The sequence below is a fragment of the Abramis brama genome, assembly GCF_963993115.1.
Source record: "Abramis brama genome assembly, chromosome: 11".
Classification (NCBI taxonomy): Eukaryota; Metazoa; Chordata; class Actinopteri; order Cypriniformes; family Leuciscidae; genus Abramis; species Abramis brama.
In genome coordinates, this window is record NC_139973.1 from 5,961,273 (window position 1) to 6,086,512 (window position 125,240).

The 125,240-nt window shown below is 36.7% G+C and overlaps 10 protein-coding genes across 17 annotated transcripts; 4 read left to right on the forward strand and 6 right to left on the reverse strand.

Moving 5' to 3' along the window:
- Positions 1–448: 448 nt before the first annotated feature.
- Positions 449–18,968, reverse strand: ahcy (adenosylhomocysteinase). Its single transcript, XM_084128538.1, has 10 exons — positions 18,475–18,968; positions 16,334–16,524; positions 15,547–15,622; positions 13,318–13,470; positions 8,302–8,414; positions 7,947–8,154; positions 6,249–6,336; positions 4,164–4,281; positions 2,307–2,501; positions 449–1,136 (listed from the first exon to the last, which is right to left on the reverse strand). The coding sequence occupies exons 1-10, from the start codon at positions 18,500–18,502 to the stop codon at positions 1,005–1,007; spliced, it is 1,302 nt and encodes a 433-aa protein (XP_083984664.1). The 5' UTR covers positions 18,503–18,968; the 3' UTR covers positions 449–1,004.
- Positions 18,969–20,413: 1,445 nt separating this feature from the next.
- On the reverse strand, positions 20,414–27,774 carry chmp4ba (charged multivesicular body protein 4Ba). Its single transcript, XM_084129441.1, has 5 exons — positions 27,435–27,774; positions 23,902–24,079; positions 22,959–23,070; positions 22,649–22,769; positions 20,414–21,721 (listed from the first exon to the last, which is right to left on the reverse strand). The coding sequence occupies exons 1-5, from the start codon at positions 27,616–27,618 to the stop codon at positions 21,657–21,659; spliced, it is 660 nt and encodes a 219-aa protein (XP_083985567.1). The 5' UTR covers positions 27,619–27,774; the 3' UTR covers positions 20,414–21,656.
- A 1,247-nt stretch (positions 27,775–29,021) lies between these two features.
- Positions 29,022–29,821, forward strand: atp5f1e (ATP synthase F1 subunit epsilon). The gene is made up of 3 exons (XM_084129646.1): positions 29,022–29,178; positions 29,408–29,532; positions 29,686–29,821. Exons 1-2 carry the CDS (start codon positions 29,147–29,149, stop codon positions 29,529–29,531), a joined length of 156 nt encoding a protein of 51 aa, XP_083985772.1. The 5' UTR covers positions 29,022–29,146; the 3' UTR covers position 29,532; positions 29,686–29,821.
- An 888-nt stretch (positions 29,822–30,709) lies between these two features.
- tubb1 (tubulin, beta 1 class VI) lies at positions 30,710–34,673 on the reverse strand. The gene is made up of 4 exons (XM_084129645.1): positions 34,543–34,673; positions 33,783–33,891; positions 32,659–32,769; positions 30,710–32,503 (listed from the first exon to the last, which is right to left on the reverse strand). The coding sequence occupies exons 1-4, from the start codon at positions 34,597–34,599 to the stop codon at positions 31,371–31,373; spliced, it is 1,410 nt and encodes a 469-aa protein (XP_083985771.1). The 5' UTR covers positions 34,600–34,673; the 3' UTR covers positions 30,710–31,370.
- Positions 34,674–36,562: 1,889 nt separating this feature from the next.
- On the forward strand, positions 36,563–72,457 carry gnas (GNAS complex locus). 2 transcript variants are annotated; one of them, XM_084128165.1, is made up of 12 exons: positions 36,563–37,180; positions 49,085–49,157; positions 50,729–50,783; positions 50,877–50,996; positions 57,003–57,100; positions 67,848–67,902; positions 68,082–68,155; positions 69,545–69,603; positions 70,658–70,778; positions 70,928–71,058; positions 71,205–71,272; positions 72,167–72,457. In XM_084128165.1, exons 1-12 carry the CDS (start codon positions 36,925–36,927, stop codon positions 72,311–72,313), a joined length of 1,257 nt encoding a protein of 418 aa, XP_083984291.1. In that variant the 5' UTR covers positions 36,563–36,924; the 3' UTR covers positions 72,314–72,457. The 2 variants fall into 2 exon arrangements, with proteins under 2 accessions (XP_083984291.1, XP_083984292.1); XM_084128166.1 differs by lacking the exon at positions 36,563–37,180 and adding an exon at positions 45,675–47,007.
- A 5,069-nt stretch (positions 72,458–77,526) lies between these two features.
- nelfcd (negative elongation factor complex member C/D) lies at positions 77,527–84,568 on the forward strand. 2 transcript variants are annotated; one of them, XR_014608202.1, is made up of 15 exons: positions 77,527–77,693; positions 78,167–78,279; positions 78,360–78,469; positions 78,745–78,854; positions 79,166–79,273; positions 79,372–79,524; positions 79,626–79,756; positions 79,846–80,011; positions 81,295–81,429; positions 81,538–81,677; positions 82,509–82,623; positions 82,763–82,858; positions 82,958–83,098; positions 83,208–83,330; positions 84,251–84,568. XR_014608202.1 is itself a non-coding variant. In XM_084128391.1 (15 exons), exons 1-15 carry the CDS (start codon positions 77,637–77,639, stop codon positions 84,283–84,285), a joined length of 1,740 nt encoding a protein of 579 aa, XP_083984517.1. In that variant the 5' UTR covers positions 77,527–77,636; the 3' UTR covers positions 84,286–84,568. The 2 variants fall into 2 exon arrangements, 1 of the variants encoding a protein (XP_083984517.1); XM_084128391.1 differs by having other exon boundaries at positions 83,201–83,330.
- A 960-nt stretch (positions 84,569–85,528) lies between these two features.
- On the reverse strand, positions 85,529–89,738 carry ctsz (cathepsin Z). The gene is made up of 6 exons (XM_084128392.1): positions 89,424–89,738; positions 88,342–88,505; positions 86,711–86,890; positions 86,464–86,614; positions 86,210–86,375; positions 85,529–86,124 (listed from the first exon to the last, which is right to left on the reverse strand). Exons 1-6 carry the CDS (start codon positions 89,540–89,542, stop codon positions 85,999–86,001), a joined length of 906 nt encoding a protein of 301 aa, XP_083984518.1. The 5' UTR covers positions 89,543–89,738; the 3' UTR covers positions 85,529–85,998.
- Positions 89,739–89,763: 25 nt separating this feature from the next.
- Positions 89,764–93,441, forward strand: LOC311092084 (uncharacterized protein). 4 transcript variants are annotated; one of them, XM_084128396.1, is made up of 5 exons: positions 90,108–90,239; positions 90,325–90,439; positions 91,494–91,683; positions 91,819–92,011; positions 92,436–93,441. In XM_084128396.1, the coding sequence occupies exons 3-5, from the start codon at positions 91,496–91,498 to the stop codon at positions 93,201–93,203; spliced, it is 1,149 nt and encodes a 382-aa protein (XP_083984522.1). In that variant the 5' UTR covers positions 90,108–90,239; positions 90,325–90,439; positions 91,494–91,495; the 3' UTR covers positions 93,204–93,441. The 4 variants fall into 4 exon arrangements, with proteins under 4 accessions (XP_083984523.1, XP_083984522.1, XP_083984521.1 ...); XM_084128397.1 differs by lacking the exon at positions 90,325–90,439 and having other exon boundaries at positions 89,764–90,239; XM_084128395.1 differs by having other exon boundaries at positions 90,209–90,439.
- A 386-nt stretch (positions 93,442–93,827) lies between these two features.
- npepl1 (aminopeptidase like 1) lies at positions 93,828–101,210 on the reverse strand. Its single transcript, XM_084128393.1, has 12 exons — positions 101,038–101,210; positions 99,612–99,797; positions 99,017–99,187; positions 98,810–98,899; positions 97,539–97,620; positions 97,151–97,293; positions 96,776–96,853; positions 96,443–96,543; positions 96,236–96,359; positions 95,020–95,196; positions 94,557–94,667; positions 93,828–94,475 (listed from the first exon to the last, which is right to left on the reverse strand). Exons 1-12 carry the CDS (start codon positions 101,185–101,187, stop codon positions 94,311–94,313), a joined length of 1,578 nt encoding a protein of 525 aa, XP_083984519.1. The 5' UTR covers positions 101,188–101,210; the 3' UTR covers positions 93,828–94,310.
- Positions 101,211–103,585: 2,375 nt separating this feature from the next.
- On the reverse strand, positions 103,586–113,922 carry stx16 (syntaxin 16). Of its 3 annotated transcripts, XM_084128900.1 has the most exons (9): positions 113,460–113,903; positions 111,326–111,337; positions 109,785–109,892; positions 107,961–108,101; positions 107,646–107,808; positions 106,749–106,837; positions 106,203–106,346; positions 105,921–106,001; positions 103,586–105,735 (listed from the first exon to the last, which is right to left on the reverse strand). In XM_084128900.1, the coding sequence occupies exons 1-9, from the start codon at positions 113,589–113,591 to the stop codon at positions 105,631–105,633; spliced, it is 975 nt and encodes a 324-aa protein (XP_083985026.1). In that variant the 5' UTR covers positions 113,592–113,903; the 3' UTR covers positions 103,586–105,630. The 3 variants fall into 3 exon arrangements, with proteins under 3 accessions (XP_083985026.1, XP_083985028.1, XP_083985027.1); XM_084128902.1 differs by lacking the exon at positions 111,326–111,337 and having other exon boundaries at positions 113,511–113,922; XM_084128901.1 differs by lacking the exon at positions 111,326–111,337 and having other exon boundaries at positions 113,460–113,914.
- Positions 113,923–125,240: the final 11,318 nt, after the last annotated feature.

Consider the following 125,240-nt stretch of genomic DNA (forward strand, 5'->3'; position numbering starts at 1 on the left):
CCACATATTTTTGATTAAACATGAAGTTTACTTACTTAAATGTAGTAAACGCGTTGCCTTAAAATTAAGTGAACTGAACACTTTTTACAGTGTAATTTTATGTGCTTTTGTTAGTTTTTTTTAGCTTTAATCTATTATTATTAGTTTTAGTCATTTCAGTACTTCAACTTAAACATTTTATTTCAGATAGTTGCCAAGGAAACTTTCTAATTTATAATATAATTTGTTTTTTCCATTTTATCATATTCCTTTTAGGAATCATTCATGTATGTAACAAAAGAATTTACATGGTTAAGTTTAATACATGGGCTTTGGCATTCGTTCAGATCCCTAAGCACATGTATGAGCAATAGCAATATTGATTATTTACCCATTTTTATGCATTTTTGAGAACCACAGTCTATTAACGCTGTGCTGAAATAAAGGATTAACAAGTAAACAAGGCATGTTACAGTCAAACACCACATTTATTTCATCAGGTCTTCATGAGTGGATGTAATGAAACAGGACGAGCTACCCAGACCCACTCAAACTCACAGCTTGCTAACAGAAAAATGATTACAATTTTTTTTCCCATCATTTTCATTATTTTAACAGGTTTACAAAAGTATGCATGGCCAAAAGGCAGTGCCTCGCTCAATTCATAGTTACCTGACAAACTGGAATCACTTCAGAGTAAGACACGGAAGAAGCAAAACGTGCCAGAATATTAATTTACTGAGGGGCATCAAATAACTGACCTAATGGAAGAATTTTGTGTTTTGTTTTTAATATAACCGTATCATAAAACAAGGAATGCAAATAAGACCGTGACAATGTGTTCACAAGTTAGCGTTGCACTTAAAATCAATGCAAAGAGTTGGTGAGAACCCACAGGCACTCGCGATGAGAGTAAGAGAGACACAATTAAGCACTATTATAGCCGCAAAGGTAAGTGGCACAACCGCCATTGATTGTGTAGTCCGTCCCCATCCACAGCTGAAGCTGTGATTGGTCAAAGCTACTTAGTAGCGGTAGTGGTCTGGTTTGAAGGGACCGCCAATGGGCAGACTCAAATATTTGGCTTGCTTCTCTGTCAGTTTGGTCAGTTTGACGCCAAGCTTGTCCAAGTGTGCGGCAGCTACCTCCTCATCCAGCTACACATACACAAAGGACATAGTGAGGAATACATACATTTCATATATTCATGTATAGCAGATACAAATTTCATCTGATAAGCTTCTCAGCTTGTTTTTTAAGCAAGCTTTGTAACACTCTTAGGGTGCTTTCACACTGGTAGTTTAGTGATTATTCATGTGTACCGTGCCCCGTTCTGAACTAATGTGAAAGCTGTCATGCGGACCCGGGTACCGAACCCGAGAGTACCTGGTCTGAGTTTAGTTGACCACTAACGCACATACAGTAAACCCTTGTGTCGTTTACTCTGCTGTGCATGATGGCATCAGCTTAATAAAAACCACAATATATTGATCGCATTCTGTTTTCTATTTTGTGGCGTGCATATTACTGATGACGTAAGTGCACTAGGGTTTGATAAAAATCAATTGAGACCAACCGGGAGGCACTGGGAACAATTGCACTCGGACCGCAGCAAAAATACCCAGTGTGAAAGCGCCCTTAAAATATTATTCATGGATAATGTGCATATTAAAAGGTAGGGACACCAAAGCGATGTCAAAGAAGTAGCGCTGATGAAAGCCAACCGTGTTGTCGCCTCGCGTCAGAGAAAAAAAAAAAAAAAAAATCTGTGCTTGAACACACTGAAAGGACTACAGGCGACTCAACTAGCACGCGTGTTGACCTCTGCATGTAAAGGAGATAACTGCCAATTTAAGCAGATATATTCGTCTATAGTCGTCATTCAAAAAGGGAAAGCGAAGCTAAGACTGCAGGTATACAAAACATAAATCAGCGCTTGCTTAACGTTTTGAATATCAATCATGCCAATCACGTTCTTTATTCCACTCATGTTATTCTGAAAATATTTGCTCAGTGGAATGCTCAGGTAAGATGACGTAAAATTCATCTTCAACGGCCTTGTGTCTGTGCCGTCTTGACTACTTCGCTTGCTTTCATCTCATTTGTTCACTTCTCTCTCTCACGATGGCCCGACGCCAATTCTAAATGTTGAATCTGCCAAAAAATAAACAATGGCATCCGACTAGAGACAACGGTGCGGAACACACCGAAAAAACGAAGTCAGCCCATGCTCAAAAACGATGCCCAACCACCGGCTTGGTGTGTCTTTACAGACAATATGACTCTACAGCATCTGTATTTGTAGAGTCTACATGAATATACTGTACCTTCTTTGGCAGGAAGTATACACCCAATGGGTATTTGCTGGTGTTAGTCCACAGCTCAATCTGGGCAAGAACCTGGTTGGTGAACGAGTTGCTCATCACAAAGCTCGGGTGGCCCATTGCACAGCCCAGGTTCACCAGACGCCCCTCAGCCAAAACAATGATGTGACGGCCACTTTTCATGCGGTAACGGTCAACCTGTATAAAAGAGGGGAGAATTAGTCAAAGTCCGATTAGGACATTCAAAAGCAGGATTTTGGCGTTTGGTGATGTCTGCAGGAAACAAGGCCAATAATGTGCATTTAGAAAGTAAATTGGGTTGTAAATTCATGTTTTTTGAATATTTAAAATCTTTACTATTTGAGCAAAGCATCGTTTTAAACGGGGTTTCATGAATCGAGACGTATCTGGCATTGGATAGATCAATCTGTGCATTCATTCTTGGAGTGTAAATGCAAAATAATAGACCTGCCTCTTTTTCTATGGAATGTGTTTCTTTGAATTGAAAAGTTGGTAATAAAATGAGCAACAGTTACTCATTGGCTCATATTTTTAAATATAAAATGGTTCTAAGCACTTTGTTTTATGATCCGTTCTGACAGGGATTCTTTTTTATTTCATGAATAAATAGCATAAGTTAATATAACAAACTGTTTCTTTGCATTTATTGCCAGTACTGGGCTCACAGTTCACATGGGTTGCGTACTTTGTACTGTGTGTGTGGATGGCAATGTTTGTCAGCCACCACCAAAGACCATTTTTAACCCAGGGAAAACCTGTTTTAACCCTGTTTACTTTTATTATTTAATATTAATAATTCAATTAAAAAAAATAATAATAAAAAAAAGTTGAAAAGTAAAGAAAAATTTGGTCAAATTCCTGGTTAAAGAAAAACAACCACCAACAAACATTTTAAGCTGGGTTTTAAGCAAGGGTTGATGATGGAACAAGCAAGACCTGAGGCCTGTTTCATAAAAGACGCTAAGAAAAGCGGGGATTAATCTCCAACATCTGACTTGAATGAACCCAACAAATAAATTGGGGCTAAAGCGGTTTCATAAAAAGGTAATTGAAGTTCACGCAATCCCACTAATTTGATCCAGGTTTATCTAGTCTGGATAATTGCGCGTGCACTTTTCTTCGCCAAATAGGAGCGCAATTATTCGGACTAAAATATACATTTTGCTTGAAAAATTACTATGCGATATTTTTAACACCAGAAATATCTTCTAACTATAATAATCTATCTTTAGGATGTCGGGTAAGTTGCGGTAAACTTATAGCTCATTACATTTTTACTTTGTAAAATAATAATTAAAGAAAATTGAACAGAAGTAGCCTAATTCAGAGAAGAATTTTTAAGAAACCAAATATAATAAAGATACAAAATATAGTTTTGGGCATATGCTCCTTAATAAAGATGAGTAATATCTGTTTGTGTTTCTTGTTTTATGGAACAGCCCTCTGGTTTCACAGACTAGTCTAGGATTAGGCCTTAGTTTAATTAGGGCATTTAAGTGGTTTTATAAATGTGCCTTAGAAAAAAAAAAAAAAATCAAAATGCACATTACTGCTGTGCATCTTAAGACAAAACAATGGCACTGACATATTTTAAGATTTGTCAGTGCAAGTTGCTTTCAGTTAAAACAGCTCAATGCATTTTAGTCTGAGACTAAACTGTACAAAAAAAAAAAAATTGATTTAAAGCGCAATAAATAACACTTATTTAATATTAATCATTTAATACAATTATTAAAGAAAAATTTGGTTAAATTCCTGGTTAAAACCAACAAAAACACCATGCATTAATGTTCCTCTAGTGCAGTCTTGAGTGGCAGCCATCAAATATTAATCCTGTACCTGAGGTTTGATGTTGATTTTCTCCGCCGCATGTTCATTGAGCCACTTCATGTCGATCTCACAGTCAAAGTGGCCTATGTTGCAGACGATGGCGTCATCCTTCATGTGCTCAAAGTGTCTGGGGAAAAAAATACACACACGAACACATTTACACTACCTGACTGAGTGAATCACAAAGATAAACAACATTTAGTCAAGCCACCATTTCAAACACCTTGGCACTACTAAATATCATCAAAAACAATACTCTAGAACATTAAATAAATTAGCGATGTTTGCTTTGGCATTTTGAACAAACCACTGAACATAATATTAAACTTGACAAGTAAATTGTCCAGCACCATTTATTCTACATCCATGATCCATGAATGATGCCTCAAATCATACGCCTTTTTGAGGAGAGGTGGGTGATTGCGTTTCTAGGGAATCAGACCGACGTAAGAATGTAGGTTCAAAATATTTCACCTCAATTGCATTTTACTTTCATAATCCAATCACCTGGATTGCATTTGCTTAACTGGTGCCAGACAGACATTCGCAGATTGCAAGCCTTTAAACATGTCCCATCTGCTCCAAAAACTTCTAGAGAATCTAAGACACAGTTCTCACATCTGTTGATAATGCCAAACAGCAGCTGTGCTTTACTGGCCCCTGCGCAGACTCATCCCTGCCATTCATCACAGAGGCCCACACCCCATCAGAACCAACCAGTTCACCTCCACATTTAAACATCAGATAAGCAATGAATAATACAGCACATGAATCTCAAGCACGCAGTGCAAAGTGTAGCCAGATCTCACGCTGTGCGTGTTTGATTGCAGACCCGGGAGTCCTTTCACTGCACATGAATCTCCCTGCCTGTTACACACAGAAGCCCATTTCACCAGGTTTAAAGGATTCATCGTTGACTAACTTTCACGCTGTGCCGGTCTGGATGACATCCTTTTGCAGTTGGCGTAGACTGTGAGAATTCAATAAAACAATTTAGCAAGGTGTCCAACATATCAGGCTGTGTTTGTATGCTGGAAATGCAAGACTTCTCTGCAGATTAAGAAGTGTGTGAAGCTGAATGTTTTGGCCATGAGAGTGCAATGTAAATAAATACACTACCATTCAAAAGTTTGGGATATTTTTTTGAACAAAATTAAAACTTTAATTCAGCAAGGATGCATTAACTGATCAAAAGTGACAGCAAAAACAATATAATGATAATAAGAAATGTTTCTCGAGCAGCAAATCAGCATATTAAAATGATTTCTGAAGGATCATGTGACACTGAAGACTGAAAATTCAGTTTTGATCACAGGAATAATTTACATTTTAAAATATATTCAAATAGAAAACAGTTATTTTAAATCGTAAATTACCGTTTATACAATTTTTGATTAAAAAAAATTGCAGACTTGTTGAACATATGAGACTTTTTCAAAAAAAAAAAAATCATACCGACTACAAACTGTCAATAAGGGGGAAAAACCAACTCGACTTTATCCATCTAGAATTGATTGGATTATGAAAAGCAGGCATTTCATAGCAGAATGGAGCCAGACCTACAGTAAATGAGTGTTCACATAAACAGCTAATTGGCTATTAGCTAACATCCAACAGCCAGGGTGCCTAAGTGACATCAGAAGAAAAAGGAAGTTGTTTCGGGGTTATTACAAAGACAATGTTTCCTTTGAAATAACATACGCAGATGATTGTCCACAATGAACCACCATTTTTGCAATACTGAGACAGTCCACAGTATGTTGGACATTGATGTTGCCAGGCGCAATAAATCTGATTGGGTAATAACCATGTTTTACAGCCTATGGTAATAACCTGTTGTATAATAAATTATTTTGGATTTATTATTGTTAAAAACAAAAAACAAACAAAAATGATCTCATCACTGGGCAAAAGGCTGCTGAAATTACAAGAACTTGTAATTACGAGTGTCTGTCATTACGAAACTGGAATTGGAATCAGAAACAGAATTTTCTCAGTTCTCGAGGGGACGAACATAATACAGAAATACTGTACAGCACACATTCTAGCTGAACATCTGTTAGTTGGTGTACGTTTGATTAATGTTGTACAAACCTGCCAAGGAGGATGTCCTCACAGCCAGTGGTGGTCACAAAGATGTTTCCTTCTTTGCAGGCCTCATCCATGGTGGTCACCTCATAGCCTGCATAACAAGAGCCGAATGAACCACAAGGTAGCCAGTAAAAATATATTTAAAAAAAAAAAAAGTCAAATATTCTTAAACTAGCCTGGCATGCGGTTACAGCAACCTTCAAAATTTAAAAATATGGGCTCTTTGGGTCTATTACCAAATTAAAATATTTTTTCACTTTTAAAACAACAAACAAGACTTTGAGGGATATTGAGTGCAGTACAAAGCATTCCCCAGTCTTCACAAATCTGCAATATTAATAATAACAATAATGGGGTTTTTTTTATTGTTAGGCTATGATATTGCTTGCTAGGCTAGTCTAACGGTTTACTATCTAGCTTTGATAACATGATCACACAGGGTGGGCAATAGAACCAAAATCTTATAGGCAAACCACAGCAAAAACAAATGTTCTAAAGTAAGTAAGTAATCAAATAAATAGTCAGTAATAAAATGAGAACAAAGAAAGAAAGTATTGGCGCGTTGACAGACGGCAGCCGCACACACAGAAATCCGTATGCCAGTACCGGATTGAGTCATTTTGTGCATTTATACAGCGCTTTTAACATCTTTTTCATTGGGAATTTTTTCATTCATCTATGTTTCTTAATCGCTTCGTGTTGGACGGCAGGTTAGAAAGGTTCACTTTTGCTATGTTTCACACAGACCACACACTGGCATCTGTATCCTCCTGAAAATAATGCATTGCAACTTAATTAAATTAGGGATAATTCAACTAGCTAATAATAATAATACATTTTTTGTGAGACCTTTACATGTTTTCAATTATTTTGCAGATTATTTATGAGGATCGCAAAAAAATGCTACATTTGATAGATTTTGCAAAGTTGTTCACCTTTCACTACATACCAAAGAAAGAAAAAAAAAGACTAAAACACAGATAAAAATTATTCTTATCACTCGAAGAGAGGTGTTTACAGGGTGTCTACAGATATAAACAAGTTAAATTTAAGACTTAAGACCTTTTTAATGCCACTTAGAATGAAATTTAAGACCAAACCTGTGATGGAAATACACATATTACAAGCGTATATGTAATATTTAACCTAAGTAATTGAAATAATTTAATATTCACTACTTGTTTATTGAACTAAAATCAATGTAACATTTGCAATCGTGAGAATATTCAGCAAAATAGCTCCTGTCATGTTATGTTACATAACTATATCACGTTATAAATAAAAAAACTCAACATTTAGAATTCTTACCTCAGTATGTTTCTTTATGTTTGCCGTTATGCTCATTTGTTTTGATTTCTTCCTATAAAATCTATCACAGACACAGAGACAAGCAGCACGAGCCTCAACAGCGTTACCAGAAAAAGCCTACATTATCATTATCAATAGCTGTTTATGTAATAAAATCTGAATCATTCTGGCGATTCGATGCTTCACTGGTTATTTGACGGACATTAGGTCCGTCAGACTGGAGAAATTTTTGCGGTAACGTAACGTGACCAGACATTTTAATACTTTTTAAGGCCTTTTATTAGGAAAACTTTATTTAAGACATTTTAAGACTTTTTAAGGACCCGTGGACACCCTGGTTTAAATAGGAAGGAAAGGAACACACAGACAGACAAAAAAATACATAATCCATACCCTCCATAGCTGCCTGCAGAGCGTTGATGGGATCGATTTCTGTGACAATGACTCTGGCACCGAACCCTCGTAGGGCCTGAACGCAGCCCTTACCCACGTCACCGTACCCGGCCACCACTGCCACCTTACCGGCAATCATCACATCTGTGGCCCGCTTGATGCCGTCAATCAAAGACTCACGGCAGCCGTACAGGTTGTCAAACTTACTCTAAAGGGAGGGGGGGAAATAAATCATTCCCAAATAACTGTCATAATATTATAACCATGCACAGTGCTCACGTTTGTGTGAACAAACAAAACATCACAGGGAATAACAGGATAAAAGCATGCACTGTTATTATATCTAGGTTATTACCTTAGTCACAGAGTCATTGACATTGATGGCAGGAACTTTAAGTTCTCCTTTCTTCAACATCTTGTAGAGGTTATGAACTCCTGTTGTGGTCTCCTCAGAGATGCCCTTGATCCCTGAGGGATTAACCAGGAAGAATTATTTTGTAAAAGTTAAAGACCCAGAATATCAAACTAAGTGCATCTGCTTGGAAGGAATGTTGGAATAACTGCTTGGCCGATCAGTTTTATTGTTGTGTAGGTTAGCTTGACCTTCACTGGTGTGACTGATGAGGCCAAATCAAATCCAAGACTTTTCAGCCATCTACTTAAGGAAAGATAAGTGACTGTCACAAACCCTTCTGACAACTTTATAGCCTCAGTGAAAAACGTACTATAGCTCAGCAGCCAAAAGTATTATAAATAACTCTATGATGAAGCATTTTGGGCATAAAGCCACCCGAAACGAAAATATACGAGGAGCAAAAATCACCGCAGGTCTTCATTTTATTTTGTGCCGTTTCACAGAGAGACTGGCTATTATTCAAGTATGTTTGATGCTGAGAGAGACACAATGCTGTTTCCTGTACACATGCAATGGAAAACATTATCACAAATTAACATACTGTTATCGTTAACTATAAAACAGATCATTCTGAATTCTGACTGGTCAATACAGAATTCCAGACATGCTAAAATTAGACTTGGATTACTAATAGACCTTTTTTTTTTTTTTTTTTTTTTTTCACAAAGGCTACATTTATTTGACCAAAAATACAGTAAAAACAGTGAAATATCATTACAATTTAAAATAACTTTTCTATTTGAATATATTTTAAAGTGCAATTTATTCCTGTGATGCAAAGCTGAATTTTCAGCATCATTACTCCAGTCTTTGTCACATGATCATTCAGAAATCATTCTAATATGCTGATTTGCATATTTATTACAACTACTTGCGATTTTACGGCGGTTGACATCCAGCTTAACATTTATTACTATTATCAATGTTGAAAACAGTTGTGCTGCTTAATATTTTTGTGGAAACCGTAATAATATATATTTTTTTACAAGATTCTTTGATGAATAGAAAAATTAATAAACAGCAACATTATAAAATATATTTTTAAACAGACCCTTGTTTGATAGAGGTATGCAACATTTGGCATGAGTTTTATATCCAGTGCTATAATTCACAGTTCACTAACTGGGGGAATCAAAGAGTGACCTACTTTAAAAAAAAAAAAAAAAAAAGTTTAAAAGAATTAGATTAAGTTTACTGCAGGGTTTCCGTTGTCCGGTAATTGCCGGACATTGGCCGGAAAAAAAATGAAATGTCCGACAAAATTAAATATCTCCGGTCAAATTGTCCGATTAAAATTGCCTAATAATCCCGCCCCCCTAACACAATCTGAATTTGAGAATAAGCCTAAAATGTATAAAGCAAAAATATACTGACCTTTGGCTATGTTATAAAGGAACAGGCTCTACCGTTTGAAAGTTATTAAACATTATTACATGGCTTGGTTGAATTCCAATGTGGAATGCGGTCTGTTATTTCTTGATATCAGACCGCTGCGAAGCACTAGCGGGGCCAGGATTTTGATTGTAGGTGGGCCTCCAGAAAACTGGATGGGCCAGTTAAAATAAGCCAAAAAAATTAATAAAAACGGGTTCCCCTTCATCTCCGTTTCAGCGCTTTTCTGGGCACTGAGGACAGCGACTCAGTAGCCTACCTGAATTTAATGTGTAATCATAGGTAAAAAAAAAAAAAAAAAACACTTGAACAGGATTTTTTTGTTGTTGCTTTTTTAATACAATTACAATTTAATTTAATTTATTGTTTAATAAAATTATAGGCCTATTATTTTTAGTTTATTAACAGCAACAACAGCTGTAAAGATGAAGTTGACGATCGCCATCTCCGTAGTGAACGCGCCTATAGAGAGAAATGCATCATTGATTACATAATCAGAGAGTAGCCTATTTCTTTTCGTTTTAAATTGTTAAAAAGACATGTCAAGCTTTCTTAAGATATATTTCATGTCTGTGAGGCCTACACTGAGTTTCGTTAAATTAGGATGAGATGCGCTCCAGTTCACGAGCAATGCAAGTGACCGCGCGGGCGCCTGCATGATTAGGCCTATCGTCTGCTATATTTGCTTTTTATTAAATCCAGGCAATTGGTTGATAAAAAAAAAAGATTAAAATTAAGACAATTTATACAAAACGAAATTCACTTCAAAAAAGTCTTTCTACAAAACAAAACTTAATTAAGTGGTCAAAATCATGTCTGACCCGCTCCATGTCTCTCGATATTGCGCATCTTACTCGTGCAGTTCACTTTTCATAATCAACATAAATTAAAAAAAATAACATAATATTTTAACAAATATTAAACTAAATAAGCTTATTTAATGGCTACAACACATAGTAGACCTCCTAGACTCTCTATTTGTACAAATTGCTGCACATTCATTTTATTCTGAATTTTGCACACACAAGTTGAAAGGCATTTGTTTGTGCATGCATGTAAAACATATTATCTGCAACATTCATCAAGTTCACTGATAATTATGCGTGCATTTATTAATTATTATCTTAATGAATAATGAAACAAGGACGAAGCATATAAACTGCGTTGTTTGTTTAGAATGGAATGGATCGCAAATAGATCCGAATGAAGAAACGAACCATATAGAAAAATGTTTTTTCCGTCTATTTGAAAGTTAGGCAAATAAACATGTTGCATTCGGCCTGATTATGTCATTTTTTAAGTTACGCTATGTAAAATATCATCAAAATGTCCGGAAAACATTTTTTTCTAGCGGAAACTCTGGTTTACTGGCGTGGCCTCTACCTAGAATCAGAGAGCTGACCTTTGTGTTACCAGCCCAGATGTTTAACCCTACTAAAGGGTAGAGGTCAAATAGCGTAGCCTCATAAATTTGACATTTATAGAGTAAAACTAACCACATCACCTCCACACTCTATCAATAAAACAAGATTCTGTTGGGAACTTCCCCTTTCCTAAGTATCGTAATGCTTTTCAGTTTTCCAGGAATGCTTATATTATAAGGTTTATATTTGTGACTGCTCCTATTGAAGGTTTCTTTCTTTGCTGGGTCAAGAAAGGAACGGCTTACCCCTTCTTCACTTATCTTGGAGTAAAGAGTGCGAATTACCCTACCATAATTGGGGGGTACTGCTCCTTCTCTTCTTCTATGACCATCATGGTCCACTACCATATCAATCCCCACCGTGATCAACATGTTGTGCACCACACATACAAAGGTCTAAACATGCGACAAACTGGTAATCATTAGGCTACAGAATATATTGTTATTATATATCCAAAAGAGAACTGTTTTGATCAATTCCCAAAAGTTAGAAGTTAAGTGCACTGAAATACCATTCTATTTACTAGTAAAAGTAATACCTTTACAAGAAGCCTAGTGCCTATTTCAGGGTTTTTCCTGGCTCAAAATGAGGCGGAGGTGGTAAAATCATAATAATGCATTTTAATAATAAGATAATCAAATGTGTATTTTTTTGTAGATCATCATATAGCCTAATGTGTTTCCCACATTTTTTTGTTGGTGGAGCTTGGTATCTCTAGGGGGGCCCGGGGGGGGGGGGAATTTTGTACATTTTAAAGATAAATTCATTAATCTGGTGCACTTTGAGCCCCCCGAATCCACTGTTAAAAATAAATAATCCACCCGCAAACCGCCCATATTCTTTGATTTAGATATCTGCATCTGATCATCACATTACAATTATTCAAATTCTCAGTGTTAAGCATGATAATATGGTAACATACACTGAAGTAGGCTGATTTAAAATGAACATTTATTTAAAATAAAAGTTCTTCTTTTGGCAAAATTACATTTCCTTAATAGCCTAAACAGAGGCTGTACTCTCTTCAAGCTTAAATTGTCAATGTTTCATTACATCACTGTTTGAAAACACTTTTTTAATTTTTTGTACCTTTATAAAGGGCATTTTCCCCTAAATTTATTAAATGTATGCTCCATCTTTCATTTCAAATTCTTAAATTTGATAAATATATTCAATTAAAATAATTAGACACTAGGCTGTTACCAATAAAATTAAATAATTTACATAGAAAAATTATAACTGTATTAAATTAGATTATTTGAAATATTTTTGAATATACAAATAAGGAATGTTGAAAAGAATGATACTTTATGAATCTAGCGTTTTGTCATTCAACGTTGACGCTTGCTTGAGAAGTTGAAGTCGTTCTTTATCTCCGTTGCTTCTAGCCACGGTGGTTAAAAATGGTACGGTCCACAATAGGGGTGTCTGAAATCGATTTACATTAAAATGTTCCTACAGTGAAAATAGGAGTTGACTTGTATTGTAACTGTAATTATATTTTTTCACAATATCAGAAAAATTATCTGACCCCCCCCCAAAACTGATATTTTTGTCCCTTTGGGACACCCCCCCCCCCCTATAATTCGAACTATGTTGGAGTACTGAATAACTACCCAATGGTGATGTAATTTATTGGTATGCTTATTTTACTCTGCTGCTTTTTTTTTCTCTCTTCTCCCTCTCCCCCTTTTTCCCCCTTTTGTGTGGTAATTACTTTTTTTTTTGATAATGTACTTTAATGTGTGTTTTGTAGAGAATTCAAATGAATAGCCACCTGGGCATTTTGTATTAGCTCAGATGCGCCAACTATGTCTAAACCCCGTCAATGTTAAAAGCTCAAATAAAAAAGAAAAAAAAGAAAAGAAAGGAACGGCTTGATCGTGGATTAGCCTGCCATCTAGTGGCCATAAAACAGCAGTACAGTGCAACTGTATGATGAGCATCAGTAGCCCAGAAGTACTGTTATTATTACTAGCAATGGAAATCCAGACAATGGAGTAATGAAGTACTATACGAGTAGTCTAAATGACTATTTCCTGCCTGTTCAAGAGGAGTAGACACACGTGATGAGTAGACGCACGTGATGAGTACAGATGAGCAGATGATGACAGAACAGAAAGCAGACAATATTATATACCTGCAAGCAGTTTGGGGTATTTCTGGTGCACCATGTTGGTCAAGTCTCCACCGTCGTCCAGGATCATGTTAAGAGGCTGACCGTCCTTGAAGTAGATCGTCTGCTCTATGCACCACACATACTCTTCATCAGTCTCTCCCTTCCAGGCATACACTACAGCAAAGCACAAACAACACACACACATTAGATGACAAGATACGCATCAGAATTGTGTCCCTGACTGCTACAAATACTCACTGGGTTATAGTCACTGGGTTTGTGCTCGAGTGCACCTGCATATTCAATCTTATTCTCAAAGTTACATCCAATTCAGTTTTCCTGCCACTTAACGTCACAAACAAATAAATGATTTGCCATTTTACTGGAACAAATGTAATACATGTCAAACAGAGGTGCTTTACTGTCCAAGTGGTTCTTTGCCAGTATAAGGTGCAAAGTGGAGAGAATGCTGTTAGTAGCTGTACATCTGCTCATTTCAGAAGCACAACAAGCTCTAAATATGTTTGACATTTTTAATGTGGCATTATTTTCTAGCTGGTATAACAATTAGTTGAGAATGCAGCTAAATAAGCAAAGGATGCACCTACTGTCATCACTGTGAACGAGAAATGCTAAACCATCAATTTTCAAATGGTTTAAAATGCAAAAGATGCGTGCAGAGTCAGTAAGTCACCCAATCAAAAAAGTGGCATCATGATTCTCTTACATATCACTCAAAAGTTTGGGGTAATTTTTTTTTTAAAAGAATGTTATACTTTTATTAAGCAAGTGTGCATTAAATTGAAGAAAAGTGACACAAAAGGCATTTATAATGACATTTCTATTTCAAATAAATGCTGTTCTTTTGAACACTCAATTCAAAGTATACTGAAAAAAACATTATGGCTTGCTCAAAAATAACAGCACAACTGAATTTAACATAGATAATAATCAGAAATGAGCTCTAAATCAGCATATTAGAATAATTTCTGAATGATCATGTGACAAAGACTGGAATAATGATGCTGAAAATTCAGCTCTGCGTCACAGGAATAAATTACATTTTAAAATATATTCAAATAGAAAACATTTATTTTAAATGGTAATAATATTTCATAATATGACTGAATTTTTGATCAAATAAATGCAGCCTTGGTGAGCACAAGAGACTTCTTTAATAAATAAATAAATAAATAAAACACCACCACATTTCTAACCCCATATTTGTAACCAGTAGTTCACCCCTACTGTCACTCGAATATCAGATAGTACTGTGCTGTTTTGGTTATATCAAGATATTTGAATGTTTTTGTCAATCAAATGTACTCTGCATCAACACTAATTCTGACATGCTTACTGTCAACCACCTCAGTTCTCACAGTTATTCCTCTAAATGAATCTGTGAACTGCAATTTAGTTTTAAAAAGGCATGCAATTGTTGCTCAAAGGGCTTAACTAGTATTAATCGGCTCTGTTCCACAACTAGTGAGCTAGTCAGCAGCATTTTAATGCATCAGTCAAGCTCCTGACACAAGAGCAGTTGCAAAAGGCTGTCAGCGTAATTATGCTGCCTGCTAAAATACCTTCTTAAGGCCTGCATTTAGGCTTATCCTTTGTGGAGAATGCAATCTCGTAATGCACTCAATCAATGAAAAAACTCCATCCAAGATAGCAGACAAAGAGGGAGAAATGCTGATAGATATTTAGAATTCATTCTATACCATTTCACCCAATATGCATGTGTTTTTATTATAATATAATGCATGTGCATTTTTATGCTAATTGGAGTATTGAAGCTGCTGCCTAAGAAAACACTTAAGAGCTGGAAACTGGAAAAGCATGGGATAAAATCCGTTTGATGTTGTTTGATAGACATTGCGCAATCTTTTGCCATCTTTCACCCTAAAAATCATTCAGTTTGAATCCCTTTGAAGGTTTCAGAGCTTAAAACTGCTTGGGAAAAGTCTTTTTGTGGACTGAAAGCTGTAATGATGAAGTTGATAAAGCTGTCTTTGCCTGCATGTTAGTCCTTCAAAAATTTTGAGCGAAATCTAATGATTAAACTTATTTGTGCTGATTCTAGGTTTTACTCTGCTATGGAGCACATGCTTTAAGCCGGATGCGTCTCTAAACCCTGCGTTCCTCTTATCTACATTTGATTGCGCAGCTTTAGAGCAAACAGTCTGCAGGATTACGCCAGAGCCGTGTTTATGGAACAGACCGACAGCGCAGCACATCAACACCTGTTACCTGGAACGCCAGTTTTGGCAATGGCTGACGCTGCGTGATCCTGGGTCGAGAAGATGTTACAGCTGGACCACTGGACCTGCAGCAGACAGACATCAAGGAGAAGGAATGAGATCATGTGACTTATATAGACTTAAAAGATCGTTCCATAACTTTGTTTTGATAAAGTATGGCCTTGGGCTCGGAAATTCCAGTTTGACGAAGGAAATAAGGGATAAGAAGAGGGATTCATTTCAGTCAGACTGCATCTATGAGTAGGAAAAATGGGTGAAGAAACTGTACTGTCCCTTTCCAAAACAAAGTACTATGGCAATGTGATTGAATCATATAGTAATAATATGAAACAACTTATTTACATATCATGGAATTTACATTTCAAAGAATAGCATGGTCTTATGCTTACCAAGGCTGCATCTTTTTATTCAAAAATACAGAAAAATAGAAATATTGTGAAATATTATTACAATAACTGTTTTTACATTTTTAACAGGATTCTTTGATGAATAGAAAGTTCTAATATAAGCAGAAATCTTTTGTAACAGTACAAATTTAAAATTGTGTGTTCTTGCTGAATAAAAGTAATCATTTCTTTTGAATAAGTAAATACAGATTCTGTCAGCGATTGATCATTTAATGAAAGTTAAGAATGTTAGTATAGTAATTTCCGATACAAAGACACTTTTTAACGCAAATATAGTGAGTTTGGAATGAGCGTGGGTCAATAATGCCAGATTTTTCATTTCTGGGTATTAACCATTCCTTTAATGTTTTTGCATTTGCTTCCCCTCACCTCGGCTCCCAGGGCGGTCAGGGTTTCGATGAGCACCGCGGTCTGTAGAGTCATGTGCAGACAGCCTGCGATGCGAGCGCCTTTCAGGGGTTTCGTCTGGCCGTAGAGCTCCCTCATCTTCATCAGACCTGGCATCTCATTCTCAGCAATGTCTATGGCTTTACGTCCCCACTCGGCCAGGCTGATATCAGCTGGACACAGAAAATGACATTTATGTCCATTATAACATGCAAGTTAAAGAGGTCTTTGAAATGTCAGTCTCATACTTGGACATCTAGAAGAGGAATTCAACAGATGACACCCAAAACCGCATGCCTAACGTGTCTTGGACTGGTTAAGGAGAAGATGGTGCTTGGTTTCATGTGCACACTTAACCATGAGGTTACCCAAAAAGAGATTCTGACTTTAATTTTACTTCCAGTGTTCCTACCACAGCAGATAATGGAAGAAAACACGCCTGCCTTAATATTCAGTTGTCGAACAAATGTTTAATTACAAAATAAAATGGCATTTGATCAGAAAGTACATTTTTAACTGCAACCGGAAACATATAACAAGATCTAAGGAACAATTCAGAGTATTTGAAATACGATGTTGTTAGGAATGGGAATTTCCATGACTTAAAACTATTAATTCCCGACATTTTCCAATACCTGTTACCATTTTCCATTGACCATGGGAACCCTGTAAAACGCCTTCAGAATGGACTATTAATAAATAAGGCAAGTTTGCAGTAGTGCTGGCAGTAAAAGTCAAACTTTTACATTTCATTCACTGATTTTGAAAAACTGAACTCTGAACGTTCAAGACTATGGAGCAAAGTCCGACTGGATTTACTATTGAATTACTTCTGCCTTATCTGCAGTGAGAACATCAGAGAGGTTTGCTGAAAAACACAACAACAGACGCTGCTAATGCCTGAGGGACAGACAGGTGCCAAGTCCGGTCACTGTGACTATGCTGACAGTGTCTAAACGAGACGCAGAAACAACTGTTAAGACATGAATACGTGTTTAATTAGCCCTAAATTGAAGTACACCGTTTTAGCGCTTACCATTCATTTATGGTTTATCACGAACCGGTTAACTCTGAATCGCCATCAATGTCCGATTCGTAGACGAATCATTCTTTTGAGCTGGACCTTCTCAATTAAGTTAATCGATTGTTTTATATTCACATGCAAACAAATAGCTGGTTTAATAAACACAATTTTATGAAATAGGGCAAACACTTTTTAGCCAGTTGATTAATTAATCAGCTTGTAATTTAAATGTAATATTGTTTATTGTACATACAAATCATTTTAGGGTCTAAATGACTATGTTCTATGGTCTACAACAAACAGAACTGGGAGACATACAATTATTATTACCTGTTAATAAAACAACTAGACCGAAAACCCGAAATAAAAAGCAATATTTTACTATATTTCAAAAGTTTTAAAGCATTAAATGTGCAATAACGGAGTGTCAGTGTCCAAATAATGACGTAAGAGCAGCCAAACTGTTTTATGAACCGATTCTACGAAACGAACTGTTCAATAGAACCGATTCGTGAAAATGAATGAGTACGTTCAATGAAAAGTGGCGGCGCGTATGACCACCGCATTGTGGGAAATGTAGTTCGGAAGAGAAGCAGTTCTCGTACAGAGGAGCTTCTCCAGTGCACAAAAAAACTACAACTTCCAAACTTTCTTCTTCACGTCTTCCGAATGGAACCACGCTAGCTTGTTTGACAGGTGTTAGATATAAAATCGTACTTTGCGAGTAACCATAAATGGCTATGGTAATAAACTAGACCCATTTAGTGCACGAACAGTGATTTTAAGGGGGCGGGTTTGCAATAGAGCGTCTTGTGCAAGGCAGCGTGAAGTGACGCGTCCACTACCATGTGTTATATTGTATAAGTACTAGCAACTAAAGATTTGCAACAATTCATGCTCGGTCAAAAATACAACCCAATACCCTTTTGCAAAGATTCGTAAGCTTTATCGAGAGGCTATTAGAGAGCTTAGTAGAAATCACCAGCATGGAGTCAGCTAATTAGCATTGGCGGTAACTTAAAATACATAACTGCACGCTTTTGTGCAGAACAGCATTACGCCGGATGTAAAGTCAAAAATCAAATAAACTTATACTAACCAACTTTGAATGGAAGCTTCTCTGACATTTTGATGTACTGTCGTTTGGTAAGCCTGATATGAGTTGGTTGAGAGCCCGGCTGTGGACCTGAGTAAGTGCAGAAGGAGGTAGCTGTTGTGTGAACTTGATTATAAGCGTGTACAGACCGGTTGTTGTAATATTCATGAGATCAGGCTGCATGTCGTTTCTCATTGGCTGAAAAATGCCACGCCTTGTCGTTCTAAATAGAGACAAAGCGCAACGCGTCATAATGTGAAGACCACGCCCACCGGGGGGAAAACAGTCCAACGGTCTCCATTGATTTTGCATTGCGAGAGGCTGCCTCCTTGTCATTTCTTGCTTCTAACAAAAGACAGAATAATGCCTAAAAGTTGCTATGTGACAAGGTGTACAGCAAACAAGCTAAGAAACCCAGAAATAATTTTTCATAAGCTGTCGACCCCAAAAAACGAGCGTTTGGGGACGGTTGGATTGTTTTCCCCCCGGGTGTGGGCGTGGCCTAAATACGCTCTGTCTCTATAAACGATGGTGGGCGTGTTTATCTGGCCCTACGGTAGCCTATAAGAATCCACGGTGGTTTAGGCTGTGTAATATCATTTGGAATGTGGAGAGGTCTTGAATAATATACAAGTACAACAAGTTTCAACTGGCTTTGGGTGTTTTACTAATATTTAACAGCGGATCTGAGCTTGTGGGAAGAAAGCGTATTGGGCTTTTCATAAATGTAACAGTTTAAAATGTTTTAAAGGCAGAAATCTGCTGACAAAACCAGTTGGAGTTGCTTTACAGTGAGGCCTCCTGTATAAAGTCCATTGAGTGAACCCTGAAAACATGCCCCATGTTTATCCCTATATCTGAAAAGAACACCGGGTGATTTACAGAACACCCTGTCAATCATACAATTATTAAATGCAACTGACTGATCTGAATTTAAATGTTGAGGTAGATTATTACTTCAACTACTGTTTGAAAAGTAAAGTTGAAAAGGCTGCATTTACTTGATCAAAATATTGTAAAAGTAATGTGAACTATTATTTCAATCTAAAATAACTGTTTTCTCTTGCAATATATTTTTAATTTATATATTTTTTTTTATATATTTTGATTTATATTCATATTTATATTCAACTCCTGTGATGGCAAAGCTGAATGAATTTTCTTAATCTTCAGTGTCACATGTTCCTTCAGAAATCATTCTAATATGCTGATTTGCTGCTCATTATCAATGTTAAAAACACTTGTGCTACTTAATATTTTTGTGTAAGCCGTGATGGATTTTTTTCAGGACTCTTTGACTAATAGAAATCCATGCAACATTATATATGTCTTTACTGTCACTTTTTATCGATTTAATGTGTCCTTGCTGAATGAAAGTATTCATTTCTTTTAAAAAATCTTACAGACCCAAAATTTTAATCCATATGCAACAGCATATTAGAACTTTTTCATAATATATGTGTTCTTACTGTGCTGAAGTCATGTGCCAGGACTAGGAAACTCAGTAAAAATATTTTAATAACAATAAATGAGATCATAATGATAGTGATATAACAATGACAAATCCAGCACCTACAATATAATGAAAACATACAAATGTATTAAAAGCTTGTCTTTCACATCCTGTGCAAATCAGTTTCCATTACTACAGAAAGAATGTTGCTTCCACTGCAAGAAACAAACAGAAAAGTACCATAATATATTATATTCCATTATTGTCTCTAAAAGATTTCTGACTGTATGCATGTAACAGAACAGTGGGGTATTTTAAAATAAAAAAGATATACTCTCAGGCCTCTTGTCTGGTGATACTATTTCTACAAATACATATTTCAATATTCAATAGTCAAAAACATGTTTTTAAGCTGAACAGTGATGCTTTGAAATGCACGAAAATAATGATAACGAACATCTAATGGGCAAATAAAAATCCAGAGAAGTGTTAATTTGGCAAAACTTTAATGTAGGTGTAAGGTTGAAAGGCAGAGAAGGACAATAAACGAGTGTCAAAAAGACAAACAAACAATAAACAATGTCAATGAAACCTTCAAAGTCTGATAAATAAATGTTTTTATAGATTCTCAGGAGAGGGGGGAGGGAAAAAAAACACTGTACCAGAACATCATAATAGTGAACTTTGTAAAATATAGCATGATATTACATTAATCAGTGCTGTCTGTCCTGGTAGAAATTCGTTTGAATGCATTCACACCTCAAAAATAAGACAAACGTCTGAAAACTACAACGAGCCAAGTCGTTTTCCCCCCTAATACAACACACATTTCAATAAACCACTTCTAGTGTAAAGATATCTTGGAGTCACAAGCCAGTATTTCTGAACTATCTCAAATACAGTACACGCTCCTTGAGTGAAGACACCTATTCAATATAGGAATCCCATGCTGTCAGGAGACCGTAAACCATCATGCCATTAAAGAGAGATGCTATGTACAGTAGAAGCCTCTCACCACTCAAACTTGATGCATGTTCAAGAGGAGGATCGCGACAACTTCATGCCCACCTCAGCCCCAAAATGGAGACCAGGTCTTGTAGTCATAAAGCCTAAGTGCTGATATAGGACATCCCGTGGGCAGTGTGGTTCTTGTACGTGGGAAGCACCTACACTTGTATCAATATCTGAAATGCTCGATGCACAGAATCAAAAAGGGCTTACAGTGCTTGAATGCGTGCATGTGAATAATGAGTTTTTAGCGATATAAACTCGTAATATACCACATGTTCTCTCCAAAAAACATGACGTAAAACGTTACAGACACCATCCCCTGCGTGCAAAGGGTTTCCGTGTGTATTGGTTTCTTGGAGCAAGCGGAGGATTCCTTGAGATGGAAGTCTGAAAATATATGAGTACAGGTAACGGACACAAACACTGATCTACAACAAGCCTTTTTCATGTCCAGAGATGAGGAGAAACCAGGAGAAATCTCAGACTTGCTTAGATGAGTGTGTCGACTGTAAGCCTGGTGGAGATCTGTTCTTTTTTTTGAGCATTTGCATTAATGTTTTTGTTTTCCTCTCGTGTGTGTTTATATATTAACCTATTTTAGACACAAAGACAACATACTGTAACATACTGAAGAGTCCTTCCAGGTCCTTTAGTAACTGGTATCGGAGTGAGGTTTATGCCTTGTATAGTGTGTATGGGTTTCGGCGGAGCAGAACAAGCATTAATTGGCAGCCCATGCCTCCAGGTCTTTCATGTCATCCTCATCCTCTTCTTCTTTCTTCTTTGCTGCAAGCGCAAAAAGACATTCAAAAACTGCATTTAATACAGGCCCATTGTAAATACATTTGCAGGAGTCTAAAGGAACGATTTGCAGTGCCAGAAATTATTTGACATGATTTGAGTGATAGAAAAATTAGTAACAAGTGAAGTAAAAAATTGTAAAAACATAATACCAGTTACTTTTTTCAAATAAGTGACTATTTATTAATTTATGATCAATTACAATTAAAAATCTCTCCCTAACAGTCAGTCTCATACACAGCATGACACACTGTCCACACAACGGTGAGATTTTTGCTGATGTACGAGCGCGCAGGAGATTTTAAATCGTCTGGAAATCATTGATGCTCTTATGGTCGTGGCTCGCATTGTGTGAGAGGAATTACGAGCCGATGTAAAGTTTTGACCAGTGTATATGCTGTCCCCTATTGCCAAATCATACACAACCACGTTACAAAGGCTAGATCTATGAATATTATTATAGCCCAGTGGCTGCAACCCTACAGCGTGCGCATACACTGACACACACACAAATACGCTCTCTAGTTGTTTTTGTTGTAGGGAATGGCTGGGTTGTTCTCTGCAATCTACCAAATCATTTGCACACTCGTCTTTTTATTTTCTTTCTTGTTTCTATCTACAGCTATATCAGCAACATTGAAAGCTCCAGTCTCTGTGTTTAGCAAGAAAGCTCATGTGATTGCTGTGTACCAGCTGCTTTGGTTAAAATTATCAGGTTAATTGAATCGCAACGTGTGCAAACGACCTCCAGAGTGTCTGAACTCACACAGTGTATGCCTGCCTTTAAGGGTAAGGGTTGGGTTAGGCCATAGAAAATATCATTAATCTGATAGAAAATCAATGGAAGTCTATGCAATGTCATCACTAATATAGTGAAACAAACGTACGTGTGTGTGTTGTGTGTTTTTGTACCTGGTCTGGAAGGTAAGGATGTAGAGGGCACGTTTGGCAGTGGTACATTGTCTCCGATCTCCAGAAGGTTCTTATCCAACTCTTCCTGCTCCAGCTCTTCCAGTTCAGCTAACAGCTCATCCTGAAACAACACACATCTGTTTATACCTAGTACTACATGCCTCTCAAATGTGACCACTTGTGATTGGATTTAAGCCGATGTACATCACTAAATACACTACACAGCAAAAGTTTGGGGAGAGTACTTTTTTTTAATCTATGTTATCATCTCAGGTGTAAACGTTGACAAGTGTGCTTGTTTTAATCTTACTTCATCAAAGTCCTCAAATCCAACAGGCTTTGAGATTGCGTCTGAAATTTCTTGTGCCAGCTCCTGCTGTTCTGTGATGTCCTGCATAAGTTCGTCCACTTTGTCGATGTCCCTGAAGGTACACAGACAACAGACTGAATTATAAACTCAACTTTATGATCTCCTGCCAATATATTTAAAGGGAAAGTTCACCCAAAAATGAAAATTCTGTCCTCATTTACTCACCCTCATGTCATTCCACACCCCTAAGACTTTCGTTCATCTTCAGAACACAAATGAAAATCTTTTTTATGAAATCTGAGAGCTTTCTGTCCCTCTATTCTGTCCCAACAACACGAGAATGAACCTCATTGGTTCTCGCTGAAGCTCAAACGTGCTGCGTAACACGAGAATGAACCTCATTGGTTCTCGCACGTCAAGCGAACATGCTTGAGCTTCCGTTTACCACAACTGATGTGTGAGTTGATGAATGTTTATATGTGAATAAAAGCTTAAATTAAATCTGTTCATCATATAAAGCGATCGAGTCTCTTCAGAAGATTTGGACTAAACCGCTCAATTTATATGGATTAGTTTTACGATCTCTTTATGAACTTTTTGAAGCGTCAAAGTGTCAGTAGCGTTGCTGTCAATGGAGGGACAGAAAGCTCTCAGATTTCATCAAAAAGATCTTCATTTTTGTTCCAAAGACGAACGAAAGTCTTACAGTTTTGGAACAACATGAGGGTGCGTAATCAATGACAGAATTTTCATTTTTGGGTGAATTATCCCTTTAACATTTAATTTAGCTATATCCCATTTCAAAGTACCATAATCCCAATAGCTTGCATTGGTAAATTTAACTTTGATAAACCCAAAACCTTGCCACAGCGAGGTTAATAGAGAGGCCTCTGGAAAGGAAAGGGAAGCGCTGATAAAAAGAAAAGAAAAAGAAACTCCTCACATGTTGTCATGGGCAGCCTTCATGGCCTGGGCAGCATAGCCCATATTCTTGATGACCTCAGTGTTGGTGTGGGCGTTCTCTAGCGCCTCCCGCTGGAACTCAATGGTAGAAAGGGTGCCATCAATCTGGGCTAACTGCTTCTCGTAGCGCTTCTTACGCTTCAGTGCCTGTAATGCAGCTGTTTCAAAAAGGAAGAAAGGTAAATGTTACGATTAAAGCACAAAATACAGAGAATTTGGGAACTCCATGGAATATTATTGCATAACATTAAATCTGGGGTTTATTTAAAAGAGTATTACTGTATGTAATTACAGATCTAGTGATTTTATTTGAAACTCCTTTATTTCAATTACTATTTAGCATCATGCATTATCGGCGGCCAGTCCTGCGATTACCCAGAACCTATGGATTTGGCCACAATATTTGTCAAGATGCTTTAGTAAGAAATTGCTTGCACAGATAAATAAATCTACAGCAAAAGGTAAAATGGAAAGTCCACAGTGTATGATTCCCAGTACTAAATCAAAATTATGAGCAGAGGTTTTCAAAATGATTTGTCAGGGAAGCAGTGGTGCAGAGTTAGGGACTCAGTACAGGTGCGGTTAAATGAGGCGCACTCACCAAACTTAATCAGGCAAGTGTGCTGCAAAAAAAGAGGAAAAGGGCCTGTTGCTTTCTAGCGAGAATGTGGTTGGCAGCCTAATTATGCATTAATGACAAGTACAGATGTGCTTTTCTTGTAAAGGTGAAACCTGCAAAGCCTGTCAAGAACATAACCAGGACAAGAAAGAAAAAAAGAAGACAAGAAAGACATTATATAAAGAAATTATATTTTGCATAAAGCCTATTTTATGACCATTATTAATTTTTTTTTTTGCATTGTGACATTATTTTTAAAATTATTATGCAAAAACTACCCATTCTCATTACCATAAACTGAAATGTATTGTTCTAGTTTTAAATAGTTTATAAGTAGGTTATTATCGTTAACTAAACTAAATATAAAACCATAAAAACTTGCGTAATTTGAAACAAAATAAACATTAACTGAAATAAAAAATGTATAAAAAAATAAACTAGTTGCCAATGCACCATTTCTCTTTTTTTAACCTTAAAATAACTACAACTACAATTAAACTAAAACCAATAATTAATAATAAAAAAAACTATATATATTTTTTTTTTAAACATTAAAAAGACAAAACTTAAATGAAAACAGAAAGATCTAAATATTAACAAAAACTATAATAGTATAACAATGACACTAAAATAACACTGTTTATGAGTAGTTGCCTCTAATTTATCTATATTAATGACTTTATTTTGTTAAATCAGGGTGACATTAGGATAATAGTTTTGAATGTAACGTCAAACACACACACAAAACACAATGGCCATTTTTAGGACCAATATGATTTTTTTGTATTGTGACACTTTTTAAAATTATTATGCAAATACTACCCATTCTCATAACCATAAAATGAAAAAAATGTTTAAGTAGGGTTATTATCATTAAATAAAAAATTAACTGAAATAAAATGTATAAAAAAAGCCAAAACACCATTTCTCTTTTTTTAGCTTAAATACTAAAATAACTAAAACTTCAATTAAACTAAAACTAACACTTACTAAAAAACTATAGACATTAATAATAAAAAAAGACAAAAACACAACAAAATTACTAAAACTTTAACTAAGATTAAAATGAAAATAGAAAAATCTAAATATTAACAAAAACTATAATAGTATATCAGTGACACTAAAATAACACTGTTTATGAGTAGTTGCCTGGAATTTATCTATATTAATTTATTTATTTTGTTAAATCAGGGTGACATTAGGATAATAGTTTTGAATGTAACGTCAAACACACACACAAAACACAATGCTCCTAAAAAAAACATGTTCTTTGTGAGAATTGCACATAAAAAGTCAATTCACAAACATGTTACAGTTTTACATTCAACAGATTTGAATTCTAAACATTGACAAAACAGTGATTTGAGTTGTCAATTCACATGTAGAAGAGAAAACAGCAGCTGTTGTTGTGCAATGTATGGAATGTGACCTGAATGTATCAGGTTTGCAATCTGCAATACAATAAAACCCTCAAAAGACTCTAACATCACAAAGCACGTTCAAAAAGGCCATTCCAAAGACGTCACCTGTGACCCGACCCGTAAAGGTTATGACACAAACACTTTTTCCATGAAGGCATTGGAACTGTGAACTATGACCACACATCAGTCCCACACCCCTAGGAGTCATAAACCATCAGCTTCGTCACCTGTCGTGTCCCAGAAGCCCTCGTAGGATAATCAGATCAATTATTGATTACCTCTGTTCTGGGGACTTTAAATGTGGAGTTGAGTTACAGGCCTCACAACAGAGATGGCTCTGTAATGCGGCCCTGACATTGTACTGAAATCATTTATGAAGCTATCTCTGGATTTCCCTAGTAGTATCGATGGGACAGAAAAAGAAAAAACAGCCTTATAAATTTGCTTCTTGTAATTGTGTTTACATCATTTGCACAGCCTGAAAGGGACACTAATGGAAACCAGGGCAAAGGCATACTGATCTATCTCAATTTTTTGATTTTATGTAGTTTCTAAAAAATGTATTTAGTTAAGTACTAGTAAAAGTCAAATCAGAAAATAAAAGGACAGAGCATATTTAACAGTTCAGAGAATGTGAGAAAGAACAATAAAACACTTATAATACAGAATAAACACATCAAATCAAGCAAACAAAGTTAACGTGGGCCATAACATGAATTTGAAAACCTTTCGAATATGTATGGTTTTCTTATTTTGTGCTCTCATGGCACAGAAGGTAATATAAGAGGGGGTTTTTAAGCTATTCTTGACTTGTGAATGTAAAATAATTAAAAGATTAATTATGTAATTTTGTTTTTCAGAAAAGTTTGGGTTTTGTAAATAAAGTAAAGTAAAGTAAGCTTTTTTTAAAATGTCTGTCATGTCCATTTTAAAGTCGAATTAATATCTGATGTATTGCAGGAAGTACATTTGTCACATACGGATATGCATATATCTACTAACGAGCTGCATTTACAGGATAACATTGATGAATAATTTTGTATGTAATTGCCTTTATTTCTGTTTGAAGCTCTTCTGGAGGAAAGTCCCTGAGTCAACTATCATGACCATGGATACCAGGGCAGGTCAAAGGTGAACTGATGGAGAGAATTGATCAAATTAAAGTTAAAGTATCGTCCTAAATAAAACATTTCACATATACCCCAGTTATCTATGACAGCTCTGAATGACTAGTTCTGTTCATTAGTCCGTTAATTATATTATTTCGTTTACAATACACATTCTTTAGTTAATTGAATTGTCTAATACACAACATAAAAAATCCAAAGACCTAAACTAATAAGCACGCGAAGCTGTGACAAACACACAAACACACAAACACACACACACACACAACACAGCTCATCTCACACTGCCAAACCTAACCTGATTTACCCATCTAATCTATGCCAGGTGAGCCAGTTCATCTCTCACCTCTTTTGTTCTTCGTTCCGTTCCTCTTGGCCGTAACAAGCTCCTGTTCGATCTTTTTCTCCAGGAATTCCTGTTTCTTGGTCAGCATTTCTTCTGTTTCTCGCAGTCGCTGGATAGCCTCTTGAGGGCTTGCAGATTTACCCCCTTTTCCACTGCTACCAAATAACTTCCCAAACAAAGACATTTTGCCCTCGGGACGACAGCAAGGATTGATTTTGTGACTACTGGTCTGGACTGGTCACCTCAGAGTGTCTTCTATCTGTCACTGACTCAACAGGCTTGTTGTTGTTTTTTCTGCTTCCTCTTCTCTAACCCAGGCCGCATGACATCATCACGTCACAAGAACATGACTCACGTCATGGCGTATCGTGAGTCTTCCGTTCTGCCCATGGTTCTATTTTACAAAATAAGAGTCTCAAATATCTACATTAGAAAATATACTTAATGTTTTGGATTGATGTGGAGCATTTGATTAAATTGAACATTGTTTTGCAGCTGGGTGGATTTGACATAATAAACTTCAATGATCATGGAATTGAGAAAGATAAGGCACACTTCATACAATTGTTAATATTAATGGGAACGTTTCAAATTCATAAAATGAAATGGTCTGATTCCAAACTAAATTTTTCTTACTTTAAAAATGATTTCGATGAGCTTTATTGTTCTGTTTCGTGTAATTGCACAAGTAAAAAGGCAATTAGAGCTTATAATATTTTAAGCAGGTTTGTTGTCGTATAAAGTGGCACCCTTTTCTTTTTGTCTATTATAATTTTGTCCTTGTCCTCTTGCACAGTTTTATTTTATTATATTTTACTTTAGTTATTTTAATTGTTTTACTTTTAATGAATATGTCTCATTGTATTGTTCTGGTTTATGGCACTAATAATAAAAAAATGTCACGTTGTTGACAAATGGGTGGTGGCATGTTTTAAGAAAAATCATATTATACGTTTATTATACTAGGGAGGTTCCATATACATAAAATGTTTTTAACTAAATTTACTACATTTTATACATGATTTTAAACAATAATGTAGGGTTTGATTAATGTAAATTATTATTTTTATTTATTTATTTAAAGCATGTATTATTATTATTATTATTATTATTAAATAGAATATTGATAGGTCATAAGTGTATGAACAATCAGGTTTTATGAAATCTTACACAAACAAATTGCAACAAAACCATCCGTCAAATCGGGTCGTACCTACTAAATAAAATAACCTTCTGATTTAAATAAATTCTTATGTCATATTAAATATCTGGTAATGATTAATTTATGTAGGATTATCGGACAATAAATACGATTGTTTAAATATTATATGTATACTCAAAATACGTTTGAATTTTATATTAAATGTTATATATAACGAGAGAAAGAGAGTGAGAGTGGGACTTTTTTTTCACGCTAATAGTTTTAAAAAAAATCATTTTTAAATGCCACAAAACCTGGATCAACTTTTTTTATTTAAAAAATCTACAGTTTTTATTTACTATAATAAAAATATTGTTACACAAAAATGTAACTCTTTCGCTTTGAAAATGTACTCCGTGGTCAGAGTAAATGATTGGCAGGTTTGCCAGCCAATGCGACTGTACGCTGGCTTATGACGTGAGTTCCGGTGTACGCACAGGCCTTGTCCTCGTCCTTGATCAAATCGTACAGCAGCGTTTGACGGACGAAAGACACACATTTGCACGGAAAAATGGTCGCTTACTGGAGACAAGCAGGGCTGAGGTACCATTAACATTAAACAACGTAAAAGCTGTGTATTTTCCATTTTAATTGCTGTAACATACGTTCTATGGTTAATTTGGTTTGGCCTTGCGCTATACAGTATGCATTTGACTGTAGTACGTTAGTAGTGTCATTTTGAATTTGAATCAAAATTCACATATATTATTCACATATATAAATATATATTTTTTAGTTATTCTGTAACCTAATGTTTGTTTTGTCATTTCAGTTACATCAGGTACTCGGCTATCTGCGCCAGGGTCCTGCGGGCAGCACTGAAGCCACAGATCAGAGTCGAGGCTCTTAAAAACGCAGAAACCAATGTGAAGGTCACTAAAATCAAGACTGCATAATGTGAGTCCCTTATGCCTACAATTCAAGTGTTTATCTGAACTGTTGTAGAAAGTGATGCATTAACTGACCATTTAGACATAATTTTTTAGTCCCATGTTTTATCTAAGATATATGTTATGATTGATGTTCTTTTGTGCTTTTTTTTTTTTATAGGAGCTGCAATTACACGCTGCAATCCCTACTTCTCCATATACATTCTCTGTCGGATTTACAACAAGACCCGCAGTTATGTTGATTGAATGAAAATAGCTGTATTATTTTGATAATAAATTATGAGTCTCAAACTAAACGGTCTTCACTCTGTGTGTTCTTGGTCTAAAGAGCAAGCGTGCATTGGGCAAAATGTGTGCATTATTTTTAATTTATCATGTCAGTTTTGCTTGTTATATGTAAGTAGTACTGACAATGTCCACACACTTGGCTGTGTGGTAGTTATTTAAAGCTTTAGTAAAATGTTCTCGGCATAAGATGTGGACAGATTTGGCTTATCATGCTCTTTGTATGTAATTAATATTTCACAGGCTATACAAGGAGGGTATTACAGTATACATCAGGTTCAACTAGAAATGTGATAAAAAGCAGCAGGATTTCCAGATATTATTGTATTTAGTATTTTATTAAATTATGACAGTGTTTGCATTATGTAAAACCTCTTAAATTGAATAGTTTGTTGCTTACTGGTGTCCAAAAAAAATCTATTTTTTTCTTTCATAAATGAAAACTGATGTGTGCATGACATAATTGACAATGAAAATGAAAATAAAAGTTCTTAGCATTATAAATAGTGAAGTACTATGCAGAAACATATATTTTTTTGTTTTAATTTTAATTGTTTTATATTAATAACATGCTTTTATTAAAGGATGAGCAAAAGTAACAAAAACAGAAATGTAGCCTGTTGAATATTTAAAAAAAAAATACAGAAGATTTTAAAAGCCTCTATATAGCATTACACCACACAAATGAAAACCAGTTTTGACTTTAAGTTTCTTTCTCTTAAATGTCTAGATTTTCATTATTACAGGACATACAGAAATAGTATTGTGTTCTCCAGTGACAATACAATCAACATTTTGTGTGTGTATATATATATATATATATATATATATATATATATAGCTTTACAATATACGATACACTACTGTTAGTTTGGGTTCAGTTAATTAATACTTTTTTTCAATAAGGATGCATTGAATTGATCAAAGGTTTATAATTATAATGTTTACATTTATAATGTTACAAAAGATTTGAATTTCAAAGGTTTCCACAAAAATATTAAGCAGTACAACTCTCTTCAACATTTATAATAAATTCACATTATTACTGTTTACTGTATTTTTTTAATCAAATAAAGGAGGCCTTGGAGAGCATAAGAGACTTTTAACAAATTACAAAAATCTGACTGACCCCAAACCTTTGAACAGTAGTGTACATCTGCTTGAAAAAATATTTAAAAGATTAGAAAATTATTTTTGAATTTTGAATCTATTCTATGTCTTATGTGTAATTCATAATTTTCTCCTGGAGATCAGAAATATTTCACAGTTTGCTATGTACAGTGGCTCCAAATAGTATTTGAACACTTGAGGAACAGTGTCATTGAATTACATAAAATATAAAAACAAAAATACATTTCAACAGGTTGTAAATGTTGAAGAGATGTTCAAAATGACACTGTGATTATCATATTTGAAGTTCAGATGCCCCTATATCTAATGCAATTCATAACATCCATTTTAAGGGTATCTTAAGTGTCTAAATACTTTTTGTGGCCACTGAATGATCTCACTCTTGACACAATCACATCCACTCATGCCATATTCACTAAAGCCCTCGCGTCATTCGCTGTCAGAAGTTTCAGCGACCGCCTCAGTCTCAATCTCTACTCGAGTGCTGTGTACTGTTGATGGCAGACCCTCCTCTTCTGTCACTTCATCTTCTGCGTCGTAATCCATATCGGCTGTGGCATCCTGATATTGCTGGTATTCTGAAACCAGATCATTCATGTTGCTCTCCGCCTCCGTGAACTCCAGCTCATCCATGCCCTCCCCCGTGTACCAATGCAGGAAGGCCTTGCGTCGGAACATGAGCGAAAACTGCTCCCCTATGCGCTTGAATATCTCCTGGATGGCGGTGTTGTTTCCGATGAATGTGGAGGCCATTTTGAGGCCTCGTGGCGGGATATCACAAACAACGACTTTGACGTTGTGAGGGATCCAATCCACGAAGTAATTGCTGTTCTTCTGCTGAATGGCGAGCATCTGCTCATCAACCTCCTTAGTGGACATGCGTCCACGGAAAATGCCCGCCACTGTCAGATAGCGTCCTCGACGCGGGTCGCACGCGGTCATCATGTTACGGGCGTCGAACATCTGCTGGGTGAGCTCGGGCACCGTTAGGGCACTGTATTGTTGGCTACCGCGTGCTGTGAGAGGAGCGAAACCAGGCATGAAGAAATGGAGACGCGGGAAGGGCACCATATTGACGGCCAACTTCCGAAGGTCAGCGTTCAGTTGACCTGGGAAGCGGAGGGAGGTTGTGACCCCGCTCATGGTGAGGGATACGAGGTGGTTGAGATCTCCATAAGTTGGCGTTGTGAGCTTGAGAGTGCGGAAGCAGATATCATACAGCGCTTCGTTATCAATACAAAACGTCTCATCTGTATTCTCAATCAGCTGGTGAACTGATAGGGTCGCGTTATACGGCTCCACTACAGTATCGGAGACCTTCGGCGAGGGCATTATGCTGAAACTATTCATGATGCGGTCGGGGTACTCCTCTCGGATCTTATTGATAATCAAGGTACCCATTCCCGAACCAGTGCCACCACCTAGAGAGTGGACGAACTGGAACCCCTGCAAGCAGTCGCAGCTCTCCGCTTCATTACGGACACGATCCACAACCTGCTCCACAAGTTCTGCGCCCTCAGTGTAGTGACCTTTGGCCCAGTTATTGCCAGCTCCAGAACTGCCTTTATATTTACAGAGAGAAAACAGCATCAGGAATGACGTTATGGTGCCAGGTTAAAAGGTTCCTGAATCAACTCTTCTGTCAATCGATTTTAGAGTTTGAGTTAAGTGGTGGTTACTTAAATTGTGGTCATATTGTAGATGAATATTGACTCACCGTGTATAAAATTATCCGGTCTGAAGAGCTGTCCTATGAGGCTGCTCCTCACGCTGTCCATAGTGCCTGGCTCCAGGTCCACTAACAATGCTCTTGGAACATATTTGCCACCTGACAGGCAATGAAACATCTCAGTCACTGAGAATTTTGTTATAGGAAGTTACTGTGTACCTCGACTGCAAGACTGCCCCACTTACCAGATAAAGACAGCTGAGAATGGTTCTTACAATATAAAACACACCATTTACAGTAACAACAAAAATGCATTTAAATGAGCACGAGATGCATTGCCTCTGATTGCAAGAAAAAAGCAATGCAATACAAAATAAAATCCCACAATACAACCCAATACTAGTCTTAATGTTACACACATATAATATGTTATATAATACAGACATTTATTTATGCACTAAAAATGTATGAATGTCATTGCAGTTGATTAAAAAAAACCTTTTAGTAACCACTGAATACAAACAGAAACATGTAGGCCTGATTTCACAGAGAGGGTTTAGATTAAGCCAGGATTAGACTTTAGTATAATTAGGGCATTTAAGTAGCTTTTACAAAGTAAGCGTAGCGTCATTTCTGGCAGGTCACGTTAGTCAAGCTCACATCAGCTGACACTCAGCTGATCCATGTCTACCTATCGACGCCTATCACTGTATTCATATATAAGCTCCTTCAGTATTATCAGCAGCTATCGCGTTTCTCAGGAGCTAATTACCCTCCTCCCTCCCCAGCTCCTCCTCTCGTCCAGTCAGGATTTGGCATTCTGATTCCCCTTGAATCAGAATAAATTCTCGAATTATGTTGTACTTTAAAATCTTGAATTGATGATATCTGCAATACATTCATGTTGGTTCTGTTCTGTTTCCCCTAAGGGGGGTTATCGCTGCTCTCCCTGCTCTTATACATGCTAGGCTGCATATGCACAGGGAGTTCTTGCCCAGAACAGAACCATACCGCCAATCCTAACTGTGTGCAATTGCCAATCGTATTTGACGATAGTGGTCCTGACAGAAATGTGCCTTATGGGGAAAAAAACATTACTGGTATGCATCTTCAGACAAAACAATGGCACAGACGTATTTTAAGATAATATGGTAATGTGTAGGTCTGCATACCATGTGCTTCACTGAAGTACACATTGATCCTCTGCAGCTGAAGGTCCATGTCGCCCTCATATGTTCCTGCTCTGTTAATACCATGTTCTTCACTGATCACCTCCCAGAACTGCGAACACATTGAACCATTTTTTAGCTTGAAACTTAGTCATCATATTTTCTCCCATTTATTACATTTTGACCTGATCAAACTGATATCTTCAGTACTGAAGGAAACCTTAGATTTCAAAAGACAAAAACAGTCAAGACATTCAACAACTGACTTATGTGTTGAGTTTAAACTACAATTCTACTGCATCTATCACTCTGAAATTCACAGGCCATTTCTATGATAAAGAAGGCCTAGCCCGTCAGAGGAGGCTCTGTCTCTTATCTTACAGTAGACCACACTAGGGTGGACACCCTATGACCGCACGTATCATAAATTCAAATATTTATTCAATTTAAAAATACATTTTAAGTAGTACAAAAAAGTTTTTGCTATAGCTTATAACTGAAGCCATTGCTGCAATATTTAGCCATTAGCAGAATACTGTTCAAAATGGCAGTAAACTCCAAAAAAAAAGTACAACAATAATAAAAGAATCGTATGAGAAAAACAAACTAATAAATAAACTACAAATAAATACTCATAATAAAGAAATGTATGCTCAATTGTCTGTTAAGCATGCATATGATTATCTTTGATTAAGTTGAAGATGGTAAAACAGCTACTAATCATAAAAGTATACACAAAAATACAAATTTTGAGCCATCGCACCTTAGAGCCGATCTGATTCCCACACTGTCCGATCTGTAGATGAACAATCTCACGCATAATGATGAATAAGGCAAGCTGAAAGAGCAGGAATAGCCTTGACCGTGAGTCTGAGGTGCCCACTGTGTGTGTAATACCACTGATGACATCATTAAGAGGGAGTCACCCATATGCCACATAACGTGCTAGTCATTGTGACACTGAAATAGCAAACCAGCAGAAGAGACTGTTGCTTTTCAGTGAAGAACAACTGTGTTGTAGGGTCAAAGTTTAACACACTATGAATGACCAAATACTTATGTATTTATTAAGTTTTTAAAGTCGTTTAAACATTGTAATATGTAAAATGCAGGATGCAAAGTCCTATCATCATGAGCTTCGACCAGTCACTGTCTCTGGCTTTCATGATAAGACTCTTGCAGGCCCTATCAGTCGCAATGCAGTGACAGACCGTCCGAGAGACAGACCACATGCTCATTGTCTCAGTGTTTCCTGCCACAAGAGTTACAGTTTATACAGTTGAAGTTGGCATTTCTGTACAGTATATTTATATATTTATATATATATATATATATACATCTTATTGGTCTGGAATTGTAATTTGGAGGCCAGCATACATGCAGATTTATATTTTACCAACAGATGCCACTGTTGTGCACAAAGTCGTTTTCACAAGAACTTTTTATTTTATTTTTACCCATGAACTCAGTAATTCATCTTTCAATCATTCATTAAGAAGATTCTTGACTGTCAATATCCAAACAACCATAAATAATATAAGTTAAGATAAACCACATGTACTAAGTTGTTCAAAAGACTCAAAGTCAAAGGAAAGTGTGAAGCGAAGGCGCTGTTGTATTAGATAATGTCAATTCATGAGGCATGTTGTAGACCAGATTAAGAACAGAAGGCAAGCTATTGTGCGAGTTATTCAACCTTCCAAGAAACAGAAGAGCGGTCATTTATTAAGCAAAGTGCTGCATGTGGTGTTTGTTCAAACTGTGTCTGATCTGTAGTTACAATGAGGTCTTTCATAATTTCAGGTCATTTTATTAGTAAGGGAAATCAAACAGAAAGAGCAACAAGAGGGGGAATGAGAGAAAGCAAGCGATGAAGGGCAAGAGAGTCAGCTTCACTTTTATATATTCAGTATTTTATTCAGACTATTTCATTCCACGTGACATCTGTCCACACACACACACACACACACACACACACACACACACACACACACACACACACACACACACACACACACACACACACACACGTATGCACTCAGTCTGAACGAGTATGCTTCTATTTATGATGCTTTCTGTCAAGTTTGTCATGAACTTGCATGATGGTGTACAATAGCGCCACCTACAGGTTATTATTATTACAACTTACATTTTTTTGACCCTCTACATACAGGATGTTTACTGAGTCATGTTATAGATTTTTTTTTTTTTTGGTATCTATCTATCTATCTATCTATCTATCTATCTATCTATCTATCTATCTATCTATCGTTCGTAATAACAATTTACATTAGCCTATAAAACAATATAAAATAGAATACAATAAAATAGTTTATAACAAAATTAAAAATAAATATTAATAATAACAATTATATAATACAATTATAAATAGATAAAGGGAATAAATCGTTTACACAACTGTAAAATTCTGATTGCATTTTTCCACGTGACGTCACTGATTGACCTTTTTTTTTATTGACAATGAACAACAACATTATACAACAAGAATAACAACCAAGATAATATTACCGCCAGGGGGGAATAATTGAAATAAATACAACGTTTCACTCAATAAGTGTAAGTTCAATAAGGAATTTATATACATATTTATTTCTATGTTTACGTAATTTAATCACAATTATAATATGATGTAATTAATTAAGAAAAAGTTTTTCCATCTCCCTTAAAATAATCTGTGAAGCCACACATATTTAAACAACGTCACGGAGTGAGTGACTCCCCCTGCTGCTCGTGGAAATTTAACGCTGTGCGAAAGTTACGGCAGAGAGAACTGATCTCAGATCAGCACGCGAGAGCTCCGGCGGACAAGGAGGGACTTGGAGCGGGGTCCAGAAACAGTAGAGCAAGAATAACAAACAGTGAAAAGTACGCTATGCGTGTCAGGTCAAAGTTCACTCCTGTCCACTCGTAAATATCAGAACCCGAGGGAAAATCCGATGAGGCTAACTGACACCTTTGGAAAGCCTGAGCGATAAGGCTGTAAGGGAATAGCGAGCCTTCTCTCCACCTGACCTGGATATCCATCATCATCATCATCATCATCATCATGGTGTTCTTATCCTACAAGACAAACGTTAGTCCATTCGGATGTTAATCACCTCCCGGTTCGATCCCAGCATTGGCCATGGGGATGTGTCACAGCTTCAGATCTAGGTTATCACATTCGACCATCACATACACCGGCGGACGGACCGGTGCGAACCCCGGGATAGATGCCGAGTCCGGCCATTCGGACAGTTGTGACCCGCAGCTCCGGGAACGGCGGCGAGAGGAGGAGAGGGCGCGGGTCAAAGCGGAGAATAAGCGGAGTCGAAACATTGACAAGAGCCTGAAAGCTGAGAAGAGAGAGTACAAGCAAACGCACAGGCTGCTGTTATTAGGTAAGAGACGAGTTTCTGGGATGGTGCGACTACTTGTCGAGGTAAATAAGAGCAAGCTGATGATGGTGATGCAGCTAACGCAAAGTTTGTGGCTGGCCCCTTAAAACACGTTACCATGGTAACCATCATTTCAACCTTAATACTGTAGTAGTTTTATAAGCATTGGCGATATTAGGGGCGGGATTTTTGTGTGTCTAAAACAAAATTAGCACAAGATAAAAACTAGTATTAAATGCATCAAAGTTGGGATTTTGGCCTGTATCACTTTAGGGAGTTGACCTTCTCCACTGTATGTAACAGACATACAGTGTAACATTCGATAATTTTGACATAGACCTACTGTATATTGTAAAAAATTATATGATCGATAAGTTATGATTTAACTCATCAAAATAAGTGTAGCAATTTTTAACTTTTTTTTATAAGCAACATACTAGATTCAACTATTTTTTTTAAGCCAGTGTAATGTAATTTAAGTTGAAATGACTTTCCAAGTTGATTGTACTTAAAAAATTTAAGGCAACAACTTTTTTTTTTACAGTGTATGTAATCTGTTCATTGATATGTATTGCATACATTTTAAAATTATAAAAAAATAAAATATTAAATTTACTTTACTCTTTTTACTCTCTTCATCATTTAGACCTAATACAACGTACATATTGTTGCAGGGCATCGTGACTAAAAAGAGTTAAATACAAGCATCTATGGAGAGCATCTGTGGCCTGCTGTTGATTACCAGAGAATTAAAAAAACAAACAGAAAATGCATTTACAGTAATACGCTTATGGATATGCAGATGCAAGCTAGGCAAGCCAGAGGGTTTAAACGCAGAAACGCGAAGCTTTTATTTTTATTCCATCACTTACATTGATTCTTCAGTTTGTAATGTTGTCTAAATCGTAGATGTAGTTTTGTAATTCTTGTGGGTGGAGTTTATTCCAAATCAAGTGTTTTATGAAGTTACTCCTTGTTCCACTCCTTTTGTCTCCTGTTTTATGAAGACATAAGCAAATAACCAGAATTTTTTTTTAAGCAAACTTAAAATATTGGACTAGGGCTGGGCGATATAGCCAAAAAAATCATATCTCAGTATTTTTTGGTTAAATGGCGATATACGATGTATATCTCTGTACTTTCTACGTTTTTCTATTTGGATAAAGAAAATCTGTATTTATTCCCAAAAAAAATTCACATCCTGCCCAATGATATCCTACAAACAATGTTGATATTGAAGAATATGGAAACAAATATAGCGAATGTAATGTAGGCTATGCAATATATTATGTGCAAAAAGGTGGTTAAAATCACATTTCATTCTAACATTGTAACATTAAAATCTAAAAACAAAAATAATGCTTTTGTTTTTAAATTGACTAAAAATGAAAATAAAAACAAAAGCACAAACTAATTAAATTAGCCTGCATTTGATTACCCCATTATAATGGTCACTTTCATAAAATACTTGTATGTTTAAAATTCCACATAGACACATCCTAATTTTCATACTATCCATTCTAATTAGTATACAATATTAGAATGATGTTAGAATTAGTTTGTCACAGTCATCGAGTGCGAAATAATGCTAAAGGGATCCAGATAATATACTATTTTAGTGGAATTCACAAGTTGCATCAATGCATTCCTTTTCAGTTAATGTTGCCCATAACCTTTTATGCATTAGAGGAGGAGTTGTTCAAAAATAGCGTCAAACCATGTGAAAATTTGTGTTACCCTCTGACTACTTGTTTTTAAAGTTTCAGGTCCTTTTTGTTTCTCTGTCCATGGAAAGTGTGGTGGTTCTGGTGGAAACTAGTCATCCTGGTTTTGGGATTTTCACCGAATAATGCATATTAATTGACCACTATTCTGAATATGTTCTCTAAAGTCTATATAGTGCAAAAAGAGCATTTAAAGTAATTTTGAGTTTCATACGGACTGAGCACTTTAACTCGGATTAAACATGGTTCTCATGAACCGTCATAACAGTGAAAACATCTGGTCAAGATCTAATCTGTGGCAGATAAACTGGCCCTACTTGTTGTGTGTGTGTGTGTGTGTGCAAAGAGTAAAACAATTATAGAGTCAATTAGACTATGACTAAAAAAACTCAATAATCTTTTTGCAGAACATACTGGTACATCTAGACATTCTGCTGATTCTAGTCTAAAATTGTACAAAGGTGAAGTGAAAATGTTTTCCCGTAGACCATTTTATTTTCTGAAACTGCAGTGCTATTCTTCTGGCATATACATTTTATTTATTTTTTCCTCTTCCGCCTACTTCTGCAGTAGTCGCGTGGCTTAACTTCCTCTTTGGATAAAAACCAAGTGCCACCGAATATCTTCTGCAAACCAAAAGATGCGACGTATTTATGCCCATCCGACTGGAATACGTCTTGATTCTATATTTAAAGGTGTGTTATGAGTCCCAAGAAATTCCTAGCATCAATGCCTCATTTTTTTTTTTTTTCTAAAACTCGTTGAATTCTTGGATTTCCCCCCTTGGCTTTACTTACTGGAGGTGTAAACAGCGTTAGAGCAGCCATGCATGGTATGATAAAGTAGTATTACACAAGGCCTCATATGCCGCTACCTTTATGAGAGCTGTTCTTCTTTTTATTAACAAGTTACACAAGAAAAGGAGGGCAGCCCGACGACACAAACGAAGAAACTGTTAAGCACTGTGACCAAAATACTCTAGTCATGCGGGCGCTCGGTTCAAAAACAGATGACACACACATACAAAGCTGATTGTTGCAACCTTAGAATGTTGGAAAACGATCTGTGTGTTTGTGTTTTATTAGGCTTGGCTAGAAGTGTTTGTGTGATATGTGTGCTCGTCTAAAAAGGAAGTGTGGTTATGAAGTGTGTCAATAGAATGCCTTCTTTCTGCTTTTGGGCTTTAATAATAATTTGTCGTTTTAATGCAGAATCAACCTCAATTAAAATTTTTGTAGCTTAAGTCTTTTGATGTGGCCACTTTTGACTGCTGTCTCTGTTGTTGAAGCTGGAACTCACTGCTCGCAGCTGCAAGCCCACAAGAGTAATATCTTAGTTTAACTGATTGCATGGTGTTATTGCTCACTTTAACAGAATCACATCCTCTCATGAAGGATGAAATAGAAAAAACATTCAACACATACCACATCCAGTTTTTAATAGAGTCTGTGGCTGTTAACCTCTGGCTACAAACAACTAAATTAAGCCAAATCGTTCATAATGCATGCCCAAACTTTATCACTGCTAGTCTCAGTGGATCTTAACATCTTGAGGAAGGCATGCAGTTCTTAATATAACAATAGACAAGGAGAATGCGACTAATTCCAAGAATTACCGCTTTCTTTGAAAGGGACTGTCTTATGTAATGTTAAACAAATGGGTCCTGAGTTAAAGGTTTGACTGTATTAAACCTCATTGTGTAACAGTGCTACTGTCCAATGGAAAAACGGGCTAAAAAACCCATAGGAGGGACAAGAACATCACATACACACTTCTGGGCGACCCAAACGCTACTCATTTTTTCTTCAAAAAGAGTAAGAATTTTGTTAAATATTGAGTAAGCAAAACATTTTTCGTTCTACTTTTTCAGTGAGCTACAAAAACTCATGTCTTTGTATACACATGTCAAGCACACGTTCTGTTCAGTTCATTTTGTGAACAAAATATTACACAATATATACAAAATAAAGGCAGAATCATGCATTATACAAGTTAATTATGGCAAATAAAACAAGAATAATAAATAATACAATTCATTAATTAATAATAAATAAGTAATTTTGGCAAATGAGACAAAGAAAAACATTTATTTTACACAATAAAATTCTCTGAAATGAAATCAGAATGTAGGGATGCACGATATATCGGCCACCTTATCGGTATCGGCTGATATGTTCATTTTTAATGTTATCGTTATCGGCCTGGTAAGAAAATTTGGCTGATATATTAAAGCCGATAAATAATGGATTATTTCCTTCAGCTGAAACACTTCAGATGTGCACTGTTCACCATGATGGTTTTGAATTGCTTGAAATATGATTGAAATCACTTCAAAGCAGGAAAATACAGTAAAGTGAAACAAGTCTGTCATATCGGCTACGTAAAATTATCATGAGATGAGAACATTATAATTGTGTGTTTGGGGCATGGTTTTTAATGGTGAGACTTTTGTTTTTGTAATCAGGCTCTCAAAATTATCTAAAACTTTGGATTTAGATTTATCGGCCGATATATCGGTTATCGGCTTTCAAATATAAAGAAATATTGGTATCGGCCAAAATTTTCATATCGGTGCATCCCTTCCATTGAGAAAGCTGTTGGAGCCAGAATTAAAGTTGTTGTTGCACCACATCTCAGTATCTTTCTCTTTCTTTCTTTCTTTCTTTCTTTCTTTCTTTCTTTCTTTCTTTCTTTCTTTCTTTCTTTCTTTCTTTCTTTCTTTCTTTCTTTCTTTCTTATTCTTGTATAGCACAGTTTAATACAACACAGGTTGCCCAAAGTGCATTACAATCACAAACGACATCAGTACATAAAGTAAATATATGTAAATAAAAAAATATATGTAGAAAATAAATAGAAAACAAGACATAAAACAGACACAGTTGCAATCGAACCCCCTTCAAGGAAGATCACCCACAGCGTTTAAAAGATGTAATTTTAACCTCAATTTGAAGTAGATAGTAGATAGTGAAAAGTATGTCAGAGCAAATGTGGCCACAGAAATATTATCTGATATAGTGGTGCAGGAATGACGTCACTTTGTAGGCCAGTCGGCGGTTAGCATCACACTGGTTCCCTCAACAAAAACCCAATAGGATTTTTCCATAGCCTTTTGGATTATCGCAAAAAAACAGTTACATGACAAAGTTTATGACAGTTACATATTTTGTCCATCAAAATCACTTTCACAGATGAACACAACTTTTATGAATTTTAAAGCCTGAATGTAGTCGCCAGAAGTAAAAAGCTAAAGGTGGGCTGTAAACAAACTACACCATGGTCGCTTGACTTCAACATCACCATCACTAGCTTTCGAAAACATTTTCCCAGAAATTTTGAGTTAGACTAGTTTATAAAAGCTCAATTATAAGCATAATGAGCCTGTAAAAGCGGACTGAGCTTTCCTTTTCAGCATGATGACGTTTAATCTCCCCGTACCATTTAGCTACTTGTTAGCATTAGCAACCACCTTATTCAAGACACGTAACAGCTTTAAAAAATCACGAGTGGGGTAACACTGATGTATTTTATGTCATAGAATAAAACGTGAAAGTGTCTTGAGCTTGTTGAGCCTTATTTCAGCCATTAAAAAAACACTTTGACTTCAGGACGATGGAACCGGAAGTGCTAAAATGCTAACTCTCTTCCGCGTACAAAGTGAAGTCATACCTGCACCACTCTATATTGGTCTATCCTTACTGGACTCCTTAAATGGATTTTATTTAAGCCTTTATTCACATATAAAGCAATAATAGGAGAATGAACAAAAATGAACCTCATTGGTTGAGCTTCCGTTTACCACAGCATGAATGTTTATATGTGAATAAAAGCTTAAATTTGGGAATGTCAACTGTAAAAAAAAAAATATTTACCATAAATAATACGATAGTAACATTTTTGGTTGTACAGATTTCACTTAAATTTACAGTAAAACATTTATTTCATTAACTGATATAATGTTAATATACCAACCTATACTAATATCTGTTTTGTACCTGTATAACACACTGACAACAACCATAAACAGATGGTGATGAGAAAGTCACATGACGAATCAAAGATCATCACAAGCAGCTTTTCCACTAGGTAGTAAATACACAGTGTAATTCACACAAATATTAAACACCATCATGCTAACCGACATGACATAAAAAATGCAATAAACATTTAATTTAACAACATTAGATGTACCATAAAACCCTAATGCACATAACTGATTAGAAAAAACTAAGAAACCGTTATTTCAACGAAAATACATCAAATGTGAAGTATCACGCAGGGAATTATGGGAATGTCAATTTACTGTAAATTATGCACTTTCAAAATCTAAATTGAAGAGTATTTTATTGTAAAATTACATCAAATGTAAGGTTTGATCTATTACAGTTTTCACTGTATATAGTAAGGAAACTTACTGTTAACCTATTAACAGGTTTTTACATTTGTACAGTCTTTTACCATTAAAATTACAATCATTTTAGTCTGCTGGACATCAAATATTAGAGAAATGCTGCCACCGTCTGGTGATAGATCACCCAAACCTAAGAATTATTATCAGTTTATCATGCATCCTTATTTAAAGGTGATAACTTTGGTTTAGTCTCAGAATGGAATTTAATTGGGTGTCCACTGAAGAACTTAAACTGAAGATGGTGGCGTGTGTTGATTTTTAACTTTTAATACAACCTCACTGTAAAACCAGACTTTGTTTCCAAATGAGTCTGTTTAGTCTCTGCTCCCGAACACCACACAAAGATTAAGGGATCAAAAATAGACCACAGTGTGTCGAAAAATAGCTCAATGAAACGTCATTTTCCAATTCGGTCACTGCCATAAAGTAGTTTATCTCATGTGTTGACATCACAATGATTCTTTGGTTTACTCTCTGGTTATCATGTCACTATTTAAAGCCTTTGTTTTGAACAATATAAATATATTTGAAAAATCTATGACTTAAAGTTGAAGTATGACTTAAGGCACCAGATACATGTTTGGCTTTAGGCTGTTACTATAGCTTGAATGAAATGTCAGTGCCTTGTCTTTTCTTTTATTAGCTGAAGGAAAATAATAATAAAAAAACAGCTCTGTATCTCTAGACTATAATTCACACCTAATGCATGGGGTGTATACACAAACCAATTTATAAAGTATAAATAAGGTTTATTGCCAGATATATGCAAGTGTATATTTTCTTTCTAGCATGTCTGATGAATGTAATGTGTAATATTTACACAGAAAAAGTAATACTCTGCATATGCTCAGACTAATTTTTATTAAAATCATTTTGGAGAAAAACCTGAATTAGACTATTTTATTAAGTTTTAATTTAGATTGTAGCCATTGTTTTAAACCCCTAAGAAGTCCTTGCTATCCTGGGGTGCGTTTCCCGAAAGCATCGTTGGCCAACTATATGGTCGCAAGTTCATCGCAATGTCCATTGAACTCTATTGGTAACGAGGGAACTTGCGACCATAGTTGGCTAACGATTCTTTCGGGAAACGCACCCCTGTTTAGTCTAATGAATGTTGTCATTAATTGTCAGAATAGAAGATATATATGGTGGTGTCATAGATTGTTTTAGTATTTCTGTATTAATATTTGTATTAATAAATACAAAATAGTATTTATTTTGGTTTGTTGATTCAGAATTTCATATATTGCACAAGTAAATCTTCACAAAGGGTATTTAACGTTTTCAGTTAGAAATGGAAAATCTAAATACTGATGTATGAAGCTTTTAATTGTAATAAAAGCACTTTAATCCATGTAAATGAACATGAGTTTGGACACCTTTGGTTGTGACAAGGCTTTGCAACAGGTTTTACTTCTGGTTGCATATTGTTGCAATCATGCTTAAATCAGTGGCTGTAAAATACACCTTCCAATTGTTTGCACAATATTAAGAAAATTACCCTAACTAACGTATTCTCTCTTTTGTGCTCCTATGAGCAATTACATTTTTAATTAACATTCACTGAAATAGGAAGTCCTCAGTTTTATGTATGGACACATTTTAACAATGGACGAACACTTCAATTCAAACATTCTTTTTGTAATTTCTAAACGCTGACTAATTAAATATTAATCATTTTTTTACGTTGAAAGAAGAGCAGTGAATTAAAAACATTCAGACCCCCCAAAAATGAAAATAATTTTGAAAATATGTTATTTATTTATAAAATGCCACTGATTACAACAATTACAGCAAACATATTATGTTTACGTTTTAGTACACGTTCAGTAAGTGCTGCGTGCGATTTTATAATTGTTTGAATCACTAAGAAGAACCGAGTCATTCGTTTGGGAATCATAACGCACTAGTCGCGCTGTATGTTAGTGATTCAATACAAAGAACCGACTCATAAGAGTCATCCTTTCGGGAACCGAACTACACTGGTCAGAGTATTTAAATACCGTTTCATCCGCCTCGGATGCACAATGCACGTTCAAGAACCATTATTCATTAACAATTATTATTCGCCACCGGCATTTTTTTTTAACGGAAACAGTTCTCGGTTCCCAATCCTATGCAAGATGCGCACATTTACATAATTTAAAGGTGAAGCTGTGGTTCAGAAACGTATCCATTAAACATAAGAGTATATCGCACTGCCCACATATAACCAGCGATAACTGTAAATAGTAGTCAAAGATGGATCGGGTGAATCGCGAACTTTATCACGTATGATTCATGTCTTCAAAGAGGGCGCCTTTTCTCCGCAGAATCGCCGCTTGCTGACGTTTTCTGGCTGTCATGTGATTAGCCCGTACTCAGGGTTCAATGAGAGCTGTTTGCCCCACCCATCTCTTCAACGCTCTCTCTATCTCAATGTACAATTCACTGAGAAAAGGAAATAATCGCTAAAAATACACCCTCGAAAAGGATTCATTCGCCACAATTGGGGATTCAACGCGCTCCGTCCGTAGGGGATCCATCGTTGTCGTTGTGGTTTCGGATTTATCTTCACGTATCCAAATGCACATGATCTACCACCCGAATTCAAGAGGGATACAAAGCGTAGCCTGACAGCGGACTCGGACTGCGATAACCGGTGAAATATCGACGTAATCGGTCACATTTGCATCTGCGGTTGTAAGAACCGTTAAGGATCGCCGCTCGCGTCAAAGCAAAGCCTACGGATGTGAGCAGAAATTCAAATTACAGTAACGTTAACGGAGAAGACGGCGAAGGGCCTCGTTTGATTTGGACAAGCCGAAAAAAAGCGATCAGTCACCATAAGCAGAACAGGAGGGAAAATAGCGTCAATCTGAGGGGAAATTTTCAGCAGCACCACCGTATTTTTCCTCGCAGACAAACGTCGTTTCGTAACGGAGTTAAAAGGTTCATGTCGGCCACGGCGCTGGGCGGAATGATCCACATGCCGTCATTTTGGTGGAAATATTTATTTTTTTAATTTGTAGCCACCCTTTCTATCTCGTTCTGCCCGTGTCGTTGCATCGGCGAACGGATTCGACAGCAAGATACCGAAAAGAATCGCGTTTTGTGGAGCTATTCATGATTTTAATAGGAGTCGGTCGTTATATCGGGACACCGACCATGGATTCGCCACGGGAAATGTGCTAAATCGCCGTCGTGGGAAAGCCGAAATCCTTCATGTAACGTCGAAGGCTTCGCTGGATGCACATCCATACACAAATCTCATATTTTATAGCAGCAAGCGCTCGACAGGACTCGGCCGTCTGTAGGCTGGCCTAGTGTGTTTTCACCAGCACCTATTCTCGCCAATACTAGTCACCCATAGCTTTCATATTTCCCCGTGCTCTCCCCTGCCCGTATCAACTATAAATCCAGGGGGAGTCATGTGCATACAAGTATAAATGTCCCGGTTTTCCATCAAAGTGTTCTGATCGGAGGCCAATCAAGGAATTTGGATCATTTATTCATACGGTAGATTCACCTCCCCCCCACCACCCCACCCCAAAACTTTTCTTGGGTTTTCGGGAAAATGGGTTGTTTGGGCAACAGTAAAACTGAGGACCAGCGAAATGAGGAGAAGGCCCAGAGAGAAGCTAACAAAAAGATAGAGAAACAGCTCCAGAAAGACAAACAGATCTACAGAGCAACTCATCGACTACTACTGTTAGGTAGGTTGGTCTGAAAGCTGAGGTTCTTCTGTCACTCACACTTGCTGGACTGAGGCGTGTGACGTCACCGGGGTCTGTCACACGTAGCGTTTTGTGTGAATTTGATTCATTTGTTCGAGTAAGTGATGTATGTGCACGCGCTTCGATTGGGATTCCTGTGCCGTAGTAGTGGACACCTCAGGGCTTAGGGCTGGAGGCCTGTGGTGCTTCATCTAACACCACTCAATCTCTCCATTCATTCCCATCTGATTTGTGTTCAATACGGTTTGCATTATGGAAATGTTTGGTCTCACATGATTTTATAATTCACTTACAACTATCTCGTAGAGATGTATGCAAAAACACATTGCATGTTTCTTCAGGCCTGTGTTCACGAGTTTAGGATTGCTTCTACTAAAGTAACAATGTGCCTGAGATAGAAATAAAATAACTATGTAAACACTTCTGAATTAAGTTGTTTGGGAGATTAGTGCATCACTTTTTGATATGCTTGTATATCTCAAGACAATTAGAATTATTCTGACATTTTATATGGAGGGTTGTTTGCATAGTTCTTCTGTTTTATGTTTTAACATTCTGGGCATCCCCAAAATGATAATGATATTTCCCCTTTATAATTTTACACTTTGAACTTGAAACAGAAACTGATTAGATCAGTTAATAATTTCTCTCTTATGCTTTGAACATTCATATCTTAGATTAGTAATAGACCGTTGTATTAACCAGACGATTAATAGAAATGGTAGTTTCGCTTATTGTCATTTCCAAAATCTACTGATAGATGAGACACATTTTGTTTTGTTTTTACTTTTTTTTGTGTGAATTGAGTAAATACTGGAAAAAAATTAGCTTTATTAATCTGTAGTGTGTTTATATCAGCATTATTTCGACCACCCTGTTCCTCTCGATATTGGCCCATTGAAAAACCCATGTTGGTCTAACACTACTTGCCTTGCTACCTTGAATCTGATATAATCAGCAGGCATTTCAATTTCATAGACTTTTCGTAGCCAGGCATGAAAATGTTTTAACATTGGTTTGATTTGATTTAGTCTCCGTTTAAGAGACGGGTCTGGTCTTACTTTGATAAAACTCAGTTCTCCAACAACCTATTTGTTTAGCATGCTTGAGCTATACACATGGCTACCCTGTTCTGAATCAAAATCCCATGTATTCAACATAGCGAAGCTCTCTAAATCATAATGTCTGGTATTTAAGTGAGGAAACGGGTATATATCTAGATACCCATGATTGAAGTGTGTCGTAATGATATATGATTTAGGGATGTGTACCAGTGTAATTGGAGCACAGAAGTGCAATTCCTGTATGCAAACAGGCCTATTTGACACAATTGGTGCCTGGTAACAGAATGTTGTGATAAAGAGGATCTCGTCATGCATCTGAACTGAAAGCCTAAATCTGAGGTGTTTTGGTGCCTGTGCTTCACATCCACAGGGGAGAAGCTAACTCTCTTTTCATATTTAGCACTTGGAAACTCAGGCAACTGTGCGCTATTGACCATAAATTGTAGAATCATTCAGCTTTGTCAGTGTTTGACAACTGTGGCTCTAAGAGAAAATAGGTGGTGTTTCTAGACAGTTCTTTAACATTATTTGATTTGATGGATAGCTACCAGTTACTTCTTAGTTTAGGTTTACTTGAATTGATTGGTGATATTGGAGTATTCACAGTTTAAGGAAATATCAATCAATGAGTGAAGCATCTTTCTGAAATCTTGTGTGATATGAAACATGGAAGCAGTATTCATAAAGCATGTGGTTATTTAAAAACCTTAAACTGGCGACATTTTATTTGCATAGTAATGGACAAAGTTATGATATTCCACATAAAAGGGGTTTATTAATATGATTGTTATGATGGCATTATTAATGACAATAATATAATTCATAAACTGTTTGTTCTTTGGATTTTAGTTGGAATTTTCTGTTTAGTTTGTCTTATAAAAGAAATGCTACTGTGAAATTGAATGAATTATTCCTGTTGAATCAGGTGATATCTGACTCCCCCTCTTCCCACATCCTTTGTGATTTATATCTTTCTTTTGCTCATCTCTCAGGGGCTGGAGAATCGGGGAAAAGCACCATAGTCAAACAGATGCGCATTTTACATGTCAATGGCTTCAATGCTGAGTAAGTATGGCTTTCACATCTACGTACTTTTTGATTCCGCTTAAGTTAAACTCAAGACTAGTTTTTTATTGCGTCCATAACCATAGCATACAGTCAAGTATGAAATAGAGCATAAACAAACCCTGTATCATTCATCATGTCATTTTGTTGGCAACGTCGCCTTGGTGTAATGTTTTTCGGTGATGGTCTCATTCCTCCTTTTGAAGATTTGGGATGATGTTGAAATTCAAATCATTGTGGTTAAGGTGTGCCTTATGTTATTGTGTTGTTCTCTTGATGTATTTCAGAGTGAGATATGTATAACCTTAGTGTACATCTATTTATTGTGAAATGCAGTGCTTTTTGTTTCATCATAGGACTTCTTATTAATGTACTATGGATATTGCTCACTGAAAATCCCATTATAATTAAATGCTGACTTTATTTCAATAAGTAGTTTACTATCTAGAAATGCTTGGATGGTCTAAAACCAGTTTTGATATTACCTTTTGTAAAGTTGCTATAATCCACTAGTACACTAATCTACTCCTCGATCAGTGTAATAGAGGTGTGCAAAAATACTACAGAGGCTACAGATTTAAGACAAACTAAATAATAGATGCATGAATTAGTCGATAGTAAAAGTTTTTGACAACAAGTTATTATTTGATGACTAAAAATCAGGAAAAGTCAGGAAAACTGATTTATTAATGCTAGGGCTTGGCGGTATATGCTGTGTAATGTTAGATATTTTGTTCTACCATGTATGCTGTGGTAGATATATTTGTGCATGATATACAAATCATGTACTAATACATAATTTACATGCATTTAATATGGTATTCAGTATGTATGGTCACGTGTTTGTATTTTTGCTCATTTATAACAACTTGCAGCCATTGCAGCTCATCCAATAAGAATTTAGAGTCTGAACCGTCAGTTTTATAATATTAGTTATATTAAGACTTAATATTAAGTCTTTCGTTTTTATTTCCAGTGTTTTATAATGTGAGACTTATTCCTTTTGCATCCATTATAACGAAGAAAGTAGAAAGAGAAAGTAATTAATAGCAATAAAGCACCTTAATTTGTAAAGCAGGCCATTTAATTCAATGGATTATCCAAACATAGACTTCAACTCATAATATATAAAACCATTTTTGTTGAATTTCCAGCAAAAATAAATTTGTTGTGATGTATTACAATGATATGAAATGATTCATACTGTGATTTAAAAAAAAAAAAGTTGTAACGTCCAACCCTAAGTAGTATTAAGTTAATTCATACCATTTATGACATTAGGCCTGGTTTCACAGACAGGGTTAGGCCTTAGTTTAATAAGGACATTTAAGTAGCTTTTCTAAACATGCCTTAGAAAAAAAACATTACTGCTGTGCATCTTGAGACAAAACAATGGCACTGACATATTTTAAGATACGCCAGTGCAAGTTGCTTTCAGTTTAAACATGCATTTTAGTCCAGGACTAAGCTAAAGCCTTGTCTGTGAAACCGGGGGTAAAGCTATTTTATTACGTGTTACGTTGCCTAAAAATGAATTGATCTGAAGTAACCAAGCGTTATTGTTTTTACAGAGAGAAAAAACAGAAAATTCAAGACATCAAGAATAATATAAAAGAAGCTATAGAGGTAAGTGTTGAAGGTTCTTGAGTTTAACTCGTAATCTCAACATGTACGAATGTGAACTCAACTGAAACTCTGACTGTCTTTGTTCCTTTACAGACTATTGTGACGGCAATGTCCATGTTGGTACCTCCAGTTCAGTTAGCCTGTCAAGCAAATAAGTTTCGAATTGATTACATCCTCAACTTAGCCAATCAGAAGGACTTTGAGTTTACAACGGTGAGTAGAAAGGTATTGTCACCCCATCACCCCAGAGTCTTTGCACCGTCTCAGTGTTACGTTCCTCCTTTTTCAGCTGAACAGACGTATTAGTTATAAAAAACATGACTTTTTTTAAAAATTAATGACAGATCAAGTTTAAATTTAGAAAAGGCAAAGAAGTGTGTGAGAACTGTATGTATGTACATCTACAAAATAAGTGTTACATGCATCTAGTTTCTGGCTAATTGTCGTGGATCTTGTCAGACCGTACAAGTTTGTTTTGACTGTTCTCCTCGGTCGTATTGCCGTGTGTGATTTGTGCAATTTTAATTAGCAGTGATTCTTTGCTTGGGGACAACACATTGGTGAATTGAAAAAGCACCCCACCTGAGGGAAATGTGGGTGTGTGTACGTGTGACTCTCGGGTATAATGGCGTGGCGTTCATTACGACTGATTACTTGTAATAACCTCTAAACTCTCCCTTAAGAGGGCCTCACCTGAGCCACACACCTTGTCACCCAGGACCTCCCTGCTCCCTCATCACCTCGACAGGTGCTCTGTGTCTAGGGAAAGGGCAGTGGAGAGCCGCCCTGACCTGCGCCAATGGGCCTGCTCAAGATTTAATTACGGGTGACTCAAACTTGGTGGCCCTATAGACTTAAAAATAGAGAACACAAACAGCTCATCTGCTGGTTTAGACAAGGTTTTAAATAATTAGCTACATCATTACATGAACATTACTTTAATTATTAGCTTATGAATACAATGGATTGGAATTTTTGACACCTAAAAACTGGATACGTCACCGGATCGTCTGGATAACTGCGTGATTCTGAGTTGATCGCTAACTGTTAAACTTCAGAATTGAATGCAGGAAGTGGCTGTAGTTTTAGCGTTACTACAAAGAAGATAGTGCCCCACCCTCTCTCTCTCTCTCTCTCTCTCTCTCCCTCGGTGGCCCCAGGGCCCGCTGGGAACCAGTCTGACTGGTTGATTGTGTTGCAAGCAAGAGACAAAAATAAAAAGCAAAGCAATTATTGACATTTATAACTCAGTCATGTCATTTTAGGATATAAAGTCCCATTGAAGTTTGTAAATGACTGCTATTTTAACACTGTTGCATGGCTGAGTTGTAATATTTCCATTAAAAAATAAGCTTGCTGCAAAGCTATCGAGCTAGGAGGAAACTGGTGAAGAGTATTAGCATAAGGACAGAGAGAAAAACAGATGTAGATGAGATGAATAAAAATAACGCACACAAAATGCTTTAGCATTACTCATGCTAGGGCTGGGCAAAATAGCTATAATGTGTTTTTTTTTTTGTTGCCATTTCATTGTAAATCTCAATAATGTTTTTTTTAGTAAGAGGATCTGTCATTTTACCAAACAACCACTTTTGCCAAGTGCATTCAAAAAGTTTAATGTTAGAAACACCAGTAAAAACTGTTGAAATACTCAAAAGTAGTACTTATCCATTTTCATTTATATAATAATGCAGAACAGTTTTAGCCTACATATATATTTTGCTGTTATATTTAATGCCACATGTAGATTCTCATTAACATTTTTGAATGATGGAAACAAAAAGTTTAATCATAAATAGCATGATACAAAAATTCAGATACCCACAAAATAAATGTTTATGGTAAGAGCAGTGAGAGTTGGTGGGTGGCGTGATTCTCAAGTGTGTGGCTCTGGTCCTACATGTTTAACAGTGTAGTGGCACTACTTTATGTTAAAGGAGTTGTGCCAAAGTGAATGCTGCCATTTCCAAACACACAAACAAAGATCAAGCGAGACAAAGTCCTGTTCCCTATTTAGGACCACGGTGTTGCTCTTCCTTTGTCCCTGCTCGTTGCGCTGTTCAGGTTCGTGCCATTATGGGCACTACATATAAACAGCTTTAAAAGGTGGAAAAGCTGTCTGTGTCCTGCTTTTATTGGAAGTTCTTTCATTTCAAATGCTCATTCATATTTCACCACCACATCTGAATCGCAGTGGGTGGTCAGAACCGTTTAGTTCTGTCTTGAACTCTTCTATAAATGTGGCTTTTGTTATACATGAGGTGCGTATGTTGTTTGGTGATCTTTATGCATGTTATCCGAAAGAAGAAAGCAGAAGAGCTTAACTGATGCGTATAATGTTAACATCCACCTCCACTATTGTCCTCTACAGCTTGAAAAATGAAGTAATTTAATTTGGCTTTATTTTTTGTCTTTAAAGCAGAGGTTCTCAAAGTGGGGTCCGTGACCCATAGCCAGAGGGTCAGCAAAATAATTTGCTATACCATATTTTCTGGACTACAAGTCACATTTTTATCATCTGAAACATGTTGCAATTTATATTCCAAAGTGACTTATATAATGCATTTAATGTCAAATAATCAAAATGTAGACTTTTTTTATTTTTTTATTTTTTTTTGGCGTTTTTGCCTTTTATTAGGATAGGACAGTGGCTAGACAGGAAGTGAGGTAAAAGAGAGGGGGGGCATGATCGGGAAAGGTCCACGAGCCGGGACTCGAACTCGGGTTGCCCGAAGCACAGCGGCGCTACATGTTGGCGCACTTGCCCACGAGGCTATCGGCGCCGACCAAAACTTAGACTTTTTATAATTAGGCACTTAAAGGTTTCTAGATATATTTCTCATGTCTGTGCGTCAAGTAATCGCAGTGTTTTGGTTATTTTTTGTGACGTGCTCCAGAAAGATGTTTAAACTGAGACAGCTGAAAGCGCATCCTGTTTGTTTTCTTTATTTTACAATAGCATGACATTTTGTAGTTATATTGAATATACACAAATAAAAATACACTTTACTGTTTTAAATTATGTCTTGCTCTTATCTGTATGATCATAAATGACAGAGTATTAAGTTATTTCCGCTGCTATGAGGAAAGTGATCGCGTCGATGCCCCACGCGCACACACATCATGCAGACTGTTCATTATCAAAATAAAATCCAGTAAATTAAACACAATAAGTTATTCTGCTTAATTTAATTTGTCGATAATGTTGTACAATATGAAGGCTGTGCCGGTCAGTCATCCCCCTACTGTCGACTTGCTGTTATTCAAAACTTATTTCTCCGCTTATTTCTTGTCTGAAGTACAAAGCCTTCTTTACGTATATAATAATTTAGCATCCAGGTGTTACATCACAAATATGGAAACATTTGGACCGAATGAGAGGTGCGCAAGCCCAACGCCAGTTGCGATTCAAATAAATCAGTTTTTTGTTGAATGTCACTATAATTTATTTTTTACTTTATACTTATATTTTTAATTCTTGTTTTGTTCTGAATACCATTAATTTAAAGGATAGTTTGTGGAGTTAGGGGAAGTAAAAAAGGCCTACATGTTAATAGTGTTAATAGGGTTTATAATGTTTAGCGTTTCATTTTATCTTTCGGCATTTTACAATATTTCCTAATGTAGGCTAATAATAAAAAGTGATTTTTACACCGATGCGACTTGTGTATGTTTTTCTCTCAACAATGCAAGTTTGACTTGCGATAAATATATATACGGTAAATTAGTGTTGTCAAAAGACCCGGTACTTCGGTACCAAGTCGGTACTAAAAAAACGTAAACGTCACGGTACCAAGTTTTCTTAAGTACCGGTGGTACCGAGGACCCGTTCAAACCCGGTTCCTTGATGCGCATGCACTGAGCGCGTGCTGTTGCGCGTCCTCTTTATTAAAGCGCTGAGACACACACACGCGCATTGCGCGTGGCAAGCGCGCTCATAATGTAAGAGACGCCGGCGCGACCACAACATTGCCCAACATCAAATGGCAAACGTAATGCAAGCGGAACGAAACTGCTCGTTATTGTGTGGTTGAAGGACCGTTTATCAGTTTGGACCAGTGCAGCGCGAGCCGATCGTGATCATGCGACACTGTTACTACACAGCGCTAAGAGATCCAATAAAGAAAGCATTTGAATTCGCCACAGAAGTAATAACATCGCTGCGAGATCTAGTGAGAAACATTCACATTTCTCCGTTATTAACGGATCAAACAGCGCTGATGTGGAAACCAGGAAGAAACATTGTGCCATGAATGAACTATCTAGTGTCCACAGATCAGCAACATTCACCATGGATTTACTGTAGTAACACTAACTGCAACCATGGAAGTTTGGCAGGAATAGTAGGCATAATGCCTTCAAGTAACATTACGTCAGTTTTATTTTGATATTATGAATACAATTGATGCCCTCAAATGTTAATCTGAACTAAAATAAACCTTTGTTTATAACTACTACAATATTACATTTCATTTTTTCCAAGGAGCTGTTTTGTTTTATATGCTCCTAAGAAGAGTCAATTATAGCTCTAGAATTGCTCAAAGTAAAAAAAATCATACTTTATGATTTTAGTTTTAATAAAATTAAATCAAGGAAATTTCCCTGGCATTTCTTTCTTTTTGCTGTATCAAAAACGTACCGAACCGAACCGTGACACAAGTGTATCATATATATCGAACCAAACCGTGAATTTTGTGAACCATTACACCCCTAGTAATCATGTAAATTTCCTGCACCTGTCATAGACGTCCAAATGACGTCCAAAAAATTACCCAGTTCAAAGGTCTAATGTTGAACGTCAATATGACGTCCAAGTTGGGTCATGGTTGGACGTCCAAATAGTGGACCTAGTTTGGACGTCGAATAGATGTCCAGAATTGGTCATGGACCGACGGACCCAATATAGACATGATCTGCACGTCTATCCGACGTCCAATGTTTAGTGGGTAGTTCCATATAAGTTCATGGATAATTTGTTGTTTTGTCGTTAGTGAAAATCAATATTGACCTTGTATTTGAAAAAGGATCCTCATACTGTATAAAAACAATACTAATTCAGACTAAGTTCATTCGCATTCGGAGATTGACTATTTTTGAAACGGTGCGAACTGCGCTCTCCATGATGACGAGGAAGTATCAGCAAATAACTTATTGATTTCTAGCCCTTTGGTACCGAGAACCGTGGATTTTCACTGGTATTGGTACCGAATACTGACATTTTGGTACCGTGACAACACTACGGTAAATTATAAAATTCTGCTGTATTATTAAAAAGTGCATAGGATGGAGACCATTTGCACTAATAATAAAAAAAGAAAAAGCATGTTGTGTTAATTATTCCCACCCACATTAACTTTGACATTAACTTAAAGGGATAGTTCACCCAAAAATGAAAATTCAGTCATTGATTACTCACCCTCATGTCGTTCCAAACCCATAAGACTTTCGTTCATTTTCGGAACACAAATGAAGATCTTTTTGATGAAATCTGAGAGCTTTCACTTTCACGCAACTGACACTTTGATGCTTCAAAAATTTCGTCAAGAGATCGTAAAACTAATCTAAGTCCAAAATGTCTGGAATTTCTGTCAACGGAGGGACGGAAAGCTCTCACATTTCATAAAAAATATCTTCATTTGTGTTCTGAAGACGAACAAAAGTATTACGGGTTTTAAAAGGCATGAGGGTGAGTAATTAATGACAGAATTTTTGTTTTTGGATGAACTATCCCTGAGTTTAAGTTAGTCCTATTTTTAAGTTAGGATCCCTGGCCCCAAAAAGTTTAGGAACCCCTGCTTTAAAGCACACTTCTTCATCTTTTAAGACCTTGTTTATTTCCTTGTGGCCTTCAGTGTTCATTACAAGGTGATGAAATCCTAAATCAGAAACAGGATTTTTCCTTTGGTTTACATTTAAATCGGGTTGGGAATCAAGAATTCCCCCCCCCCCCCCGAAAACTCATGTACTCGTGATGTATTCACAGACATGACATTCCTCATTAGAATTTTTTAGTTTTTTTGTCCCTAGTCCCTGGAATTTCTTTTTTATTTGTTATTGTTCTGTTAAAATCTGAAATTTTTAATAAATAAAAAAATACAATTTGACTTTTTTTTTTAAATGAAAAATGATGTGGCCAAACTACAGAGGTGTAAAAGATTTGCCTGGATTACGACAGCTGGTTTATGGGTTTGTCCTCTCTTCCACTTGTCTTCCCAACAGGAATTTTATGAACACACAAAGACCCTGTGGCAGGATGAAGGGGTGAGAGCTTGCTTCGAAAGATCCAACGAATATCAACTGATCGACTGCGCACAGTAGTGAGTATTCTGATTCTTTTGAATGCTGGGTTTGAATTGCTTTTTAATTGTGCCAGAATTATTAGTATTTGAAAGCTAAATGAGAGCAATTTTAACCAAGCTGATTCGCATTGGAATATACATGTAATAGTTGGTCAGATTGGTTGCACTCGACTCTCTTGACTTGATGTGAAATTGTTTGTGTGACTTTCTTAGCGCACGTTGCATGTATCGGACTGATTTATGCATTCAAGAGGGAGGGAAATAGAAATGTGACTAGGGCAGTGACAGAACGTGAAAAAGAGAGACTGATGAGTGCTAGACCGATAGACGCTTTTAGAAGACATGGAGGAATGAATGTTGAACATGGTTGGGTGTACATTGAAAGGTTTCCTGCATTGTGGCGCATATGTGTGCGTGCATGTGTCCTGTCTTCTCCCACATCCACTGGTGGTTGTTGTGGATCAGACGCTGTCCTGAGCCGTTTAGACCGGAAGTGCCCCCCCCCCCCCCACACACACACTTATGTAAACGTAGCGCAGAGAGAGAGAGAGAGCTATTTTTAACTCTCTGGTTCACTCACTCGCAGCAGAAGGAGACGCTTTGAGAGACAGAGAAGATCCGCAAGTATTGCAAATAATGCATCTCTCCTTTTGAAGGAGAAAAATGAGCTTGAAGTGATAATGGTGGCTTCTTGCGAGGGTTTGGAGGGCAACTCCCATCTCCCAGACTGCAAAGAGGGACGGAGGAGAATGACGGTGCTGTTTCAAGCGCGCACAAGCACGTACTCGCGTTCAGCAAGAAAACTAGCGTCGTCAACTGCTCGTCCTGTTATGAGCTCATTTTTCTGTCTGAGCGTTTTCAAGGCTCTTCCTGTCACATGGCCATGTGTCCATATTGAACGTGTGCGTGTGTGTGTGTATGCGTTAGAGTTTTCATTCATCTCTGTTTCTTTGTACGTTCAAGCTGCAGCGGTATTGTGGGCTCAATAATGTTATCATTGATGCGGAGACAAACAAAAAAATCGCAACAAAAAGCAAGGGAAGAATAAAGACTTCTCACAGATTTTGTTCATCCCGCAACATTTCTTTTCCCCCTCTCCTTACTAGTTCTTCCTGCATCTGCTAGTAGCGTCACTGCAGTCACAGAAAATGGCTGAGATAGAAAAAAAACAAAGAGAATAGTTTCATTAGTGTTATGCTATATATTATGTTATGTTATATTATCAAAGAAATATGACTGTTTCTACAAGCTTTCTGTATTTTTGTAAACCAGAGAAGAAATGTTTGTTTGTGGTTGTAGTGTATTCAGGGCGAGTGTGTAATAATTGAGTGTAAAGCAATATTTTCTTTACACAAGGCTTTCTGTTCTCATAAACCAAAGAAACTTTGTATTCCTCCTTTTTTGCATTTCGTTTGCGTAAATACAGTGTATGGAGAAAATATTTTTTTCCTTTGATGTTATCTACAAGCTTTCTACATTTCCATAAAACAGAGAAATGGTGCATCAAGTGCATGGATTTTTTTTTTTTTTTTTAATTCCTGACAAAGGTCTTTTGACTGAAATGTTGCTATCTCAGTAAAAATTGGATTTCTTGCAGGCAACAGCAGTATGCAGGGTTTTTTTCTTTTGTTTTATATTCTGTATCCAACGCACCTGCCTGCAACTATTCAGGTGTGCAAGAGGTGTTCAAATAGAGAAAACAAAAGACATTTTTATTATTGCACATCTATTATTACAGAAAGCATGTGGACAGAATTTTCATGGAGCTTTCTATATTTTCGTAAACCAGAGAAATGTTCTTGGTAGTTCGCATTTTGCTTGCATAATTAAAAGGAGGGTTTAAAAAAAAAAACAAAAAAAAAAACAGAGCTTACTATATTAAAAAAATAATAATCTTGTGCAGAGGTGAAAAAAGAAAATAAATTACATTGCAGAAGCAATTGAATTCCATTTTTTGTTGCGTTTCTAAAGTGTCAATCCAGTGCATGGATGTTTATTTTTATTCGGGTTTCTGCTTTTTTTCAGTTAAAGGTTCTGTGTGTTGAATTCAGAAACTCTTGTTATTAGCGACACCGTGGCCCTTAAGGGAACTGCAGACAGTGACTTATTGCTTGTGCGCATGAATCGTACAAGAGACTGAAAGTGATTAAAGGCCCCAATATACTCAAGGTGAATTTCTTTTCGTTCTTCACTTAGAAGTAAAAAGTTGGAAATACATTTACAGTGAACATCCATACGCCGTCTACACCGCTGAGAGTGACGTTTATATGAATATGTAAATATGTGCTGCATGCTTTCGCCTCAATAACAAAATAAACGCAACAATGACAGTGGTGAGAAAACAGAGGCTAAGAAAGCATTTGATCGTAGCGATATGGATATGTTTGTACCAGCTCTGCGATTCACCGGCATCTTGTCAACAGATGAGGTAACTAAAACGTATGTTGGAGTTTTTCCCTCTTTTCCACCTCTCTTTTCAATCGCTTGTGAATGCCCATGCGGCCGTGCGCATTTTACTTTCGCTTTCAAATTAGCAGGAATTGCTTGAATGGTGGGTTCATTATTATTCTTAGTGATAAACACAACAAAACAGTACAATGACAATGCAGTACTACAACTGTACGATGATGCCGTGAGGCCGCGATGGGCAAGTTATGTAACTGGCGTGCGTCTATGGCGAAAATAAGTCACGATTCACGATTTTATCAGTTCTTTTTTGCATGTTGGTTTTTTCTATTTTGCAAGTGCAGTGCATTACAGCCAAACTAATGTCCCTGTTTTGCAAACAAAGCCTTACAAGGGCACAAAATGTAAAATAAAAAAAGAATGGTAGACTTTTAGACCAAAGTGGCGAAGATAAAAAATCTTTTGTTATTAAAAAATAAGAACAAAGATACACATCACATATACACAACATATTATACAAATTAAATAAACAGTGCTTTATTTTTTTCAGCTACAGCTGAAATTGTACTTTTTTTTTTTTTTCTTTTTTTTTTTGTAATCCAGAGATATGTTGCATTTTTGATGTGCATTTTGTAAACATAAAGAAATGTTTCATGGCTGCCTGTTTTCAGAGAAAGCTAAAAAATTCTAAAATAAAAAGGTTTCTATTTTTCAGAAACCAAAAAAAATGTTGCATTCTTGCTTGCCTGCGTTTCAGAGAGGAAAACGTGTTTCATTAAGGTTGTCTATTTTCAAAGAAACCAAAAAAAAAAAATATATATATATATATATACTTATATTTACAAAAATATATATTCTACCAGCTTTTTGTAAACCAGTTAAACATTGCATTCTTGCTTGTCCGTAATTCCTAAACACAAGCCCAGTGCATGGAGAGAAAAAATTCCTGAACCATCCGCCATGTTTCTTTCTGTCTCTTCGAGCGTCTCTCTTTCTCTCCCTTTTCTTCCCCTATCCCTCTTTTGCGAAACCAGACCTGTTTTTTCTCTCGTTCTCTCTTTTTGCTTTCCCCTCTCTTTTTGACTGGCCCTTCTCTCTCTCTCTCTCTCTCTCTCTCTCTCTCTCTCTCTCTCTCTCTTTCTCTCTCTCTCTTTCCCTCTCTCTCTCTCTCTCTCTCTCTCTCTCTCTCTCTCTCTCTCCACTCCCTCCCTCTGTCTTTCTTTTTCTCTTCACTCTTTCTCTTTCTGTCTGTCTCTCCCTCTCTCTGGCCTCTCTCCAGTCACACAAGATTTGGAGCTGATAGTCTATTTATAGCGCCTGTGGTTCTGTCGCTATGACAACCGAGCTGGAGGCCAGGGCGCCAGGGAGCTATTTTTGGAGCGCCGCTGTAATGTCAGACACAGCCTTCTCTCTTTTCTTTCTCTTCCACCGCTCCCTCTCTCCCGGTTTCTGCTGCTCCATTACTCTGGCGTTGCAAACTTACAGAAGTGTGTGTGTAAGAGAGAGAAAATGCGGTGGAGGCTATCGATTAATTCCAAGTTGTCGCTGAAATAAATATTGGTAGCTTTTTGTAAGTTGAATTTGAAATGCTGAACTTTTTTATTTTTATTATTATTTGTATTTCCTTTTTCCTTTTTATTATTATAAAAAAAATTAACAGATAAAATAAAAACAATAAAAGTTTGTTGTTGAACGCCACTGTTGTTTCTGAAAGGCTTGCTGTTAGATATCCTCTGTACCGTATCGTGCCACGCACACATACGCCGTGGCCCACACTGAGCCTAAAGAGTGTTTGCTGTATTGGCCCCGGAAGCTGCCTAATCCACACTCTTAATACTCCACTGTTAACTAGATGAGCTGTAACATTAACCAGATTAGTAAGCGATGAGGATATTATCAGCTTTTCCATGTTAATACACCGTCGGCACGGCATTTTCTCTTTGCATGTGGTTTTTTTTTTTCTTCTTGGCTTTACTTTTTAGTCATCAGGAGACTTGCGTTATTACATTTTGTATAAATATTTGTATTTTTTTAATTAAATTTTAAATGCCCCATGCTGTGGTCTATTGTAAATGTAAATATTTTTGTTTTGAAGTATTAATAATAGTACTCAGTTGTTCAGTTCCAGAAATTATTAAAAAAAAATGTTTTATGTATTTATAATTTATTTGCTTTTTATATAAAACATACTATAAATAATACATTTTTATTTAAATTGCTTTTGGTGACTGCAAATTAGGGCTGCACGATTTTGGAAAAAAATGACATTTTGATATTTTGTTTTTCTGCGATATATATTGCGATATGAAAACAATTTCACCAGATGATTTGAATAGCTCTATTTGTAAAGAATTAATCATTCTAGAATGATTGGGGATGATTATGATTGTATAGAAAATAATAAACAAATTACAAGCTTAGATAAATACAATAGAACAAATACACAAATGAAATAAGCAGTGCTTTTGTTTTTCAGGTAAATCTAACTGTATTCAGGAACAGACATTGAATAATCAGGTGTAAAATAACACTGCATAGTCTTCACTGTATAAATTAAATAGAATTAATACAATTTATCTGTGTTAAAGCTACAAAAGTGATTTTCTCTTTCTCTTTTGTTGTTTGATTAACATCGGTGACACAAAAAGCTGCGAGTATATGAGGCAGCGTTCACTTTAAGACGAATGCACGCATCCAAAATAATATGCATTCGTTTTCTTTCTCAATTGTTTATAACACATAAGTGACTGTGTTTACGGGGATACTCGCTGAGACAGGGATTTTGACTTAATTTTGTGTGCACGTGTCTGTTTAAGCTCAAAAGAAGAGAAAGGGGCCAGGATGCGGTGTTCACATTCTGTCTGTGTGTGCAGCTCAGAAAACACACGGGTCTTCTTGTGCTTGTTTAAACTGACAGGACTTAAAAACTGTCATTCTATAATGGTTAAACTTTGCAATTAATCCACGAATCACATGCGTTCAGAACCGGAACCGATCAACTACGATCCCTATACTTGACGTCGCACGTCCTGCGATGCGATAAAGTGCAGGGTTTTCTCTCTTTATTCAAGTCTAAACGGTTAGAAAACATTGCAGAACGTTTTTCAGTCTGTAAATTAAATTGAGCATTTTAAGTAAATTAAACATTTTCAATTAGATCAGGGTGATTGCGTTGCAAGTGACTTTGCATGTTTGTGGTATTACCCGTGCACTTTACTTTTACCAGGCAGTTTTTGTATATCACACACTCTTTGTACGTCGCACACTCGTGTCTGGTGTAGACATGCTGTAATAGTTTCTAATCATCAGTAAAGCTTTTGTTTGTTTGGGATACTGTTTGCCGTCTTTTATCAACTGTAGAAGTTTGTGCAGGTCTGAATCATTTTTAGCACTGTAACCACTTAACGCAACAATGCACCAAAAATATTATATTTTGGACATTTGATAAATGACTAAATGGTGCCATCGGCGTCTCTCCCAGAACAGCTGTTTGGCTCAAACTCTGTCTTCTGTTCAGTCCAGAAAGCATTTTAAAAATAAAATGTTGCTATGGATCAATCTAATATTATTGCTGTCATAGACAGACAGTTTTTGTGATTTAAGAATATTTAGGTTTACAAATGGCACCGCACTATTTAATTTAATTCATGATTTAAATTAATATCAGAAATTACATTTTTCTCCAAAAAACAGTTCTTGTTAGATTCATCTAAGTGTGTGTGTGTGTGTGTGTGTGTCTCTCTCTCTCTGTGTGTTAAAACAATAAGCATTATAGCAAAAAAAATAAATAAATAAATTATAGTTTAAAGAAAGCAACAGAGATGAAAGTATAAAAAAGTTTGGGAAGCTAAAAAGACAAAGTGATTGTGGGGGTGGGGGTGGGGGGATTTACAAACAACTAATATGTCAGTGGATAGGATACCATTCAATGAACTCTGCTTTTCATGTAGAGAAAGTATAAATACTTTGTTATTAGAGCAATGTAGTAAGAAGCATTAAAGTATGTAGTAAATGTAACTAAACAGTTATATTATTCCATACTCTTTGCTGCAATCTGTATTGTTATCATCTTAATAATTACAATATTTAAGATAAATCTTAAGTAATAATCAATTGATTAACATTTTTTAATTGACTTCACATTTTAAGGCTGTATTATGCAGTTTAATAAAACAATTAGATCCATCCAAAATTCTTAACAGGCAGCATTTACGCTATGTTTTGAGGGTCAAGTTGATGGGACAAAAATATGGTATGTATAAGTATAAGACAGTATATATATATATATACACTTTTATTTTATTTTATATGTTGCTACACTTTTACTTGCTTTATTGCATTGTTACTGCAGTGAATTGCTTAAAGCATGAGTGAGCTGCATACTTTTTATATAATAAATAAAGGGAGCTGAACAGAAATTCTGTGTAGGCCAAGTCATATGACTCATGTGATGCGTTGTGTGTGTGTGTGTGTTTGGCCAGACCATCCATTTACTGCTTGTTGTAAAGTGTTTTTACAATTTCATTTTAATTGAAGTTGCTGCCTATAATCATATCTACACTGCATGCTATAAGAACATCTCAATATGTGCTAATATCCATCTTGTGTGTTAAGACTTTTAACATCTATCACATGCTTTCAAGTGTTTGTGCTATACACGGCTCCAAACCAGAATCTCTGCAACTGTTGGCAGACATCGACGCGCAACAATTTCACAAACTTCCTGCCGTGCGGCCGTTTGAATTCTCCAATTCTACTTGAGCTGAGGCTGGATTTGGAAAGCAGGGCTATATATACTCTGTCGCAACTATAGTGGTCTCTTCTGCTTGGCATTACGACAGTTCTCAACTATTGTACCCAGAGGGGCATGAGTTGTATTCTGTCTGAATAGCTGGCTGGGCTATTGTTGGAATCATTCTATTAATAGGAAGAAAGGCAATAATTGAGATATGGTGTTAGACAACGGCTGCGGTCACAATACAACTGTCTGTGCAAGCCTCAGCCATCTGTCTGTCTGCATTTTATCCTGTCTGTCTTTCATCGTTTGCTTCTTTTTATTTCTGTTTATGCCACCTCTTCCATGTGACGTGCCACACTTTCATTTGTACAGCCTACTGTGTGTGTTGCATGCATTCTCTCTCTCTCTCTCTCTCTCTCTCTCTCTCTCTCTCTCTCTCTCTCTCTCTCTCTCTCTCTCTCTCTCCCCCTCCCTCTCTCTCTCTCACACACTCACTCACACACACACACACACACACACACACACACACACACACACTAGTGCAGTCCATTCCGCTGTGTGTGGGACCTACAGCTTTGCTGTCACATTTCAACCCTGTATGTTACATTCCTGTTGGACTTGGACGGGGGGGGGTGCACATGCGCGGATTTCTCTCACTGTCTCTGATTCCCTCATGCTTTGAGGCGTTTCACTTTCGCTGGAAGATTTGTGAAAAATTTTAATGATTCTAAATATAATGACTTTTTTTTTTTTTTTTTTTTTAAGATGCAGATTTGTGATTCAAGAGTCTTTTTAAATTATTTATTATAAGGAACTAGTTCATGAGTCATTTGCTATTAAAAATATTTTAACTATTTCATTTTCATTAGGGCTGCACAATATATCGAAATTATCTAAATATTGTAAATGTTTATATCGCGATATGTATATCGCAACGGCTTGCAATAACTGGGGTCATGAACAAAAGACAGAGAAAATCACTCGCTGCTCTTGTCTGAATAACTTTTGTAGCTTTAATAACAATCAGTATATATTTAATTAATACAGTGAAAACTAAGCAGTGTTTTATTTTTACATTTGATTATTCAGTTTCGGTTGTTAAATAAACCTAATGCAGGCCTTGCTGAAACCCTAAGCCCCACTGATGTTAAAATAACACTTCTTGTGCTACAGTAAAACACTGCTGTTCGCTTTCAGAAGTTGCAGGGATGTTTTCTTGTCACAAAAAGAATGTGAACAGGTAATGTTGGTTATGTAAGGGATAATGTAGAGCGAGGCGGTTGTTATAGCGAATACAACCGGTTGTATTCGCTATAACAACCGCCTCGCTCTACATTATCCCGCTTATTACATGGCTACCCACCAAATAAATCAATAATTTGACACAAAATATTGATTTAAAAAGGAGTTTATTGATTTAAAAACGATTGTATTGCTTCCGCTAAAGAAAAGTCTGTTCCGTCTCTACGGTTAGAATCCTGCGTCCATAGCAACGCTCTGTTTTTCATGGCAACGGTGTGTTCTACGTCGCAGCGATCTGTTATTTCTTGATAATTCTACATTGGAATTCAACCAAGCCATGTAATAAATAATTTTAATTATACTGTAAAGATAATTTGAGTTTATTTTACACTTTATGCATTATCGTATCGAATATCGCATTATTTAATGAGTTATCGCATATCGCATTTTTCTTCAATATCGTGCAGCCCTAATTTTCATAAATATTAGGGATGTGCACAACGGCTAATTTCAATACTGTTTAAGCGGACATTTTGCAACCGACTAGTTGACTGTTTTTCCTTTAAAGGCCCACTGAAGTACCTTGGAATGTGTAGCCTTGTATGATGCGTTGACATAATTTCCACTGAAACAGGAAGCTAAGGCGGGACATATTGAATGGCTCCTCCCCCTTTTCAAATAGCCAATAGCGTTTACCTCACTGACTGCAATTCGTACTTGACAGCACCATGGAAGCGAATCTGAGCACTAATGATACGTTGGATTCAATAGTAGAGATGTGAATAAATTCTAGCGATGTCATTCTTAACCAACGTATAGTTGGAAAATGGAATCAAACTTGAGCGTTTGAGCAACCGGACACACATTTCCAACCCATATTGCTCCGTGACGTGTCAACAGTCGCTTTGGCCAGGTGGTATTTGAAGAACAGGGGGCGGGACGCTTTACATTCTAGAGAGCATTTGATTGGACAGAAGATGTGACGAGAAGCTGAAGTCCGCGGTGATGTCATAAGTATCCGTGATCCATTTTAGCGGAAGCGAGGGACTGTAAGTTTTGAATGCTTATATCTCCTAAATGCGAATTTTGTCATTGTTTTGGAGCACACCAGCTTATTCATATTATCTGAGGGCTAACATATTCATAATAAAAGCTAAAAACGTAAATTTTGATTTCAGGGGGCCTTTAATCTAATTAAAAATGTTATACCATATTGTCCCTCATAACCTGTAGTATAGAGAAGGAGGAGTTACGTCACGATCTTTTCACTCCGCGTTGCAGATGTACACTTTTCTAAATAATAATAATAATAATATATTAATTTCAAGATGTAACAACATGACGGTAATTTAAATGGAAATACTAGTTGTTTACAATTTTTTTGCACATTTAATGTTATGCTTTATATTTCAAAGTTGACTAGCAGCAGCGGTATCTTTAATCGCATAGTGTCGCACATCCCTAATAAATATATATGTTAGCAGTTTGTTGGAACTAAAACTGTAAAAAAAAAAAAAAGGTTGAGGGTCAGCTAGTTGAGAATATTGTATTATAGAAAGAAAATTGTATTATATGGTCTTTTGTCAGCATCATTATAAATATGATTGATATTCTATAAAAGATTTCGCTAGTTCTGAATGAGAAGCGTTTCATTGGGGACATGGATTATCTCTATTTTTTTTGACGAGTGGCTGCATGCACAAAGAACCAGGAGGCGAGTTCAAGCCGCCCCACCATCTTGCAGCCGTTTCACCGGATAGCAGCTTGACTAAGACAGCGTTTCTTGATCCCCCTCCCTCCTTCTGTTTTGCCCTCTCTTCCCCTCTCCGTTTCCTCCCACTAGAGCCGATCCATTGACTAGAGCAGTGTCTGACTGAGCGCTCTCTGATCACTATGACTCAGAACCCTGCCTGCTTTGATCTCCGACACAAACATGCGCCACCTGCTGGCTCATTCCACAGCTGCACATTCTGCCAGCTGCCATTTTTTTCCCCTCCATGGTCGACTTGTGTCGTGTGGTGATTTGAAAATGTGTGTGTGAAGTTTTGCAAATACAGATGCGGGAATATTGTGTTTGATTGCAAATTAACTTTTGGTTCAATATTGCAATAAAATATCTTGGGTTTATCACACTTTTTAAAATGATTATTAGGGATGGATGGTATAACAAATAAATATAGTCGTGGTAATAATGCAAGGTGATTGTTCGGCAATGAATAAACACTTCTTCCTTGTCTTGACTTGTTTGGAATAAATCCAGCTCTCTGTTTACGAATTACTCTTAATTCCAAATAACATATCAGTCTTATCCTATTGATTATGAGGAAGTGTTGAAGAAATATTAGACAGTTGTTAATGTTGTATCTTTTTTCTTTTTAGTTTCCTGGACAGGATTGACACTGTGAAACAGAGCGACTATACTCCCACTGATCAGGTGCGTAAAGATCCACATGCCAGGATTCAAACATGCTTGATATTGAAGCTTATATCATTGGCCTTTCTTGTTCTCATCTTATAAGGCATTGTTCTTTTATTGCGTATGATTTAAAGATTTTTTTTTTTTGTAAATGTACTTTTTTTTTTTTTAAACTCTTTGTTGCCTCCCTCTTTCAGGACTTGCTCCGATGCAGAGTTCTGACTTCCGGGATTTTTGAGACAAGATTTCAAGTGGACAAAGTTAATTTTCAGTAAGTTTGACCAGGAGCCCTTCATACATATATACTAGGGCTGGGATAAATGATTATTTTTTAAACGATTAATCTAGCGATTATTTTTTCGATGCCATCGATTAATCTACCGATTCATTTTTTCAGTCCAATTCGATTATCGATTATCTCCCCATTAATTGACTAATAGCAATTTATACATGTTGATTTACATATCTGAATGAAAAAAACATGAATTCCTTTACACTGCAATATATGTTTATTGCTCTTGGTATGTCTTTAACAATCATTGATAAGATGCTCTCAGTAAGTATGGCAGCCTCCTGGGGGGTGCAGGGGGTTGTATTTTTCTTGCGAAAGTAATTTTCCACACTATTCTTCTTATCCCTGAAAACAAAGTACACACACACACACACACACACATTAAAATAAATATAATAATAAACCAACAACAAAGAACAATATACGAATTTTCTATGTATCCACCTCAGCCTACAGGCTATGCCCATTGATTAAATATCAACAAGTAGGCTAATCAAATCCTACTGTGTAACATAGACGTCACTTGCGCAGTCACGGCATGAATTAATTTGAATTAACAGTAACTTAAACACTGCAGTTTGAATGATGTCCTATATAAACAAAATGGCAGAGTATGTTTTTATGTTTCCACTGTTCGATCGCGCCCGCGCCACACACACACACAAATATAATTAAACACTTTGCGACTTTTCGATCGCGCCCGCGCCTCTCTCTCTCTACCGATTAATGTCCCTCATTACATTAATTAATTTGCACGCGTGTTTTATTTATTTTTATACCTCGACAACGTATTATAGCCTAACGTTACTCCAACATCGAGTGCAAAGTGGGGAGTTAAAAAAAAAACGTACTGCTCCTGGGTGGCGCCTCTTCAGGTGCTGGTGCATTGCCGTGGTGCTATAATGGAAGGCCATCTCCATTTTGCAAAGACGACATATGATATCACGGAATTGTTTCCTTTTAAATTAAAGAATTTCCATACTTTAGAGGAACGAGTGCGTGCCGCCTTGCACTTCTGAAAGTCTGAGGAGCCACTCGTGTTGCTACTACTCTCTGGCGCACTTTGTTTTGGGTCTGACGAATCGACGCATACTTTGTGTCTACGTATTTTTTGTCCCAGCCCTAATATATACATATATATATGTATAATTTAAAAAAAAATTAATTTATATATTTAGACAAAAATACATGCAAACATAAACACAGTCAACATCATAATCGTTTTTTTTTTTTGTGTGTGTGTGTTTTTTTACAATTTGGTGGGAAAAGGGGACACCGTTACACTACATAAATAAGTGCTTGTTGTAAACGGGTCCATGCCTTCATGTCTGTGGGCTTTGGACTGATGCGTTTTCTCTTTTTCTGCAGTATGTTTGATGTTGGAGGACAGAGAGACGAACGCAGGAAATGGATCCAGTGTTTTAATGGTAACTTGTGCTTTTATTGCTTTATAATTGAGAATAATTGAGAAGGGTTTTTGAATGGCCAATGCTGATATTAAAGGGAAGATGTACTTTTATTACAGTGTAAAATGTAAATTAATGATCATATTTATTCAAAATTCACACAAAACATTTATCTATTCACAGAGCTGACATAAAGCTTATTAGCCTGGCCAATATATTGGTTTATTCATTAGTATTCATTTGTTGTAATCAGGGCCTAAAACAAACTTTTTGCCACACCTATCAATGGTGGCCGGTGACTTAAGAATATTTACCAGTCATAAATATTTTTTACTTGCCAGTAAGCTATTTTTGTGAAAACACAGTTATGACACCAAAATTGTAGATCCCGGTTAAAATTCACTTTTCAGATACAGAAATGTAATAAAGAAATCAAATGTAAAATAACCGCATATTCTTCAGTGTATACATTAAAAAGATTAATTCTTATTAAAGTTACAAAAGTTCTTCTGTCAAGAGCAGTGAGTGATTTTCTCTTTGTCCTTTGTTTCTTGATTAACATTAAAACAGACGGCAGCAGGACTATTAGGATGCTGACACTTTAAGAGCTAATGCACAGATCTAATGTGATTATACACATTTACTGTTTTCTTTCCCTTAAGACATAACCGACTATGCTTACCAGAAACGGGTTGACATAATTTTATATGAATTTGCTTTGGATGTTTGCACACAGAAAACTTCCCACACAGTGCTCGAGTAACGCGCTTGAATATTTAAATTGGCAAGGCTCAATCTTTTGTGACGATGCTGCACTGGCCCGTTAACTGTTGCGAATGTCGTTCACATTTGTTTATGTTCTCACAACATTGCATTGTTGGAATTCATTAAAATTTTACCGGCCAACTGGCGATTAACCCCCTTTCATATACTCACCAACGCCAATTTTTGCTCTCATTTGCTGCTTGGCGAGTGTAAATTTCAGGCCCTGGCTGTAATTAAGCCAAGTTTATGATGGATTGTTTGCATTGCTGGTTCTAAGTGTATGCTAAAATCCTTTTCTTTCCTGTTACAGACGTGACAGCCATCATTTTCGTGGTAGCCAGCAGCAGTTATAACATGGTGCTCAGAGAGGACAATCAGACCAACAGACTCCAGGAGGCACTTAACCTGTTCAAGAACATCTGGAATAACAGGTACCTTTTGGATGCCTAAAACATGCTTGCACATGTAGAGAAGAAGAGGGTTAATGAGTGTACTTCTTCAATTTCTTTAAAAAATATAGAAGTGTAGTTGTAGTTACCTTTTTTTTTCCCAGATCTCTTCATTGTTTTCTCCTTTTCAGGTGGCTTCGAACTATTTCTGTCATTCTGTTCCTAAACAAGCAGGACTTGCTGGCTGAGAAGGTTTTGGCGGGAAAATCAAAAATCGAGGATTATTTCCCAGAGTTTGCACGCTACACTACACCAGATGATGGTTAGTAAAGTCGAATAGTTTTTCATCCATGTAATTGAATTGAATACAAATTCTTGTATCAACCCAAAATTGAACCACAAAGTCGTAACTTTGGATATCACGGCATCGGTGTTATTAATTAGATCTATCTGCTTTCTATCTAACAGCAACACCAGAGCAAGGGGAAGATCCACGAGTTACGAGAGCAAAATATTTCATCCGAGACGAGTTCTTGGTGAGTCTGATTCTTGTATGGGACCAAAATCATCATGGCAACACAACACCCTGTGTCCTTAAGCTTATTTAGTCTTATTTTTATTTTTTTTAAGAAATCGAAACTTATTCAGCAAGGATGCGTTAAATTGATCAAAAATGACCGTAAAGACATTTAGAATGTTACAAAAGATACCCATTAAAAAAAATTCTATTCATCAAAGAATCCTGAAAAAAATAATAATCATGGTTTCCACAAAGATATTAAGCAGCACAACTGTTTTCAACATTGATAATAATAAGAAATTTTTCTTGAGCACCAAATTAGGATATTAAATGATTTCTGAAGAATCATGTGACACTGAAGACTGCAGTATAGGCCTGTTAACGTTGTTTATTCTAAGCGCGCACTGCATTTTTGTCGTCTGCCACTTTAAACGCTCAAGATATTTAAAGCAGGATGGATCCTGATTGGCTGTCAATGCTTTCATCATTCATAGGCTGGAATATAGTTTTTTTTGCAATAGTTATCTTTATAGTTGTGGTGTGGACTCTGCTATTCTTTTACAACCATTTTTATCGTAGCATTAACATCTGCTGAAAATCCAGCTTTGCCATCACAGGAATATATTTAATTTTAAAATGTATTAAAATAGAACACAGCTATTTTAATATTTCACAGTATTATTGTTTTTACTGTATTTGTTTTTATCAAAAGAAATGCAGCCTTGATGAGCATAAGAGACTTTTCAAAAATCTTACGACCCTAAATGTTAGTTTATACATGTATAAACTCATATAGGATGTTTACTTAAGTGAATTGCAAGGGTCGGACTTCCTTGCATTGCGATTTAAACCATGTCATGTTGCTGGTCCTGATAAAATTACTACCGTTTTTCTTGTTTTGTCTGTTTAGAGGATCAGTACAGCGAGTGGAGACGGCCGGCACTACTGCTATCCCCACTTCACCTGCGCCGTGGACACGGAAAACATCCGCCGAGTGTTCAACGACTGCAGAGACATCATCCAGCGCATGCACCTACGACAGTACGAACTCTTGTGATCGCAGCAGGAATGACGGGACGCAAACTCACCACCTGAACTTTCTTTAGGCCCCCCTGCCCTACATCACGCCCCAATATCAAACCACAAACCTTCAAACTGATGAGTCCCCACCACTTACACATGCATATTATATATTTTATATATATATACACATATATATATATATATATATATATATATATATATATATATATATATATATATATATACACACACACATACATACACACACACACACACACACACACACACCTGTGTATGTATATATATTCATATATGTATACATACAGACACACACACACACATGGCCTTTCTCCATCCTGAGTGACTAGGGGCTGGGGCAAGGGGATGCACTGTGTTACTGATGAAAGCGTGGCTGTGATATTTGGCAAAAAGACTTGTTAACACAGCCAAGGACTACCAATGTTAATAAAAGAGAGAGAGGAAAACAAAACATGTGAGAGGGAGAAGGGAGGGGGGGAGAAAAGAGGGAAGAAAAAAAACTGTCCAGGACTGCTCAGGACAAGGAAGCCATTTCGTACACATACAGACATGCGTCCAGCTAAACTCCTGACCCGCAGTCCTATGTATGTTACACGTCAAACTTGTCTTTTTTCCGATCATATGCCTAAACACACGTTACGTATATTGATGCACACGCACAAGACATACACACGCTATTCTTATCCTCCACCGTTTTGGTCCTGTTGAACGTTTAGTGCCTGTGCAAGCCTGGCGTGTCCCTCTCAACTTTTCCCCATTTTCCCTTTCCCAACACCCCATCCCACCCCAAAGGTGGAGAGATCCCACTGGTTGAGAGCAAAACGACGGACCGTACGTTTAAAAAAACAAACAAACAAACAAAAAACAGAATGTAGAGCAAAATGTCTTCTTTTTTTTCTCCAACAAAAATGGAGGGTTTGGAGCATTTACTGCCCCAGGTTGCTTTGCGTGTGGAGCGGAGAATGACTTGAACACAAGACCCATCACATGGCTTGCTTCTCTAGATACATCGCAGGAGAGGCGAGCGCATGCAATGCCAGATTCATGCAGAACAGTGAACTAAACGCAGTGCAAAAAAATCCAAACTCATATATATATATATATATATATATATATATATATATATATATATATATATATATATATATATAATTTATATGTATGTAATAATACAACCTTTTTCTGTTTGTTAGTTTACCCAGTTTGTGTGTGCTAATATGCACCATTTTAAACCTCCAGTTTTCTCGGTTGCTCTCTCCTGTTTTCAGAGTATCATTCCTCTCTCTCTCTCTCTCTCTCTCTCTCTCTCTCTCTCTCTCTCTCTCTCTCTCTCTCTCTCTCTCTCTCTCTCTCTCTCTCTCTCTCTTTCCCTCCTCCCTTTATCTTTCTCTCTGTCTGTCTCCTCCCTGCTGCAAAAAATCTTGTACACTGACACGTGGGGACTTCATCAGACCGAGGGTAAGACAGAGTTATGACGCGAGACTCAAGAAGGATGTCTAACGGATGGACTAGTCTCTCTCTCTCTCTCTCTCTCTCTCTCTCTCTCTCTCTCTTTCTCTTTCTCTCTCTCTCTCGCTCTCTCTCTCTCTCCCCCTTCCTCCCCTCCAACTTCCTCTCCTCCCCTTTAGCCTGGCTTTTGGTCTGTCTTTTGATTTCTCTGCTGGATCATTATTCTTGTACAGACTGTAAAATGTATTATTTTGTACAACTTTATTGAAGAAAAAAAGTAACTTGTAGAAGCTCCCTGTGCCTTGATCACGACTGTACGTGTAAAATGAGCTAAGATGTAAGTAAGATATGTTTCATTGCGCTGTTTGGCTCTGCCCTGCCTCTGTCGATTCCCTTCAACTCTGCCCCCCCAACCCCCCCTCCCCGATTGCCTGTTTGCTCATCAGACTCTGGGTGGATGTTGCCTCCCCGCCCCTCCTTGTGCCGGTCTAGAACCGGCCTCCCCGTACAACTCTAGAACGAAAAGAAAAAAAAATGCAACGCCGGTGTCAGATCGACGACCGAGCGCAACTTTTACTAGCACTGCTTATCAGTGGAGTTTGGGGCGAGCTGCTGTCTGTCACGTCCCCCTTCCCCCTCTGTTTTTTTATATTCATTCGTTTAACCTGCCTCTGGTTTATATTTTAGGAATCAAGACGAAATGCCTGATGCTGTGTAGTATAAAGCAAGAAACATTATATACAGTATATATAAATATATATATTTATGTGTAAATATATTATTTATATATATTTGTTTGCTTTTTACAGGTTTTCTTTGCCTTTTCTTTGGGCTACAACAATAGTCAACATTTTAGAGGCAGGGTGTGGGGCTTTTTTCTTCTTCTTTTTTTTTTTTTTTAGCTTTAACTCTGAAGGAGAAAATAATCCAAATGCAAAAACATTGCTTGTCTCTTCGTCAAAAACCAAATTCCTTTGCTAAAAAGAGTGAAAAAGACAGCAAATCTGTCAATGTATTAAGTGTACAAATTGTTTTGATAGCTGCACAGTCAGATATTGGGTTCATATCCCCCTCCCATGGTATTCATGTTTATTTCTTTATAAAAAAAAAAAAAAAGAAAAGAAAAGAAAAAAAGCTGCTCTACAAACTGACATACTAACAAAAAAAAGAGGCCGCCCATCACCAGACAATGACCAATCGTAACCCTCTCTGTACCACACTTCCTGTCCTGCTATCCAATCACATGAAAGCAGGGGCCACCTTTTGGTGCTCTAATGGTCCACTTTGTTACACAAAGTATTTATTTTTGTTTTATTTATTTGTCATTTTATACTTTTTTCCCAAAACGCCATAATTTGAATCAAAAACTCTAATGTCGAACCGGTCTGATCCGGTTGTTTTTTCTGCAAAATGTGGTACAGGTGTTATCTATCTCATATAATGTTACGGACATGGGATGGGGTGGGGGGGGGGGGAGATATTAAGCTATGACATTTTAGTATGTTTACTTTTTTGTTTTTGTATTTTATTTTCTAATTCAGACTCGCTGCAGCAATAAGTGAGTGAGATTTGAATACCAAACGCCCCCTTGCCTGACTCTATAGAAGTGTTTTCAGTGTATATGTTGCTTTTTTCCATGTCTCACACTTACTGTACATTTTGTACAAAGATTCAAATTACAGCAGTAAAAGAAGAGTGTAACACTGTCTGAGTGACACACACATGCACACACTCTTTTCACAAGGCTAACTCTGTTTTTTGGCCCAAATCAAACTATAAAGGATAATGTAGTTGCTCTTACAGTGATGGTGGTTCTTAAAGGTCTAATATACCATTTGCTACATGTTTCTAAAGAGGCAAAATGAACTTATCATTTGCAAACTGATGGTTTCAGTGGCACTATGCATTGCGTTTATGATTTTGGAAATCATCTAGTTCTTAACCTGCACTCACCCTATGTCTCGCAGGCAGTCACGTGGTTAATCATGACAGAAACTTCTACATCATTTTTTTTTTTTAATACATTCACCAAGCAAATTTTCTAGATACATCTTCCATCACCTTTAGAAGAAATTAAGAAGCCTATGTTATTGTCTGTTCCCAGAGTCTATAAAAGTGGTTCACTTCGAAAAACAGAAAAAGTAGACTGGAAGAACATTAATTTTACTGTTGTTTTAAAGTTCCCATCTTGCAGATGGTTTGTAGTAATGCATCATCAACCGCTGAGTTCCCAGATTCTGCTTAGTTTATATGTTATTAGACTCTTTATATATTATATGTTATTAGATCTTTAAACCAGAGCAACATAAGCTATTTTTAATGTATTAACTGATGTCAGCGACCAGCCATAGACATCAGAGAAGTGTTACACACCACACAATAGCCATATGCAACTCATGAATGTTATTTAGATTTTCAGATCATCTCATTAAAATCCATGCAGAATTAGATTTTACAGAGTATTAACAGCCTAAACTAGCTTTATTTAGCTGATCATTTTACAAACATTATTAAAACAAAATGAATCTGAACAATTATTCTTGACAGAAGATCTGGGGTTCTACAAGTCTTAGCCATTGTCATTTATTATTATTGTTTTAAAATAATAATATTAGATTAAGTATTAAGGGCCTAATGCATATCTTAAGTTCATGACACTAGACATTTCAATGCTGGTTATTTTAGATCTAAATCTGACATTTAATTTTTATTGAAGTTTGATTACTACAGTGTAGAGCCCATGCCTTTTTGTAGGGACTGGGAAGCTTTTATTCAGCCTTTGCCACTCTCAGCTCGACATGGACTGCATGGACACCTACTGGACTGAATGTGTTTCTCGACACTCAGATTCATTCAGAGCCATCTGCCGGAGAGATGTCGACTACATCTGATATGAAGAACAGTACATATGAGTATAATATAACGCAGTAGAACATCCTTCAATCCTTTTTTTTTAACCAAAACAATTAGTTGAAATTATTATATAAACTCATAAAAATCCCATTTAATTAATATTTTTGATTGAGCAGACACTGTAAAACTTGGATGTTTAAGTCGTTTCAACTTAAATTACATTAAACTGGCTTAAAAATTAGTTGATTATTGTATATTGTTTGAGTATTTTTAATAATTGTCATTTAGAATACAGTTTAATCCCGCCGCAAGTTTCTCTATACCATAAACACAGAGTGTGTATAACATTTGGCTCTAAACTTGACTTTTGACTATAGTTTCCATTGTTTTGTGTGAGCAGAATGATTTCAACCAGCGCTCAAAATGGCTCTTCTGACAGTTTAGGAGTTTACAACACCCCCACTGGGCGACACACGTTTCATAACTTTTGACGCTTTGGTCGCATTCAAAACCTAAGGTGACATTTAAACATGGATAAGTATTGTTATAAATAAAAGTTTTAATCTATCACTTGCATAAATTCTAATCACCCTAAATCTGCCTCAGAAAACTCAAAAAACGTCATTAACCTGTAATAAATTGCGACGTCGAAACAGCGCTGAAAAAAGTAACAAATACCACGTGACAAGGCCGGTCTAGTGTCCCTTCAGCAGCGGATCTGGCAATAATTACACCTTAATAATGACATTGATTGTTATTGTATTTCAAAAAAACATATTTAGGAATAAAATAATATTATTTATAAATATTTAGTACCTCCCATTTTAGATTGTTAATGGCTTAGTCGCCTATTCTATGAACTGTCCCTTATCGCAGTTTGAAGTCTCCGCCAGCCCTGCAGGCGGCGCTCTACTCCGTTATCAAATTACGTATTATACACGCGCCGGTCGGTGTTCTCGTTCGTATTTTGTAAACAGTCGCTTTTCTGTTTAAAATAATTCCATTTATTTCTCTTCATGGACGAAGAATACTACGGCAATGTTGGAGAATGGGAGGGTCACGACGGCAACATGGTAGTTTAGACACACCAAGATATTAGAATTATAATCTGATATCCTAACTACTAACTTACTTTAAAATCAAGACTTGCTTTTCATACGCTTACTAAATACTGTGGTTGTACCTTGTTGACCATTTTCTTATATCATTATTTATATCGAACTCTTAGTTCAAATAACGTGGTACGTTAAAAATCCCAATTCTACCATGATGCCAAATTAAAAAAAAGTAAACTTACATGGACAAAACGAGGTATTACTATGGTACCGCCCAACAACAACAAAAATTGCTAGAGCTGTCGTAGATGTCCGTAAACACAATAGTAATCCAGATGATTAACTTAAATGTAGCCTAATATTTCAGTAACAATAGTTAATATGTTGGATTGTAATATGCACATGTGATTATGATAATTTGAACAATTAAAATCTCGTTAAATAGCTTTTTTAGCCACTAAAATATGCTTAACAGCTTTCTATCGCTTCAGGAGGATGGATACGCGGATGCTGAGACTGATGGAAAAGTTCAGGAGGAGTGTCTGCAAAAATTCTCCAGCAGAGACTACATAATGGAGCCCACCGTGTTTAACACCCTGAAAACGTAAGTCAACCAAATGGAGAGAGGGGTGATTTCCATGGATAAAGCTGAGTGCAGCTGTGTTTGTGTCCCTGTCTGCGCAGGTATTTCCAGGCAGGAGGTTCACCTGAGCATGTGATCCAGCTGCTCTCAGAGAACTACTCTGCTGTTGCACAGACGGTCAATCTACTGGCGGAGTGGCTCATCCAGATGGGTCAGTCAATATGTTGCCCAATTATTCAATATAAATGCGTTTATACTTAAATTTCTACACACCTCTGTCGTTGTCGGTCGGTAAATTAACGGATGAACTCGCGCTTTGATTGGACGTGTGACACTGTCACCATGGTTACAGGTGATGTTCAACGCTAAGGCGGGAAAGAAAAGTAGCTGATTAAATTGAAACGGTGTGAACAGTTTGAGAATTGAGAAGTCACACCTATTATAAAAAAGCTGTCAGCATCTCTAAACACTGTGTCTCCTTTGCAGGTGTGGAGCCCGCGCAGGTGCAGGAGCGTGTAGAGAATCATTTAAAGAGTCTATTGATCAAACACTTTGACCCTCAGAAAGCTGATTCTATCTTCACTGTTGAGGGAGAGGTGAGCGGTTTTTAATTTTAGTTACTGTATTTCCAAAAACACTAGTCAGACATTTGTGTTCACATTAAAGATGACAGGACATGTAAATTCACCATATCTATTTTGTAAATGCATCTTATTGTGAATGATTCAGTAACGGCCACATCTCAAAATCCAATCAACGACCAATGCATGAGTCCATGTCCCTGCCCTACTTTTTTTATTATCCATTATTATACGCACTGAAGAAAAGATTTGTGGCTATTTCTGTTTCATCGTAACGTTTAATTGAGTTGTTCAGGCTAATGAATGCAGTGTTTGTCTCTGTTAAGACACCAGCATGGCTGGAGCAGATGATAGCACACACAACATGGAGAGATCTATTCTACAAACTGGCTGAGGCTCATCCAGACTGTCTGATGCTCAACTTTACTGTCAAGGTAAAAAAAGAAATGAGCTGAACTGAGTCAAAGATGTTCAGATTGCTGGAATCAGTTTATGTGGTATTACATTTCTTGTTTGTGTATGTTGTGCGCAGTTGATTTCAGATGCAGGATACCAAGGAGAGATCACAAGCGTATCCACAGCCTGCCAACAGTTGGAGGTTTTCTCCAGAGTCCTACGAACTTCTCTCGCCACACTACTGGATGGAGGAGAGCAGAACCTGGAGAAAAACCTGCCTGAATTCGCTGTGCGCATTGCAAACTCTTTTTATTTTATTTTAAGGCCACTGTATATGCTCATGATTGCATTTTTATAATCAGATCTCATTTTTGTGTGTGATTTGAGCAGAAGATGGTGTGTCATGGTGAGCACACATACTTGTTTGCTCAGGCTATGATGTCCATCCTCGCTCAGGAGGAGCAGGGCGGCTCTGCAATGCGGCGAATTGGACAGGAAGTACAGAAATTTGCCCATGAGAGGTGCATTTGTGTAGAAAAAGTTGTTTGATCTGCCTTATTGATCTTCTAGTTAGCAAACAAATCAATAACATTGTTATTATTATGTCTAGGGGGCATGATGCCAGTCAGATCACATTAGCGCTGGGCACAGCTGCTGCATACCCTCGTGCATGCCAGGCTCTTGGTGCCATGCTGTCCAAAGGGGCTCTGAACCCAGCCGACATCACGGTCCTATTCAAGATGTTCAGTAGCATGGATCCACCTCCTGTAGAGCTGGTCAGAATCTGTTTACATTTATGCATTTAGCAGATGCTTTTATCCAAAGTGACTTACAACAGAGAAACATAAGCCAACAATATTTATAGTATACAATGCCAGGTTTATCAGAAAGCTAGATTAGGAAACAAGCAAGAGCAAAGGAGAAATGCAGAGAAGAATAAAAGCCCGTTCACACCAAAAACGAGAAGTATAAAGATAACTATAGTGGGGTCCACACAAGCGGATGTTATCGTTCTGTTTATTCTAAGCTTGTGCTTGTCTGCCTCTTTAAATGCTTGAGCTTGTTACAGCAGGATGTATTCTGATTGTTTGACAATGTTTTTAGCGTTCATCTGCTGGATAAAATCGGTCTGTAAGTGATTCCAACGATATAGTGTAGTTTCTCTGTGCCGTTATCATCATAGCTGTGGTGTGAACTCTGCTGTTCTTTAATATTGAGAACGATTTTTAGAACTATATCTTTATAGTTATCGTTCTTGGTGTGAACGTGGCCTTAATCCTTAACACTTCTTATTCTTACCCATTGTATGTTTAAAAGGATAGTTCACCCAAAAATGAAAACTCTGTCATTAATTACTCACCCTCATGTCGTTCCAAACCCATAAGACTTTTGTTTTTCTTTGAAATACAAATTAATCTTTTTGATGATTTCTGTCCCTCCATTTAAAGTCTATTCAAATGAACCCAAACCTCTGACGGTTCAAAATGTTCATAAAGAGATCGTAAAAGAAATCCATATGAATCGAGCAGTTTAGTCAAAGTCTTCTGAAGAGACATCACTTTTCATGATGAACAGATTTAATTTAGTCTTATATTCACATTGATCAGCGAACGTACATAGAGCACTCAAATACGGTAAACTGAAGCTCAACCGTACGTGCTTGTCATGCAAGCATGCTTGAGCTTTCGTTTACCAAATGTGTTTATATGTGAATAAAAGCCTAAATTCAATCTGTTTATCATATAAAGCAATTGTGTCTCTTCAGAAGACTTGGATTAAACCGCTCACTTTCAATGGAGGGACAGAAATAACTCAGATTCCATTGAAAACATCTTCATTTGTCTTCCAAAGATGAATGTAAGTCTTATGGATTTGGAGTGACATGAGGGTGAGTAAATGATGGCAGAATTTAAATTTTTGGGTGAACTATCCCTTTAAGTTTTAAAATGCACACAAATCTGCTATATTTCTAACACTTTGTTCCTATCTTTGACGAAAACCTATAGAAAAGTGTATTGACTAAATCAATGTGAACTAAACTGCTCTTCTCAACATGTAGATCAGAGTTCCTGCCTTCTTGGATCTGTTCATGCTATCGCTATTTAAACCCGGAGCTAAAATCAACCAAGACCACAAGCACAAATACATCCACATCTTAGCGTACGCCGCTAGTGTTGTGGAAACATGGAAAAAGGTGTGTAATAAATACACACTTTTTACATATATTTAAAGACTTAATTGTCAGTCCTTTTGTTTTCCAGAAATGTTGTGGTTAATTCCATAAACTGACTCTTATTTCTAGAACAAGCGTGTGAATATAAATAAGGATGAGTTGAAGTCCACCTCAAAGGCCATTGAGACGGTTCATAATCTTTGCTGCAATGAAAACAAGGGAGCTACTGAGCTAGTAGCAGAACTCAGCACATTATACCAGTGCATAAGGTATGTACAAACACATTTATCTTCAAAGGGATAGTTCACCCAAAAAGGAAAATTCTGTCATCGTTTACTCACCCTCACGTTGTTCCAAACCAGTATGAATTTCTGTCTTCTGCTGAACATAAAAGAAGATATTTTGAAGGCCAACAGTTGATGGACCCCATTTACTTCCATAGTATGGAAAGAAAATGCTATGGAAGTAATTGAGATCCATCAACTGTTTGATTTCCAACCTTCTTCAAAATATCTTCTGTGTTCAGCAGAAGAAAGAATGTGAGGGTGAGTAAATGATGACAGAATTTTCATTTTTGGGAGAACTATCCCTTTAATGTTTGTGCACGTGAAACCCAAATCAAGCTGTATAATCTCCCCAGATGCAGAATTTTTGCACAGTGTAATTGCACCTATGACCTTCAGTGCTGTTAATTGTGACCACACTTGATATCGTCTGCATATGTGTACATGTTCTATGGTGTGATATGCATTACCGTTTAAAAGTTTGGGGTCAATCATATTTTTGAAATGTTTTTGAAAGTCTCTTTATATTGTAACAATATATGTGTCTTTACTGTCACTTTTGATTAAGTTAATGTGTCTTTGCTTTAAAAAAATCTTACTGATCCAAAACTTTTGAATGGTAGTGTACTTATAACATATACCTCCAGTTTCAAAGACAAGGCTTATACCTAGTCCCAGACTAAAATGCATGTTTGAGCTGTCTTTACTGAAAGCAACTTAAATGTCCTAATTGAACTAAGGGCTAATCCTGACTTAATCTAAGCTCTGTCTGTGAAACCAGGCCTAAACAGTTGATATTTCTGTATTTGTGTGCAGGTTTTCAGTGGTAGCTATGGGAGTGCTGAAGTGGGTCGACTGGACGGTGTCTGAGCCTCGTTACTTTCAGTTACAGACAGACCACACTCCTGTCCATCTAGCACTGCTGGATGAGGTAACCCTAACCTCAATGTCAAACTATTGTATGTGGGGTCAAACATACCAACAAGATACCGACTGGTCACTACCCAAACCATTATTATGAAGATACTGATTCGCCATATTTTAAGAATAAATTTGTCTTTATTTCTCAGATCAGCACATGCCATCCGCTCCTCCATCCTCAGGTGTTGCAGTTGCTCATCAAACTGTTTGAGACAGAGCACTCGCAGCTTGATGTCATGGAGCAGGTTTGTAAGAGACAGGCTGCAAAAACTACAAAATCAAAAGTACTTTTATTTCCACCTCCAGTGCTTAAATTCATAGCTAAATTCTGACTGTAATTTCAGATGGAGCTCAAGAAGACCTTACTGGACCGTATGGTTCACCTCTTGAGTCGAGGTTATGTTCTTCCAGTGGTCAGCTACATCCGCAAATGTCTGGAGAAGCTCAACACAGATATTTCACTCATTAGATATTTTGTTACAGAGGTGAAGCTCAGGTCATTTCTTAATAGAATGCATATTGTGTGCTTTATTCACGTCTGAGCTTGGTTCTCTAAAGTCTTCCTGTCCCGCTTTCAATTTGGACAGGTTCTAGATGTGATAACACCTCCATACACCTCAGACTTTGTCCAGCTGTTTTTGCCCATCCTAGAAAACGACAGCATAGCGGGAACAATCCGCACAGAGGGAGAACATGACCCTGTAGCGGAGTTCATTGGTGAGTTGTCCAGTTTTATTTAAAAAACAAAAATATAATTCATGAGATTTGAATGAACCATGATTGATTTTTTTTTTGAGGAAGTACCTTTTAAAAAAGTTGCTAGCCAGCGCCAGCATTTTTGATCGTTTTCACAAAAATGTCATGGCCTCCAGGCCCCAGAATATTTTTTTTTATGAATATCTGAACATGCAATATATCAGAAGAAAGAACAGAGCCACTGCTTTTAAACAAAAAAAAAAAACGTTTTATTCTATCTTCATGCATTCTTTTTTTATCAACACTTGAATGTGGATAAGTTTCATTAAAAAAGCAACATTTTGAACAAAAAGAGAAAATCACGTTTTTGTCAAAGACTTTGTCCGGATTAGATTCAGAACGATGGATGGAGTATGGAGTAAATCGCCTCCATCAACACCCCCAAAGCTTTAGTCCTGTATCTCTTTGTGGATTCAGTAACATTATTGATTTATATGATGTTGAATGTTTGATGATCACGTTTGATGATTGTGCATAAGCGATGCTTCTATCGCTTGTTTCTGTTTCTCCGCCTGTGTTTTGATCCGGAGATTAATAGCGACCCCTACCATATGAACATGGAAAACATGGATTGCCGGTTGTGTAATAAATGACGGAAAATTCCGTCAATGGCAGGGAAAGGGTTAAGGGGGCATAAATTCATCAAACTGCTCCTGTCCTGCAGAGTGTAGCTCCAACCAGATCCAAAACTGGAGTTTCTAGTAACCCTGAAGACCTTGATTAGCTGGTTCAGGTGTGTTTAACTAGGGTTGGATCTAATCTATGCTGGACAATGGCCCTCCAGGAACTGATCGTGAAGAACCATGACTTGCATGCAATTCACAATTATGCAGATTTACACATACAGTACTTTCTTATTAATCTGTAATTTTGTGTTGTAGCTCACTGCAAATCCAACTTTATCATGATGAACTAAAACCACATTAGAAATTGGTGGGACGTTTGAAAAGGAAAGGATCCACTCAGACCGGAGCACTCTTCATGGACGGACAGCCCATTTCAGTGTACATAACTTTTGTCTTGACCAAAATATTTTGTTCTCAAAATATTGACATGAATGCTGAACTTTGAATGTGTGTATTGAGGTCATAACTCTTAGAGCCTCTATTTTGCTTTTAAACAAGTTGTGATGTTGGTTTTCCTTTTTGTATATTGAGTTGTTTTTTTTTATATTAAAGTCACCATGAAATCAAAATTGACACACTTTTTTTGGAACATTCTAGTATTTATTATAAATTATTTATCTGTGCACATAATTATTATTTTTTAATTCATGTGCCTTCATAATCTTTTATCAAAATAAGTTTTCCATGGACAAAATCGTCCCGTCCTATATTTGTTCTTGTTCAAGAAGCCGTTTCACTCGGATATATGTCACAACATATAAGACTATAACTTCTGTTTCATGCCACCTTAATACAATCATGTTTAAAGTCTATAAGTGTCATCATTTCAAATGCAAACAGCTCCTCAAGCTTCTCTTGCACTTTACTTCACTATGTACAGTGGCTTGTATATACAGTTCACATATTCCTATAGTAAAGGTAGATACCATATTTATTTGATGTAAATGACTATTACTTTGAGGGGCAGCTTTACTGTTGTGTTTCTTCAAAACATTCCCAAACTAACTCGATTTAACAGAATAAAGGGCTATTGCAATTTAAAGTTCTCATCAGATTCAGATTCTAATCTTGAATCAAAGGTCCAAAGCATTTCTTAAAACTAAAGGTGTGGCCCTTGGCTGCTGTACTAACTGATGAGTTATACTGGTGTGCGAACTGGCAATGAAAACAGACAGTTTAGATGTTGGTGAGTTGACCTGAGGCCTGTTTTATAAAAGACGCTAAGAAAAGCGGGGATTAATCTCCAACATCTGACTTGAATGAACCCAACAAATAAGGCGGGGCTAAAGCGGTTTCATAAAAGGTAATTGAAGTTCACGCAATCGCACTAATTTGATCCAGGTTGATCTAGTCTGGATAATTGAGGCCCTAGAGGTAGATCACGGATCAAATCGATCCACCACAGCAAACGGCATATATTTTGTGCTGTTTAAATGTGTTTTTAAGCATACCCAGTTTTAAATGATTGGTTAGATTTAGCTTCTAAAGTACACTGTGGAAAGGATAACATGAAATAAAGAGCAAATGTACACATTTGGAGTAAAACCTGATAAGACTTTTATTGAGTGTGACTGAAAGCAAAATTCTAATCAAAAAAAGAAGCAAACTGTACTTTCGCTTTTAAAACACTATTGCAAACCCCAAAACTTAGGCACGTATCGGCACACAAGTCATTAGATGATCATTCGGCCATTAAAAACATCCTGAAATGTCCTAGTATAAAAAAACAACAATGGATTGCTTTTCCCTTTGTGTTCATTAAGTGGTGTAGAAAACCATTTAAAAAAAGGAGGCCAACAAATGCAGAATTACAAGAACAAATCTGTACAATTTCTGATAAATCATTCCTGAGATCTTCATTAAAAACTATTAAAACCTCTGCAACTGATCTTGGGCAGCATCAGAAAATCATTCTTGCCCTGGATACAAATGCCCTTTAAAATTTGGCAAGTTTGGACTGATAGAAGACTGCACTGTCTCTATGAAAAGCACGTCACAGGCATCTACAGGTAGTTCTTGGGTAGGATGGGGTCTCCGTACATGCAGTCCTCTTCGATGGCGAGATTGTACTGGCTCCCACTGCCGCCCTTGTATGCACTGGTGACAATTCTGAGCCAGCCTTTCTCTCCCTAAATAACAAAAGAGCAGGACATACATTCAACATCTAAACTTGTGTGAGGGATTCACCAGCATAACTTCTCAGGTTTTGCTTACCCATGGCTCTCCCCAAGAATTACGGACGACCCAGTACTCCACTCCACTCTCGTCAACGCCCCAACCAGCAACCGATACGATGTGGTTTATACCGGGATCCTGTACGTACTCAGAATACAAGCCACCAGTGTATGCATCAAGCTTTTCTGTTGCCATGATCCCACAACTACAAAGGCAAAGTGTCAATGTGTTAAAAAAATCTCCTAATGTTGGTTCAAATATAAAACCTAATCGTACAAATACAGTCTGTATACCTGATGGGTCCTCCAGAATAGATCTCAGCTTTCATCTTGTCCAGCCCACTGACTGAGCCATAGTCTCCAACTTTCCAGAGAGTGAAGTTCTTTACAACATTGCACACGCCAAAGGTTGTGCAGGTTCCACACTGATTAAAGACGTTACAATCTGAAAAAACAAAACAGAAATGCACATTAAATTATAACTGCAAGCACTGACTGCATATCCAATTTAGCAAGATGCTCAACCAGACAACTTTTTTACCCTGATCCTTGGCCTGGTAGTTGTTGCAGGTTTCATCAGGAATGCCATTAGTGTTTGCATATTCCCACACGCCAGAATGATCTCCACCATAGCAGGAACCTGCGCCGCCACAGTCAATCACGTTCTGGACAGAGAGATAGGCAGATGGCCATGCCGCTTTCCGCTTGATGTTGATACGATCTAAAATAAATAAATAAATAAATAAATAAATAAAGTCACATAGGCTGACAAAAAAAACCAGTAAAAAAACCAACAACTGTATTTTCACCTTTAGAAAATATGTATACATGTTTTTAAATATATGACTATTTTATTTATTGCATTTTTTTTTTTCCAAGGCTGTTACCAAAATTATGGAGCCCCGCACATGACGTGGACAAAAATATATATATAAATATTGTGGCCACGGATTAAGAATTCATTCCCTTGTTTTAGTATTTCATGGCCATGATTTACTAATTTGTTCCCTCAATTTAGTCAAATCGTAGCCACAAATAAAAAATTCATTCCCACAATTTATAGATTAGTTCCCTCATTTTAGTAAATCATGGCCACGTTGTTCTAATTCATTCTCTTATTTTGATTTAAGTAAAACAAGGTATCAAATTATTACAACATGGCCAGGATTTAGTAAAATAAGGAAACAAATTGTTAATTTGTGGCCACGGTTTAATAAAACGAGGGATCGAATTAATAAAACAAGAGAATGAATTCTTAATTCGATATATTTTTTCCCAGCTTGACGTGCGGAGCTCCGTACAAAATAGATGATGTCATCCTACCTAATATTGATGGTTGGTTAATATATAATAGTTCATCTAACATGTACTTCACACTATTTGCAGAAAGTGTCAGTAAAGCTTTAAAAGTAAAGATTAAGAGGAAGTATCATGTTCACAAATATGCTGAATTGGTTCATCTCAAACATGCAGAAACTTGTAGGTCAGGAAAACACCTTTAGATCGTAACTGCAGATCACATGAGAGTCAGGTGGTAGACAGAAAAAAATAAAATTGCACATGACATATCCAGGCCATTGCACTTTTAATGATTAAACAACCTCTTAATTTCTTTACGATCACCCCTATGTCATTCTGTGCTTTTCCTGAATGTGGCTAAAATAGGGTTGTTTGAATTATGAGGCTATAATAGGGCTGGTGATGTTCTGTGGTTTTTCGTGGGGAAAAAACAGCCAAGACATATTGGACTTTTTTTGTTAAAAACAGGTAAAACAGGTTAAAGACAGGTAACGGACATTCCAGTCCGTCTAACTCTGCACATCATGAAACGCGCTGATGACTAGTGATGTCTGCGCGAGCAGGTGTGCAGAGGTATACGATATATTTGCATATAAATACATTAAGACCACTTATCTTAGTGATAGCAATCAGGATTGAAGAGACTTTCAACCAGAATAACAGAAACTGGAACAAATCACCTAATAAACTAATTTAACTAATAAAGGTTTAGTTTATTCCTCTAGTGAGTGCTGCACCTTTTCTCCAATCAATTTTTAGTTTTACCTCCTTTTTAGTTGGTTGAGCACCCCTTCTTGAACCTCTTTTGATACACACACACACACAAACCTGGTTGAACTGCCTCTTAACATTTTTAACAACATTTTCCCTCACCTGCAAACGCACTAGTACTTCCGTGTGCCCAGCATGAGCCGCAGTACTGGGGTATGTGTTGGTTGCGTGTGGTGCTGACGAAGTTGACTCCGTTTATGTTTCTCCAGTCCCATACTTTAGGGATGTCTTTTAAATTCATATATTCATAAGGGCGTGGTCCAGTCCTGAAGAATACAAGAAAAACCATTGTTAAGCCATCTACGTATACTGTGTATTCTTCACTGACCACAAAAACACTGAAAGGGCATTCACAGCAAGCAGCAATGGGCCATGTAGGAAAATCCAGCAAAAAACCCTCATGCAACAGGCCATCTGTTCTTCAGTCAACAACCAAAAAACGGAAATGAACCTTGAGGTCATGACATTTATAATTATAATAGAAACAGGTGTCAAACGGTCTCATGATGGCTACCTTTTCACCACTCTGCTGTGTTTTTCTCTTAATAATTTCATGTGCCGAATTGCCATGACGTGAGCCGCCTGTAGTACACTGGGCGAAAATTGAGCCAAAAAATTAAAATGAGATGACCAAACAATGGAAAAAACTGATTCATGCATTACGCTGGAAATCCAAAGTCAATTTGAGTGCATTGCATTGTGGGATACAGTATGCTGTTGTCTATAAAATTCACATTTTATATTTGACAAAAATAGTAAAAGTGGCAGTTATTCCGAACATAACCCATATGAGCCAGGATCAAAAAATATATATATAACATCAACTGTAAGTCAAGCACAACAGGAAATACATTAGCATAAAGACAGTTACAGGAAATAACTTCAATTATTTAGCATATTTATCAACATGAGATATTACGTAGAACATTTATTACCATTTATTTTACCTCTTTTATAACAGGTTTCAAAAGAAGTAACTTAACCTATTAAAACCTACACGCATGGTTTGTTCAAAGTATATTTAGCATATAGGCTACAGTGTGGATTACTCGCAAGTCGCCTGACTGAACAAGGCAGCTCACTACATTTTGAGACACAGCCCTAGTGTCGGATTTCTTAAATCACATATAAATCACATCCAACGTAAGTTTGATAAAGTTTAGAAAAATGCTGGTCTGTCATACTTCAGTCCTTGAGGGTTTCTCCTCGGCTGGGGTCTGTAGCAGGGCTCGTTCTCATTAAAATACCGTCCGGCGAAAACACCCGACAGAGTAACCAGATAAAAGAGCAGTACGCGAGCCATGTTGGATCTCAGGCGGTCATATGATCCTCACATGAGTCTGCACTGCGGTTTTATTCTTCGTGTCTGCCAGGAGGCGTGGAGAAAGTATCGAAACTAGCTCTCTTATTGGGCATCTTCTAACGAAAAAGTAGTTTATGTCAGACGCTTTCTTGCTTCTAAATACCATATTCTCTCTCTCTCTCTATCTCTCTCTCTCTCTCTCTCTCTCTCTCATTTTTGTCAAACAAACTGGGATATTGAGGCAAACAACATGATTTTTTAAAATGTATTGTGTTAACGGTGTTAGTATTATTTATTTACTAATATATTATTTATCAATATTTTGTTTTAACAGTTATTTTTCGATTTATCTATTTAGATTCAATTTATTTTTTATTTCAGTTTTAGTAATTTTAATATTTAAACCTATTTTATTTCAGTTAATTGTTAATTTTTCATCTTTATTTGAATTTTATTTTAGCTTTATTTCAATGAATGAAAACAATTTTCTAACAGTTTTAGTTTTAGTTAACAATAACAACAATCGTCCAAAAATATTAAAAAATACAATAAATAATCATTATTTGGGCGGTGTACTTCTACATCTAATAGCCTATTTAAAGATTATAACATTATATGAAGCATGTTTGCATTTCATCAGATGAGCAAAGTCCAAGCTTCATTTTTACAACGTAGCCTAAGAGACAAGTGAGAACAGGTAAGCATATTCTCCGCTATTCTTTTACATAAACTAATATAGTTGTCAGTAGTAGCCTATAGTGTATTAAGATCTCTTTCACCAGTTGTTTTCAGTTAAACAAATGCATTGATCTGAGAAGTGGTTTACCGCCGTCCGAGTATGTTTGCTGTGATCTGAATGATCATGGGCTGCAAAATGCAACACAACACAAACAAAAGGTATAACATATTATATATGAATATGGTAAATATCAGTATGTTTTTATTATTATTGATTTTTCTATCCCTCTAAAGAAGAGGTGTTTTTGAGTCAGTTATCAGTGTGTTTGCATGCGTGTCTGTGGTTCCGGTGACAGTGATAACGAGTCTGAAGTAAACACCATTTAAAGGGAACAATTAATAATCATTGGTAAGGACTAGAAACTTGGAAAGAAAAATAATAATAAAAAAAAGAAATGTAGTTTCCAGTAGTTATATATATATATATATATATATATATATATATATATATATATATATATATATAGGCCTACACAAACTCTTAAAAACAAAGGTTCTTTATTAGCATCAATGGTTCCATAAAGAACTTTTGACATCCATGTAACCTTTCCATTCCACAAAAGCTTCTTTAGAGGAAAAGGTAGACTCTTCAAAAGAAAATACGGTTCTTTTAAAAAGTGTTCACTGTGGCATTGCTGTGAAAACCCTCTTTTGGAACATTTATTTTTAAGAGTGTGTGTGTAGATAGGCTATATAGCATATTTTAATTTATATATCATAAATTAAACATTATATAATCATGTCTGGTCAGCTTAGATCCGTAGCCACCAAGTTCATCGTTAACTTCAGGCACTGCCGCCTCAACAATGATTTGTTCTGTTCACGACCTGGGGTGGGACTTACAATTTTATTGGGTCCATCTGATGTTTGTCACTGACTGAATAATTAACACATAGGCCTACTTTAGATCGGACTAAACCATTTTTAGGGAGGTAAGAGAAGCAAATATTTGGAAAAATATTTAACCAATTGCATGTTTTTGTGATTTTAATTTAAATCCCAGGCATACAACTAATATAAATATTAGAATTATTCATACAACAGGGGCCTATATAGTATAACTGCTGGATTTTGTGGCGCCCACTGGGCAGCGGGGGCCCCTATTGCCACACCCTTTCATCCCACTACCGACGGTCCTTGATGTTTGTATTGTCAACAGTTCGATTTAACTTTGAAAAGTGACTACAGTAACAGCTGTTATCCATGTGATCAGACATGGCAGAGCAAAGTCCATCCAAAAAATTAAGGAATCAAGTCAAGGGTTTCCTTTGTGACGTGAGCCCTATAAAAGACAACAAGAAGCCATATTTTGATGCTATTCTTCAACATGAAGGTGAATGTAGCAAGGTTGTGGCCTTCAGACCAGAAGATCACATCCACTTCCACAATGCTGAAACCACCCGGTAAGTCTTCGCTCACAAAAATAAAGGCATCCTATGTTTCTAAAGTTTCTAAAATGCCAAGAAATCAACTCCCATTAACCTCTGTAGTCAAATTTGTTGTAAATGTCTGTCTAAAACATCAAAACCTTTGTACAGGAGTCTCGTTACTCTAGATGATGTCGTAGTGCAGCCATCTGTGGAGTCCAGCAGAAAAACGAGCGTGTTTTACACACACAGCTCCAAAATGTCCTGCGTTCGTGAACGAGGGGAAACATCTAACAGCTTGTCTGCTAGACCACAATGTGTACAACTGTCTGAACCCCTAAACCTGGATACACAATCAAATAAGGTAGGTAGTTTATGATTATTAATATCTTACAATTTAAACATATTCTTGGATATGTATTATATCCATTCACAGGGCTCCTCTCTCTTGATGTAATTTCTTGTTTTATCACAACAAAATAGCTTCATGCAAGTCTGTTAAGATTATTTTAAAAAACAAGTATAAAAGATTATGTTAAGGATTTTTTTCCCCTGTATTTTTCATCATCGTCTCTTGGGACAGTTACTCCATGCACCTAGATTTACATTTTCATACCTAGATCACCCATGAAAAAAATTAAATTTAATTCAGAAATGTAAAAAACCTGAAGAGGTGTGTTTAAGTATTTTTGTTATAAATGGAAATTTGAATGTATTTTTTTAATAACTCCAGACCATGAAAAAAAGTGTCATGTCACTTATACGCTTTTTTTCTGCATATTGCACAGGTCAACATCAATGCAAAGATTATCCAGGAGGTGCGCAAGGGAAACAGTGTTGTACGGGATGGACGGTATCTTCCAAGAACTGAGTATACAGTAGCAGATACCACAGGCTACATTAGTCTAACAGTCTGGTGTGAGCACAACATTACTGTTGGAGAATGGTACAACATCACAAACGTCTCTGTGGTAAAGTTCATGGGCAAAACATCCCTTTCAACTACCAAAAAAACACAGATTGTCAACATCCCATCTCAAGGTACAGCAGTCGCTGTTCAAGTCGTGCCAACAGAGACTATTAAATGTGACATCACTGGGGTAAACATCAAGAATATCTTCATTTGTCCTTGTTTACATACACTCAAGGACGTGACATCGTCAAGCCCCACTGTATATTGTTTCTCATGCAATACGCATTATAAACCCCCTGCCATCATAATGAGGATCAGCGGTCACCTGGTTCTTAAACCAGAAACAGGAAATGTTGTGGAGGCAAGTATTGAAGACGAGGTCATCAGATCAGTGCTCGTAGTGAAGCCCGGCGCGTCACGAGAAGACATCATTCAGAGCTTCATTGCTCTGCCACCCATGCAGGTCACAATTCGCAAGAACATCGTTGTAAAGATGGAAGATGTTCCTCAGAAGGCTGAAATCAAATCTGAAGCAGAGCTGCCTCTTAAAGTGGAACCTGTGGAAGAATCTATTGACTTTTATTCTCCCCCAGACCATGGCATTCTGTTCAGTTCACAAGGCAGAAAAAAGAAAATCTACTGATTGCATAGAAGAAATGTAAAATTCTTGATTATTCTCATTACTGTTCTATACAATCAGCATAAAGACAGTCTGATAATGACTATCAGGAGTGGTCCGGTGTAGTTTAAAGTGTAAATTATTTAACATTTAAATATCACTTTTTTTCAAAACATTTTTTTAAATGTCAATATAAAAATCATATATCAATCACATACTAATCACAAACATATGCACAAATAAAATCCATCTTTCTACATATCATAAATATAAAAGCTTAAGTAACTTTACATTTAGTTTGTTTTGAAGAGATTAAACCTTATTTATCAGAAAAAAATACATCAAATATATTAGTAACATTTCTAATTAATGATTATGAATCAATGTTTCAGTGTGTAATATAATTTAATTGGTGGTTATAAATTGATTGTATGTTATTCCCCTTTGCACAACCTGTAGATCTAATGTTACCTTTGAATAATTGAATTAATAAACATGAACAAACTTTTTTTAACCATTTACTGTAAAAAGATTTTATCATTCACATTCCATATTCTTCATTTGCCACACTTACAAGATTGTCATCAAAAGTGTATATGGCCATCAGCACACATTTAGTGTAAAACAAAAGCATCACTTACACTGACATTGTGATTGTGTCAACATTTATGTTTGAAATGAAAATCAAATTATTGCATTTTAAACGGTTTCTGATTAAAAAGACAACATTGAAGACCTTGGTACAGTATTTGCAGTATCAGGTGTTCCTTGCAAGATTCCCTATGGCAACTAAAGAGATTCACATGTACTACGTTACGAAATATTGAGACAACGTTGCACTTTTATTTAAATTCATAACTATACTGTCAACTTTACTGAGGGAGGTTATCTGTGGTGGTCAGTACAGGATGGTATAGGGCAAGGTGTGTGTGTGTGTGTGTGTGTGTGTGTGTGTGTGTGTGTGTGTGTGTGTGTGTGTGTGTGTGTGTGTGTGTGTGTGTGTGTGTGTGTGTGTGTGTGTGTGTGTGTGTGTGTGTGTGTGTGTGTCTAATAGATGTAACATTTGTGAAATAACATGTACAAGGCATAGCTGATGTTTTCTTTTGAAGATTAAGAACCATTGAATTCATCTTAGATGAGTCTCCTCCTCTTGCAATCCCTCCCCATCTGGTCTTCAGAGGCAGGTTTGACTGTGCCGGCCCCCAACGGGGACACAGAGTTGAGCAAGGGGTCCTCAGACGCCTGGCCGAACAGAGACAGGAGCATCGCCACACCGAAACCAGTGGCTCGCTCCCCCTGTTGACAATCCACATTGATTACATTAATAATTCTTGAAGAAATTTGCTTAATTTCAAATTATGCTCAGTATATACTCACAGCATGAACAGGTGAAGCGATGTCCACATGTACCCAAATGCCTGGCCAATCAAAACCCAGATGAGAGCCAATGAAGAGGCCAGCACAGGAGCTCTGCGCATTCTCACGGTCCTGTGGACACAGAACACTTAAATTACTACTTAAAATTTTATTTTGTCCAAGGTTGTGGAAAACTGACTATTACAGTTCAGACAGCAATAAGATACAAAAAAAATAAAATAAAAAAATAAAAACTAAAATAACAAGTAATTACTTAAAAAGATAAATAGTCAAATAAAGTTAAATCAAAAATAAAATATTTAAATTTAATTTTGTCTTAGGTTGTGGAGAACTGACAATTAATAGTTCAGACAGCAATACAATAATATAAATATAGAAAAATAAATAAATAAATAAAAGTACACAAAATAAAACAAAACAATCCCTTTTTCACTCCACACCCATCTCATCCTTTGTTCCTCACCGCCACAGAGTTCTTCATGTCGGCCACAGCTGAGGTGAATTCACTGAAGTGAAGCTCGGGACAGTAGACCAGAGGATGGGCCAGGTCTCCGCTGCTGCGGCCCGCTCTCACACAAGCCGCCTCCCACTGCTCACTGTTGGTCATCACAGCAGCGTGATACTTCCCTGTGGAGATTCCCTACAGGAGGAAACAGCAAACAATAAAGGCAATGTAAAACAGGATGATGAGTAGAGTGGGACTGGACTTTTTTTTTTTACTGGGAATTAAACGGATGAAGAAAAGTGTCAATTCCATACAAGAATGAAATTGCATGTTGATATAAAATGCAATATACGCACTACAGATCAAAGCTTTTGGTCTGCAAGATTTTTTATTTATTTTTTTTAAATAATCTCTTAAGCTCACCAAGGCTGCATTTAATTGTTCAAACATAGTAGAGATAATGTAAAATATTATTACAATTTAAAATGTTTTCTATTTTCATATTATGTTTTAAAATGTAATTTATTTATTTGATGCAAAGCTGAATTTTCAGCATCATTATACCAGTCTACAGTGTCACATGATCCTTCAGAAATCATTCTAATATGCTGATTAGCTGCTCAAAAAACATTTCCTAACATTGTCAATGTTGAAAAGAGTTGTGCTGCTTCATATTTTGGTGGAAACTGCGATACATTTTTTTCAGGATTCTTTGATGAATAGAAAGTTCTAAAGAATAGCATGTTTGAAATATAAATATTTTCTAACATTATACATGCCTTTACTGTCCCTTTTGATCAATTTAATGCATCATTTCTGAAAAGAAGTACATCAGCAACACTGATCATCATAATTATCAAAGGGATTTTTGTCAGCACCAGCGAGGATCTCAGTGACTAAACCGCATGACAAAGAAGTGATTCAGAGTGAACTCTTAAAAAAAAAAAAAAAAACAGAAGATAAAAGGTTCCATCACATGATTATGAACACACAAGACTAAGTTAAGATATAACCAGTTTCTGCTGAGATCCAAAGTGCAACAGCCATAAAGCAGTTTAAAACAGCAATGTGTTATCTGATGATCTTGTCTCAAACACTGTATATCAATATACAAGATCTTGTTCTTAGTCAAAACCTGTACTCACTCATCTCATTGAAATTTAATATGGAGTTAATATCTTTTCAGGCTTAAGAAAGAAGATCTCCACAGACTAATATGTCAGCACGAACACACCTGAGCGCCGGTCAGCGTTGCCATGTCCAGTATGATGTCTGCAGAGAGATCTTTGCTTGCATATACGACACCATCTGAGAGCACCAGCCTCCCTTCAGCATCGGTGTTGTTTATCTCCACTGTCCTGAGAAGCAATGGAAACACACATTAGTTTAAGGGATAGGACACAACCAGTTATTCATCAGTAGTTGACATGCCAACACATACTTTCCAGAGTACAGAGTGTGTATATCATCTGGTCGAGTGGCTGTAGGTCCCACTGAGTTCTCAGCCAGGCAGAAGACCGCATGAAGGTTGTCCTTAAAACCCTGAGACAAAACAGAAGTCAACGTCAGTTTAAAACCTGGGCTAAGGTTACACCTGGTATTAACATCCGCTTTGTGTAATGCGATTTCAATGATGTAAACGGGTTACAAAATGTTTTGTGCTCAATCGAACCACATTCAGATGTGGTCCGGGACGAATATGGTGCATTTGTAATGTAAACTCTAATGCAACTAGTATTCACTATGCCAAATCAACAGAATCTTTTTGCAGTACCTGTTTAACAGTAGCTTTAAAAGCTCCTAAAATGGCCGCCGCCCCTCCACAGTCTCTCTTCATTCCTGGCATTGTGGTCTAGGGAAAAAATAAAAAAAAAAGTATTAATAATCTTAAATGGTGTAATTGCAGATATAGCGTGGTGTTTAAAGGTGAAGAGTCATTTCTGTGCCTCTAACGGCACCAAACAGCATTGCAAAATATCTGTCGTCTTTGGTCTGACGTACTCTCACTTTGATGCCATTTTTTTGTGAAATTTTTGTTGCTTTAGTATACGCTACACATTACACTGGAATGGGTTTGATATGAATACCTCCCCAAAAAATGTCACACTACGTCACCTTTACTAGGCTGACGGTGAGGTGTGGTATTTACTTTGCCCTTGATGCTGAGACCCCCGGTGTCGTAGACAATGCCCTTGCCCACCCAGGCAATGGTCTGTGTGGCACCTGAGGGGGTGTGGCTGAGAACAGCCAATGCAGGAGGATGCTGGGCAGCTTTACCAACTCCATAGATGCCTAAAGAGAAGGGATTTCGCACACATGAACATATGCACAGCGTAATACTCGCATGCATTTTCAAGCTTAAAATGACATGCACAATTTTCCTTTAAGTGCCAGAAAAACCTCATCTGGAGGAATAAGCCCGAAGTCAGCAGTTGTAAAGTAACATATCCTTTGACTCATCTTGTGCAAGCTCATCTTTTTTTTTAATCATAAGTCCGAAAATCAGCTGACTTTTTAAAGAACAAACTCATGATTACCTCCAAAGCCCTTTTGTTTCAGTTCTTCTCCTCTAATTATAGTTGGAGTGATGCCTAAGCCGTTCCCCACTGCCTTGATTTCCTGCAGAAGATTGCATAAAATATCATGAGTGGAAAAGTCCATTTCAACAGTTTCAGTGTTGTTACTGTTAACTAAAAATGAGAAAATGAAATAAAAATAAACTAAAACTACAACTAACTAAAAATAAAAAACATAACGCTTTACAATAAGGTAACCGACATTAGTTCACTCCACCAAAGAAAAAGTCATCAAAGCAGCGAGATAAAATCAATGCTTTACTATAGAAAAGGGAAACTTTTGCAAGCAAGATTGTAAGCTTGGCATTGATTAAGGTCACATGTGTGACTGAAACATTGATTTTATCTCGCTTCTTTGATGACTTTTTCTTTGGTGGAGTGTGTGGACTCTCTTGAAGTGAACTCATTTTAAGGCGCGGGGAGTTCCTAATTCTTCACCACATTAGTTAACATGAACTATCAATGAAAATATATTTCTAAACCATTTATTAATCTTAGTGAATTTGAGCATTTACTAATACATTAATAAGATCAAAAGCTGTATCTGTTCATATTATTTAATGGACTGAGCTAACATGAACAGTTGTATTTTTTATTAACTAACATTAAAAAGATTAATAAATATTGTAACAAATGTATTGTTAAAGTCGACATGAAATCAAAATTGACCCCATTTACTTTGTTAGCGCATATTACTAGTCTTGTGGTGAACAATTAATCCGTGCAAGTTAATACACAGAAAAAAATAGTTTGCCGTGGTAATCTTTAATCAAAGTCTGAAAAGTTACTTCCAGTCTGGAATGTTGTTCCATCTCTGATGACGTCAGTTTGACGGCTTGGGTTGAAAACGCTTAACCACTCCCCTCAAACCGTTAGTCTGCTATGAGTGAGAGATGGAGAGGAGGAGCGCTGAAGTAAAACCCTGCCCTCCGTTCAATATTCCGTTTCACTTGGAAATACGTCACAACACTGAAGAAAAGTCGTTTGCAACTTCCGGTTCACAGGGACTTTAATGTTATTTAATGCATTAACTAATGGAAGCTTATTGTAAAGCGTTATAAAAAAATAAAAAAACTAATTAAAAATACTACAACAAATTAAAATTAAAATGAAATCTGAAAATATAAAAATAAACACCAATTCAAAATATTAATAAAATCCCTAACAGTATTTAAATAATACTAAAAGCAGTGTTTCACAGAGATATCCAGACATCGAGGAGAAACGCTTGCCTCCAGGAAGTCATCAGTATTCATCTCGCTGCACGGAGTGTCCACGATTCGAGCAGCCAGACGAACTCCATCCGCTGCATTGGCAAGGCACTGGAAACAAACACTTGCACATTCATACAGATGTAATAGACTGATGAATAAACATAGATGAACTAGTAACAGTGGCTTGAGCTGATTGTAAGTTAGCCAACTTGAGGAACACTTTACCTCCAGTGTGGAGACCTCCAGGGGGCCGTTGTCCTGACCCACACACACAAACTCCACAGCGACGTGCTTCTTCTCTGTCCTGCGGGAAGACGCTGAGCGGCGGGTGAACAGCGGGAAAGCTCGGGAAATGGCACACGCTGATGCGAACACTTCAGAACGCTCACACACCATCTGAGAAGCCAATAATACACGTACCATTTTAACTAACGTGAAATTTGAAGAAATGTTTCAAGCCGCATCAACAGTATTTGTGGCATAATACTGATTGCAAAAGAAAGTAACAACAAATTGCATCTTGACTCATTTAACGTGCTGTGACTATACTTTTGAAACGCTATGATTTTAATGTTTACCATTTATTATTTTTTTACTTTTTAAAATGTAATTTCATATGAATTACTGTTACAGATCTGTCTAAACATAGATTGTTCACGTCACATGGAAATCATGAGCAAAAGAAAAGGGAAATGAAGACTAAGCATTAAGCAACAAGCTATTAAAACCAATGCAGTCTGAAACAGTTGAAATATTTACCTAGCTTATTTGAACAATAAGAGTTATAAGCATATGAATAATGTTGTGACATGAGACTGACCACAATGCAGCGGTTGTTGCCTGCAGGCAGACAGGTTCGGACCAGACGGGTGAGGAAGTGGGCAGATGATGGGCTGTTGTGACGGCTGACCCGTGAAGGAAGGGCTGCCACAGCTGCGTGACTCAAATACAGCGGGCAACTATCCGTAGGGTTGGGGTTCAGAGAAGACAAAGCTGCCTGCCATATCTGAATGCAAATACAGATAAAGCACACATAAGCAAAAATGTGTGGCGACAAAATGGTAGTACAATGCAATATTATTTGCTTGTGAACCTAAAACCTAATCTACAGTGTGAATAAAAATAACATCATAATATAGATCACATGCACAGGCAGCAATGTGCTTGAAATTGTAAGAAAGTACTGGCTGTATGACAATAATAATATCAAATGTGCTGATTCTTGTGAGGATTATCTAGTGATGCATGATATAACGGCCATTTTATGTTCATTTTTATGTTATCATTATCGGCCCAATATATTAAAGCCGATAATTAATGGAATATTTCCTTCAGCTGATACACTTAAGATGTGCACTGTTCACCATGATGGTTTTGAATTGCTTGAAATATGATTGGAATCACTTCAAAAAAGGAAAATACAGTTAAGAGCAACATGTGCAGTGGACGTCTGTGATATAGGCTACAAAAAATTATAATGAGAACATTATAACTGTGTGCTTCGGACATGGCTTTTTATGGTGAGACTTTTGGTTTTGTAATCATGCCCTCAATTACTAAATAAAAATCTGTATTTTCATTTACTGGCCAATATATCGGTTATCGGCTTTCAAATATAAAGAATTATCGGTTATTGGTATAAGCCAAAATCCTTGGCATCCTTATGATTATCATTTTCTTAATCATTGGTATTTACATGTGTTCCAAAATATGTTAATGATTATCACAGCTGGACATGCCCAGTAAAGTAAAAAGATATTGTCATGCTACCATGTCAAAAATACCACAGTATTACTATTACCATGGTGTAAGTGGTATTAAATAGTACTGGAAGTACCTGAATACCATAGTACGCCCAAAATACCATGATATTGCAGAGGGCTTTATATTATAAAGAATACCATGTCATTACTATTGTATATCTCCAGAAAACCATGTCTTGTCATGTCCAACATCAATAGACAGGGTAATACCATGGTACCTTTTGTTAGTGGAAAGAAATCAGAACTGTAAAATAAGAGTCATTATTTCATTAAATTAAGAGCCAGTCAAGAATAGTAATTTAATTAGTTAAAATTATCTGAATAATCTTTTTTATATTTATTATCTATGTTTTCATTAGTAAATGCAGATTAGCGGTCTGTTACACAACACTAACGTTAGTCAGTCCAGGCAGAACTTTAGCCTGTTAGCTAACGACATTCTGTGTTTACAAGCGGAGTTACTTTTTATTAAACATTACGTACCTCCTTTGTGACCACTGGCTGCAGTTTCCCTTTCACCTGGGTCCAGTTAATCTGTTGCAGATTGGCGAGCTGGCCGACGATGAGGACCGGGCGGTTCTGCGGCTCTGAGTCCCCGGCAGAAGCCTTGAACTCGAGCAGAACGTTCGCCATCTTCCAGCCGAATGACTGTCTCTCTTCAGAAGGAAGATGCACTTTAACCTCTCGCTCGTCTCGCGAGCCCTTGTGCTAAGAGCGCTATCTATCTAACTTATATATCGATTTATTTATTTATTTAAATCAACATATTTTTTCAGTGGTTTTCGAATAATTAAAAAAGTGCTAATAATAAAATGCAAAACGTAATACTGTAGTAACATTAGTTTTGCTTAGTATTGCTGGTCTATCACCTCCACCTTGGACTGTCGGACGATGTCGCACAAATTCTGCGTTGTAAACTCGTCTCACTGGCACCGTTGGATCCTGCCTCACACCACGTTGTCGGAATTGAGCTCTGCTGACCATGGTTTCATCCTGGGGGTGGGTATGGTCCTCTTCATGGAACCCAATAACTCTGATACCTTGATCGTCATCCTCTTCATTCAGTAGGTTTGTGTACACTTTTGCTCTGCAGTTCTGGCGCCAGCAACGCCAATGAATCTTTTCACCTCTTCTTTCATGTCGGTGGAAACGGAAGTTCTGCACAACTAACACCTTTCCTCCACGGTTTCCAGGGATCAAGCTTCCAATACAATCAGCCATTTGAGCAAATACAGTGGACCAGGGGGTCGGTCCTGTCTGCTATAGCTCCCCACCAGGGGCCAGCCCTATGTTCCCACAGCCCATGTTCCCACGGCCCTATGTTCCAACATTTCTAAGAATTTTTTTTTACAGAAAATTTTGAAAATTAGGCCCTGTGTTCCCACAACCATGTGTTCCCACAACCATATGTTCCCACAGCCCTATGTTCCCATGATAAAGGAAATGTGGGAACACAGGTCCTAATTTGGGAAAGAAAAAAAAAACCTTGGAAATGATGGAACATAGGGCTGTGTGTGGGAACATAAGGCTGTGGGAACATAAGGCTGTGGGAACCTAAGGCTGTGGGAACATAGGCACGCTCCCCTTCAGCAAATATTGTGGGGAAAAATTACTTATACACTATAAAGTGCTTCCAAGAGATACAAGATACAAGATGGGTTTGTCACATACAAGATGAGCACAATGTGCTATCCGCAGTGAATGGCAAATCTGTACAACTCCCCAACTGCGCCACAGTAAGAAACGAAAGGAGAAAATAATAATAATACATTTTATTTGTTACATGGCGCCTTTCATGGCACCCAAGGTCACCTTACAAAAAAATAATAAACTAAAATATAAATAAATAAATAAGTCTAGCTGTAGTAGTGTAGACTAGCTGCTGAAATTATAGGGAAATGTATGAACACAATACTCAATTTTGAAAATGTCCTAGAAATGTGGGATCATAGAGTTTCTGACAGAGACCTTTTGGTGACTTGGCGCTTCCTGCTTAACTAAGTTCGGGGGACGGGGGGTAAATGCGATATAAAAATGACTTGACTTAGTTTCATTTTGAGAAAAATCTTTGAAATTAGAAAACTCTTGAGAGAACACAGGACTGTGGGAACATAGGGCTGTGGGAACATATGGTTGTGGGAACATAGGGGCTGTGGGAACATAGGGGCTGTGGGAACATAGGGACTAAATTTTAAGTAAAAAAAAAAAATTCTTAGAAATGTGGGAACATAGGGCCGTGGGAACGTAGGGATGACCCAAGTTGGGGACAGTATCTCATGGTGTACGAATATGTTAATCATTCAATTAAATACCTGTATCAAAGAACCACATCATGTTTTATCATTTGGTAACACTACAACAACCCTTGTTAACATTAGTAATGTATTGGCTAAAATGAACTAACAGTGTGCAATGTAGGCCTATTCCTTACAACATTCATTAATCTTTGTTAGAGTTAGTTAATAAAACTAGTTGTTATTCACAATGCATTAATGCCTAATGGTAACACAACTTTTGATTTTAAAAATGTATTAATAAATGTTGAAATGAACATCAAATAAGATTAGTAAATGCAAGTAGGCTACTGTTCATTGTTAGTTCATGTTAACTAATGTAGTTAGGCTAACTATAGTAACTAATGTGCAACAATGAAACCTTATTTTAAAGTGTTACTTATAATTTAAAGACATAGCAAGAGGCTTACACATTTTAAACTATGACCAACTAAAGCAAAAATATGAAATTTGGTGCAGTTGCTGATATTGATATTGAAGATGAAATTCAGCATGTAAAGCAATGAGATCTTTTTAACAGAACAGCAACTTCTTACATAAACTGCATATAAGCATCAGTTGTCACTCTACATCTCCCAATTAGCCATTACTGGGAGATGTAGAGTGACAACTGATAATCAATACAATGTCATAGTGAGGTGATAAAGGTAAAAAAAAAAAAACAAGGTAAAAAAATGCCCTTTCTATTGTTTAGATAGCTTATTAAGTGCATATATAAAATAACACAACATTTGTGTTTTTATATATATTTGTTTTAATTTCATTGAAAACATGTTTACATAAGGTTCAAATAGCATACAGTAGTACCGTAATGGCAGAAAAATATTATAATATTCACACTGGGTTTCACACCAAAACCATGGAGAAAACCACATGAAATGGATTTAAGCCTTGAATGTGCAGTTATATTTCCTCTTTACCTTCTAAAATAACATAAGAATAACCTGTCTCTGGATCTTGGTCAACGTAATCATTTCACCCCATCATACAGTAGTGGTGCAACTACCCTTTACAAAAGCCAACAAGAATTGATTTTTGAAAGGACAGAAAAAAGTAAATCAACATTACAATATAACAAAAACAGCCCAGGTTCCAGACATTGCTACCAACAGACAACAATAGAACTCCATAAACTCTGTACACATATTTGCATCTAAAATAAATAATTTCATCTTGTACAGGGGACAGTAGTTGTAGTCAGTCAGCAGACCTGACCTAGCTTCAGTCTGGGACTGAAGGTCAAAGTTCAGTTTAAGATCAAAGGTCAGACTGAAAGATACGGTTGTGACAACATCAATCAAACGTGGACAAGCAAAGCTTTTAAAAAACATCCAAGTGTAGCGCGCACACACAGATGTCCACACTTTAAGGCAAGGAACAGAGAGAGTGAAGCAAAAATCTTGATAAATCACTCCCGCTTTCACTGAAATGATACTGATATCATGACAACAACACTGCCATTAAAACAGACAAACACATGATGGTAGATTATACACCTCCGCCAACATTAGCAGAGAAAATAACGCTTAGTTATAAAGCTCACAAAGGACAATGTAACATTCAGTTCATTCATTACCGGTCATAATCCCAATGCATTTTACCAAATAGAAATAAAAAAAGCATAATTAAAAGTTTTGTAGAAAGAACATGCTTCGACTATGTGTTTCTTCAACTTCCTCCATGGCTGATTGAGTGTCAGTGCATCTCCTCTCACACACGCACAAACATACACAAAAGTAGACATTCCAAAAGATTGAGTTACAGAAAAACACAGACTTTGTGGCGTCACATTACACACATCCTAACCTAAAAGCAAGATCTGATATAAAGGCAGCTTTCACTGTAAGATGGTTTCTGAGGTTTCACTGTAGATGCTCACTACCGAAACGAAGAAAGTGTCACTCAGGTGAAATTTACCCCCCTAAAAAATATACATTATGAGTTTGCATTGAGAATTTATTTTGATGTCCATTAAGCCAATTCCTGCTTATTCCACTTTCCTTTACATTTTTGTTAATGGCGATTCAGATTAGATTTTTATAATTGTTATACAGTAAAAATACTGTAATACTGCAACTTTACTTTTAAATTTTTGCTTTAAAATTTTAATTATGCATTACAGTAATGATAACTGAGAGGGGATATGTGATTCACAATGCAAAAAAAAAAAAAAAAAAAAGGAAAAATATGAAGAATTAACAAAAAAATTTTAGGAAATGCTGTATATGTTTCATATTTCTTTCTATTGTGGTGAAATATGACCCGGACATTCTTTTGAAGAGATTCACCCAAGCACATATGATCTTGTTCAAGGAGAGCTACAGACCTCTGAGGATACCTTATCTTTTCCCATTGTCTTCCTGTTTACTCTTCAAATTAGATGACAAGGGCGGTTGAGACAAGCATGCTGCCATCTTGCATCCATGCTGGTAAGTGCTGTGCTTGTGCGGGACAAATGAAGAAAACCGGCCCTCTGATGGTTCCAACTGAGAGGATCCTGGGTACTAACACTGCCTCTTCACTGGAGAATTAAACCCATGAACTGTCTCCAGACACTGCACTCGGTGGCCAGCAGTGGGCGTCCTTATCTGCTTCATTTTGTTGTGTAGTACTTTAAAACTTAAGCTCCATCCGTACAACAATTAATCCACCCTCAAACAACGGTCTTGAAAGTCAGCATGCATACCTTCTCACTCACACTCACTCACACACACACACTCACAGAAATACGTGTTTTTTCTCATACATACAGGTAGATCCCTCCTAGAGGCCATGGAATGATTCAACTAAACTTTGTCCCGAACAGAACAAGTATTAGAATAACAATTATGACAAAGAGAATTAAAATGACCAACATCTTGCGGTTTTTCTTCTGGTACTGTTCAGCCTAACAAAGAAAAGAGAAACATTTAGTGTGCTTTTTATCTCTACTATGCGATATTACTTTTAAAATGTCATGTGGATATTGCAAAGTCCATTAATATTACTCAACAACAAGTCACTGAAAAAGTAAATGTAAGCAATTAACCCATGACATGCTTAACACATCATCAAGCTTGATAAGGGCCTCACCTTTTGCAATTGCTGCAACCCCTCGTCTGTTTTGACACAAGCTTGCTCGACATTGAAGTCGATTCTGTCGAGGACTGTGCCCTAAATTGAATATATACATTGACATTAATGCAGAGGTCTTCAACCCTGCTCTCCTGGGGACCCAGGGTGCGTCTCAATCAGCTCCCTATATATATATATATATATATATATATATATATATATAAAAGAATCTAAAATTGCACAAGTTAAGGATGGAACCTGCTCTATTTAATATTTTATTCCATCAAGAAGAACACTGACCTGTTCAACAACCATTCCAGCAAGATCTCTAAATATCTCATTAAGGTCAGAGATGGATTGAACGATCTGTCGAATTTCTCTCTCCCGCTCTTCCACTATCACTGTGTTCTGCTGAACCAGAACTAGCTGGTCATCTGTAAATCCCTAAGAGAGTGAGAAAGACACTTAGTCACACACAGACAGATGTCAACAGTGTACTGACAATAATGATATATATATATATTTCCTTTTTTTTTTATTTATATTATGGACAATATCAAATATAAATCTATAGAGCATTTACTCAAATAGTCTGGAATTTAGAATTTACAAGGACATTAGGCATCAAAACTTTATAATATAAGTGTTTAATAGTTTTGGCATAAAGTATGATGTTTAAAATGGATATTATCTGCTTCCAACAATAGTTTAAAAAAATATATAAAAAAATTGGCTTATTATCAATATGATCCCCAATATGTAAACATGTAGGTAGTATAAATACTTAAACATTTGGAATAAGAGATGAAAGAATTAATATGTAGAGTATTAGTACAACATTCTCACTCTGTCATACAACGCAATATCTTCATCTTCATCCACAAGAGGACCAGAGTCAAAAAAGTGCTTGGATCTTTCTTCACGGTTTTTCATGCCTGAAAATAAAAGCAAATCAAAGAACTGAGCATACAGTGAAAAATGACAGCATTTTGTATTTCAAAGAGCCTCACTTGAAGGATGAATGGAAGCTAAGGAACACAAGGGTGAGGGTACACAACAAAGATTATCCTTTGCTTTTTTTTTTTTTCCATACAGATGACAATCCCCGTTCACACGGATCCATGAAAATGACTAAGGCCGGCGACACACTGGCTGTGTGGCGTTTCTGTTGCGTGTCAGCTGCGTGGCGCTTTCTATGTCTTTGCACACCAGAAACGTGTGTGACGCGGCGCTGCTGCTGATAGGTGTCATATGATAAGACTCATTGGTGATATATTCGACATATGGGGAGAGAGTTGTGGAAGGCCTACACTTAATGTTAAACATATATATATAGCAGCAAAGACAACGTCGGCAGTATTGACGGCAAAATAGGCTACAGAATATTTCGTTCTGTATTGACAGGTGCAATATTTGAAAATCGATTAAAAAAATGTAAATTACATTTATATCTGCATTTATGTCAAAACCTAAACTTTCAAACATCAAAATGTCATTTATTAATATGTATTCATGTCAAAATGACATGCAAACATCTTTTCCTATTCTATTTTGCCTGGAAACGCTTCCGTGAAGCGTGAAAAATAGGCGTCGGTTCTATTTCTAGCATGCATGCGTTTTCCGCGCGGCTCAAGTCGCGCCTGAGACGCGATACACTCAAAACTGTATCGCATGTGTGCTACTGAGGGACATTTTTTCAGTCCTGTCAACATATATTTTGTGTTTCTGTGTGCATACACCTACGTTTTAGGTAGCTTGACTGAGTGTGTCTGAAGTTGATTGACAGTTCTTGAAGGCTCTGGGCCAATGAAGACACCACATTGGTCAACAGCCTGTTTTCTTGCTCTGTACAGTGATGACTCTGAGTTTGCAGCCCCGTCACGGCCCGCTGGCACCTGTGAAACATCTACACACACATATGCAGATGCTGAAAATTGTTTCGTTTTATGACGTGTGCAGTGATCAACTGCTGTAGTTTTCCTGTGTCCACTTTAACCTCTTTAGTTATTAACAGATGTCACAGTAATAATAAAACATGATTTGTGTGTGTTATTATACCTGTGTAACTTCCTGTGTAGTGATCTCGATGGCATGCTCCTCCTCACTGCTGTCATCCAGCGTGGGACGGTTCATGTGTTTGTCGTGCAGACTAGCCAGTTCCTTCATCTTCTGACGAATACGTGTGATTTCATACTGAATCTGTGGGAACAAGGAATTCACTGTTCACTGTCTGTATCTAAACAGAGAGGACATCAACATTGAACTAGCTGAACTAACATCTTAATGTTACTTCTAAATGTCATACTTTGTTGACTATGGATGGAAGACTATGTATATGAAAGTCAAATATCCATCCTGTAGGTTCAGGATAAACACAGAAATGATTTAACTGATATCTCCATTTGTAAATACAAGCAAAAACTGTGTTTACAGTAATATATACAATGCATCAAACACCTAGAACAGTAGACCTACCAGTAAATTAGTTAATTATTTATTTATAAAAATAAAAAAATACCATTTGGGGGTCGGTGAGATTTAAAAAAAAATGTTTTTAACAGGATCAAAACTACAGTAAAAACAGTAATATTGTGAAATATTATTACAACTTAACCCTTATGTGCTGTTGGGGATGTTTTCATCCACTATGGGGTATTTTTCAGTCTTAATTTGGCCATAACTTTTTCTGTGTTTCAGCAAATGGAATGATTTTTGGTGACAAATCTTATTTTGACACATATTTTGGGAAAATGCTTTGAAATTTTTCAAAAACTCAACAGTACACTGTGGGCAAATTCACTACTTTATTATGCACACTTTATTATGCTATTATACTCCATATAAACTCCATATAACTCCATGTAAAAGGCAGAAACTAAGCTTTTTTTTGCACAGGCCTATCTAAAGGGTTAATGGTTCCACCTGGTTATCAACAGTAAAAATTACAAATTTTACCTCTTCCCAACAGGGAAAACCACCAACAATCAAAAATGCATGATTATATGGTGTCATGTCTTTGCAATCAAAAAATGTGGTTATAATGGAAGTCAATAGGGCAAAAACAGCCACGAACAGTAAATGAGGGAGAAAAAGTTAAAATCTGATGCTGCACAAAAACTAACAATGCATCAAAACCAATGTTGTTTCTAATCTTTGACATGTCCAAGACTGTGATAAAAGGTTAAAAAAAAATCCAATCCACAATCACATTTTATATTGAAAATGAGTCATTTTGTATGTTTTTTTCCCCAAATCAGTGACATCAATTAAAGAGTTAAAATCCTGATTTTTTTTTAAACATTTAGTATTTTTGAGCAGGACTGAGGTTGATTAATAGATTTATGCAAAAAAAATTGAAAAAAAATATTTATCTGATACATTTTTACAGCAGTTTAAAGTAGTGGCTGTTTTCAGCCACAAACATAACGAAAGGGTAGTGAATTTGAACAATGCACAAGGGTTAAAATAACTTCTCTATTTAAATATATATTTAAAATGTCACATGATCCTTCAGAAATCATTCTAATATGATGATTTGCTGCTCAAGATACATTTCTTACAATTATCAATGTTTAAACCAGTTGTGCTGCTTCATATTTTTTAATCTTAAGATATTTTTTAACTTAATGAACCCAAACTTTTTAATGGTAGTTTAATCATAATACAAGCAGCATGTTTCTGCTATAACCTACTGTTCACATCTTTTTTTTTGTACAAACTAAGGGATGAGTCTAAATGATTTCCTCTAGTAATGTATAGCATTCCACAGATGCTGTCGGTACAGCTTAACTTGAACTGGAACATTCCTTTAATGTCAATGATCAACAGTGCATTCCATTCTTTCTTTTTAAGAATGCTTAATTAAAACAATCATCTGATTACCTCATCCACTCCCTCCACCCATTTAGGCGGGAGTCTCTTCGTGACACCGATAGCAGCCTCTGGATCCAAACTGATGCCTGACACCAGGGCCATACGATCATCAGCCAACTAACAGACAGAGAGAGACAAGACAGCAAACATTACATTTCTTTGTTGAGAATATCTGTGCAGTACATTTAAATACGGTAAACCTGTAAAATGTAGCTGCATTATTTATTACTTAGGACTGGGGCAAATATTTTGTCCGATTAATAGTTTTTTTAAATGTGGTCGAATCGATGTCGATTCTCAAAAGCCACAAAGCGATATTTTTTCCGTATTTATTTTTCGCAAAACTTTGAACATAATATCTGATTGATGTTAGTCTTATCACTAGTCTTCTCCGCTAGATTTACCTTGCGCGACAGTGGGGACCCTGTCATTCATTCGGTGCCTAACATGGCGGATTCATATCCACCTTCAAGCGTAAGAAGACTCAAAAGAGAAGTGTCAGAAGTTTTGTGTTCGCACACATCCGAAGTGCACACAGAAAGCTACAAGTCTCAGACAGTGTGCAAACAATCAAATTAATTCTCTTTCACGTCTCCTTGCGCTTGACCGTACAAATGAACTCAGATTTATTTAAAATGCCTGCCTTGGCGAGTTTCCTAGTAAACAACGGCTTAAGTGAACGTAAACAGTAGAGAAAGACAACACGTGCATCATTAGATTGGATCTGTACATTTGTCTTAAAGTGACAGCAGCCTAATATTCCTGTTTTAAATGTTAATCAAACTACAAAAGACAAAGAAATCACTCACTGCTCTTCACTGAATAACTTTTTTTGTAACCTTCATTTAATTTGTACAATGATTACATGCAGTGTTGTTTTACATTTGATTACTTTATTCAATTTGTGTACCTGAAAACTACTGTTAGATCTACCTGAAAAACCTGAAAAGCACTGCTTATTTCATTCATATCTTTGTTATATTGTATTTATTTATTTGTGCTATTGCTTGTTTGATTATTTGTTCTTTTTAATTATTAATGACTGTTTACTTGTCTTTAATAATATTTGAAATTTATATTAGATGTTAGATTTGAATTGAGAATCGGAATCGAATCGGGACATCTGTATCGATACCCAGCCCTAGTATTATTAGTGGTAGCTGAAAACATCATCAAATTAGGCAAAATATTTAATAAACAAAAAATTTCAGTTCAATTTCTGCACAAAAACTGGCCCTTTACTAAGCCCCGCCTTAAAAATGGAACTGAACAATTCTGCTTTATCCTACTATTGTTCCATTATTATAAGACAAGCTCTTGCTCTTTTTAATGCAAGTCTATGTAAGTAGTGTGTGATTGGATAGTTTTGAATGCATTCTCTCATTCCTAAATGAGCATGTAAATCGACATTTTTATTGTGATAAATTAACATTAATTCTTTCCAACAGGAAGTTCTGTAAAGCTAGTCTAAACCAGCAACCGTAACCAAGGGGGCGGAGATTAGGATTCAGATCTACCCATAACCTTAGGTGTTAAAACATCAAGGTTACCTCATCAAACTCCTAATGTGATTGGAAGAGCCCGGCGAAGTCCCATCCAATAAGAGGAGAGATAGAAGAGAAGGGGAGGGACAAGAGGAGTGAGAGCAGAGGAGCCCAAGACAAAAAGCAGTGATCAGCATAAAAATGACTGACAGCAGGACTTGGACAGAACTGGACAAATCAGGAACAAAAAAACAGTAAATGCAAATTGTTACTTATATGTTCATTTAGAAGATGAAAATACATATGTAGCCTATGTGCATTATGTATATCAAATGCATGACATTGCTATTAAGTTCAAGGCATGAAAGATTTGTCCATTCCAGCCCAATAACTTCATCATCTCAATCCTAAACACACTAGATAAGATGTTAGGTTTGGAAAAATCAATGTTTCTGATGTTACTGAATTTGTAAAATGATCAAGCTGGAAGATAAATCCTATTTTAAACCCAAAACAACAAAGTGACACGATTACTGTAGATCTGAACATCAATGCACGGCAGAAGATTCAGTAAGGATTTTTGCAAGACAGTGCAAGAAGTGCTCAGTTAGATCACAAGAAGTGCAAACAGGGAAAAATCCACATGCAAGCAGATGGTAAGGAATGGAGCCACTACACCAGACAAAACACAAGCAGGCATGCTATATGATGGGAATGACGTCCGTGCTAGTAACTTTATCACTCTTCACAGGTACAAATATCGCACTGACAGATCTGTCTGTCAAGACCCAATCAATACCCTATAACAGGGTTTGTCAAATCCGGTCCTGGAGGGCCACTGCTTAAATCCTGATCAAACTCCCCTACCTGTGATTTTCTAGTGATCCTGAAGACCTGGATTAGCTTGTTCAGGTGTGTTTGATCAGGGTTGGAGCTAAACTCACTCCAGGGCAAGATTTGAGGAACCCTGCCCTATAAAGATACAGGACTATCTAAAATCATGCTGGATACCAGGCCGCCCACCGGCATCAAAGAGAAGGAAAAATGTGATGCATAGCTAATCTGTAGGAAATATCTATAGAAGATTGGAAGACAAAACATACGGCCTTCCTCTGTCTGGACTAGAACGGTAAAAACATAACTAGACCAAAGTATATCCTGTGTAGAGCATCAAAGTTGTCTCACAAAAACCTTTTATAAATGTAGCAATAAAGCTCACCATTACAGTTATTAATTATGTATTTAAATGCATAAACAGCAGGTATTATTACAGCTTCGAGTCATATAAATTATGATTTTATAAAAAATGTAAAATCTTTTAACTTTGTATTATATAAACTCCCAGATAACCAGAATTTCTATACGTTTAATTAAAATTATGTTATATCATCATTACAAATTTCAGGAAAAACTACCATTTAAATGTTTGGGGTCAGTACGACTTCTGTAAAAGAAATTAATACTTTTATTCAGCAAGGATGCATTAAATTGATCAAAAGGAATACATTTAAATATAAAACATATTGACATAGAAAAAGGTTATTTTACATTGTTATAATATTACTGCATCAAATAAATGCAGCCTTGGTGAGCAGAAGAGACTTCTTTCAAAAACATTTAAAAACGAATCAAACTTTTGAACGGTAGTGTATACTGAATCTGACATTACAATTTCATAATTTAAAGTGACACACACTAGACTTAATACGAGGTAAATATCACGCAGCTAATATTTTCATCACTTATCTTTGCTACAATGACCTTCTTATATTAATTATGCTTAATATTGTTCCATATACAATATAAATGGATCGGAAAATATACATCTGCTTTACATTTAAGGGGGTGATTTAAGTTAACGTTATATATTGTGGGGTCACTGCGTGCCATCATGATATTCCCTGCAGATACAGTGATGATCTAAACGTCCGCAAACTAGCACGACCATCACCTTTTTAGTCATTTTTATCGCCATTCCCGCGTGAGTTAAATCAAAATGCGACTGTATGAAAAGTGTTTCATGATCAGCTAGCTGTTTAGCACAGACCTGCCAGCTCCGCACACAGCAAACAAAACAGTGGAGGTTTGTTGGACAACTGACATCAACAAACACCACTAGCTAGGGATGTTGTCTAGCTAGCTGAGAATCCAACACACACACGCGAAAACATTCAATTCAGACAATGAACGTTAGACTCACCGCAGCATTGCTACGTGTATTCAGAGTACGACGGGGGTCGTATGTACTCACTTGCTCAGCCAAAATCTGCCGGTTTTGGATTGCATTGTTCCGCATTAATAAGAAGGCATCGGTTAGTCGCCGAGTTGCCATGGCTACGCAATACAAGAGGACGGTAAAATGAAATAACTACAGGCTGCCTCGATGGCTGTCTTGAGATTAGTTACTCCGCTCGTCGTCAAGGCTGCTGGCTACTTAACTAGCGAGCTAGCCTGCAAAACGGCAGGCGGGCTCGCCCAGCAACTCAGCGCCTCCGATTTCGAGAGTTTTCGGCTCTCTTTTAGACCAATGCAGTCCTGAGTCTATATACTGTAAAGTACTACAACATTACAAGGCCGACAACCCAAGTTATCCGCTTGGTTTGGGTTGCAAACGGATCATGTCTGTGACTTCCGTGACGTGGAATACGTACACGTGACATCACAATGAAACTTCCGTTTTGGGCAATGAATATGCAAAAATCAGAGACGTTTTTATTTATAGTTTTAGTTAAATGTTAAGTAAATATCACATTATAAAAGCAATATTGCAATATTTCAGTATTTATACATCTGATTTTGCTTTGTTTATTGAGTTATATAATTCGATATATTATTCGACGAGTAAGTGCTGTCATTTATTTACTTTTTTCTCTTTTATTCCAGTTAATGTTTATATATATTCAATAAAAAAAAGTATCTACTGTTGATGGTTATGATTTGTTTTTGTTTTTTTTAAATATGGAAAAATAATATGGTAGTTTTGCAAATATAAAACTCATATATTTATTAGTTACAAGCATATAAATAAATGTATATTCGTAAATTTAGTTTGTTCTTTAAATATGAGCATAAAAACAATTTTCTTTAAAACCAATAATACGGCGACTCAGAAGCGCCATTTGGCATTTCCACAATCTGCACTTGCGAAACGGCTTCATTTGAAGTTCACCACACGGCGGCAGTGTTTCCTACCTGAAAAATCATACACACAATCTGACATCAGTGTTGAAGATGATAGGGGAAACCTCTGTGTGGACGCTTTTAGAAAACGTTTTACTCCAAATGTTGAAAACGTATGGATGTCTATTCGCTGGGGATCTATTAAAGGGATTACTATGATAAAATACCTTTCTCCAGTGTCTGGTGGGAAGTAGACTTTGAGGATCTGCACTGCTGTTGCTTTTCCCATGTGCAGAACAGAGGAACTAGTCATTTATCTCACTTAACCAGACAGTGTCTAAACTCCATCTGTGCAAACGGTAAACATGTCGAGATGTTATTCTTTCTATCTATTATTTGTTATTTCATAGTTTTGATGACATAACTATTATTCTAGTGTGGAAAATAGTAGTAAAGAACGCATATTGTTGTGTCCAAAGATTTGACTGGTATTTACTTTTTTTTTTTAAATAAGAAGAAAAGAAAGAGAGAGTTTGCTTTATTTTCCATGTGCTAACCATTGTGACATGCCAAATCTGGGGTTACGTAAGAGCCCACCCCTGCTGACCTGTTGTCTATATAACTTAGAAATTTCGACCCTTCAAAGATGTTCTGCAGGACTGGTGAAATTAATATTGCATACACTGCCAATTTATAACAACCTTAAAAAGGGCCCTCCTGCCATGCTACATAAAGAACTGTGACTTACTGCCAAAGACCAGCAGCCAACCCCACAGCAACATCATTTAAAGATATGTGTGAGTGAATGGTTGGACGTTAAACTACAATAATAGATCCAAGATTACAGAATATTCTGGAATAGAGTATACATAATAAAATATTAAATAAACTATAAAGGCCTAATAAAACAAAGTTGAGGTTGCACAATGAGAAAAGACAGATGTAATTGGAGGGTTTATATAACAAGAATATGAACAGACGACTACAGAATGTATATTGCATATAAAAGTTCATAAGTAGAGAGCGTAGCATGTTAGGGAGGTTAACTGGGGCCATGAAGCAGACAAAACCCAGCAGTCTTTTTACCTCATCTGGACAGTAACAGAAAAGAGAAGCTGTGACCAATGATTTCACAAAAAGAACAGCTCTGTAACCCGAATCCATTTCCTAAACTGTTCAATACTCTCAATCTGGATTTTTGCCATATTACACGGCACGTACTATACATTACAGATCAAAAGTTTGGGGTCTGTATATTTATTAATGTTTTTGAAAGACGTCTCTTATAATCAAGGCTGCATTTATTTAATCAAAAATAAATTAGAAACAGTAATAATGTGAGATTTGGTTACAATTTAAAATAACTGTTTTCTATTTTAATATATTTTAAACTATATAATTTATTCCTGTAATGGCAAAGCTTTGACGATTTGGTGCTTAAGGAACTTTTCTTATTATTATCAATGTTGAAAACATTCATATCTTAATCGTAATGCGTGTGTGTGTGTGTGTGGGGGGGGGGGGGGGGGTATGTATACACACAGCAAAATCTCTCTCTATAATATATATATAATCACACATTAATATACACATTATTATTTTTTTGAAGAAAATAAGATTTGGCACATATGATGTAGAATTTTTACATGAAATTTGCTATTCATTTTACTTTCATAATACAACAAATTTCAAAGTAAAAAAAGATAGGACGGCACTTGAATTCATATCCATCAGAAATTGATTGGATTGTGAAAAATGGATGTCCAATAGCAGAACAAACTGACTTAATGGAGTCATTTTAGTGTTTACACAGACCGGTAATCTTCATCTATTTGACTTTTTGTTTATTCAAATATTTACTCATCTCATTTATGATTATTGAATAGATCATTATAAACTGTATAAAGTTATATATTATATAACTTTAAATGATAAATTACAAACTTTGTCTTCTCACACACTTGTCTCTCCTCTCTTTTTCCCCTCACAGTTCAGTGTGAGATTCTCCTCTTTGCTTTATCTTAACCCTCAATGCGTACACAAACCCGATGGCCGTCCTCACACACACTTTTACACTGACCCCGACAGCCACATTCATCATGCTCCTTCGGCCCATTCATCACATCCCCCCTGAGCCTCCACAGTTCTCTCAGACACAGGCATGGGGTTAGCAAACATCTCATGGAATTTAGGGCTGTGGTTGGGTTTTTAATGTTTTACAGCGAGCCTCTCACAGTTCACAATTCCCCACAGCGCGGAGGAACTCACGGGGAATGGAAGGAGAACGCATGTGTACGTAATATGAATGGTGTGTGCTCAAGTGCAAATGCAGACTGTTTACAGTGCTTTCATACTTTGTGGCCGTGAGTGATGACATCTATTTGCCCTTGACGGAAGAGGAATCTCTTTGATTTTGTTCGACCTGAGAGCGGATATGAGTGACAGCAGCCTTAGTGTTGCGCTCTATTTGCCCTGTCACTGAAAGGATAGCAGGGCTATTAGCAAAATCTTTTTGACATCACAATTTAAAGGAAGCCAGAAGGGATACAATCCACATAGTGTGTACAACATAAATAACACAGGGGTCTTGCATCTCATCTTTTGCAAAACTGCTCATTGTGACATTCAACCTACCAAATGAATAAATGGTAACAATTTTCATTAAGTTTTCAATTTGTTACAGGTGCAGTAAGCGATTTCTGAGAAACGCTGTTGAAAGTTGATCAGACCGAGCAGCAAAACACACTTGTAGCCAATCAGCAGTAGGGGGCGTGTCCACTCATGATGGTGGAGGAGAGAGAGTGAGCAAGAGGGAGATTTGAATAACGACTGTAGAAAGAGAGATGGCTGAGAGACATTACAAAAGAGAAAGGCTCTGAGGAATATCACTGGAAAAAGAAGGTTATGATCAGGCAAGAGCATTAAAGCTACACTGTGTAATTTTTTAAGTTGATTCTTAGCAAAAAACACTTTGTTCTTTCAAAATGATATGTGCTCATTAATGTGTAATTACTTCTACCAACTAATCCAGTATCCAGTAGAATCTGCCATTTAGAATACATACGCTCGAATGGCGGCAGCCATGTTGCGCCTCCATCTTGAAAAAACATTAGCCAAAGAGGGACATACCTGGAAATTCAAGCTTCGCCTTTCGCGTTTTTACACTCAGTGGCACCGTGACGAATGCGAGGGGGAGATTACTCGCGACTGCCGGCAGATTTGAAATAATACGGCCACCGTTGGAGTTAAAACGCCCTCGAATGGGAGGGGCTAGAAAGTAATATTCAGTTGGTAGTCTTAAACAATTTCACCGCTAGATGGGAGAAAATCCTACACAGTGTAGCTTTAATATTAGAAAAGCTTTCCTGCGCTGGAGAGGCCAAAGCAGCGCTGTGCTTCCTTGTCGTTCGTTCGTCGTCTTCACTTTATTTTTCGCAAAGCATTATTTTTCTCCACTTCTGCCATGATAAAGAGTCACTCTTGCATTGTGTGTTTGTGCATTTTGGGGGCGGAGCAATGAAGGGAGGAGTGTGTTTATTTAGGTTGATTTCAAATATCAACACTGCACTTTTAACATTCATTTTTAAATATAGCCTACTATAAATATGCAATATTAATTAATATAGGCTCCCTCAAATTGTCTGTTCATAATGTTAATTTATACAGCTTTAAATGTTAAAAATTAATTAGTAGGCTACATAACATTAGGCTATATATAGCCAAGATTTGTAAATGCTATAAAAGTATTATTCATTGTTATTTCATGTCATTTTAATTATTAATTTGAATGTATAGAACCTTATAATTTTTAATTCAATTTTAAAATATGCACATAAATATTGTTACATGTGACATGCAAATGTAGTTTACACAGACTATATAGCCTACAATGGCTAATACAACTGCTAGCGGTGGGCTTGATTACGCCACCCGCCGAGGCCTCTCGCAGCACCTGTCACACAGCGGCCGTAGACACATGTGCTCCTCAAACATTCCTTCCACATCTCTCATAAATCACCATTACCCGGCCACTCAGCTCCGCCAGCTGGATCTCCACACAGGGTGGGCAATGCTTTTTAACTGCATTTTTACAGGAGAAACTTTATACGAGTTATTTTTGATGGCTGTTTGTGTTATCTTTAGTGCATTTGAGAAATGTTTCTTTCTTACGGTGAACGCATGTATTTGTTTTGTAAACTTTCAGACATTGGCTATTTAGACACTTTGACATGAGAAGGGTTAAAGGTGATTGATGATATGAGGACCAAAACGAATCAGGTTTCCATAGCCAGCCGAAACTGAACACACCTGCCACAATCCATGAATCACCTTTAAACGGTCATTATCATTGGGTAGGCTTATTTTATCTATCTATCTATCTATCTATCTATCTATCTATCTATCTATCTATCTATCTATCTATCTATCTATGAGCTTATTAGTTTAGAAGTTCATTTGAGTAACTTTATAACAAATAAATGAATGTCTGACACAATGACACCTTTTCCATAATATTTAGTTATTTCAATGGCCTTAATCAGGATGTTAAACACCAGTCCACCAATTTTTGGGGGTCTCCTATTTTTCCAGCTCTGCGCCCTCAATTCTTCAAACACCTCAGCAATAACATTCTCAGTGTCTTTTGTTTTCTTTGCTTGTCATAGGCTATTAGCTTTGATAAAACATCCATTACTCTTTTATGAGCTACTCTAGATGCTTCAGAAGGAGCTGAGGAAACCTCAAACTCTGACATGCACTGTGTCCCATAAGCTCTCACCACACACGGGCCGGTGGGATCAAATATCAATGTGAAATTCCTCATCGCTGAGCTACCTGGCCTGTCTATTATTGGCCCACATGCAACAGAGGGGGCGCAATGGTGGCATGATTATATAGGTGTTACAGACTGGATAGAATCTGAAGGGCAAAGGTTCAGACTAGAAAGAATGTGAGGTTTTGTGTGTGTGTGTGTGTGTGTGTGTGTGAGAGAGAGAGAGAGAGAGAGAGAGAGAGAGAGAGAGAGAGAGAGAGAGAGAGAGAGAGAGAGGAAGAACATATAGAGTTTGAGAAATAGTTGGACAGAAACTGGACAGAAAGTGCCGACCAAACCAAAATTGCTTATTGCTTAAGTTAATAAAAACTCCCTTAAATTAAAACACTGAAATGTATTAATATTCATTCTCAGAAAAAAAACAAACATGCAAAGCTTATACTTTTACAGGTATAACAGGGGGTAACCTAAAGGGATAACTTTGTACCTTATTTATTTACCTCTAAAATTACATAGCCTTAAGGGTATTACTAATCTAAGGTATAAAATGCACATTTTAGGGATAAAATACAGGTATAAGGTACAGAGTTGTCCCTTTAGGAGTACTGCCCCGGTGACAAGCTGTTGTACCCCTAAAAGTAAAATGTTTGCCTTTTTTTTTTTTCCATGGTAAGGAAAAGTACATTCAACTTTGCTTCTATTTTATCATCCATCAACACTGAAGATCAAAGGAACGAAAGCTGCATATGAACACACACTCATGCACACTTCATTAACCACAGACATACCACTCTTATCACAGGCAAGTCAATCTGCAACTGAAACAGTGATCATCTAGATAAACCTTCCTCTCTTCTTACTGTATATGGTACATATGCACTCTATACAGTGACATGTGTGCTCACTGCTCACACACACACACACACACACACGTTTGAATTCCACTGTAAGAAGAGGAGTCTCAGAATAAGATATTCAGTTCTCTTGCCAAACACAACAGATGTTTTGCATGGTATGTGTGAAACATCTGGGATTACCATAATTTACAGTGCTGCTTGTTTTTTCTACGTCTCTCATCACTAGATTAATATACTCATCAAACTTCAGTGTAAAGTAGCATGAATTAGCACGAATATAAACCTGTACAAATAGACTTTATTCAAACTCAATGCTACATTTGTTTTGAAGCAGCCAGAGACACAAAGTTATCAAGATCATGAAGATGTGTTTGCTGCTTTTAATACACTATATACCATTCAAATGTTTGGGGTAAGAAAGATAAATATATAAATATATATATTTATATATTTATCTTTCTTACCCCAAACATTTGAATATATTGGGGTAATATATTACCCCAATATATTTTGTATATGTATTTTTGTTATTTCAAATAAATGCTGTTCTTTTCAGCTTTCTATTCATCAAAGAACCCTGAAAAAGTATCACAGTTTCCACAAAAATATTAAGCAGCACAACTGTTTTCAACACCGATAATATGAAGTAATGGTAATTTAAGTAATTTAAAATATATTTTAAAATTAATTGCAATAATATTTCACAAATGGTATGGTATGGTATTGTATGATAGGATAATCCCATCTAAGGTACTTTAATAAAGAACACCATGGTAATGCTCAAAGACAATTATTATTCATGTCCCAAAAACATATATTATCATGGTACTTTTTGTAAGTCAAATCAGAAAACAAAATATTAATGCATGTAAGTAATTTATTTATTGTCATTGTTCTGGCATGATACTTGAATTGGCGCAGAAAGAACTCGGATGAAATGCTGCTTATAAACGTTTGTACACAGAAACAGAACAAGATGTTAAAAAATGTGGTGTTTTCACGTGCATTTAAAATAAATAAATGAATTACAAGAGAAACCACAATTTTTTATGTCACTTTGATTGAATTGTTTGATGTTTTTCATCACCAGCACTTCTCTATTATTATTAAAGGGTCTCTGAAGGAAAGTGAGTGCAAACATCTGCTGAAGAGCTGCACTTTTTTTTGTCTCTGTAATTAAAACCGATTTCTGGGTGTTTTGTGAAGGAGAAAATGCCAGACACATGTGCACTTATTTATAGATATAAATCTAGTAAATCATAATCATCCGTCCTTAACCATTTTGCCTTGCTAATTTTTATTTACAGTTGCTTTATAATAATAAACAAGCCTTTAAAAAATAAATTCTTCATTCTGTGGCAGCCATCACTATAGAGGTCCTCATATCTCTTCTACACTATTGGATTCTACAAGGATTATCCGAAAGGTCGTGAGGAGGAACAGACCATTAGCTGTTCTCTGCTACACTGAGTTTGGAATCTTGGGAATTCTATTGCTCTTGAGTTCATATCAACCAGAGAATTCTCCATTCTGGAACTGAACTTGGCTTCAGGGTTACGGTTCTGGAGTTTTCTCTTCTCTTTTTAATCACAGGCTCAAGACCGCTCTTTAAACATAGTACAGTATGTGGACAAACATTAGAGAATCCTGGGATCTAGAGGATCTTAAGCTGGTGGATCAGGCACCTGTGGGTTGTCCACGGGAGACGCTTCATACCAGTGCCTCCGAAATGTTCCTCCCCCCACGTCTGACCTGGACACGGCCCGTTTGATCCGTCTCCAGTTCTCACAGTCAACAGATGAGCTCTGCTTCTATACAGAAGATTATTAACAATGATGAACGCTGTGTTTTTCTTAGATCTTAAGGCTGCATTTGTTCAAAATAACAGTAAAATATATTTTAAAATGTAATTTATTCCAGTGATGCAAAGCTGAATTTTGTCTTCTGTCACACATGATCCTTCAGAAATCATTCTAATATGCTGATTTGGAAGAAACTTAAGTTGTGAAAACACTTTTTTCAGGATTCTTAGTTGAATATAGAGTTCAAAAGAACAGCATTTACTTGTATAGAAATCTTTAGTCGCGTCATACATGTCTTTGCTGTCACTTTTGTACAATTGAATGCATCCTTGAGAATAAAAATATTAAATTGTGCCATTCACACTCAGGTCCAACAGGTTCATACACTAGATAGTTTAGTATATACCTCCTCCTTTCCATCTTCAAGTATTTTTGTGGCTATTCGCATGACCTGACATTAGCAACTCTCATTTGACTTGTTTTTGCAATGCTGTTTTTATGATTATTCCTCCAACCATTTCCAGAAGGGGAACTCCACATAGGAGAGGTAAACCAATCCAACAAGGGAAGCCTTTCTTTTAAAGGATCCCTAAATCTTGAACGTAATTCAATTCCCACAAACTCTCTGTCCCGTATCATTGCTGGGCGTCCCTGCGGTAAGGACATGATTGTAAATAATTATGTGCATTACATGCCGTTACACTCGGTTGTTATTTCATATACAGCACAGAGAATTGTAAACCGGCTGTTTGTCGTAAATTCACCAAGAAGCGAGATAAAAAGTTACAGATGGAACTTCATGATCTCGAAGGGGGGTTGCTCTATAAATCAAACATCACAAAGTGATTGAAATAGAATGTGTATTGTTGTAAATGGTAGCAGAGAGACTCTTTAAAGAGGAAGGGATGGAGATGATGGCTTGCACTGGTGAGATCATGTTGGATCGATTACTGTGAAGATAGAATGACACCATAACCAACATGCAGTAGATGCCTCTGTTTGTCAGCATCATTAAATCAGGCCAAGGTAGGCAACATAAAGATCAATGGTCAGTCTATATGGGTGACTCTCTGTAAACCTGTCAGGAACATATCTGGGTCATATTTCACCCCAAAATCAAAAGAAAAATCAAAGATAAATGAACTGGGGTTGGATTGTGACATTTTCATGGCAATGACTGATGAAGTAAACGTAAAGCCCATAATAAGCCGACAAAGAATTCAGTGGCTTTAGACTTTGTATTTGGAGATTTCATCACATAAAAGAAAAAATGTGCATACATCAAAATGTCTTTTGATATAGACTCATTGTTGGTGCATGATAACATCCTTCCTCTTAGAGAGGATGTTTGTAGCATGAGGGCGGAAGCGTTTGGCAATCGCTGTCCTTGATCCTCTCTCTGAGTAACCCTCCATTTTCATACTTTGCCAAGCACCTGTCGGCAGGTATGAACGAGAGAGGCGTTTTACCTGTTGCTGCAAGACCAGTGTTGGGGGTAACTCATTACAACTAACTTGAGTTATGTAATCAGATTACTTTTTCAAGTAACTAAAGTAACGCATTACTTTTCAAATTTACAACAAAATATCTGAGTTACTTTTTCAAATAAGTATTTTGTTTTTCCATTTATTGACTGACAGTTCTCTTGTCCCCATGTTGAGACAAATCGAAGTGCAGAGATGTAAACATGATGGTTGATGTAGTTCTAGACTAAATGTAAACCCATCTCTTCCGTGAGCACTTAACCTCATAAAAATAAAAAAAACCCTTCCCTTTCCCTTTAAAACCTCACTTATCGGGCTTATGCTACTCTGAATAATGCCTGAACTTTGTATTTTGAGCACTTCTTGCGTTGTTTTTGCCTCCTCATGATGACTCGCTTAATTTAGTCCTAATTTGTAAATCGCTTTGGATAAAAGCGTCTGCTAAAAATGACTAAAAATGTCTAAAATGTGAGCGTGCATTTACTCATCTCACTTGCACAACAAAAAGATTCAATATTGCTCAAAATGAATAAAATCAGTGAAATGCAAAATCAGAATGCTATGCAAACCTCCAATAACTAAATATGTTAAATAAAACATAATTTTTTATGCATTTAATCTCTGAATTTGCATTTCCTTCAGCCTGAGGCTTATTATTTCACTTTTGGTGTGAAAGGGTCTTTACATTTGTCCAAAAATATAACTTTTTTGTTATAAAAAAAACAAGCCCAGCCCAGGTGAAAAAAAGAAATGCAAAAGTAGCTAACATAATGCATTACTTTTCTAAAATAGTAACTAAGTAACACAATTAGCTACTTTTTAGGGGAGTAAAGCAATATTGTAATACATTACTTTTCAAAATAACTTTCCCCAACACTGTGCAAGACTCCCAAACAGGCCGTTTACCTCCCGTGAACAGCCTCATCCTGTGCTCTTCCTCTCAAGCATGCATTAAAAATGATATGTTGCTTATAATTATATAAGCAACACATAATTATATTATAATTATAATAAATAAATGATCAGAATACACAGCTACTTTTGAATGGTTGTCAATGGAGAAATATCTAGTCCTGCTGAAGCTAACCACCCCCTGGAAGCCACACAGCAATTAGCCACAGCTAATTATGGTCCTCTCGGTGACCTCTTCCACCTTCCAGCTAACAGACTTCAAGAGGAATACCACAGTCATGGGACATTTCTGTTTCAACAGATACATTTCTGTGAGTAATCAAAAAAAACATTCTCAACATAAGCAGCTTGATCACAATCACCAACACCACTTACCCATGTAAATACCCCATGTACCCAGTTAGTTTACCATGGGAGGGTAAACAAATGATACACTTATAATACACACTCTCTGGATGTGTGCTTTAGAAGGAGATTCAGGCATATTAAATTCTATTTCTGACTTATATACTGTGTATACTGTACACACACTCTCACACACACACAAATTTATTTTTTTGGTCCTGTAAATCTTTTTGTATCCACCACCACACACATGTACAGTAATATCTACAGTGTCAGAATCTGTAGGGCTCATGTTACAGGCCATATAATTCCTGCTTCATTCTGGCTCTTAGGACAAGTGGGAATTTAGTTCTGTCAAGACGAGACTTTGTCTTTAACTGACATCTGACAACACATGGCACAAAAATAGTCTTTTGGGAATACCGGATAAGGAAACAACTTGCTAAAATCAAGGTGGTCTATAACACCTGGAAAAAGCTTTCTGTTAGCAGCATTCTCATTCATCTCGAAGGCAATGAAGTACCATTTAAAAGTTTGGAATCTTTTATTTATATTTATTTTTTTATGTTTCTGAAAAGTCTCTTATGCTCACCAAGCTGTATTTATTTGCTCAAAAACATTAACACATTAATATTGTGAAAAAGAAGAATTTAAAATGACTTTAAATTAAGTTTTCTATTTGAATTTTAA

Coding starts and splice junctions, on each gene's coding strand:
- npepl1 (XM_084128393.1), bottom strand. CDS start 101,187: ATGGCGAACGTTCTGCTCGAGTTCAAGGCTTCTGCCGGGGACTCAGAG. Junction 99,188..99,611: donor GCAACAACCGCTGCATTGTG/GTCAGTCTCATG, acceptor TTGGCTTCTCAG/ATGGTGTGTGAGCGTTCTGA. Junction 97,294..97,538: donor GAAACAAAAGGGCTTTGGAG/GTAATCATGAGT, acceptor CCTTCTCTTTAG/GCATCTATGGAGTTGGTAAA.
- chmp4ba (XM_084129441.1), bottom strand. CDS start 27,618: ATGTCTTTGTTTGGGAAGTTATTTGGTAGCAGTGGAAAAGGGGGTAAA. Junction 24,080..27,434: donor CGGAACGAAGAACAAAAGAG/GTGAGAGATGAA, acceptor TTTTTGAAACAG/CTGCATTACAGGCACTGAAG. Junction 22,770..22,958: donor GATTTGAGGACTTTGATGAA/GTAAGATTAAAA, acceptor GTGTTGTTTCAG/GATGAGCTGTTAGCTGAACT.
- atp5f1e (XM_084129646.1), top strand. CDS start 29,147: ATGGTCGCTTACTGGAGACAAGCAGGGCTGAG. Junction 29,179..29,407: donor TGGAGACAAGCAGGGCTGAG/GTACCATTAACA, acceptor TTGTCATTTCAG/TTACATCAGGTACTCGGCTA.
- gnas (XM_084128165.1), top strand. CDS start 36,925: ATGGGGATGTGTCACAGCTTCAGATCTAGGTTATCACATTCGACCATC. Junction 49,158..50,728: donor GTCAATGGCTTCAATGCTGA/GTAAGTATGGCT, acceptor TTGTTTTTACAG/AGAGAAAAAACAGAAAATTC. Junction 50,784..50,876: donor ATATAAAAGAAGCTATAGAG/GTAAGTGTTGAA, acceptor GTTCCTTTACAG/ACTATTGTGACGGCAATGTC.
- ctsz (XM_084128392.1), bottom strand. CDS start 89,542: ATGGCTCGCGTACTGCTCTTTTATCTGGTTACTCTGTCGGGTGTTTTC. Junction 88,506..89,423: donor AGAAACCCTCAAGGACTGAA/GTATGACAGACC, acceptor TGTATTCTTCAG/GACTGGACCACGCCCTTATG. Junction 86,125..86,209: donor ATTCTTGGGGAGAGCCATGG/GTAAGCAAAACC, acceptor TTTGTTATTTAG/GGAGAGAAAGGCTGGCTCAG.
- ahcy (XM_084128538.1), bottom strand. CDS start 18,502: ATGTCAGAGAAGCTTCCATTCAAAGTTG. Junction 15,623..16,333: donor TGACCGCCCTGGGAGCCGAG/GTGAGGGGAAGC, acceptor TGTCTGCTGCAG/GTCCAGTGGTCCAGCTGTAA. Junction 2,502..4,163: donor AAATCAACATCAAACCTCAG/GTACAGGATTAA, acceptor TCTTTTATACAG/GTTGACCGTTACCGCATGAA.
- stx16 (XM_084128900.1), bottom strand. CDS start 113,591: ATGGCAACTCGGCGACTAACCGATGCCTTCTTATTAATGCGGAACAAT. Junction 107,809..107,960: donor CTACACAGGAAGTTACACAG/GTATAATAACAC, acceptor ATGTGTGTGTAG/ATGTTTCACAGGTGCCAGCG. Junction 106,838..107,645: donor TCAGTCAAGCTACCTAAAAC/GTAGGTGTATGC, acceptor TTTTATTTTCAG/GCATGAAAAACCGTGAAGAA.
- nelfcd (XM_084128391.1), top strand. CDS start 77,637: ATGGACGAAGAATACTACGGCAATGTTGGAGAATGGGAGGGTCACGAC. Junction 82,624..82,762: donor ATCTAGCACTGCTGGATGAG/GTAACCCTAACC, acceptor TTTATTTCTCAG/ATCAGCACATGCCATCCGCT. Junction 83,099..83,200: donor TTAGATATTTTGTTACAGAG/GTGAAGCTCAGG, acceptor CAATTTGGACAG/GTTCTAGATGTGATAACACC.
- tubb1 (XM_084129645.1), bottom strand. CDS start 34,599: ATGCGTGAGATTGTTCATCTACAGATCGGACAGTGTGGGAATCAGATC. Junction 33,892..34,542: donor GGAATCAGATCGGCTCTAAG/GTGCGATGGCTC, acceptor ATGTGTTCGCAG/TTCTGGGAGGTGATCAGTGA. Junction 32,770..33,782: donor GTACTTCAGTGAAGCACATG/GTATGCAGACCT, acceptor ATTGCCTGTCAG/GTGGCAAATATGTTCCAAGA.
- LOC311092084 (XM_084128397.1), top strand. CDS start 91,496: ATGGCAGAGCAAAGTCCATCCAAAAAATTAAGGAATCAAGTCAAGGGT. Junction 91,684..91,818: donor CACAATGCTGAAACCACCCG/GTAAGTCTTCGC, acceptor ACCTTTGTACAG/GAGTCTCGTTACTCTAGATG. Junction 92,012..92,435: donor TGGATACACAATCAAATAAG/GTAGGTAGTTTA, acceptor CATATTGCACAG/GTCAACATCAATGCAAAGAT.